Source organism: Meles meles, chromosome 12 (genome assembly GCF_922984935.1).
Source record: "Meles meles chromosome 12, mMelMel3.1 paternal haplotype, whole genome shotgun sequence".
Lineage (NCBI taxonomy): Eukaryota > Metazoa > Chordata > Mammalia > Carnivora > Mustelidae > Meles > Meles meles.
Genome location: NC_060077.1, coordinates 59,263,303 through 59,371,188, shown reverse-complemented (window position 1 = coordinate 59,371,188; position 107,886 = coordinate 59,263,303). Strand labels below are relative to the sequence as shown.

The window sequence follows — 107,886 nt, the reverse complement described above, 5'->3', positions numbered from 1 at the left end:
TAATATACTATGTTAGCAGATTAAATTTTTCAAGAAAAAAACTTAAAACCATGACTGAATCAAAAATGTTATAATTTGGGATTAAAGGAAAACAGTTCAGCATATTAAAAGTACAAGAAATTTTTTTCTTAAAAACTTACCTCCTTTGCCATATCCCCACACTATGAAGTCAAGGACTTAAGAAAGAGCAGGAGAGGAGGTGAGGGGAAAGGTGTCCAGAGGAAGGAACTAATGTAGTCCAGAAAGAGAAAGCACAATTCCATGTAGAGCTTGAACTTCCCATATAAAGCGTAATGAAAATTAAAGGAGGTAGCAAATTACAATTTCATATCCATCATCATAAGCCCTATGGTACTGATAACTAGAAAGATTTTTTTCTTTTAAGAAAAATTGTGGTAAAATATACATAACATAAAATGTAGTATTTTTTAAAATATTTTATTTATTTGACAGAGAGAAATCACAACTAGGCAGAAAGGCAGGCAGAGAGAGAGGAGGAAGCAGGCTCCCCGCGGAGCCGAGAGCCCGATGTGGGGCTCGATCACAGGACCCTGGGATCATGACCTGAGCCGAAGGCAGAGGCTTTAACCCACTGAGCCACCCAGGCGCCCCAAAATGTAGTATTTTAAACATTTTTAAAGGTACAGTTCAGTGGCATTACATACCTTCACATGTTGTACAGCCATCACCACCATCCATCCTCACACCTCTTTCATCATCTCATACTGAATGTCTGTACTTTTTAAACAATAATCTCCATTCTCCCTCCAGTCATTGGTAGGCACTGCCCAATTTTTTGTCGCTGCTTATCTGACTACTCTAGGTATACCAAATAAGTGAAATCATACAATTTGTACTTTTGAATCTAGCTTATTTCACTTAATATGTCTTCAGGCTTCATCCATGTTGGAGCATGTGCCAGAATTCCTTCCTCTTTAAGGCTATTACTTCATTGCATGTATATACCATGCTTCGTTAATCCGTTTATCCATCAATGGACAATTGATTTGTTTCCACCTTTTGGCTGTTGCAAGTATGTTGCTAGGAACAAGGGTACAAATACCTTGTTTTCCTACTTTTAGTTCTTTGGGAGTATGTACCCAGAAGTGGAATTGCTGGATTATGTGGGAATTCTAGGTTTAATTTTCTGAGGAACTGCCGTACCACTTTCCACAGCAACCACACAGTTTCACTATTCCAGCTATCAAGGTATAAGAGTTCCAATTTCCCCACATCCTCACCGACATTTGTCTTCTGTTTTGTTTGTTAGTTGGTACTAATAGCCATCCTAATGGGTGTGAAGTGGTGTCTCATTGTGGTTTTGACTTGCATGTCTCTAATGACTAATCATGAACATCTTTTTGTGGCTTTTTGGCCCTTTGTTAACCTTCTTTGGAGAACTGTCTGTTCAAAATCTTTGCCCGTTTTAATCAGGTTGTTTGGGTTTTGTTCTTGTTGAGTTGTAGGAATTCTCCACGTATTACGGATATTAACCTCTGATCAGATACGTAATTTACAAATACTTTCCCCCATTCTATGGATTTTTTATCTTAATTGTGTCCTATGGTGCACAAACATTTTCAATATAAAGTCCAATCTGTCTATTTTTTATTTTGTTGTCTGTACATTTGGTGTCATATCTAGGAAATCATTGCCAAATCCAGTGTCACAGGGCTTTTCCTCTGTGCTTGCTTCTTAGAGTTTTATAATTTTAGCTGTGATTTCTTTGAGTTGATTTTTGCATATGGCATTAGGTGAGGGTACAATGATCCCTCCATGATCCCCCCCCCATGCCTCTCAAATTCCTCATATCACAGAGATCATATGATAATTGTCTTTCTCTGATTGACTTAACTCGCTTAGCATAATACTCTCTAGTTCCATCCACGTCATTGCAAATGGCAAGATTTCGGGGTGGGGGTTGATGGCTGCATAGTATTCCATTGTATATATATACCACATCTTCTTTATCCATTCATCTGTTGATGGACATCTAAGCTCTTTCCATAGTTTGGCTATTGCCTCCACACATTTTATTAGATTTATACCTAAGTATTTCACGTTTTTTGTGCCATTATAAATCACTCTGATTTTTTAATTTCCAATTTATTTCCTAATATACAGAAATAAAAATGATTTCTGTGTGTTAGCCTTATATCCTGCAATCTCGCTAAACTCATTTATTCTAAGAGCTTTTTAAATGATTTTTAAGTTTTTCAGTGGGACTTAAACTCACAACCCCGAGATCAAGATTTGTATGCTGTACCAACCAAGCCAGGCAGGCACCCCTATCCTAAGAGATCTTTGCAGATAGTTTGAGATTTTCTATATAATAATACCACCTATGAGAAGAGCTCATTTTATTCCTTTCTCATCTGTATGCCTTATATTTCTTTTCCTTTTATTGTTACACTGGCTAGGACTTACTGTGGTGTTGAATAAGAATGGTGAAAATGGACATCTTTGCTTTGTTCTGATCTTAGTGGGAGAGGCATTCAGGATTTTACCACTAGATATAGTGTTAGTTGTAATTTTTTGTAGACACCCTTTATCAGATTGAGGAAATCCCTTCTACTTCTAGATTGCTAAGAATTTTTATGAATGAATATTGAATTTTGTCAATTTTTTTGTATCAGTTGTTATGATCATGTGGTTTAATATGGTACATTAATTAATTTTAAATGGCGAACCAGCCTTGCATCCTTAAAATAAATCCCATTGTACATGATATGTTATCTTTTTTGTGTATTGCTAGATTCAGTATGAAAATATTTTAGTGAGTATTTTTGTTTCTATGTTTGTTCATGATAGATATTGGTCTATAGTCTTCTTGCTCTGTCCTTGTCTGGTGTCAGTGTCAAATAATCTCTAATTAGGAACAATTTTTTCTCTTTTCCAATCCATATGCATTTTAATTATTTTGTCTTCCCTTATTGTACTGACTAGGATTTCCAGTAAGATGTTGAAAATGGGTGGTGAGAGTAGATACCTTTACCTAATATCCAATTTTAGGGGAAAAACATCTTTCCTTTATTAGCAAGTATCATATGAGCTGTAATTTGCTTTATTGCTTTTTCTTAATCATAACTTTGTTAACCTTTGTCAAATATCTTCAGCATCAACTGATATGATCATTTTTTTCTTGTAGTTTTCTTGTACTATTCTTGTCTGGTATTGATAATAGAGTATGTTGGCCTTACAAAATGAGTTGGGAAGTGCTCCCCCCTATTTTCTTTTTTTTTTTTAATATTTTATTTATTTGACAGAGAGAAATCACAACTAGGCAGAGAGGCAGGCAGAGAGAGAGGAGGAAGCAGGCTCCCCGCGGAGCAGAGAGCCTGATGTGGGGCTCGATCCCAGGACCCTGGGATCATGACCTGAGCGGAAGGCAGAGGCTTTAACCCACTGAGCCACCCAGGCGCCCCTCCCCCCTATTTTCTAAGAGACATCACTTACTGTTGGTATTATTCTTCTTTAAATAGTTAGAAGAATTCATCAATGAAATGATTTCAGCCTAGAAAATTTGTTTTCAGGTTTTAACTACAAATTGGGGTGGATTCATAGTCAATCCTATAACATTACAAAATTACATTTAGTAATTTAAGTACATACAGCACTGGGAAGTATGAGAAGCCATAGTCTATCTTACTCATCTCTCTGGTACTACTTGGGAGAGTGTCCCACACGTGGACATCCTTCTGTCATGGATGGTATCTCCCAATTATGGAAGTATCAGACACAAATTAGTAAATCATGTCAGGGATAGAACCAACATTTGAAATGTTGTTGGTTTTTTGGAAGAAGGTCTTACTGAGTTTTGAAAGGAGTAACATGTTTCTAATGGCAAAGCTTAAGAAACACGAGGTTTTTATATCTAGAAAAACTAGAAATAAAACCATAAATGCTGTATACTAAGTTAAAGGAAGAAAATTGACTAAAAAACAGAAATGCAATATCTCTTATCAAAATATTCCTTTTGGAGATCTATGGCACGCAACTTTTTAAAATGATTTTAAAACAAACCATGATGAGAGAGAAGCCTGGGTGGCTTAGTCGGTTGGGCATCGGACTTCAGCTCAGGTCATGATCCCAGTTGGACTCTGCACTCAGTGGGTAATCTGTTTCTCTCCCTCTGGCCCTTCTCTTCCCCCTCCACCTGCTCATGATCTCTCTCTCTCAAATAAATAAATAAATAAATACCATGATGAGATATCACTACTCACCTACTACTAGAATGGCTAACATAAAAATACTAGTGGAGCACCCAGCTGGCTCAGTCAGTAGAGCATGTGACTCCTGATCCCAGGGCTGTGAGTTTGAATCCCATATGTGGCATAGAGTTCACTTACAATTTTTTTAAAATATATTTTTTAAAAATTCTGGCTTTCAAGTACATAAAATATTTTTATTTTATTTATGCCAGCAATATCAATTACTGGCAAAGACATAGAACACCTGGAACTTTCATACATTGCTGGTGGGTAATGCAAAATGGTAAGGCCACCATAGAAACCCTTTTAGCAATTGCTTTGAATGTAAACATGCACCTATGTTATGACCCAGCAATCCCTCTCCTGTGTATTTACCCCAGAGTAACTGAAACTTGTATTTACACAAAAAGCCTATATAGCAGTTCTATTCATAATTGCAGAAACAGAAAACCACCTTAATGTTCCTCAAGAGTTGAATGCCTAAACAATACTGTGGTGTCTTTGTTCAATGCAATACTACTCAGTATTAAAAAGAATTAACAATTGATACAGACAGCAGCTTCCATGACCTTGAAAGGCATTATGCTAGCAGAAAAAGAAAGATATAGAAGGCTACATATTGGATGTTACCATTTACATGACATTCTAGAAAAGATAGTAAGATAAGGAGAAGAGATCAGTAGTTTCCCCAAGTTAGTGTTGGGGGGTAGGGGTGTGACTCTGAGGTTTTAGCACAGTTTTTTGAAGGGACAGAACCGGTCTATAGCCTGATTCTTATGAAAGATACACAAACCTATATATGTATTAAAATTCATAGAATTCTCAAAATGTTAAAAGTAAATTTTCCTGTATGTTAAACATTTTTTTGTAAAGATTTTATTTTTAAGTAATCTCTACACTCAACGTGGGGCTTGAACCTACAACTCTGAGATCAAGAGTTGCACTCTCCCCCACTGAGCCCCCCCTACCGCCGTTGCCCCCCAGTTGTTTTTTTTACCCAGGACAAGAAGGAGGTAGATTTTCTCCCTTGATTTCATATACAATTTAAAATATCAAGTTATTTATTTACACAAGGGTGTGGATGGATGTTTATAGATTTTGGAAGTACATATAGTAAAGTGGGAATTTTAGTATTTATAAATTTCTCTATTTGAATTTAATTTTCTTTACCATGTCTTTTTTAAAATTGTGGTTTAAAAAAAATACCTAACAAATGGTACCACTTCAACCATTTTTTCTTTAAGATTTTATTTATTTATTTGACAGAGAGGCAGCAAGAGAGGGAACACAAACAAGGGGAGCGGGAGAGGGAGAAGCAGGCTCCCCACTGAGCAGCAAGCCCTATGCAGGAATCAATCCCAGCACCCCAGGATCACAACCTGAGCCAAAGGCAGACGCTTAATGACTGAGCCACCCAGGCACCCCACTTCAACCACTTTTATGTGGACGGTTCAGTGGCATTAAGGATGCTCCCTCTCTTGCGCAGTCTTCACCACCATCCATCTCCAGAACTTTTTCATCCTCCCATACTGAATGTCTGTACTCACTAAACAATAATTCCCCTCCCCACAAACCCTGGTAACCACTGTCCTACTTTCTGTCTCTATGTGCTTAACTATTCTAGATATACCATATAAAAGGAAATCATGCAATATATGTCTTTTGAGTCTGGCTTATTTCGCTTAGTATAAAGTCTTTAAGGTTCATCTGTGTTGCAGAGTCTGTCAGAATTCCCTTCCTTTTTAAGGCTGAATATTCTCTTGCATGTGTCTACCACGTTCTGTTGATACATTCATTCAGTGATACAGAAGGGTCGCTTCCACATTTTGACACTGTGAATAATGCTGCTATGAACGCTGGTGTACAAATACCTATTTGGGTCTCTGCTTCACTTCTTTTCATATATACCCAGAAGTGGAATTTTTGAATCATTAGGTGTTCAATATTTTGAAGAGCTGTCAATACCTTTTTCTGCAACAACTGCACCATTTTAAATTCCCACTGCCATGGGTGTTTTGTAAACCAAGAGTAAAGATATCTGCACTTGGGCAGAATTCTGTAATTAAATAAATTATTTCTTGTATTTGGTTTAAATGTAAAATTCTATGATTCTGTTACACCTAATTTAACGGGAAGATTTGTGAACTGATTTATAAAATTAAGCATCATTTGTGGAGTTGTCTCTGGGAGAAAATACCTTCATAGATTCCCTATGTTGACTTAAAAAGTTGTTTTATACTTGGGGATGCCAATACTGGGAATATTTAGAATGTATTTAAATCAGGGGTGCCTGGGTGGCTCAGTGGGTTAAGCCTCTGCCTTCAGCTCAGGTCATGATCTCAAGGTCCTGGGATGGAGCCCCACATCCAGCTCTCTGCTCAGCGGGGAGCCTGCTTCCCCTTCTCTCTCTGCCTGCCACTCTGCCTACTTGTGATCTCCCTCTCTGTCAAATAAATGAATAAAACCTTTAAAAATAAATAAATAAATAAATAAATCAGTGCAGTAAGCCCAGTTTAATGCAACCAATCTGCCTCCTTGTGGAATTTTAATGTAACTTACATTTTACAAATTGAGAGGACAACTTTAATTTAGAAATGACGTTACCTATGTTCAAGTATTGGGGTTCCCCCCCCCGCAAGCCAATTTAAAGAACCAGTTTTATTTAACACATCTGTGCAAGATCTATGTGAAAATAATTTAAAATTCTGCTAATGGACACAAATATGTGAATAAATGTAGAGGAGGAAAGCACGCACACGTGACATGAACTGTGAATCATGTGAAAAGATTCAAATCGCTCTTCATCATATAAAAAAATTATATAGTGCAAAACTTCTCACTCATGAAAAAAACTACAATTAAAAAATACAATTGTCTACAACATGATCAACCATAATGAAAATATTATGCAAAGTGAAATAAGCCAGACACAAAAGGACACATATCCTTTTTTGTTGTAAGGTGTTACCACAAAAAAGTAAGCTCTTGGCAAATGGGTAAGGGTTATAAAAATGATAGCATTTATTAAGATCTGTTATAGGCTTATACATAATTCTCTCAATCCTTAGGACAACTCTTAAATTGTTCGGTTTAATTCTTTTTTTTTTTTTTAAGATTTTTGTTTATTTATTTGACAGACAGAGATCACAAGTAAGCAGAGAGGCAGACAGAGAGAGAGGAGGAAGCAGGCTCCCTGCTGAGCAGAGAGCCCAATGCGGGGCTCGATCCCAGGACCCTGAGATCATGATCTGAGCCAAAGGCAGAAAGAAGCTTTAACTCACTGGGCCACCCAGGCGCCCCTGTTCAATTCTTAAATTAAATTAAAACTTAATAAGTTTGGTTAAATTCACTGGTTTGACGAAAGTCTCAGGGCTATGTGATGCCACAGAAGAGGCTTAAACTCCTATTAGTCTCTAATAGAGACTGGAAAATTTGGGAGTTCGAGATGGGCACCCATGTCTTAAAAGAAGTTTCCCAATCTGAAGGCCAATGTCTTTTTTTCTCCATTTCCTTTGAAACGTGTGATTCCATTATTAGAGATGAGGCACATATCCTGAGCTCCGTGAAGTTGACTGATGATTGATTTATTTTTTTCTTCGGTCCAGGGAAGTGCTGGATAGGGAGGCACAAAAAAGCCAGGTAATTGCCTGCCAAACAGGCCGAACTTGCTGGGCTGCACTGTAAAATGCCAGGCTTTGAACAAAGGAGAACCAGCCTACTATTTTAGGACTTGTCTAGAACAAATTCTAATAGTTGTAGAGAAACAGTGCCAAACAAGCATGTTCGTAAATGTCAGACCGACCTGGCGATGGATCCGAAGACCATTCATCCAACAAATACTTACTGAGCTCCTGCTATGACCAGAGGCTGTTTGATGCAGTACTTCTTTTTTTCTTTTTCTTTTTTTTTTTTTTTTTTTTTTAAGATTTTATTTATTTATTTGACAGAGAGAGAGAGAGATCACAAGTAGGCAGAGAGGCAGACAGAGAGAGAGGAGGAAGCAGGCTCCCTGTGGAGCAGAGAGCCCGATGCGGGGCTCGATCCCAGGACCCTGAGACCACGACCTGAGCCGAAGGCAGCGGCTTAATCCACTGAGCCACCCAGGCGCCCCAGTACTTCTTTTTTTCTTAAAGATTTTAGTTATTTATTTGACGGAGAGAAAGAGATCACAAGTAGGCAGAGAGGCAGGCAGAGATGGCAGGAGGGAGGAGCAGGCTCCCTGCTGAGCAGAGAGCCTGCGGCGGCGAGGGGGGTGGGGGGAGGGGTCCATCCCAGGACCCTGAGATCCTGACCTGAGCGGAAAGCAGAGGTTTTAATCCACTGAGCCACCCAGGCGCCCCAGGCAGTATTTCTTAATTAGAAAAACAGGTACACTTCCTGTAGGAGGCGGCCAGAAGTCGAATTTCGGCGCTGGAGAAGGCGGCTCCACTGCAAACCCTGAGCTGAGGTTCTTGATCTTCCGCTATGGGTGCGCTGCAACAAGTGAGTGATCTTCCACCACCCCAATGCAGTACGTCAAGGAATATACAGATGAAAATACTCAGGAAGGCCTAGCTCCCAAGCCTCCACCTCCAATAAAAGATACTTATATGACGTTTGGCAGTCAATTCCAATGTGATGATCTTATCATCTGCCCTTCAGAAAGTCAGGGCATCGAATGGCTTCATCCTATGCAGTTTGATCACAAGAAGAAACTGAGAAAACTCAATATGTCTATTCTTATTAATTTCTTTTTTTTTTTGAAGATTTTATTTATTTATTTTACAGAGAGAGATCACAAGTAGGCAGAGAGGCAGGCAGAGAGGGAGGGGGAAGCAGGCTCCCCGCTGAGCAGAGAGCTGGATGCGGGGCTCCATCCCAGGACCCTGAGACCATGACCTGAGCCGAAGGCAGAGGCTTAACCCACTGAGCCATTATTAATTTTTTAGACCTCTTAGGTATCTTGATAAGGAGCCCTGGGAGTATAAAACGAGAAAAGAAACCAGAAGATCTTAAGCTGCTTTTTGTACATGTGCCTCATCTCATAAATGAATACCAACCCCACCAAGCAAGAGAGACATTGGGTGTCATGCTGGAGGTAACGAAAGGTCAATGCCTTGAAACAGCTGAGCGATTTCAGAAGCACCTGGAGCAAGTCATTGAGATGATTCAGAATTGCCTGGCTTCTTTGCCTGACGATCCGCCTCATTCAGAAGCAAGGATGAGAGTAAAGACTGAACCAATGGATGCTGATTACAGCAATGACAGAATGAACAGCAAAGAGGACATTCAGGTCATAGGAGAGACCAGGTTATAGAGAAAGATGCTGCCCTGTGTGTCCTAATTGACGAAATGAATGAAAGACCATGAAGGATGTTTCTTTTTCTTTTTGCTTTTCTCCTTTTCTTTTCAGTAAATATCATAGATTCGTTAATTTGCTCTTGGAGCATCTTAGAAGAGATATAACTAGAAGTCATGTGAACAGCTTGACTCCTGCTTCATCAGTTAGGAGTGCACTGTATGGCAAGTGCACTGTATGACAAGCATACGCAAATGAGTATATATGTATACATTAAGAGTAATCATCTTAGGGGGCCTGGGTGGCTCAGTGGGTTAAAGCCTCTGCCTTCGGCTCAGGTCATGATCTCAGGGTCCTGGGATCGAGCCCCCCATTGGCTCTCTGCTCAGTGGGGAGCCTGCTTCCGCCTCTCTCTCTCTGCTTGCCTCTCTGCCTACTTGTGATCTCTGCTGTCAAATAAATAAATAAAATCTTTATATATTAAAAAAAGGGTAATCCCCTTAAAAAGGAAAGTCCTGCGATTGTGTGAAACATTCCTGGATTTGGAGTTGCGGAAAACATTGAAGATCTCAGTAACAGCAAGCTTTCATCTTTGAAAACTAAATTTGTCATTTGCTTTAAGAATGATAGATAAATAAAGGATATCAAGCTGTATAAATGTGAAATTATAAAATCTTTAGATTTACTTTACTTAAAAACTTACTTGATCTCTAAAAATGTAGTATAATATGTTAAAAGAGAGGAGCCCCATAGAGTTATAAAACAGCAATTTTATTTTTCCTCTTGACTGGTTCTGTAAAGACACTATCTCAGCTTCTTGTTCCTACCCTGGATAGGTCTATTCACTGTTTTCCAGTCACTCAGATAATAAATCTTTTGATTACTCTCTGTTAAAAAAAATAGATACAAATCCCCACCTAATAAAACTTTTATTCTAGTAAGAATACACAGACAATAAAATAAATAGGCAACTTATATAGTGTATTAGAAGGCGACGTTTTGGGACACCTGGCTGGCTCAGTTGGTGGAGCCTGTGACTCTTGATCTCGGCGTTGTGAGTTCAGGCCCCATGTTGGGTGTAGAGCTTACTTTAAAAAAAAAAGTGATATTTTACCCAAAAAAGCAGTGGGATAATGGAATGAGATATTCTCATGAAAAGAAAAGTCCCAGGGAAGATACTGTGAAATCTAATAGTCAAATCTCATCCTCATCTTGTCTCTTAGGAACATTTGACATTTGATCATTCCCTCTTTCAAATGCATTCTTTGAGGTTTCTAGGATTCCTCTGGATATGATTAGCTTATTTCTTCTCCATTCCCCAACTTCTAAACACTGGAGTGCCCTGAGTTCAGTCCTGACCTTCTCTCACTGGGTTATAGCAAGTGCCTGGTCTCCCCGCTTGCCCCACCTCTTTCCCAGTCATTTCTCAACAGAGCAGCTAGAGTGGGGTTTTTGTTTTCTTTTTTTTCATTCAAATGTAAGTAAGATCATATCATTTTTCTACCCTGTATTTCCCAGCCATTTTCCATCTCAGAGTGAAAGCAGAAGTCCCTATAGTGGTCTACAATGTGCTGTATGCTCGTTCTTCCCTCTTTGAACCTGGGCTTACTCTCTGCCTCCTGTTTACTGTTGCTCTCTGATCACTGCCTTGAGCCATAGAACGCTTCCTTGCTGTTTCCTAGGGCCTCTACACTTGCTGTTCCCCTGCTGGGAACATTCTGAAATAGCTGTGTGGCCCATGCTTCCTTTCCTTCAGATCTCAAAATATCATCTTACTAAGGCTGTCCCTGGCTAAGCAACTTAAAATTTCTAACATAAACAAATAAAATATAATAAATAATTTAAATAAATTTATTTTATTAAATTATTTATTGTAATATCTTTATATTTAATTAATTGATTGATTAATTAATTAAAATTCTAACACACACTACCACCCCCCCACCAATTACTTTTGCTCATGGCACTTATCCCTGCACACCATGTATTTATATTTACATACATGGCTCATTCTTTACCTCCATGTAAGCTCTATGAGGGGCAGAGGGGTTTTTGTCTGTTTTCATTCATTCCTGTATTCCCAATGCCTGGCTCATATTAGGTGTTCCATCTGTCAATGTCCTCCAGTCAAAGACCATGAGGAACACACCATTAGTTGGACAAGTTACGTTTTTTTTGGCTGTTGCAATGACGAAGAATGTACACTAGGGGGAGCCATGGAGTGGCTCAGTTAAAGAATGTTAAGAAGGCCTTCAAAGCATTCAGGTGATTTGGGGGGAGGTTTCAAGGAAGCGAGGCTTTTCTCTTGTTCAGGTATGTGTATTTTTGAATGATTTAATGAATGAATGTAATGGTCGTCTTCACATACCCGAAGGGCTGTCATATGAAACTGACTGAAATTAGGTTCATTGTATAAGATTTCAGAGGGCAGAGTTAGGACAATGCCTAAAGTAACAGAGTGAGCAGGCTTCCACTCACCATAAGAATTTTAACAAAATGAGCCCCTTTGCAGGAAGATGAATCCCAATAACTTGACTTCTTGACAGAGGCTGGAAGAATAATGGACTGAGATATTGCAGATGTAACTAAGGCACTGAATGGAAGGCTGGACCTAATGGCCTCAGATTTTTGTGAAGTTCTGTGAAGATCTGTCAAAGCTCACATGGCCTCCCAGCTTTCTTCCTGTGAGGTTCCCAGGAAGCATATGACACCGGCAGGGCACCTGGGTGACACAGTGCGTTAAGCATCAGACTCTTGGTTTTGTCTTGGGTCATAATCTCAGGGTGGTGAGATCAAGACCTGGAGTTGGGCTCCATGCTCATTACACAGTCTGCTTGGGATTCTCTCTCCCCCTCTCCTTATACCACCCCCTCCACTTTCTCTCTCTCTCTCTCTCTCAAATAAATAAATAAATCTTAAAAAAAAAAAAAAAAAGGAATCAGACACTGGCTACCCTAAGAGAAGGAGAATCTCTCTACGTTTTTTAGGATTTCACAGCCTAGAAGTGAAGATATAACAAACATAGGCGATATAGTTCTTAAGGGCAGTTCTGAAGAAGTTGTTCTCACTGGGGACAATGTTGCCCCCAGAGGACTTTCGGCAATGTGTGGGAACATTTTTGGTTGTCACAAAGGGAAGGGGGGTGCTACTTGTATCTAGAAGGAGGCCATGGAAGCTGCAAAGCATCCTATAATGTACAAGAGAGCCCCACATCAAAGGATTATCTGTCTCAAAATATCAATAGTGCCAGTGTTGAGAAACCCTGTTGTAGAGGGAGGAGCAAGGAGTCATAGATACACAGAGGGGGAATGGGTCTTGCTAGCTCCAGGAGACATGGAGAAAGGCTTTACAGAGGAGATGATATCTGAGCTGGGTTTTGAGGGAAGACTAGGATTCCTTGGTAAAGAAGTTATTTTAGAAGAACAGTCTAAAATATTTGTTGATGAAATGATCTAATGTCTGGAATTTGTTGCAAAATAATTCAGTGTGTGTGTGGTGGAGGAAGGGTATAAGAAAGGGTAGAAGTTTGGCCAGGAGTTGATAATTGATGAAACTCTCAATGGGTACATGGAGATTTATTATATTTTTCTCTTAATTTTTTTTAAAGATTTTTATTTATTTGACAGAGAGAGACAACAAGAGAGTGAACACAAGCAGGGAGAGTAGGAGAGGGAGAAGCAGGTTCCCTGCTTAGCAGGGATGTGGGGCTTCATCCCAGGACTCTGGGATCATGACCTGAGCCAACACTTAACTACTGAGCCACCCAGGTACCCCTATAAAATTTACCATTTTAACCATTTTTAGGGTATAATTCAGTGGTGTCATGTACATTTGCAGTGGTGTAATGTGATGCAACTATCACCACTATTTCCTGAATCTTTAATCATCCCAAACAGAAATTCTGTACACATTAGACAATACCTCCCCATTCTTTCCTCTGCAACCTCTGGTAACTTCTTTTTTTGTTTGTTTGTTTTAAAGATTTTATTTATTTGTGTGTGTGTGTGAGAGAGAGAGAGAGCACAAGCAGGTGGAGTGGTAGGCAGAGGGAGAGAGAGAAGCAGCTCCCTGTTGAGCAGAGAGCCGGACCACCGATCTGAGGACCCTGGATCATGACCTGAGTGGAAGGCAGGCACCCAACTGACTGAGCCACCCAGGCACCCCAGCTGCTGGCAACTTCAATTCTACTTTTTGTCTCTATGGATTTGCCTACTCTAGGTACCTAGTATAAGTGGAATCAAGCAGTATTTGTCCTTTTGTGTCTGCTTATTTCACTTAGCATAATGTTTCCAAAGTTCACCTGTATTGTAACATGTATCAGGATTTACTTTTATTGTTGAACAATATCCCATTGTATGTATATACTGCCTTTTGTTTGCACATTCACTTGTTGGTTTAATTTTAATTTTATTATTTTTTTAAATTTTTAAAAAATATTATTATTTATTTATTTGACAGACAGAGATCACAAGTAGGCAGAGAGGCAGGCAGAGAGAGAGGGGGAAGCAGGCTCCCTGCTGAGCAGAGAGCCCAATGTGGGGCTGGATCGCAGGACCCTGAGATCATGACCTGAGCTGAAGGTAGAGGCTTAACCCACTGAGCCACTCAGGAACCCCTATTGGTTTAATTTTTAAAAGGAAGTTCTTTATTGGGGAGAGGGAAGGCAATTGCAGGAAGGATATTGTTTGCATTTTAAATGGATGAAAGACAGTGGAAAATGGAATTGCATAGGATTTGGGAAATAAGTTTGGCAATCCTAGAGGCTCAAGAACATGCGGAAGCTGTGAGCAATGGGTCTTCTGAGAATAGTGGAACTCAATTAATCTGAACCTTGTACGCCATACTAAGGATACAATCTTATTCTTATAGGCAAGGGGAGCCATTGGAGGTTTTTCTCTGGCCCCACTCAAATATATTTACTCTTTTCCTCAATCCAAGCTTGTGGTCAAAAACTCAACCCATACTGGAATATATATATACATTGTAAAGAAGAAACTACCTGTTTTCTTAGCCATAGAGCTAACCACTAATAACAGTTTGATGTATATCGTATATTAAACTCACCAACTGAAAGACCACAAGAACTACCTAAAGTTAAAGTTAGGGATTTTTAGTAACTTTTTCCTTTTCTTTCTTTCTTTCTTTTTTTTTTTTTTTTTAAAGTAATCTCTACACCCAACATGGGACTCACACTCATGACCCCGAGATCAGGAGTGGTATGCTCTCCAGACTAAGCCAGCCAAAAACCCCTAACGTTAGGTTTATTTAATTTGCTGCAGCAAGAAGGGACTTGCATCAGAGAAACTGTGGGCGTGCCCTTAGGAAAGAATTGGGAAGGGCTTTTTAGAAGGTTTGAGCTTGTGTTGGCTGATATTAGGGAGGTTTTAGGGAAAGCAGGGGTCTGTTGTGGGTTGGATGCTGTCAGGAAACAGGGGCAATTTGGTGAGTGGGTAGATCTGTGCTGATTTTATCTACAATGCCAAAGGATTAAGGTGGGGTTTCATTGATAAAGGAACTGTAATCATTTATGTTCGTTATAAGAGGAAGCTGTTAGGAATTTCTGTGGTTTCAAAGTAGCCTCCACTCTGTTTTCTTCCACTAAAGTCACAGAATGGCCTTGTCTGATTATTGTGTATATCCTGTGAGGGTAGTTGATGTTTGGTTAGGAACGCCAATGCCTAGCAATCCACTTGCGGGGTTATCTTTTTCCTTTCTCACTTCCCCATTTTAGCAGGGGGCAGATGAAGTCAGCCTGCCGGATGTATTACTCTCTGAAGTTCAGATCCAAAGTCAAGATTCCATTGATCAGAAGGTTGTTTGAAGAACATCATCTCTTACCGAACTCAAGTCAGTACTTGACGTTCCTTTTGTTGGAAGCAGAGCTGTTGTATCATCTGATGAGACAATGGCTGTATGGCAGTATTTACACGTATGGGAAAATCGCAAGTACCTGATCTCCTAATTTATTTGTTTCCTGGAATATTTTAGTAATATTAAGGGTGCCTGGGTGGCTCAGCCGTTGGGCGTCTGCCTTCGGCTCGGGTCATGATTCCAGGTCCTGGGATCGAGTCCCGTACTGGGCTCCCTGCTCAGTGGGAAGCCCGCTTTTCCCTCTCCCGCTTCCCCTGCTTGTGTTCCCTCTCTCTCACTCTCTGTGTCAAATAAATATATAAATAAAATCTTTAAGGAAAAAAAAAAGATTTCAGAGCAGTCTGTAGGGATGTAAGTATAGGGGAGCCTGAACAAGGCTGGGTTTAAGGGTACCAAACTCCCTGCGGAGTCAAACATCCACGTATAACTTTCGACCCCCCCAAACTTAACTAGTGAGAGCTTACTATTGACTGAGCTTTATCAACAACATAAACAATTGATTTGCACATATTTTATATGTTGTATGTATTATATACTGTATTCTTACAACAAAGTAAGCTAGAGAAAAGAAAATGTTATTAAGAAAAACATAAGGAAGGGTCACCTGGGTGGCACAGTCAGTTATCTGCCTTGGGCTCTGGTTGTGATCCCAGGGTCTTGGGATCAAGCCCAATGTTGGTCTCTCTCTTCAGTGGGGAGCTTGCTTCTCCCTCTCTCTCTGCCTACAGCTCCCCCTGCTTGCGCTCTCTTTCTCTCTCTCTCTCTGTCAAATGAATAAATAAAATCTTTAAAAAAAATCATAAGGAAGAAAAAAATACATTTATAGTACTGTACTTTTAAAAATCCAAACATAAGTGGACCCATGCAGTTCAAAACCATGTTGCTAAAGGGTCAGCTGTACATTTTTTTTAAGATAGTACATATTCCACCTCAAGAGTCTCAGACATCTGGAGCTGCTCTATTTTGATCATTGCCCATCAAAGTTTATGAACTTTTGAGAGGGGTTCTAAGACTTGAGTGGCTTACCATTACCTTTGCAGCTATTTCCTAAACTTACCATGTAAGATCCACCCCCCCCCACACACACACACTTTTTGAGACAGGATTGTCCCTTCCAAGTATGACATGATAGGGATTATACACTTTTGAATATGTTGCCTGTTGTGGTGTAAGCTGTATAAAGAATTGTTTGTGGAGCACTTGGCTGGCTCAGCCAGTAGAGCATGTTTTTCATGATGTTGGAGTCGTGAGTTCAAGCCCCACACTGGGGAGCAGAGATTACTTAAAAATAAATAAATAGGGACGCCTGGGTGGCTCAGTTGGTTAAGCGGCTGCCTTCGGCTCAGGTCATGATCCCAGCGTCCTGGGATCGAGTCCCACATCGGGCTCCTTGCTCGGCAGGGAGCCTGCTTCTCCTCTGCCTCTGCCTGCCACTCTGTCTGCCTGTGCTTGCTCTCTCTCTCTCTCTGACAAATAAATAAATAAAATCTAAAAAAAAAAAAATAAATAAATAAATAAATAAATAAATAAGTAATGTTAGTAATTGAAGCTAATTAACCAGGAAATGGACTGAATTTTTACAGGAAAGATACTAGTGGGAACTGGGTGGGCCTCAGAGGAAAGTGGATACAAACATAGCAGCTGGTTTTATTATATGTTTTAACTAAATCATAAAAAATCCCACTAGGTATTAGACTCAATACGAATGACTAACTGAGATGAAAAGAACCGGGGTGCCTGGGTGGCTCAGTCACTTAAGTGTCCAACTCTTGATTTTGGCTCAGGTCATGATCTCAGGGTCATGAGATCCAGCCACACACCAGGCTCTATGCTGGCCATGGAGCCTGCTTAAGAGTCTCTCTCTCTCAAAAAAAAAAAAAAAAAAAAAAAAAAAAAAAAAAAAAAAAAAAAAAAAAAAAAAGAGTCTCTCTCTCTCCCTCTGACCTTCCCCATGTTTGCGCAGGCACGTGCTCTCACGCTCACACACGCACACACACATCCTCAAAAAAATTTTAAAAAAAGATAAAAAGAACAATATTTGAAGAAAAAATAAAAAATAAAAAAATAAAAAACAGGGCCACCTGGCTGGCTCAGTTGGTAGAGTACTCAACTCTTGATCTGGGGTTCATGACTTCAAGTCCTACATTGAGTGGATTGCATTGAATTTGAAGATTGCATTGGGTAATAATTGCCATATTAACAATGCAAGTCTTTCAATCCATGAACAAATTATGTCTGTTCACTTACTTAGGTCTTCTTCAATTTCTTTCAATAATATTTTGCAGTTTTCAGTGTACACCTGAAAAATCTCCTTGGTAACATTTATTCCAAATTATTTTATTATTTTTTATGTTACTGTACTAATTTTACTAATTTCATTTTCAAATTGTTCATTGCTGGTATGTAGAACTACAACTGATCTTTGCGTATTTATCTGGTATCCTGTTACTTTGCTGAATTAATTTATTAGCTCTAGTGCTTTTGCGGATTCCTTAGGATTTTTTTTTTAGGCTTTTTAAATGTATAAGATCATGTCTCCTGCAAATAGAGATCATTTTACCCCTTCCTTTCCAATTTGGATTCCGTGTATTTCTTTTTATTACCTAATTGCTATGTCTAGAACTTCCAGTATAATGTTGAATAGAAGTGACAAAAATGTATATATTTGCCTTTTTCCTGATCTTAGGAAGAAAGCTTTCAGTCTTAAATCATTGAATATAATGTTAGCTATGGGTTTTCCTGTACACTTTTTTTTTTAAAGATTTTATTTATTTTACAGAGAGAGAGAGAGCACAAGCAGGGGGAGTGGCAGGTAGAAAAGAGGAAGAAGCAGGATTTCTTAACCTACTTAGCAGACATTTAACCAACTGAGTCACGCAGGCACCCTTCATACACTTATTATGTTCAGAAAGTTTCCTTTTATTCCTACTTTGATGAGGTGTTTCATTGTTTTGTTTGTTTTTTTCATGAAAGGATGCTGGATTTTTTTTATCAATTGAAATGATCATTTGTTTTTTCCTTCATTCTACTAATATGGCATATAATGTTGATTGAATTTTGTAGTTGAACCACCCTTACATTCTTAAGATAAATCCCACTTGGTCATGATGAATAATACTCTTAATAGGATACTGGATTGAGTTTACTAGTATTTTGCTCAGGATTTTTGCATCCATATTCATAAGCAATATTGGCCTATAGTCTCTTCTTGCAGTAGACTTCTTTTTTTAAGTTGAAGGAGCACATCTCTTTGTTACTTAGTGGCTATTCCAGGAAGGTCAAAGATACTTTATGGAAAAAAATACATTATTCTGAATTTGAGGCCTGTATTTGGAAAGACAAAATCAAGAAGTATAGCCAGAGGATATTATGAAAATAAGTTATAATTATCTAAGGGCAAGGTTGCCTGGGTGGCTCAGTAGGTTAGGCATTTGCCTTTGGCTCAGGGCATGATCTCAGGGTCTTAGGATTGAGTCCTGTGTTGGGCTCCCTGCTCAGCAGGGAGTCTGCTTCTCCCTCTCCCCCCCCCATTCATGCTCTCTGTCTGTCTTTCTCTCTAAATAAATAAATAAAATACTTAAAAAAGGGGCGCCTGGGTGGCTCAGTGGATTAAGCCGCTGCCTTCGGCTCAGGTCATGATCTCAGGGTCCTGGGATTGAGCCCCGCATCGGGCTCTCTGCTCCGCGGGGAGCCTGCTTCCTCCTCTCTCTCTGCCTGCCTCTCTGCCTACTTGTGATCTCTCTCTCTGTTAAATAAATAAATAAAATCTTAAAAAAAAAAGTTTAAAAAAAATACTTAAAAAAATTATCTAAGGGAAAATGCAGTTACAACCAATATTTTGAAAACACAGCAATAAGTAAGAATGTCAATAAACACAGATCTAACAGCTCCGTGTGGAAAGCCCTATTACACACACATACAGAATACTGTATAAGTCCATAGCAGGAGAAGCCAAATCGGACAGAGGACTAAAACAAACAGAAGAGTTGGTGCTTTGGCTGAGTCACTGAGAGTAAAATCTAGCTGGGGAGAGAATATATAAACTATATAATTATAAATAATACAGATTAGTAGTGTAAGTTTTAAATAAGATATTCAAATCAGCAAATAATACAGAAAGGAACTTTTTACATACATTGGACTCGTTGGAAAGAAAAGAAGGTGGAATTTACGGTGGCCTTTAAAATTCAGGTAGAACTGAGATAAAGAATGGAGTGTGAAGAATTAGAATCTTTGGTGAAAACATAATTTGAGAGATGATATGTAACAATTTTGGTGGCTGCAGGGTTCATGGAAGGGAATAGTGTTGAAGATACGCTGAGGTCTCAGAAGACAGGTAAGTTAAACTCTGCCTAAGTTCAGGCTAAAAACTGGACTAAACAGTTTGGAAAAACAAAAGTATGTACAACTAGGAAAGAACATGAAGAGACAGGAATAGATACTGGAGTAAGAGGAAAAGAGAGGAGCGTTATCTCACCTCGTGAGATATCCTTTGAACATTGTAGTAACATTAAAAATGGGAATGATGAACTATAACTATAATTGAACAAAAAACATATTTGATGCCTACTTGGTGCAAAGTTCTTGAACAGTCCTTCTCAAGAGAAAAGAATTCTGGGGCCCTGGGTGGCCAGTGAGTTAAGCCTCTGCCTTCAGCTCAGATCATGATCTCAGGGTACTGGGCTGGAGCCCCAGATGGGTCTCTTTGCTCAGCAGGGAGCCTGCTTCCCCCCTCCCCCGCCCTGCCCTCTGCCTGCTTCTTTGCCTACTTGTGATCTCTCTCTCTGTCCAATAAATAAATAAAATCTTAAAAAAAAAAAAAGAATTCCTGTGGGTTTTTATTTATCTTTCTTGAAGTTTATATTTATATTTGGAATGTGACAATATCTTTGTGTTCCCTTTGTAAACTCATAGTACTATGTCAAAATGTATGGATTTGTCATACATCATAAGTCATTTGTCACATGTCAAAATGCTGGGTTTAAAAAATATATATTATTTATTTTTTTGGGAGAGAGAGAAAGAAAGAATGAGCAGGGGGAGGGGCAGAGGGAGAAGTAGCCTCCCCAGCAAGTAGGGAGCCCAAGGTGGGGCTTGATCCCAGGATTCTGGGATCATGACCTGAGCCAAAGACAAACACTTAACCAAATGAGCCACCCAGGCACCCCAAAATGCTCAATTAATTATGAGATTTCTGTAAGTAATTTTTAATTATGTAAGAAATACATGAACCCATTCTTGTAAAAAATGAAAACAATATAACCACAGCTCAAGGGCTCCAATTCTGATCCTGAGTTTGACACTGCTATTAATGTAATATGTATTCTTCCAGACTTTTTGCCATGCAACATACTTATGAATTCATATACAATATATGCTTTTATTTTGTTTACGCTTCATTTATTTAAAGAGAGAGCTTGAGCAGGGAGAGAGGGAGAGGCAGAGGAAGAGGGTGAGAGAGAATCCCAAGCCCACTCTGCAGTGACCAGGGAGCCCAGTGTAGGGGGGTGGGGCTCCATCTCACAAAGCTGAGATCACGATCTGAGCCGAAATTAAGAGACTGAGGCTCAACAGACTGAGCCACCCAGGTGCCCCACCATATACACTTTCATAAAACCAATGTTATACTATATTTTTCACTCTAAAACTTAAAAAAAAACCCTCCAACCCACCGTTGGATTTATTAATCTTTTAAAGTGCTACATGTATTCTATACTATGCAGTTTCACCATTAATCTAGCCATTTACCTTCTGTGAATGTCCCATCTCTTTAGTGTTAGTGAGCCAGACCGAACAGCTAGCATACAGCTCATTGTGCATACACGCTGCTGCTTTCCTAGCACTGATGGCAGTTAGCCAAATTGCAGGGTCACAGGGAAGGTTCAATTATGAAAATGTAATATATCATGCCAAATAGTCTTCCAAATTGGCTGTACCAATTTATACGCCTATGCAGAGATTTTTAATTCGTTTTCAGCAGATAATTTTACCATAAAAGTCCGTGTTGGGCTAGCTCCACCCCTTCCCTGGCTATAACCCAGGCTGCACGGCCCCACGTGCCGCCCTAGCGCCAGTTTTGGCCCCGCCCTTTCGCTCAGAGGACCCGCAGCTTAGCCTCGCCTCTTCCGAGGGCGGGGCGTGGATGGGCCCTGACGTCACTGCCGGCCAGACGCCATCTTGCTGGTTTGCGGCCGGTCTTGGATGTGGCGGCGGTGGTGGTGAAGGCGTGGGGAAGGGTGGGGTGAGGGGGCGAGGCCGCGGAGCGGGCGGCTAAACTCTCCTCCCCTCAGCCCCACCGCGTGGGACGGCGTGAACGCGGTGTCGAAGGGATGTCAGCCTTCTCTGAGGCGGCGCTGGAGAAGAAGCTGTCGGAGTTGAGCAACTCGCAGCAGAGCGTGCAGACCTTGTCCCTGTGGCTCATCCACCACCGCAAGCACTCGCGGCCCATCGTCACCGTGTGGGAGCGGGAGCTGCGTAAAGGTGAGTCGCCCCGCCGCCCGGCCTGTTCCCTGGTGCCGCCGGGCCCCCTTCTCTGCCAGCCCCATTCCCCCAGCGACCCCAGCCCCCTGCTGCCCGGCACCGCCCTACCCGGCACCCCCGGCTCCCCGGCGTCGGTGGTCCGCGGGGCTCGAGGAGCGGCGTGCGCCGCGCTTCCCGCAGAATCTGCGCCTTACTGTAGGTATTATTGCATAGGGAACGAAGCATTCAAAACAAAACCAAAAGCCCTTCTGTTTTAACACAGAGGCAATAGTCAGGGGCTCAGGGCTCTTTCCCTGATTAGGGCCAGAAATTCGGGCAGTCAAGTATTTTCTTTCATTCTGTAGATATAATGGAAGATAGGGTGGAAAAGGGAAGTGGAAAGGAAGAAAGATTGGTGTGGGGTTGGGAGTTAATTCCATCATTCTATAACACATCGACTCAGTCTTGGAAAATTAATAGCGGAATCAGGGTTTTGGAATTGGGGAATCTGAAATTGCATCCGTGCATGATGCAGTGGAAGAACCCTGAATTTGTAGATTTTAGAGGACTAGGTTTCGGCGAATTTATTAACTGCCTGGATTGCAGTTGCCTCACGTCAAAATGAAGGAATTAGATTGAGTGATCTAAAGTCCTTTCTTGTTCTGTGGCTATATACTTCTAGGGCAGTGTACTTGTTTTGCAAAACATTAGTGCTCCTGTAAATGAAGTTAACTTTTAAGAGCAGTATGTGCTCTCACTAAAATATTCAGAATTATTTTACTTCTGCAGAGCAACTGTATCTGTAAGAACTATGTATGTTAGTGTGACTAAAAATTAAGAAATTTTTATTTGCTTAGTCTGGGTTTGCGCCATAATTCTTAATTCATTGGAGAGAGAGAACGACATTCCTTGTTACTGTTTCAGACACCCCGATGTATCAATATGATGGTTATTTATTAATTAGGGGCCTTAACAACTTATTATTCAGAATAGAGGCTTGATTACTCACCCATATGAAATCTCTATGATGTGTTAATATGAAAGCTAAAATGTGGCGTTGGCTATAGGGAATGGAGAAGAACTGTCCTTGTGTATTTGCTTGTGGTTAATCTCTTAGGAGAAATTGACTTAGAGCCCTGTTTATCAGTTCATGTATAAGTGTATGTGTATTGGCACTCAAGGAGGAATTCATCTTCTGTGAGGGGTCAGAAAGGTTTGAGAAACCTAGGTATAAAGGTGTGGAAAATAGCTGTGAACTTTGAAAAGGCAGTAATTGTCTTTGCTGCAGATTTTGGAAACACATAAAATCAATAAAGGTTTGGTACCCAAACTATCTTAAGAACTACTGCAAATCAGCAGAAAAATAGTAATGCTGTTAAAGGCATTTCACATGAGGGGAAACCTGAAAGGCCAATGAATAAAATGATACTTAATAATCAGGAAAAAATAAACCGATGAGGTACCACTTTATACCCTTCAATTTGTAAAAGTATGGCATACCAAGAATCGGTGAGGATGAGGAGAAACAGGAACACTCTTACACTGCTGGTTGGAGTGTAAATATATCAACCTAGTGACCTCTAATGAAGTTGAAGGTACAGTCTTTGACCTAGCAGTTCTTCTAGGAATGTATCCTGGAAACTAGTACCTGTGCTCAAGAAATTATATTTATTGCAGCTTCTTAGTAGCAAAATTAGAAACAGTTTAAACATCTCATTAGTTGGGAGTATGGACAAATACATTGTAATATTCATACACTGTAATACTGACCAGCAGTTGTCATGAAACAATATGATTGAATTAAAAAAAAACAAGCAAAGTGTTGAGCTAAGAAGACAAGGTGCAGACCAGTATGCTATTTGCTAAAGTTTGAAAACATGCAAAAACAAATTCTGTATTTTGTACCTGTAGTTACAGTTAAAACATGCATAGTGGTGATTAACATCATGTTGCAAGATAGTGTTTACCATAAGGGAGAGAGGAAGTGAAAGTGGATCTGTGTTATCGTATATTTCATATATTTTTTGAAAAATTTGATACATATGGGAGAGTGATAAGGTGATATTTACTGGGTTTGGGGATATTTCCATACATAAAAGCTTCATAGTTAGAAAAAATTTAAGGCCTATAAAAAGATGCATTAGGAGGAGAGTGGTGTTGGGTGATGACGGTGATGGTGGTAGTAGTGGTGATGATCATGCTGCTGCTGCTACTGCCATTTTGTTTGGTCTTGGATTATCTGCCAAAAGTTTCCTTTCTTTGACAGGACTATACTTTTGTAGGGCACAATCTTTGTGTCCCCCCACCACCTCTGTAGTTCTGCTCCTAAACTTTAGGATCCTGCATTGCCTGTAGTGTAATGATAATGAGAATGAATAATTTACTGAACATCAGGCATTGTTTTAGCCATTTTACAGTGATCTCGTGAACCCTTATGTTATCTCTACAAAATAAGTGTTTATAAAATGAATTGAGGGATGCCTGGATGGCTCAGTGAGTTGGGTCTCTGCCTTCAGCTCTGGTCATGATCTCAGGGTCCTGGGATCGAGTCCCACATTGTGCTGTCTGCTTGGCGGGGAGCCTGCCTCCCCCCTCTCTGCCCGTTTGTGTGCTCGCGCGTGCGCTCTCTCTCTCTCTCTCTCTCTCTCTGTCAAATAAATAAATAAATAAATAAAATCTTTTTTAAAAAACCGAATTGCTCAAACTTGAAATAAAAAGGTAAATGAATAAAATCAGGTGAACATTTTATGTTAAGTGTGACATTCTTTAGTTTCTTGAAATGTTTAAAGAAGACAAAAATGTGACACTAGTAGGAAAAATTACTGTTCCAGATATAAGAAGGAGTAGGTAAAATGATAATGTCACACATGGTAATCATTCAGTTTTGAAGATTTCCTTTCTTGTTCTACCTTATTTTTGCATTCTTCAAAGAAAGAATTTCTGGAGTGGGGACAAGAAAAAGAATTTCTGTTTAGAGGGATATCCCCTAAGGCATTTATGAAGACTAAAGTAGCTATAATTTCCCTGAGAAATGCAATAGAGTGTAACCAGAAACATGAGGATTTTGTTGTTTTTGTTTTTTGTTTTGTTTTTTAAATTTTTACTTATTTATTTTTTAAATTTCTTTTCAGTGTTCCAGAGTTCATTGTTTATGCACCACACCCAGTGCTCCATGCAATACTGCCCTCCGTAATACCTACCACTAGGCTTACCTAACCTTCCACCCTCCTCCCTCCAAAACCCTCAGTTTGTTTCTCAGAGTCCATAGTCCTCTCATGGTTTGTCTCCCTCAGGATTTTGTTGTTTTGTAACAGCTTTAAAAAAAATTTTTTTTTTTTTTTTTAAGATTTTATTTATTAGAGAGAGATCAGGAGCTGGGGGGATGAGGTAGAGGGAGGAGCAGATTCCCGCTGAGCAGGGAACCCTTTATGGGCCTCAATCCCAGGACTCTGGGAACGTGACCTTAGCCGGAGGCAGGTGCTTAACTGACTGAGCCACTAGGTGACATATAACAGCTTTATCGAGATATAATTAACATATCACATAATTCATTCATTTAAAGTATACAGTTCAGTGGCTTTTAGTGTATCATATAGTTGTGAGTCTGCTACTGCAATTTTAGAATGTTTTCATCACCCAAAAAGAAATTGACTTTTAGGCATCATCCCTAACTCCTTCCACCTTCCCCAGCCCTGGGCAACAATTAATTTACTTTGTCTCTACAGATTTGGCTATTCTTAGCATTTTATTAAATGGAATCATACAGTATGACATCTTTTGTGATTGGCTTCTTTTGGTTAGCATGTTTTCCAGGCTCATCCATGTTGTATTATAGCATCTATCAGTACTTGATTTTTTTTTTTTTTTACGAGTTATTTATTTTAGAGAGAGAGAGTGGGTGAGAGGGGCAGAAGGAGAGATAGAGACAGTCGTAAGCAGACTCTAAGCTGAGCATGGAGCCTGATATGGGGCTTGATCTTAAGACCTTGAGATCACAACCTGAGCCAGGACCAGGAGTCTGACACATAACCGATTGGGTGGCGCCCCAGTACTTCATTCCTTCTTATGGCCAAGTAATATTTTATTATATGAATTTTTTTATTCATCAGTTGATAGACATTTGGGTTGTTTCCATGTTTTGCTCTTATGAATAATAGTGCTATGAACATTTGCATTCATGTTTTTGTGTGGGTGTTTTTTCATATTTTTTGGAAATACACCTATGGGTAGAATTGCTAGGTCATATAGGAACCTTGTGTTTAACCTTTTGAAGAACTGCCAGACTGTTTTCCACAATGACTATCATACAGTCCTGTCAGCAGTGCATGAGGATCCAATTTTTCTACATCTCTGCCAACACTTGTATTATGTCTTTTTGATTATAGCCACCTTACTCAGTGTAAATTGGTGTATGATTGTGATTTTCATTTGCATTTCCCTGTTGGCTAAGGATTTTGAGCACGTTTTCATGTGCTTATTGGCCATTTGTATGTTGTCTTTGGAGAAATGTTTGTTGAGATCTTCCCCTCACCCCTTTTTTTAATGTAGGCTCCATACCCAGGCTGGAGCCCAGTGCGGAACTTGAACTCACCATCCTGAGATCAAGACCTGAGCTGAGATCAAGAGTTGGACACTTATTTACTGAGCCACCCAGGTGCCCTGATCCTTAAGATCCTTAAGATCAGCCCTGATCCTTACCCATTTTTAAATTGGGTTATTTGTCTTTTTATTAATTGAGTTACAAGTGTTCTTTTTTTTTTTTTAAAGATTTTATTTATTTGAGAGAGATTACAAGTAGGCAGAGAGGCAGGCAGAGAGAGAGAGAGAGAGAGGAGGAAGCAGGCTCCCCACTGAGCAGAGAGCCTGATGCGGGGCTTGATCCCAGGACCCTGGGATCATGACCTGAGCCGAAGGCAGAGGCTTTAACCCACTGAGCCACCCAGTTGCCCAACAAGTGTTCTTTATGTATTCTGGATACTAATCCCTTATCAGATGCAAGACTTGCAAACGTTTTCTCTCATTCAGCGGTTGTTTCTTCACTTTCTTACCTAGTGTCTTTTTAATGCAGTTGTTTTCATCTCTGACTCAAGTTTGGGGCTGAATTATAAAACTATTAACATACATCACTAATTATATGTTATTCATTGCTATGGAAATAATGGCCATGAACATACCAGAAATTACAAAGCAACACTGATATTTGGGCTCTTTTCTACGCACAAACACAATAGAATTGGCCTCAGTCAGTTGAGTGTTTGACTCTTGGTTTTGGCTGAGGTCATGAACTTGTCACAGAATGGAACCCCACATGGGGCACTGCGCTCATCGTTGAGTCTGTTTCAGCTTCTCTCTCCCTTTTATTCCTGCTCTCTCACTCTCTCTCTTTCCCAAAAATAAAATTTTTTTTAAAGATTTTATTTATTTGACAGAGAGGGAGAGAGAGAGCACACACAAGCAGGGGAGCAGGAGAGGGAAAGGGAGAAGCAGGCTCCCCGCAGAGCAGGGAGCCTGATGCAGGACTCCCTCCCAGGACTCTGGGATCATGACGTGAGTTGAAGGCAGATGCTTAAACAACTGAGCCACCTAGGCACCTGACCCTTAAATTGCTAGTAAAGATAAAGGTGTGCTTCTAGATTAAACAAATATAGTATAATAATCCATAATTTTACAGGAGTGTTTTTGGATAAAGTGAATTTTTCATTTGAAATGTATCAGTAAGTTAATTCTATTGGTTTCCTTTATTCCTCAAATATTTATTACTTTTTTTAAAGATTTTATTTATTTATTTGACAGCAAGGGATCACAAGTAGACAGAGAGGCAGGCAGAGAGAGAAGGGGAAGCAGGCTCCCTGCTGAGCAGAGAGGGGGATCTCAGGACTCAGATCATGACCTGAGCTGAAGGCAGAGGCTTAACCTACACTGAGCCACCCAGGCACCCCATTCCTCAAATATTTATTGAGAGAGCTCCTGCTCTGTTGCTAGACCAAGGATAATTCAGCAGATAAGACACACATAGCTGTCTTCATGGAACTTACATACCAGTCAGGGAAATAGACTCTACTAAATTAGTACCTGAATAGTGATACAAAGAAGAAATATAACTGGAAAACTACTCTGGTTTAGGCAATCTGACCCGAGCCAAAGACAGAGGCTTTAACCCACTGAGCCACCCAGGAGCCCCTAAAATCCTTTTTTTTTAAAAAAAAGATTTTATTTATTTATTTGACACAGAGTATTATACCATTTTTAAAGTTCATTTTTATCCCCACATATTTTAGATGTTTCTTTTATTATAAAATTTTTATCTGTATTTGGTGTTTCTGTTGTCATTCTGTTTCATTTGTGTCTCTATTCATGTACCACTATCACACTCTTTGGTATGTTTTCATATCTGGTAGGACATCTCCCCACTCCAGTCCTTTCTGCCGTGCCCCCTGCAAGTTGGTCTTTTTTCCCCCCCCAGTTTTCTTATGTATTCTTGTTTTGTTTTTCCAAATAAAGTCTAGAGTCAGCTTGTTATTTACAGGGGAAAAAACCACGTTGGTATTTTTGGAGTTACACGTCAGTTTATACATTAGCTTAAAGAAACTTCACATCTTTTTAATGGCAAATTATGTTTTTAATGGCAAACCGTGCAGTCTTACTCTACTTGTATTTATTGTAATTCTTTAAATAGGTTGTTCTCAAACTTGTTCAGATATCACTTCTTGGTACTTTATAAAGGTTATAACTTATTGATACTTTATAAAGACCATGGTGATATGCACACTTAATTTTAAAATAACTGTACTAAATGTATTTTAATTAATTCTAGTATAGGCTAATAGATGGAAGTGTCAAAGGATTAAGCAGCATTATGCAAAAAAACCTTAAAACTGAAAAAAAAATTATTTTTATTAATTGAGAAAATGACTTGCAGTGGTTGGTTTTTGTGATGGCACACTTTGGTCCCTTTCAAGGAAAGTCATTCTGCTTCAAGAGCATGGCTTTAAAATTCTTACCTAGTCAACAAACTGCCTTTTTTTTTTTTTTAAGTATTTGTACAAATTATGTGTATTGTATTCTCTTTTATAGAATTTTTAAAAATGATTTTATTTATTTGACAGAGAGAAAGAGAGCAAGAGAGGGAACACAGGCAGGGGGAGTTGGAGACGGAGAAGCAGGCCTCTTGCCAAGCAGGGAGCCCAGTGTAGGGCTCAATCCCAGGATCCTGGGATCACAACCTGAGCCAAAGGCAGACGCTTAACAACTGAGCCACCCATGTGCCCCTATAGATTATTTTTTTTAAACAAATGAAATTTTTTTGGGTGGTCAGGGACCATGTTTTGCTGATGAAAAAATTAAGTTTTCTTAGAGTATCATGAAGTATTATCTTAACTGAACTTGTGATGGTTAATTTTATGTGTCAGCCTGACTGGTCCCTGAGGCAGCTAGATATTTGGAGAGTTAACATTTAAATCTGTAGACTGAGTAAAACAGATTGCCCTTCTTTATTGTGGGTTGGCCACAGTCAACTGAAGACCTGAAAAGAACAAAAATGCTGACCCTCCTGTGAGTAAGAAGAAACTCTTCTTGCCTGACTGGGCTCTTTTCCTGCCTTTGGACTCAAACTGAAACATGGACTCTTCTCGATCTTGAGCCGGTTTTGAGACTAGAACTATACCATCAGCTTTCATGGGTCTCCAGCTTTCTGTCTGCAGATCTTGGGATTTGTCTGTCTACATAATCTCATGAGCTACTTCTCTTAATGTTATTATCTCTCTATATGTATATACATACACATTTTATTGATTATTTTTCCTGGAGAACCCTGATAATATAGCAACTTATTCTAGATTTACTACAATTTAGTTAGTAAATCAGCTATATTTATTGTGGATTTAATTCAAGTTATTATTTGAGAATTTTAAAAATGCAATTGATGTGCTAATAATTAACACATAAAAACTCTTAAATGATTAAAAATAATTTTGTTTTATGTATTTATAATTTGGTGCCTTAGTTACTATATCTGTTTTCTCCATCAATATGTTGATGACTCAGTGATCCTTTTTTTTAGTCCCAGTCTCAGTGTTTATTGAATTCTTAATACTGTTTCTTAATACTGCAGCCTCAGTTTGCACTAAGTAACCCTTTTTGTCATCTTTCCCCACTTCTATCCCACTGTTGTTCTTCTTGACTTTCTTATTCCAGTGAAAGACTACTGTCCACCAGTTGCCTAAGCTCAGAACTTTAAGTTTGGCCTGGACCCTCTGCATACATGCCTCACTTTCAGCTATTTTGTTGCTATATTAAATAATATCTCTACTGCCCACATTCTCCTCTTTTCCTAGCACCCTTACAGTATCCTCCTTGTAATTTCCTTGTATCTAGCCTCTTCAACCAACCAGTTGTCCTACTTACTAATGTAACATAGAATTACCATATGACCGAGTAATTCTACTTTTAGATGTATATTCATACGAATAGAAATATTTAGGCATTCAAACATTCACTTTACAAGAATGCTTATAGCAGTGCTATTCACAATACCCAAAAGGTGGAAACATCCTGAATGTTCATCAGTGGATGATAAATACATGTGGTGCAGTGGAATTCATACAGCAGAATATTACTCAGCCATATAATGAAAAGGAATGAAGTGCTAATTCTGCTGCAGTGCGGATGCACCTCAGAAACCTGTGAAGTTGAAAGAAGCCAGACACAAAAGGTAACATATTTTATGATTCCATTTGTATGAAATATCCAGAGTAAGTAAATCTACAGAGATGGAAAGTGGTTGCCAGGAGCTGGGAAGAGGGGGTGGGAATGGAGAATGGATGGCTGTTTAATGAGTCTGAAGTCATCTTTGGGGGGAATGACAAAAATGTTTTGGAACTAAATGCAGGTCATGGTTGTGCAACCTTATGAATGCATTTACTGCCACTGAATTATACACTTTAATGTGGTTAATTTTATATTATATGAATTTCTCCTCAGAAAAAGTCTCCCATCCAAGTACTAACCAGGCCCGACCCTGCTTAGCTTCCGAGATCAGACGAGATCGGGCGCGTTCAGGGTGGTATGGCCGTAGACTCTCCTCAGAAAAAGTGATGCAAAGGGCACCTGGATGGCTCAGTTGGTTAAGCGACTGTCTTTGGCTCAGGTCATGATCCTGGAGTCCCGGGATCGAGTCCCACATCAGGCTCCCAGCTCCACAGGGAGTCTGCTTCTCCCTCTGACCTTCTCCTCATTCATGCTCTCTCTCAAATAAATAAATGTTTAAAAAAAAAAAAGTGATGCAAACACCTTGCACATTTATGTGCTTTTATATACCTTTTTTTTTTTTTTTTTTTGGAGACAGAGACTGCAAGCAGGAGGGAGGGGCAGAGAGAGGGAGTGAGAGAATCTTAAGCAGGCTTTACACCCAATCTCATGACTCCTTTCTGCAGCTTCCTTTAGTCTCCAGGAAGAAAGAGATAATTGTCCATTTATAGCTCCTAGTCCTAGTTTTTGGGATGAGGTGTTTTTAGGGGGAAAAAAATTCCAGTGAACATTCTGGAGTTGTAACAGTGTAGTTCGATTGGTACCAGCTTTTCTTCAGTAGCCTACAAAAACTGTTCCTATACAGCTGTCTCCTCCTTTATGTTATTATTGTCGCAAGTTATATCTTTATAAGTTGTATGCCCATCAACAGACTTATAATTATTATTTTATGCATTTGTCTTTTAAATCATATAGGAAACAAAGAGTTACAGACCAAGACATATGTTAATACTGGTTTCTATATTTACTTATGTAGTTACCTCTATTGATGATCTTTCTATGGCTTCTAGTTACTATCTAATGTCCCTTTAAGATTTCTTGTAGGACAGGTATACTAGTGGCAAACTCCCTCAGGTTTTGTTTAGCTTAAAATGTCTTAATTTCTTCTTCAATATTGAAGGATAGTTTTGCCAGATTTCTTTCAGCAATTTTTTATAAAAATATGGCATCTTACTTATTTTTGGCCTCTATAGTTTCTGCTCAGAAGTTGGCTGTCAGTCTTATTGAGCTTTCTTTGTACATGACAGTGAGTCATTTCTTGCTGCTTTCAAAATTCTTTATCTTCTGAAAGTCTTTTCACAACGTGTCTCAGTGTGGGTCTGTTTGAATTTATGCTACTTAGGGTTCATTGAGATGCTTGGATTTGTAGATTCATGTCTTTCCTAGATTTGGTGGCATTTTTGGCCATTGTTTCTTCAGATATCCTTTATGCACCTTCCTCTTGTATTGGTGGTGTGCCCCAGAACCCTTAGGTTCTGTTCACTTTTCTTTATTCTTTTTCTTTCTGCTCCCCAGACTCCCTTTCAGTGGTCTTACCTTTAAATTTGCCAAGTCTTCCAACTCTGACATATTCTGTGGTGTAACCTCCCAAGCAGTTTCTATTGTTATTGTTATAGCACTTGTCGTCCAGTATTTTAATGGTTCTGTGGTGAGTTTCTTTATACTGAAGGACTGAGCCTATTCCATTGTTGCCTCAGAATCTAGCACAAGGTAGATACTCAGTAAATATGTGTTGAATGAGTTATTGAACGAATGTTGGAAAGTATGTAGTATCTGAGACTTCTAGAGCTGGAAGGAATATTGCAGAGGGTTTGCTTTTATTTAATTAATTAATTTATTTAAAAAGCTTTTATTTATTTATTTGACAGAGAGAGAGCACAGCAGGGGGAGCAGCAGGCAGAGGGAGAGGGAGAAGCAGGCTCACAGAGCTGGGAGTCCAATGTGGGGCTCCATCCCAGGACCTGAGCCGAAGACAGACACTTAAAAACTGAGCCATCCAGGCACCACTTGTTTCCTTTAAAGACAGTGCCTGATTTAGGAATTTCTGACATCTTAAGGCAAATAATGAATTTCAGTTACAAACATTTCCCTTATTGAGAAAGACTTGGAAAATCTCTAGCTTTTTTGGTCTGTAATATTGTTCTGTTCTTCCTATATTTATCAGTTCTTAGAGTAGTGTTCTTAAAGTTCGGCTGGTGGATCACCAAGATTCTTTTAGCAGGTGTATGAGTCCACCAGGTAAAAATTATTTTCGTAATACAGACATTTTTCCCCTTTTAATGGTTAACATGTGCTATGATAGTGTAAAAGCTGATGTGGGTGAAAACTGGTAGTACTTAAGTATTAATCAAGGCGGAGGGACTACTCTGTACTAAAACTCAGTATGTTTTTCATACCACATTCACAACTAAAAATATATCACATTCCTGACTGCTAATCAAAGCAGTTCACATTACTAATTTCGTTATATCTTGACCCTTGAGTATATATCTGTTTGTGCTTGCACTGTGCACCTTTCTTTATTGTGGTAAAGTATATGTAATACAAATTTACCATTTTAATCATTTTTTTTTTAATTTAACTTTTTATTGTAACTCATATATTTCATAGAAACAGGAATATAGCGGACAGGTCAGGTAGTAAGAAAAAAATGTTTTGAAAACTGTAGACTTGTACATGTGGATCTATTTACATCAGGAATGGGCTCCTCGGGATCAGGCACAGCAGCTGCACTTGTCCGACGTCCCTTTGCAAACACAGCCCTGGGCTCACTTGGCACAGCCCACGGGGCAGCAGGAACAGCAGCTCTTCTTGCAGGAGGTGCATTTGCACTCCTTGCATTTACAGGAGCCGGCGCACGTGCAAGAGCCACCACTAGAGCAAGAGCAGTTGGGATCCATTTCCACTCAAGTTCAAAACGTGCAACACAAAACGACAAAACTACAATCTGTTAAGAACTTCCAATCATTTTTTTTTTAAAGATTTATTTATTTGACAGACAGAGATCACAAGTAGGCAGAGAGGCAGGCAGAGAGAGAGAGAGGAGGAAGCAGGCTCTCCGCTAAGCAGAGAGCCCGATGCGGGGCTTGATCCCGGGACCCTGGGAACATGACCTGAGCTGAAGGCAGAGGCTTTAACCTGCTGAGCCACCCAGGCGTCCCCCATTTTAATCATTTTTAAAATGAGCAGTTCAGTGGCATTATATACTTTCGCATTGTTTTGCAACTGGGATCTCCATCCATCTCCAGACCTCTTTTCATTTTCCCAAGCTGAAACTCCATACCCGTTAAAAAATAAGTCTCCATTCTCTCCTTTCCTAGCCCTTGGCAACCACGCTTCTACACTCTATGAATTTGACTACTGTAGGTACTTCATATAAGTGAAATCATATAATTTATTTTGTGTGTATGACTGGCTTATTTAACTTCGTATGTCTGCAAGGTTCATTCATGTTGTAGCATGTGCCAGAATTTCTTATCTTTTTAAGGCTGAATAATATTCCATTTTATGTATATACCACATTTTATTTATTCATCTGTTGATGACACATCTGTTGCTTTTGCCTTGTGACTGTTCAATATAATGCTGTTATGAACATGGGTGTGTAAATATTTGTTGGAATGGCGTTTTGTTTCTTTTTAGTATGTATCCAGAAGTGGAATTGCTGGGTCATACAATAATTCTATGTTTAATTGTTTGAGGAACCACTATACTGTTTTCTGCAGCAACTGCACCATTTTATATTCCCACTTGCAGCGGTTCCAATTTCTTGCTCTCTCTCCTTTTTTTTTTTTTTTTTTTAAGATTTTATTTATTTATTTGTCAGAGAGCACAGGCAGGGGCAGAGGCAGACTTCTGCTGAGTAAGCCCGATGCGGGACTTGATCCCAGGACCTATGTATCATGACTTAAGCTGAAGGCAGATGCTTAACAACTAAGCCACCCAGGAGTCCTGCATGGTTCCAATTTCTGCACATCCTTGCCAAAGTTTATTATTTTTTGTGTCGTTTTGTTTGGTTTTGTTTTTGAAAATAATCCTAATGAATGTGGAGTGGTATCTGCTTGGGGTTTTGTTTTTATTTTTATTTTTTTTTTAAAGATTTGATTTATTTGTTAGAGCAAGCACACACACAAGTAGGGGAAGTAGCAGGCAGAGGGATTCCTGATGTGTGGCTTGATTTCAGGACCCTGTGATCATGACCTGAGTTGAAGGCAGACACTTTATGACTGAGCTACCCAGGCGCTTCTGCTTGGGGTTTTAATTTGTATTTCCATAATGACTAATGATTCTGTATGTAAGCATTTATTTCTGGACTATTTTTTTCCTTTATCTGTTTCCCTCTATTTATGCCTGTATAATACTATTCCAATTTGTGTAGCTTTCTAGTAAGTTTTGCAGTCAGGATGTACAAGTCTTCCAACATTAATTTCTTTTCTAAGATTCTTTTGGCCATTTTATAGCACTTGAAAATCTATATGAGTTTTAGGTTGGGTTTTTTATTTCTGCAGAAATGCCATGGGGAGGGTTTCCATTTAATCTGTAGGTCACTTTGAGAGGTATTATCTTATCAATAGTAAGTCTTCCTACTGGTGGACATGGAATCTATTTGAATTTATTTATGTCTTCTTTCATTTCCTTCAGCAGTGTTTTACAGTTTTCCATGTACCAGTCTTACACCTCCTTTGTTAAATTTATTTCTAAAAATTTATTGTTTTTATCTGATTATAAATGGAATTGTCTTTAGTTTCATTTTTGGGTTGTTTAATATAATTTATAGAAACTGAATTTTGAGTCCTGATTTTGTATGCTGCAACTTTGCTAAATAGGTTTGTTATTTGTGGAATCTTTAGGGTTTTCTGTAAGTAAAATCATGTCATCTGTGAATAGATTTTTGGAAAAGTTGCACGTGTCATCTTGAGCCTAACAACATCTCAATATTTTTAAACTCTTTTCCAGTGAAATCAATAATGATATTTACACATGGGACTTTTGATACCGCCTAATGAAATGTTTCAGTAGTTGGAATGTCTGTGTAACTGTGAACCAGTACTTTTTAGAAGACTAATACATGATGTTACAAAATTATGCATGAGTAAAAGATTCATTCAAAGAGCATGGTAGACAAGGATTTTAACATAACAGTTTTTAAAGTTGATTGATATATTTTAGGATTCCATATTACAATTTAGTATCTAAAAAATAGAATTTGTTGAGAATGCCCACTATTATCTGTAATAGCTATTAAAATACTTGTACTCGGGGCGCCTGGGTGGCTCAGTGGGGTAAGTCTCTGCCTTCAGCTCAGGTCATGATCTCAGGGTCCTGGGATCGAGCCCTGCGTCGGGCTCTCTGCTCCGCAGGGAGCCTGCTTCCTCCTCTCTCTCCACCTGCCTCTCTGCCTACTTGCGATCTCTCTGTCTGTCAAATAAATAAATAAAATCTTTAAAAAAAAAATAAAATACTTGTACTCACTATATCTGGGTAAAGCCTGCCTTTTTCTTATTACTTTCACTGAAACAACATTACTATGGTTTATTTCATGGAGAGGAGATATGAGAATCCAGCTGTATTCTCTTGAGCTGAAGATTTGCAAAAATGTAAGACGGGACCCTTTAAGTTTTGGAAATACATTTTTTAAAAAATATTTTATTTATTTATTTGACAGACAGAGATCACAAGTAGGCAAAGAGGCAGGCAGAGAGAGAGAGAGGAGGAAGCTGGCTCCCTGTGGAGCAGAGAGCCCGATGTGGGGCTGGATCCCAGGACCCTGGGATCATGACCTGAGGCAAAGGCAGAGGCTTTAACCCACTGAGCCTCCCAGGTGCCCTGGAAATACATTTTTTAAACATTATGTTAACATCTAATTTTTTATTGCTACTATAAATGAACTAATATTTTAAGGTTCGTCTGTTTTAATTTTTAATAATGTAAGTAAGCATTGATAAATATGAGCAATGTGAGTAAAATCTCTTGGTGTTCTCAATAATTGGTAAGAGTATAAAGGGGTCCTGAGAGCAGGAAGTTTGAAAACTGCTCTCAGATTAATAGTTACCATGAGTGTTTTATGTTAGTTTTGTTTTACTTAATTTTAATCTTGCCTGACTTAATACAGTAGTAGTTTTAATTTTTAAAACTTTAGCTTTCACATCCTCTTGGGGGTGAAATCAAAGACATTGCTATTAATGTCTGTAAATAGTATGCAAATACCATGTGAAGTTTATTCCAATTACCTTTTATGGGCATTGCTTGTGTAGTGATTTTTTAACCCTGAAACTAGAGATATTAACGTGAAATTTTTAAAAATACTGTATATTTTTAGATAATTGTAGATTCGCATTCAGTTGTAAATACTACATCCTGTTTGGCCTTTGCCAGCTTTCCCCAGTAGTAACATCATGCAGAACTAGTTTTTGTAATTTCCAAAAAAGTAGATTTTGAATAAAAAGCATAGCAGAGTTGTGATACTGACATTATTATTGTCAAGATAAAGAACAGGGGCGCCTGGGTGGCTCAGTGGGTTAAAGCCTCTGCCTTCAGCTCAGGTCACGATCCCAGGATCCTGGGTTCGAGCCCCGCATCGGGCTCTCTGCTTGGCAGGGAGCCTGCTTCCTCCTCTCTCTCTGTCTGCCTCTCTGCCTGCTTGTGATCTCTGTCTGTCAAATAAATAAATAAAAATCTTAAAAAAAAAAAAAGATAAAGAACATTTCCATCACTGCAAGGAATTTTGTTGCCCTTTCATAGCTATTTCATAGCTATATTCACTTCACTCCCAGCACATCCCGTACTTTTTCAAAATTGGTTTAGCTGTGCTAGTTCCTTTGCTCTTCTATACAGACTTTAGAATAATCTCATCTATATTAATAAAAGCTACTTTATGAGATTTTGATAAGGGTTCTTTAATGCTGTATACTGGTTTAGGGGAAGTTCACATCTTTATTACCTTAAGTCTTCCAGCCCATAAATATGGCACATCTTTCCATTTCCTTAGATCTTCATTGATGTTTATAATCAACATTATGTAGTCCTGTATGTGTTTTATTGTTTTCGTACTTAAGTATTTCAGCTATTTTGAGCAGTTTAAAATGGTATTGTATTTTTTTTTAAATTTTTTTAAGAGACTTTATTTATGCATTTGAGGCAGGCAGAGGGAGAGAGGAGGAAGCAGGCCCCCCGCTGAGCAGAGAGCCCAATGCAGGGCTCGATCCCAGCACCCCGGGATCATGACCTGAGCCGCAGGCAGAGGCTTTAACCCACTGAGCCACCCAGACACCCCTTTAACCATTTATCTTTTCTCTGACCCTGTTGAACATACTTAGTTATAGGAGTTTTTGGTAGGTTTCCTTGGGATTTTCCTGTGAAGACACTTACGTTATTTGCAAATGGGTATGCTTTTATTTCTTCATCTTTGACCTCTGTGTTTTTCTTTTTCTTACCTTATTGAACTTGCTGGCATTTCAAGCACTGTTGAGTAAGAATGAGAGTGGACATCCTTGTCTTTTTTCCTTACTGGGAAAGAAGTCAGTCTTCCACCATTAGAATATTAGCTGTAGTTTTATTTTTAGATTTTGTCTCAAGTTGAGGAAGTTCCTCTCTATTCCTGGTTTTTGAGAGATTTTAAAATAAAATGTTGATGAATTTTTCAAAAGCCTTTTTTGCATCAATTGATCATGTGATTTTCTAAATTTAGTCTTAATATGCTGTATTATTGATCAGTTTTCAAATCTTGAGCCAAGTGTACATCCCTACCAAAAATCCCACTTTTCTGTGATTATGAATTCTTTTTACATATTGCTGAATTTTTTTTTTTTTTTTTAAGATTTTATTTATTTATTTGACAGAGAGGGACTCAGTAAAAGAGGGAACACAAGCAGGGGGAGTGGAAGAGGGAGAAGCAGGCTTTCCATGGAGTAGGGAGCCCGATGCAGGGCTCTATCCCAGGACCCTGGGATCATGACCTGAGCTGAAGGCAGATGCTTAATGGCTGAGTCACCCAGGTGCCCCTTCATATTGCTGAATTCTATTTGCTAAGTTTTGTTAAGGATATTTACATCTGTATTCATAAGGACTTCTGGTCCACTTTGTGTGTGTTTGTGTGTCTTGTTTTGAAATCAGAGTAGCACTGACTTCATAAGATGAATTTCCCCTACTTTCTGGAAGAGGTTGTATAGAATTTTTAAAATTCTTTAAATATTTGGTAGAAGTATTTAGCAGAAACCATCTGGGTCTAGAGTTTCCTTTTTTGGGAACTTAAAAATTACATATTCAATTTTCTTAAGTGTCATAGGACTATTTATATTTTCTGTATCATACATTGGGTGAGTTGCTGTAGTTCTGGGTTTTTTTTTTTTGTTTTTTTTTTTTGAGGAAGTATAGTCCATTTCACCTAAATTGTCAAATTTATGTGTCCGGGATTGTTCATTGTATGCCCTTAGTATCCATATTGACTGTAATGATATTTCTGATACTGAAAATTTGTGTTGTCCCCTTTTCCCCTTGTCATTCTTGGTAAAAGTTTGTCAATTCTATCCATATTTTCTTTTCTTTTTTTTAATCCATATTTTCAAAGAAACAGCTCTTTGATGCTCAGCTTTACTAATTATTAGGAAAATGCAAATAAAAACCACAATGAGGTGTCACCTTACACCTGCTAGAATGGCCATCATCAAAAAGATAAGAGATAACACATGCTAGAGAGGATTTGGAAGAAAGGGAACCCTTGTGCACTGTTGGTGGGATTATAAACTGATACAATTACTATGGAAAACAGTATAGAGGATCCTCAAAAAATTAAAAATAGAGTTCCCATATGATGCAGCAGTTCCACTTCTGGGATGTATCCAAAGGAAATGAAAATGCTGACTTGAGAAGGTATCTGCACCCCCATGTTAATATCCGTATTATTTACAGTCTCTAGGACATGGAAACTACCTAAGTGTTCATCCTCAGATGAATGGATAAAGAAATTATTGTATATATACACAGTGGAATATTATTCAGCTATAAAAATGAGGACATGGGGGCGCCTGGGTGGCTCAGCGGGTTAAAGCCTCTGCCTTCAGCTCAGGTCATGATCCCAGGGTCCTGGGATCGAGCCCTGCATCGGGCTCTCTGCCTGGCTGGGAGCCTGCTTCCTCCTCTCTCTCTCTCTGCCTACTTGTAATCTCTATCTGTCAAATAAATAAATCTTAAAAAAAAAAAAAATGAGGACATGTTGCCATTTGTGATATGGGTGGACCTGGAGGGCATTATGCTAAGTGAAATAAGTCAGACAGAAAAAGACAAGTACTGTATGATCTTATTTAAATGTCACAACTTAAAAAAAAAAAAAAAACAACAACAACCCTAGAATTAGAAACTCAGTGAAACATCAAAGATGTGGTTACCAGAGGTGGGAAGGGGATTGGAAGAAGGGGTCAAAAGGTACAAACTTCGAGTTTTCAAGGTAGGTAAATGCTAGGACTGCAATGTGCAACATGGTGACTGGTTTATCTTGCTGTATTATATAAATGAAAGTTTTTAAGAGTAAATCCTAAGAGTTCTTATCATAAGGAAAAAAAACTTTTTTGCATCTATATGAGATGATGGATGTTAAACTTATTGCATTCTTTTTTTTTTTAAGATTTTATTAATTTATTTGACACACAGAGATCACAAGTAGGCAGAGGGGCAAGCAGAGAGGGAGAGGGGGAAGCAGGCTCCCTGCTGAGCACAGAGCCCTATTGGGGCTCCATCCCAGGACCCTGGGATCATGACCTGAGCTGAAGGCAGAGGCTTTAACTCACTGAGCCACCCAGGAACCCGCATTAAGTGTTTCAAGGTGTATGTAAGTCAGACCATTATGCTGTACACCTTAAACTTGATGTATAGTGATGTATGTCAGTTAAATCTCAGTAAAACTTGGGGAGAAAACAGCTTGTCTTTCATGGATTCTTTTTCTTCTGTTTTTGTTCTAGTTTCAGTAATTTCTGTTTTTATTGTTTTCTCTTTCTGTTTTCTTGGGTTAATTTTGCTCTTATTTGAGGTTTTTGAGGTGGGAGTTTAGATTATTGATTCGGGACTTGTTTATCTTTTCCATTATATGCATTTAGTGCTAAAAGTTTCTCAGCCCTGCTTCAGTTTTATTCCACAATTTTTTTTTTTAAATTTTTATTTATTTGACAGAGATCACAAGTAGGCAGAGAGGCAGGCAGAGAGCCCGATTTGGGGCTCGATCCCAGGACCCTGAGATCATGACCTGAGCTGAAGGCAGAGGCTTTAACTCACTAAGCCACCCAGGTGCCCCTTATTCCACAAATTTTGATAAGTTTGTATTTTCAGGATATTTGTGTATGCTAGTTGAGGCATTCTTATGATGACTGGCTTAAAATTTTTGTCAGATACTTCTAGTATCTTTGTCACCGTAGTATTAGCATCTGTTGATAGTCTTTCTTCATTCAATTTTAGATCCCTTTGGTTCTTGGTATAATGAGTGATATTTGCTTGATCCATATTTTGTGTTTGAGAAAGATTTTGTTTGAGAATCTGGACTTTATTTAATAACGTTTTATCTGAATTTCTAGGACATTACCCCATCACAGGAGGGAGTTACTCTTCGTTACTGTTGTGTGCAAGTGGGAGTTTGGCTGACACCACAGACTGGTGGTTAGGAATGTGGGTCTTAGGACAGCTGGGCCATTGTGGAAGTCCTGGCTCTCCTCTAGGCTTCCTGTGACTCCATCCCAAGGGGCAGTGCCTTCTTACTGCTGGATGGGAATGGAAGTCCAGGCCTCCTTATCTTTGCCTTCTCTGACACCACTCCGGAGAGGTGATGGGCTCCACATCACAGCCTGGCTTCCCAGTTAGCCTTTGTTAGTGTGGATGTGGGCGGGGCACAGTTTTTTGTGCTGTTTTATTTATTTTTTTTCCCTGTGGTGTTTGGCTAGAGTAGATTGATTATTACCCAAAAGTTTCCTGTCTTTCTAGGCTTCTCTTTTCCTGGTCATTTGGTTAGAATGAAAAGTTTGTGTTGGAACTTTTTATGTTGGCACCTGTTAGGATTTCTGGGTTGCTGACTTAAAGGCAAAAAGAAAACTCTAAGAACTGACCCAAAGATTCCTACCCTGTCTGCCTTTGTTTCTTATGTTTGGTTTTATTTATAACGCCCAGAATTTGTAGTTGTACTTTGCAGGAGAAATAGGGAAAACTACATCTGCTCCATCTTCCTGGAAACACAAATTCCCTACAAACTGGTCTTTATATTGGAACTGAGACATATCACTTGAAACTCGGAGACTAGTATTTTTACTAATGTTTTCTTGTCTTAGATATTATAAGATACTTTCTGGTTTGTATGTTGTATTAGTATTTTAACAAACTTATTTTATTATAGCTATGCTAAACACTTTTAGTTTTTATTGCTTTAAAATACACACTTGTAAAGTTTAAAACAGCAAAATAGTATGTTAAATTGCTAAGTAAAAATACTCTGCAAAAAGGCCAGTTATTCCCAAATTAATTTGTAAATTCAGGGCAGTCTATAAGAAATTTGTTCTTTTACAAGAAATTTAACTAACTCTAGAGGTCATTGGGAAAAGTAAATGTGGAAGAAGAGCCAAGCCAATTTTTAATTTTTGTCTTGTGATTTTTGACTTTTTTTTTTTTTTAAAGATCTTTATTTATTTATTAGAGAGAGAGAACAAGCAGGAGAGTGGCAGGCAGAGGGAGGGGGAGAAGCCAGCTCCCTGCTTAGGAGCCAAATATGGGGCTCCATCCCAGGACCCTGAGATCATGACCTGAGCCGAAGGCAGACACCTCACTGACTGAGCCACCCAGGTGCCCCATGAATTTTGACAATGTTGAAGAGAGAACAGAATGGAAATACTGTGCTCTTTTAGGTATCTGCATAGCCTCTAAAGGCATCGAAGTTAGAAAACTATGATGTCATTACAGGAAGAGAAATATGTATGAAAGGAGCAGAGTAGACACTTAAGAGGAAACCCATTTTATGCAGGCATTTGGTAAATAAGACACTTTATATTTATGGGAGAAGAACTAGAATATTAAGAAATGATTCTTAGATTTCTGCTCAATACCATATTTAAAGTTAATCCGGTTAAAGGTACAACACTGGAAAAAAATCAGCTATGGAATTATGTTAGGAAAACATGCATTTATAGTTCTGTCTAGTCTTGTATAGTGAAAAGACTTTCCAAATAAGGCCCAGGGGTCTTATAAGGAATAACAGGGGGATCATGACTTAAGCAGAAGGCAGATACTTAACCGACTGAGCCAGCCAGGTGCCCCTCTAAGTCATTCTTTTTTTTTTTTTTTTTAAATATTTTTTTATTTATTTATTTGACAGAGAGAGAGATCACAAGTAGGCAGAGAGGCAGGCAGAGAGAGAGGAGGAAGCAGGCTCCCTGCGGAGCAGAGATCCCGATGCGGGGCTCGATCCCAGGACCCTGAGATCATGACCTGAGCTGAAGGCAGCAGCTTAATCCACTGAGCCACCCAGGTGCCCCTAAGTCATTCTTTTTGATGCTCTTTTGCCAGTGGCAACCTCTTAGAGGGTCACCCATGTCCTTTGGATACAACCCCAGTAATTTTTAAATAGCTTTCTATCATTGACAAGTTATGCCGGGCTCATCTTACGCATTTCCTGCTTTTATTTCCAAAATGTGTAGGGACCACAGTATGGGTTCTGGGATTGCTGATCGATTTCAGTGCATTTCTTTGAATGCCTTTTAAATAATCGTTTCATTGATAAATGCAGGTAATAACTTACTGTGTAGGGTTGTTTTGAAGATTAAATTAGATAAACACAACAAACTTTAAGAGCAGTGCCTAGTTATAAGAAAATAGTCATGTATTTTTTAAATTCAGGTATAATTAACACAGTATTATTAGTTTTGGGTGTAGAATGTAATTCAGCAATTCTATACAATTCTCAGTGCTCATTGTGGTAAGTGTACTTTTAAACCTCTTTATCTTTTTCACCTGTCCTCCCACCCACCTCTCCCCAGCAATCTCCAGTTTGTTCTCTGTATTTAAAAGTCTGATTTTATGTTTGTCTCTTTTTTTCCCTTTGTTTTGTTTCTTAAGTTCTGTATGAGTGAAATCATAATTTAGGATTATACTGTCTAGGTTCATCTGTATTGTTGCAGATGGCAAGATTTTATTCTTCTTTATGGCCGATAAATATTCCACAGTATATCCATCTTCTTTATCCATCAGTTGACACTTGGGTTGCTCCCATATCTTGGCAATTTTTTAAAAAGATTTATTTATTTATTTAAAGAGAGCATGTTAGGGCCAGGGGTAAAAGGAGAGGAAGAAAATCTCACGTAGACTTCCTGCTGAGCCTGGACATGGGGCTTGATTTCACAACCCTGAGAGTATGATCTGAGCTGAAATCAAGAGTTGGATGATCAACCTGCTGAACAACCCAGGTGCCCCCATATCTTGGCTGTTGTAAATAATGCTGCAGTAAACATAGGGGTACATAAATCTTTTTGAATTAGTGCTTTTGTTTTCTTTGGGTAAATACCCAGTAGTGGAATTATTAAATCATACGGTAATTCTATTTTTTATTTTTTGAGGGAGCTCCATACTGTTTTCCATAGTGACTGTGGAAATTCCACAGTATTATTTTAAAAATACTATCCTTGTAAGAGCAGAAAAGTTTTAATCTCAGTCCTGCTGTAGAAGTGTAATGTGAATAAACTGTATGATGTGTATTCTTCCAGAACTCTTCCAGTTGACAGTGTCTTCTGCAGTCGTCTGATGGTCTGGGATCAAATTTGTTCTTTTCAAGATTTTAAAAATTCATTTGTTGCATATACTAAAATAAAAATTTTTGAAATTATTTCAGGAACTTGAATTGACTTCGACCTATTAGACTGGGGAAGATGTCCATTTGCTTGGGTCTGGGTGTTCTTTTTGTTTTGTTTTGTTTCATTCTGTTTTTCTACCAACTATTGAAATTCGAGAGATCGTGTACCTATAAGACAAAGTCAAATTGGAGCATCAAGTGAGCACTACCCAGAAGCCCTTTTCAGCATGTAGGCCCAAGTTAATTATTGAATATATAACTCACGTGTTTTCCCTTTATTTTATTTTTTTAAAAAATTACTTATTTTAGAGAGAGAGTGCATGGTGGCGGGGGGAGAAGGAGAGGGAGCCTGATGTGGGGCTCAATCTCATGACCCCAAGATCAGGACCTGAATCAAAATCAAGAATCAGTCACTTAACCCACTGAGCCACCTAGGTCCCCCATGTGTTTTCCCTTTATTACTTAAATCTTTGTTGGTTACTCTTGACACATACCCCTCCCAAAATTATTTCCCAGATCTTGATCTTCCCTAAAGTAAGTCTGTCTACTGTGTATTTGTGTGAATGTGTGTAACTTAACCACTGTGTCTGAGACACCTTTCCGTATCAATATATAAATTTCTCTCTCTCTCTCTCTCTTTTGGGGGGGGGGGTGAGAGTGGCAGAGGCAGAGGGAGAGAGAATCTCAAGCAGACTCCACCGAGCCAGACACTGGGCTTGATCCCACGACCTGAGATCATGACCTGAGCCAAAATTAAGTTGGACACTTAACTGACTGAACCACCCAGGTGCCCCTCTGTCTCATTTTTGAACAGCTGTAGAGTATTGGGTTGTATGGATATAGTATGATTTATTTAGTTATGTCTTGTTATGTGTATCCATAGTGATTTCTTTGTGCAATTATGATAATATATCCATAGGGTAAATTCCTAGACATGAAATTTGCAGGGTCAAGGGATTTGTGCATTTACACTTTTCACGGGTATTGCTAAATTAATTTTCTAAGAGGTTGCATTAGTATATATTAACCACCAGTGTCTGAAGGTATCTAAAGGTGATAATCTTAGTATACTTTTGCAAACTTTAGTTAGTGTCAGACTTTGATCTTGATCAGTCTAATAGGTGGAAAATAATTGGTTTCAAAAGTTAATATTTGTGTTCCTTTCATCCTTCCATTCACATTAGCCCATTTTTCTGTAGATTATTGATTTGTGAGAGCTCTAGAATGGAGGAAGAGAAAAAAATATTTGAACTCAGTACTTTGAAAATATGCAAGATTAGCTAGATATGAAAGAAAGTTTGTCTTTCATAGTCTGAATTTGAAGTTGAGTTTTCTGAGAGCAGTGTAATTTTACATTTTTCCCCCTTCAGCTATGCTGGGTGAGGTTAAAACCAGAAACCAGCTTAGTGGAACAAATAATTAAAGGAAGAGGTTTAGGCCAAAAATTACTGATTTAGTAAATAACTAACAAATTTTGAATCAACTGCTGGGTTTAATTCCACCATAGATGGGTAGATAGAGTGACAGTTGTTGCTTTCGATGAAGCTTAGCTTATTTGGGAAGCATTAGGTAGATTAAATGGAAGTAGTTGTAGTTGGAATAAGTGCTGTATAGGAAAGAATGGGGTGCACTGAGAGCATATCGGCATTGCCTAATGTTGTGTACTGAGTGGTGCAGGAGAAACAGAGGAATCTCCTGAACTGAGGTCTAAAGGATGGGTGGGAATTGGGGAAGTTAGAGGAGTAGTTGTATTGGGCATGAAGAGAGAATAGTATAGAGGGCAGAGACAGACATTTTTGGGGCCTTTACTGTCTATTAAGGGTTTATAGTGTTATCTGGAGAATAATCTTTGAAGGGTTTTAAACTTTTATTTTTTTTTTTTAGATTTTATTTATTTATTTGACAGACAGATCACAAGTAGGCAGAGAGGCAGGCAGAGAGAGAGATTAGAGGAAGCAGGCTCCCTGCTGAGCAGAGATCCCGATGCGGGGCTCGATCCCAGGACTCTGGGATCATGACCTGAGCCGAAGGCAGAGGCTTTAACCCACTGAGCCACCCAGGCGCCCCTCTTTGAAGGGTTTTAAAGCAAGAGATGGGCTGCCAAAAGTCTGAGGCATTGTTTCAGTGGTACGGGAATACACTGGCTTTATCCCCTTCATTTTTCAGACAGCTGTGTCTGACTGAACTCTTGGTTCTGTCTCGGACAGATAGAATCTATTCATGAATCACCTGTGGATTGCGCACTTTCTGTGGCAGAGTTAAAGCAGTTTCTGCCGTATAACCAACTGTTGTTCATCTATATGAACATGTCTTGTAGTTTATAGTAGTAATCAGTTTACCAGGGAATTAAATGAGGCTCTCCCGCAGTTGTTAGTAAGTCTTTAGTAAATTTTTGATTCAAGATAATGGCTTTTCTTTTGATTTCCTCCTATAAGAGCTATAGTAGTGTTCATTGGCATGTGGGTGTGTCTGTGTGTATATATTCATTTATTCAGGTTTTTTTTGCTGCTTTCCCATGTAGTAGCTTCCTCTGCAAAGAGGTTCTTGTGTTAATAGATAACACAGTAAAATTTTAGCTGTTGTATTTATTCGCATTGTCATCTAGTGTGGTTTTAAAGTTCAGTCACCATAAAAACATGGGTGATTACCTTAAATTATGATATTCTGCTTTATATCAAAATGAATAGGCATATATGGTTTGTACAGTTGTAAGAAAATAAGTAATGATGCTCTCACTTTTTGAAAGATTTTATTTATTTATGTATTTATTTATTTTGGAGAGAGTGAGCAAGAACATATGCAATCGAGGGAAGGAGCAAAGGGGAGAGAGTGGGAGAAGGGGAAAGAATCCCAAGCAGACTCTGTGCCCAGTGTGGGAGCCCAACATGGGGCTTAGACCCATGACTCTGAGATCATGACCTGACTCAGAAACTGAGTCAGTTGCTCAACCGGCTGAACTACCCAGGTGCTCCAAAGCTCTCACTTTCTGATTATGAATAAGTAAAACTAGATTCTGAACTGATAATGAATTGCTGAAACTAGGTGGCATTTATGTAGTCCTTTGACTGGCAAAGTTTGTTTCATATCGTCTAATTGTGAATTATTATGTAGCTGTTTCTTACTTATGTGATGAACTGAATTTGTATTGCCCTTTTAGGGGATATGCTCAACATTTTAGGTAATATTATGTCTTCATATATTAGCTAGCCAGATTCTGTTATTATTTATTTGTTTTGATTTACCTGTTCACATACAAAGTCCAAGGACAAGGAGCTATACTTAATACCTGCTGTAGCTTAGAACTTTTAGTTCAGAGAGGTGAGAGAGAAAATTGTTCCTCCCAATGTAAATATTGCCTGGTCCTTATTTGGTTATACTTTATTGGCACAAAAATAGCAGTATACACACATACAGATACACTGGGTTGTAATATTATATTTATGATTGCTTCCAATGTTGGCGTGATACATTAGTGGAGAGAAGGAATAAAGAGAACTCACATTTTTAGTGATGTGACCTGTCATGTGCCAGTCTATATAGAGCTTGAAAACTCTTGATTGAACAGGAAAGGTCAGTGCCTGGCATGGTCCCTGGCACATAGCAAACATAAAATAAATGCTATTTAAATTGAATAGAATTAGAAAATAATTGTTTTTATAAGGAACCCTGTGACAATAAAAATAAAGGAAGTAATTAGGTCAGACCCAGTTTTAAGCATTACATTTTATTGCCAACAGAGTTTTTACTTTAAGGAATTATGAAATGGTTTGTTTGCTCTTTCTGTTAATTTTGTATGCTTTAATAACAGTTTGTGGCTCTGTTATTATCAAAGTTCACTAGAAAATCATTTTTGTGGGGCGCCTGGGTGGCTCAGTGGGTTAAGCCTCTGTCTTCGGCCCAGGTCATGATCCCAGAGTCCTGGGATTGAGCTTCTTATTGGGCTTTCTGCTCGGCGGGGAGCCTGCTTCCCCCTCTCTCTCTGCCTGCTTATGATCTCTCTCTCTTTGTCAAATAAATAAAATCTTTTAAAAAAAAAATTGTGATTTTCTTCTGGAACTGCTTGTTGTGATAAGTTCCATTAGTTTATTTTTGCCCTATATGAAGATACACATAGTTTTAGATGGAAGTAAGTGTTTTTACTGAAAATTTGGAGAAGAGTATCCATTATGGCAGTTTCTAGGTATTTCTCATATTTTAGCTTGAGTTCTACAAGGGGAAAAAAAGGAAAATAATGTTTTGAAATTTGGATCTCATACCAAATCCATGCTGTAGTTTTGGTTTGTGTTTTTTTGTTTTTTGTTTTTTTGGTTTTTTTTTTTTGGAATATACTGGGAAATATATTTTGAAAGCTTGTAAATTTTTGCTTTGATGTACATTGTAGAAACCATTCTAAATTATTTTAAGAGATGATAGCCCATGGATTTAAAGGTATTATAAAATACACATTTTTTTTAAAGATTTTATTTATTTATTTGGCAGAGAGAGATCACAAGTAGACAGAGAGGCAGGCAGAGAGAGAGGGAAGCAGGCTCGCTGCTGAGCAGAGAGCCCGATACGGTACTCGATCCCAGGACCCTGAGATCATGACCTGAGCCGAAGGCAGCGGCTTAACCCACTGAGCCACCCAGGCGCCCTAAAATACACATTTTTAAATTTGAGTGTAATAGTACGTATAGTACGTAATAAATTTACCATTTTAACCATTTCTAAGTGTTCAGTTTATTGGTATTGGATATATTCACACTACTGTGCAACCGTTATCACCATCTATTTCCAGAATTCTTTTCATCTTATAAAACTAGAACTTTATACCCATTAAACGATAACTCTCTGTGACTTTCTCCCCCCAGCCCTTTGCAGTTACCATTTAGTTTCTGTCTCTCTGAATTTATTCTAGGTACTTCATAGGAACAGAACCATATAGTAGTTTTTTTTGTTTTGTTTTGTTTACTGGCTTGCTTCACTTAGCGTAATATCCTCTAGGTTCATTCATGTTGTAGCATGTGTCATGATTCCATTTGTATGGACTACCACATTTTGTTTATTCATTTATCCGTCAGTGGATACTTGTGTTGCTTCTACCTTTTGCTGTTGTGAATAGTGCTGTTAATATTCTAAAATATTTTGGTTGAGTCACTACTTGATCTTTGCAAAAGATAGCAACCTTTCATTTATAACATAGTCATAAGAGGCATAGTCCAGTTAAGACAGAATGCTTAGGAGTTGGACTTTAGATTCAAATCCTGGCTGATCCCTTCCTGGATATCTCATTATGGGCAGATAATCCTTTTGATGCCTATTTGTTAAACTGCCAAATGCAGGTAGTGATGGCACCTTACATTATTTGGAGTAAATTAGGTAGTACATGTAAAGTGCTTAGAATAATAGTGTGTAACCCATAGTAAAAGTAATATTAACCTTTTCGTTGGGTGGGATTTTCTTTGGGTAGGGATAGGTAAAAAAGAGACAGGATGGAATATTGGGAAAGTTGTCATTATGGTCATCTTCATGAGAAGATGATCTCTTAATCAGTTATACTGAATGGTTTCTCTAACTGGACAAGAGCAAAAAGAATCAGAAGTTGGACTTTGTTATTGCCATCTCTTCCATATCTTAATTCTGTTCCAGAACTTTCAAAAGCAGAGTAGTGGGCCCTATCTTTAGATAGGCAAATGAGACTATGCAATGGATGGCACAGATTTGTAAAGTCTGGTCATTTCTGACTCAGTATTTTAGTTTCTTGTAAGAAGGTTGTGTGTGTCACTAGTTTCCTCCCAAGAAAGATGGTGAACTAGAAGTGGCTTTTAATTTTACTGGATGATTAAACTGAATATTCAAATCTAGAAGGCCCAAAGTAGCCTGCCTATTTTGTCTTAAATCCACTAAGCTGGCCCACATAAATTGAGCTCTCAATTATCAGTCCTGACCATAAGTTTCCACCATTGAATGTGGATGCCACAGAGTACAGTGTTTCTGAATATAACTGTACTATTTGAATAATTCATATTTAATCCTAGTAAAATTACATTATGAAAATAGTCTATATAAAAGACATGTTCCACTAATTAAATTTACTTACATGTATGACTCTTATTTGGGTCGGACTTAATACTATACAATTTAACATTGTAACTAGTAAGAATATATTCTGGCCCACAATTGGGGAAATTTCTTCAATTTTTTTAGAAGGATGACTACATCCATGGAATATTGTGAGAAGAGACATCTTTTTGTCTAGATGAATTCAGTTATTTAAGGTGTGTGATCCAGGGGAGCCTGGGTGGCTCAGTGGGTTAAGCCTCTGCCTTTGGCTTGAGTCATGATCTCAGGGAGGGTCCTGGGCTCTCTGCTTAGCAGGGAGCCTGCTTCCCCTTCTCTCTCTGCCTGCCTCTCTGCCTACTTGTGATCTCTGTCTGTGTCAAATAAATAAATAACAAAAAAATCTTAAAAAAATAGTTGTGTAATCCAAAGTGGTTGAAAATCTAAACTGCCCATTTGGTCTCCCTAACATTTACTCTATTAGCTTGGGAAATTTTATTTCATAAACAAAACACACATAATTAATTGAAGTCTCTTTCAACGTATTTTACATTTTGTACTCTTATTTTACAATAATTTTACAATAATTTAATGGTAACTTTAAAATCAGTGTGGTTAGCAAAGGAAACAGTTAACAAAATCAGAAGACAACTGACAGAATGGGAGAAGATATTTGCAAACGACATATCAGATAAAGGGCTAGTGTCCAAAATCTATAAGGAACTTAGCAAACTCGACACCCAAAGAACAAACAATCCAATCAAGAAATGGGCAGAGGACACTGCAAAGAAGACATCCAGATGGCCAACAGACACATGAAAAAGTGCTCCACATCACTTGGCATCAGGGAAATACAAATCAAAACCACAATGAGATATCACCTCACACCAGTCAGAATGGCTAAAATTAACAAGTCAGGAAATGACAGATGCTGGCGAGGATGCCGAGAAGGGAGAACCCTCCTACACTGTTGGTGGGAATGCAAGCTGGTGCAACCACTCTGGAAAACAGCATGGAGGTTCCTCAGAATGTTGAAAATAGAGCTACCCTATGACCCAGCAATTGCGCTACTGGGTATTTACCCTAAAGATACAAACATAGTGATCCGAAGGGGCACGTGCACCCGAATGTTTATAGCAGCAATGTCTACAATAGCCAAACTATGGAAAGAACCTAGATGTCCATCCACAGATGAATGGATAAAGAAGATGTGGTATATATACACAGTGGAATACTATGCAGCCGTCAAAAGAAATGAAATCTTGCCATTTGCGACGATGTGGGTGGAACTAGAGGGTATCATGCTTAGTGAAATAAGTCAATCGGAGAAAGACAACTATCATATGATCTCCCTGATATGAGGACATGGAGATGCAACATGGGGATTAGGGGGATAGGAGAAGAAATGAAACAAGATGGGATTGGGAGGGAGACAAACCATAAGTGACTTTTAATCTCACAAAACAAACTGGGGGTTGCTGGGGGGAGGGGGGGTTGGGAGAGGGGGAGGGGGGTTATGGACATTGGGGAGGGTATGTGCTATGGAGAGTACTGTGAAGTGTGTAAACCTGGCGATTCACAGACCTGTACCCCTGGGGATAAAAATACATTATATGTTTATAAAAAAATAAGAAATAAATAAAAAATTAAAAAAAATAAAATCTGTGTGGTTATTAAAACAGTCATATATTCAGTCTTTAGGGTACCATCTTAACATGTCCAGTCACCATCTTATTTCAGATAATCTATATTTCATGTAGTGTTAAATAGTTTTAACAAAATTTAGTACAGATTGATTCACAGAGATGCATTTTTACAGACCTGAGGATTTTGGTGTATAAAACTGCTCATTTGGGAACAGTGATAAGACAGGAATCAAAGGTAAGTAGTTTGGGCAGCTTAGTAAGTCAAGGAAACTAATTGTTGACTAATTCCTCCTACTGAGTCCTTTTTTTTTTCCCCCTCTCATGATGTATTTCCAGAAACTATAGAAACCTCTAGTGAGTTAAAGAATAGTGACTTGATAAGTTTGGTGGTAGAATGAGAAGCTAGAGTTGAACATGTTACATAAAGGTTAGTAGGTTTGTTGATTCAGATATTGAGAAAGTTTGTCCAAGTTAAATGAGGATATTTTAAGTAGATTTTTAATTAAAAAAATTTTTTTTTAATTTTTCAGCCAAACCAAACAGGAAGCTTACTTTTCTCTACCTAGCCAATGATGTTATTCAGAACAGCAAAAGGAAGGGGCCAGAGTTTACAAAAGATTTTGCACCGGTTATAGTGGAGGCTTTTAAACATGTTTCAAGGTATGGTAATTGTTTGGGTACTAGGTAATCTTTTAAAATTTGCATAATATGTCCTTTTGTTAAAATTTGGTGTAAGCCATTCAACAAAAATTGGAATGAATTTATTTGAAATTTTCGGTTGAAAAGACTTAATTATAAATGGCATTTGTAAATATATTAAATACTTTGTATGAAGGGAAATTTTTGAACTATTGCAGTGGTGGGTATTTGGAGTACTTGAATTAACGGCTTTCCTTTAAGAGACCAAAAGCAGGGGCACCTGGGTGGCTCAGTGGATTAAGCCGCTGCCTTCGGCTCAGGTCATGATCTCAGGGTCCTGGGATCGAGCCCCGCATCGGGCTCTCTGCTCTGCAGGGAGCCTGCTTCCTCCTCTCTCTCTGCTTGCCTCTCTGCCTACTTGTGATCTCTCTCTCTGTCGAATAAATAAATAAAATCTAAAAAAAAAAAAAAAAGAGACCAAAAGCAACTGCTATTTTGGAATGAACTTCATTAAGAATAAATGTGAAAGTATTGAATTAAAAATCTGTGTGCTTATAAAGCTATCATTTTTCCAACTAATATTTCTGGATAAATGTCGTACTTTTTCCTTTCATATTGCTTATAATTTTGAGGTTTTTTTTTAGTGTTTGTGTATATATCATAACATTTTAAAATGCTGTAGAAGTATAGAATATTTAGAATAATAAGCCTGTTGAAAAATTTTGCTACAGAAAAATTCTGCAGGTAAAAGTCAGTGCTTTGGCTTATGCACTTTTTAATGCTTATATCCAAACATATGCAAATATTTGGTAGTTTACTAGTAAGCATTATTGGGGGTAAACTACTAAATCAATGTAAATTACAGAATCCAGGGGTAAATGTGAAGATCTCTGTTGAATGATTAAGGATAAAAAAATATACTTCAGGCATGCCTTGCAAATTTAGTCATAGTGGATGCATTTTTCAAAAATTACAGTGTATGAAATACTGCTCTGTGTTATTCTTAAATGAATATTATTTTTTTTAAATGACCTGCATTTTTTTTTTTTAAGATTTTTATTTATTTGACAGACAGATCACAAGTAGGCAGAGAGGCAGGCAGAGAGAGAGAGGAGGAGGCAGGCTCCCTGCTGAGCAAAGAGCCTGATGTGAGGCTCGATCCCAGGACCCTGGGATCATGACCTGAGCCAAAGGCAGAGGCTTTAACCACTGAGCCACCCAGGCGCCCCAAATGAATATTATTTATATTTCCTTTTAGATAATGTCTTTTGTCATCTTTTCAGATATTGGCATTTCTTAAGAGTTAGGTCCTAGGCCCTCTTTCTGTGGTCATACTCTTCACTTGACCTCTGGTGATTTTATACATTGCATGTATTTAGTTATTATCCACACCCTAATATCTCCCAGTCTTACTCTCCAGTCCAGATGTGTTTTCTTTGTTTTAGACCTGTGTGTCCTGTTGCCTGATGAATTTCTAGTTGTATGCCTCCAGACATCTCAAATGTACTGTGTCTCATATTGAACTCATATTATGTCCTTGCTCCCTGTCAGACTTGTTTCTTCTCTATGTTTCACTCTCTCAGTGGATCCAACTCTATCTATCCAGATGGCCGTATGAGAAATTAGGGGTCATCTTTAACTTTCTCTGATAATGTGATTTATAGTATATCAAATTCTCCATTCTCCTTCACTCCCTTTTTCCCATATAGTTCCCACAGTTATTTAGATTTCTTTCCATTCCAATTCCCAAAATGTCTTTTTTTTTTTTTTAAGATTTTATTTATTTTTTAACTGAGCCACCCAGGTGTCCTGATTTTATTTATTTTTTAGAGAGAGAGTGCACATGAGAGCATTGGGGAGGGTGGGGACAGAAAGAGAGGGAGAAGCAGTCTTCCCACTGAGCAGGGAGCCCAAGACACAGCTTGATCCCAGGACCCCAAGATCATGACCTGAGCTGGAGGTGGACACTCAACTGACTGAGCAACCCAGGAACCCCCATATTGTCATTTTCTATATAATTGCAGGAGCTTCTAGTATTGTTTAACCAACTTAGGAAACTAGCCAGAGTTACAGAGCTGACCATAATACTTCCTGGCCTTTGAGGTCTCATTTGTCTCAGAGATTAAGTTACAGTCCTAAGCGAGATTTAAGGTATTGCTTCATGGCCTTATCCACATTTTCAGACTCCTGTCTCATATTTCTTCCATACACACAATTCACAGTCCAAGTTTAAGCTAACCGAACTCACTCTTTTATTTCTTTCTACCTTAACGCTTTTAAGTATGTTGCTTCTCCTGAGAAATTCAATAAAGTATTTATTGACTGCCTACTATGTGCCGGGCCCTAAGGATACTGTAGCGAACAGGATAAAGTTCTGCCCTAGTGGAGCTTTCATTTCAGTGGATGACAAAAGTAATAACTAGATGTATAGATGAATATATATTATGCTAGTACTAAGTATTGTGAGGAAATAAATTAAGGAAAGAACTAGAGGATATGAGAGCTTTATATCATGAGATAAAGAATGGCTATTTTGGGGAAATGGCATTTGAACAGAGACTGAAGGAAAAGATGAAATGAGCCACTTGAGCATCTAGGAGAGGATTCTATGTAGAGGGAATACTTAGCAGAAATAGTGAGACTCCTATGTGCTGGGCATGTTTGAGGATCAGCAAGGAGATTTGTATAGGAGAAGGTACTTAGGGAATGTGGACTGAGAAGTAGCCAGGAAGTAGAACGTGTCCAGCTTGTGGTCCAGAATAAGGATTTTGGTTTTATGCTTGGTATGATTGATAGCTCCTGGGGATTGAAGAGCTGTATGATTTGATTGACATTAGTAGAGCATAGAGTAAAGACGTAAGAGCCTAAGAGACCAATGAGAAGACTTAAGAAATCCAGGCAAGAGGTAATAGTAGCTCAGTCTACAGTGGTAGTGATGAAGGCAGTAGGAGGTGATTGGGGGTAGTCTGTTTGCCACTTCCCTGTTGTTCAGTCATCAGATCTCAAATATTACTTCCTCAGATATATATATATATATTTTTTTTAGCTTAGTCCAGTTTACCAAATAAGCATGTCTTTTCTTTCTTTCTTTTTTTTTTTAAAGATCTCATTTTATTATTTATTTGACAGAGAGAGAGATCACAAGTAGGCAGAGAGGCAGGCAGAGAGAGAGGAGGAAGCAGGCTCCCCGTGGAGCAGAGAGCCTGATGCGGGGCTCGATCCCAGGACCCTGAGATCATGACCCGAGCCGAAGGCAGCGACTTAATCCACTGAGCCACCCAGGCGCCCCCCTCAGATATATTTTTAAATCTCTTTTGAAGTGGGCTAGGCCTCTGCATTATGCTTGTCTTAAATACCTTCTTCTTTTTTGTGGCCCTTTTATAACAGCTGCTATAAATAAAGCTCCATTTATATCTCAAAGATAGTGCCTTTGATAGTGTCAAAGATAGCCTTGATCCATACGTATTTGTTAAATAAATTTAAAAGTCACCTATTTGAAAGCTTCTTAGCCTCATATTCAGCCCCCATTTAGTTAGGGGCATCTTCTTTGTAAATCCCTAGTAGCCAGTGTGAGCACTTTTACATTTTCTTGTAAATTTTTGTTTAATAATGTGTCTAGGGGCACCTGGCTGGCTCAGTGCGTAGAGTGTGTGAATCTTGATTTTGGAGTTGTAAGTCTGAACCCCATTTTGGGTGTAGAGATTACTTAAAAAATAAAATCTTAAAAAAAATGTGTCTATAAGCTTTTAAAGGAAGCAGGGAGTAGGTCTGTATTGATCACTTCACTGCTGAACTTCTGGTCACATAGTTGTGCTCAGTAAACATTTGAACAGCTTTTTTCAGGGCATGAGTGTCCAATTATATTGAAAATCACCATTACCTTTTCAGTAGCTCTATTAATTATTATTTTTATTTTTTCTTTAGTGAAACTGACGAAAGTTGTAAGAAGCACCTTGGAAGGGTTTTATCTATTTGGGAAGAAAGGTCTGTTTATGAGAATGATGTATTAGAACAACTTAAGCAAGCTCTCTGTAAGTGTGTAACCTTTTATCATGATCTCTTTGTTAAAATGTTTCCTTTCATTAAAACTTCAGTGTTCTCCCATTTCAGATGGTGATAAGAAGCCTAGGAAGCGAACTTATGAACAGATAAAGGTGGATGAAAATGAAAACTGTTCCTCTCTGGGATCTCCAAGTGAACCACCACAGGTAGAAGTTTTTCTCTGTTGAGGAAGTTATGTTACTGTTTCTTCATGTGGCCACCAAGCTTTATTAATTTTGATGTTTTACTTCTGTAAATTGATTTTTATTATAATTCTGATTATAAGAAAGAAACTATATGACTATCTCTTATTTTCTGTTGACAGATTGCTTATGTGTAATATAGTATGTTGTATATTAGGCAACTATATTTTGCATAGAAAGAAGATATCTGATTGCTAAATATGATTAGGTCTAGTGAGATATCCCCATTTAAATAGTTTCCTTTTAAATAAATAGAATATTATATGATAAGACTATTTTGTTATATGGTTTAAGTACACTGAAAATGCCATTCCTAGAGAAACTGCCCTTTAGAGTATTTTTTCTTTTAAACAAATGTAAAAATGAGTGTTAACAGTAACAAGCATGTATTCATACAGTTCTATGTAACTATAGAACCATATAGTTCATGGTAAAATAAGATGGATTAGAGTCATTATCTTAATACCCCATGTCCTTTCAGGTTGGTACAGTATAGCATTCTTTAGCCATCAGATGATTCCAGAAAAACATTTTTAACTTTTAATTATGTGGGCATTGAGTGTTAAAGCTTCCTCCTTCTATGTTTCAAACATATAGGAGGGACAGATAAAATTTAAAAGGAGAAAATGAAGACATAGCCATACTCATAAAACAAGGTAAATATCTTCGTGGGCTAGAAGTGGTACAGAAGCGCACAACTCCATATGTGTGCCAGAGCCTGGTTCTTGCTAAGCTTTGATCTGGAAGCAAACATGGCTTTCCAGAAATACTAGGGTAGTAAGAACTCAAAGTGCTCCATGGGAGTTGGAGGACTGGACCTGAATTCACTGCACGAAACCAGAGGCTGGGTGAAACGCTTTCCCCAATGAAAGGAGCTTGAAAGAAATAAAACTGGGGGTGTGTTTTGTCAGTGTTAATACTGGGGAGGCAGAAAGAATCTCAGCTAGGTGGTCAGCTAGGACTGGAACCAAACTACCTGTTCACTCGTTAACAGGAGGTACTGAAGCCCATATGATCACCAGGGAGAAAAGCTTGAGGACAAAATAACAACAACATTTCAAACAACCAAACACTTAGGTTTATATTTCTTTCTATTTGGTAATAATTAAAACAAAGCACTTTGTGCTGAGAGCCGCCTTATGATTCCATGAACAATATTTTACCCAAGTTCTGGAGACGGGGTCTGATCCTCTTGTGTTCTCCCTGATGAAAAGAGTAACCTCGGTTGTACTTCTTAGGAGTATCTGTCTGACTCTAATCTAGTACTTAAATAAAATTCTGTTGCTTTTCATTTTATAATGACTACTCTCAGATTAGTTACACTCCTTAATTCTCAGTGGTTCAGCTTTGTAGCTGTCATTTTATTCATGTCATTCTTTATAAGAATGGCTAAAATTTCTCTTTGTAGGATCCAGTTGAACTCATTTCTTTCTCTTCTACGAGAAAGTTGTAGCCTAGTAGTTGTTTTCAGAGAACTTTGCTTTTTTTTATCTGATCCTTGACCCAGCACTGGAAACTTAGAATTAACTCACATGGGAATGTGAAGGTGAGATGAGAGCAGGTTGTAGGGAAAGCATGCATACCAACACTATAAAGCCAGATTACCTATCATAACTTAAGAAAATTTGAGACCTTTCTAAGACTGATTAAAAAAATGACAATATAAAAGTTAATTGGGGCACCCTGAGAATAAGCTTCCTCATAATCATTGCTCTTAAGCTCACTTTCATTTGTAGTGGTATATATCTTAAATAAAAATTATTTTATAAAATATTAGAATATTAAACACATAGTAATGAATTAAAAGCATATGTGGGGTAGTATATTTATTAGACTCCATTCATTCTTATCACATTTGATCATTTACTTTCTACTAGACCCCAGTGACAACTTTTTTTAAGGGAATAGCTTAAAGAAAAATCAGTAACGATCTGTCAGTATTATCTTTAATGATGCACAGAATTGGTTATATCCTGTATTTTTCAAGTGTGTGTGTAATTTCCTACTGTTCCAGAAACTAGTCTTAGAGATTAAAAAAAGAAAAAAAGGAGGTGGGATATAAATGGAGACCAGTAAAAAGAAAATGTATTAATTTTTCTTTGGAATAAATTTATAGATATTATGAATTGTGAAGTTACCAGCAAAGGCTTGCTGTTCCCTCCTAATTATATCTGATATGAAAACAGTGCAAGTAAAATATTCTAGTGATAAAATAATTTTTATATTGGCTAAGTGTTTATGTAAGTATTAGTCATCAGATATATGGAATTTTGTGATATTTTAATGATCTTGTTAACAAACTATAGAGTAGTAGAAGATAACCATATTTAAACATATTCCAAAACTTCATTGCTCTTCTGCTTTAATTACATCGTGTAGAAATAGAAACGTGAGGACTCTTCTTTGTTGTAGTAGAACATGATTTGTATCCCCCACCCCAAATACCAATTTAGTATTAAAATTTCTGCTCATGTACAGTGATAATATAATGAATATGTTGTATGTAAAATTTGTATTGTGTAGGTTGAAGTTATAGCCTACTTTCCCTTTTGCCATTGTATGTATTTGGCATATAAATGAAGCCTGTTACTTTCAGAGTCTGATATTTTTACACTATCTGTCTTTACCACTAGAGTATGGCTTCCTCAAGGCCGAGGGCCATATCTTATTCTGGTTTTCAATATATATTTTTAATATTTGATATAGTGTAGTGTCTTTTTCTTAATACTTCTTAAAAGAAATGGACTGCCTTCAAAAGTAGTTTATTTTTAAAACTTTGAACAAATATATAGCCCATAAGGAGTAAGGAATATGAAATAAATTTTAAGTCTTTTGTATTTGTTCAAGCTTTATTTATTGTGGTTCTAAAGTTGTATAACTTTTTAGACTCTAGATCTTGTTAGAGCATTGCAAGATCTAGAGAATGCAGCTTCAGGTGATGCAGCAGTTCATCAGAGGATAGCATCTTTGCCTGTTGAAGTTCAAGAAGTATCCCTACTAGATAAGATAACAGGTAAGAAAAGAAAATGTGATCTGGAACTTTTTTGGAAGTCAGGGTGAGGGAATGGCATATGGCATTGTTTTTGTTGTATAATAATGTTGTTATTCTGTGCTTTTCTTAGATAAAGAATCTGGAGAAAGACTTTCTAAAATGGTAGAGGATGCTTGTATGTTGCTGGCAGATTACAATGGCAGATTGGCGGCTGAAATAGATGATAGGAAGCAACTCACTCGAATGTTAGCAGATTTTCTTCGTTGTCAAAAGGAAGCCCTTGCAGAGAAAGAGCATAAATTGGAAGTGCGTAACCTTTTCCTTCTTTAGTGCTTATTTGTTTAATTTATTTCTTGGTAGCCATTTCAAAATATTCTGTTCCTGTACTTTTTGCATTTTTTTGACATAGACCTTTTGAGACAATGGCCCAGGTAAGCTATTCCTTGCGGGAACAGGTTTCTTTCTACTTGAACCAAGTCAGCAGCCTAAGTAAACTTAGAAATTTGGTATTATGAAAATTGATTGCTTTATAAAATTATTCATGTGGAATTCTGGTAAGAGTAATTCATCCAAAAAATTTAAACTGTCATTTTCAAGAACAGAACTCATTGGAAAATGGCAGTATAAAGTCTGGTGTGAACTATAGTAATTTATGGTTGGATTTATTGAATTCCTGTTCTGAGTACATGTATGTACTTTTAAGTATACAATCAAAAAATAAAAGAGTTTTTTTGGCATAGAATTAATTCTGGGTATGTTAGTTCCCCTCTCCCTGTCCCTGTAAAGTTCATCAGTTCTGTTCAAGAAGTTAGTCTTCAAGTTACTCTTTTGTGGCATCCCTGATTCTGATGTTTAACATATTCCCACTTCACTCCTGGCTCATACACAACCTTTGGTAAAAGAAAGTCATCACTCCTTTAAGTGGTGATTGATACTGTTGATGAGTCTGGGGATGCAGAGTTGAAAAAGAGAAACATTTTCCCATTTCCATTGGGCAGAGTAGCTGTTGTCAGGGGTGGATGGGCCAAAATCTTTTTTGACTAGTTCTTGTTTAAATTGTTTATTGCTCTAGCAATGTCTTATTCTATATATGTATGTAAGAGAATTTCTAACTTGTCTGGATCCCTTTATTTAAGCAGTTCTCTGTAAATTTGTAGGTATGTTATGATACTGCCTCTACTAAGTGGCTTTTATTAGTGTTTAGTTCTTGTTTTAGTGGTCTCTGCCGAAGAGGATCGTCATTTCTGCCTGTGAGACCAGCTATTTGATCACGAGTTCTCCCATCCCAAATTCTCAGGTTTCAATTTAGCATTAACCCTTTTCAATTTGGGGCACAGTTATTGGCACCATGCTGTACCTTTAGAAAGGTTTTGCAACTGTACATGGAAATGAAAAGGTAAAACATTTTATGAAGAAACAGGTGATACTGAACTTGGCTAGTTTTTGATATTGCAATGCAACTTCTGTGTTAAACATTGTTCCTTGTTTTATCGTTAGCAGAATTAAGGGTAAGTAATGTTATGCAATTTTTGTCCTTCCGTCTGTTGGTATGGTTTCTTTAACTTCTATTGAGCTTCTGTTGCAGGTATTGGACATGGGCGTATCTTCTAACGATGTCATCATCATTAGCATATTCTTCCTGCTAAAAATAAATATCAAACTCCAAAGCCTGTATTGTCTCATGTTTTTGAAAATTGAAGACTGAAACTGTTATTCTACTGTATGCTACTTTTTCACTTGTTTGTTATTTATCACTGGTTATAAAAATAGAATTTGTTTGAAATGTAAGGAAGTACCCTCCAGTTCCCTCCTTTCCCAGTTCCTTTCAGCTAGATTGCATAGTTGATGGTTATAGGTGATGAGGCTGATGCTAATAATAGCAATCACATTTACCATGCGTTAGGTACTTTTGTAAGCACTTCACATTAATCCTATATAGCGGGAAGAATGATCCCCATTTTACAGGTAAAGAAAATGGAGGCACAGGGAAATTAAATAACTTGCCCAAGGTCACAAAGAGGCAGTGAGTTGTCCAGAACCCAGGAATTCTGCCTCCAAAGGGCACATTTGCTTCCAGGTTTTAAAGAAATTTAAATTCATAGCAAAAGCTAAAAACTCTCTCTCCAACTCTTTCTGCTTCCTCCCTCCTCAGAGGTAATCATTGTCTTAAAGTGTTCTAGAACGTACTTGTTTTTCAGCATGACTGGATATTATATTAAAAAAAGACCACCTTAATTATGCTGATCATGTTTTTAGGAGTAATAAAAATGTAGATTTCCAATAAATTAGGAAGTCATTCCACAGAACTCTTTGTAAGTTACCATTTATTAACTGAGTGATTTCTTTGTCCAAAGATTACGGAAATGATTTGAGATATTTAGACATTTTTTGTATCAAGTAGGTGGCATCACTTTGAAGTTGAGACTGAGAGGTCAAGATTTATACTTACCATACATATAAGCCGTGGTATCATCAAATAGTTTTGAGTTATCTGCATCTTTGAACATCAGCTGTCATTGATCAGGTATTGAGTCATTTTTTGTTTTTTGTTTTTTTCTTTACATCGAACATAGAATATTCAGGGATTGTCTCATATTTTTTAAGGAGGTTGGTATTAAAGCATTTGTAATGAATGGAAACATGAAGTGTTTTTTAAAATTTTGGCAATTATGAATCATTTTTGGAATTTGTGACTAACTTGAGCTGGTTTCTAAGCAGATAACTGTTTTATTAATCTAATTTATACTTAAAAAATGCATGTCACAGATGGCTGTAGAAATCATATCTCACCATTCAGAAGTAGAAATTACTGAATAAACCCTTGTTCACCTAGTTTATTATTTTGGAAGGTATTCATAGATAGGGGACTTAAAGTGACATTTTGATTTTGATACTGTTGGGGAGGGTAAAGTACAGATATCAACAGTTTTTCACATTTAAAATGATAATGTCTTTGATGCTCAATACAGCTGGTGTAAGGAAATATGCTTTTATAAAATCCCTATTTATGTCATTGTACCCAGGTGTGTTTTAAATTGCTAGAATTCCATGGAATATTGGAAGTCACAATTTGATGGCTTTTAAGTCAAATTATACTTCCAAGTTCTAGAAGTCTAGAAGTCTGGAAGTCTAGAAGTCTAGAAGTCTGGATGGGAAAACTGTCAGAGAGGACTGTATTTATTGTGTTTATCTTACATCAATATATTCAGATTTAGCTCATTTTTAAAATTGAGGGTGTAGTATTCATTGTTTAGTTTATTTAAGCCTGTCCCTCTTTTCATGGTGTCAGATTGCAGCCACTGAGTTGCTTTTATTAGTTTTGTGTGTTATAGGTAGTGCTGCAGAGAACATCCTGGTGATTCAGTCAATGTAGTCCCTTTTTTATTCTAGTGGCCCATTTGTCTTACCCATCTTCAATTACGCAGTAGATTTTTGTTCGTATTATTTTTGGTATTCATGTCTACAATTTTAATTAATAATGATTGTTGTATATATGAGTTTATACTTTCTTTCCACTTACTTTATATGTATTTGCTTTCATACTTAATATTTCAAATGGCATTTTCCCAAGTAGATATTTCTTACTTTACTTGGCCTTCTCCCTGTTTCTGAATACATTGTATACTTTTGTTGTCCATCCCTGCTGTCTGCTAGACAGTGTTTTCCAGGATTTTCAAGACTGTTTACTTTCATAAAGCTTTGTTTCCCAGAAAGTTCAATTATCATTTTTTAAATGCTTAAGATAAATTTTGTTTTGCCTGAGACTTTTAGTGATTAGAGATTCCTAATGTCTGTTCTTTAACTATAGGAAATAAGAATGTTTTAAATAGACAGCACTGAAAGTGCAGATTTAAAAATCTTGCTGAAGGTGTTACAACACCTGCATATAGCTTTTTGATGGTTATTTATCAAATTTCAAATTTTATTAAGGGTATAGTGGTAAGGATATGAAGAACTGCTTATGGAATCTTTCATCTGTAGTTCAGTTATTTCTTACACTTTCCTTTTTTTTCACTGAAGTCATTGATTTAAATTTAGAAGTAATTTGATAAGATGGAGCTATATGGATTTTTTTAAAGATGGAGCTATATGGGTTTTACTAATTTCGTAATGGTTCTTATTTTTTGAGATCTAAATATCAAGTGTGAATTTTTTATGGTTAATTTACTTTTCAAGGATCATAATCTTAATATTTTTTCTTGATTATGCAGTTAATCTGTTTTCATCATAGGAAAAAAGCTCCTTGAGCAAAAGGCTTAGCCTTGTGTTTTGGCTTCATGTATCTTGTATACTGTTCTTTTCATGTAATATATGTACAACTTAACGCTACTCTTTTCCTTTTTAATGAATGGCTATATCATAATTTAACAGTTCTGTGTCCTTTGACTAAGTGTTTTGGTTGCTTTGATACTATTATAAACACTATTGCAGTGAACAGCTCTTCTAGTACACTCTTGACTCATATATGTCTTCTTTTGTGATAAATTCCTAAAGATGAAATTGCTAATTCATGGTGAGGACTTGATATATGTTAATCAATCTAACTTTCAGTAAGATCGTACTACATCACCTTTGATGATTCCCAAATATTATGTATAGGTCTTCTGGGCCATTCATTTCTCTTTTAAAAAAATGCATTATATTGCTGGGTAGATAACATAGGGCATGTGTTTTCACTTTTGTACATGATTTGGATCTTCAAATGCAGATCTTTGGCTTGGTTTCTCACTCCTGTCTTTTGGCTCTATGGGGTAAGAGTTTTAACACACTGATATAGAGATTTTCAGTTGATCCTTATTGTCAACCTAAGACTCACTATTAGGTTTCAAGGAGCTTGGTACCTCAAAGTCCTGAGCCTCCCCAAAGTTCCTCAGGATGAATTATATCACTTCTGGTCATTATTCCTTGTTCCAGTTTTTTCTATCTTCCAAAAGTTTCTTGACAGCTGTGTGCTGTGATTCCCTTTTCTTCATTCCTTTGGGTTTCCACCTTTAAAAATTGTTTTACTATTTTAGTCGCTTTTTGGGAGGGAGTAGAGATAAATATGAGTTCAGTTTATTATAAAAATGGGAAGACATTGCGTCTTTTTTTTAAAGATTTTATTTATTTATTTGACAGACAGCCATTGTGTCTTTTAAAATAGAACTATAGTATATGTGTTTTGTAACTTCTGCCAAACTGCCCTTGTCTAAGTGGTTGTCATATTACCTAGATTGTTAACAACTCATCTTCCTTTTCTTTCTCTTAACTCCTGTTCTTCCTACGCAACTGCAGCCTGGTTTATCTCTTTGAAGAAGTCAGGGCTCATCATACCCCTGTTTAAAACTCTCCAGTGCTTCCCATTACACTTTTAAATCTTATTTAAAACTCCATGATATCACTGTTGTGAGTCGTCTTGTAACCTCATCTTTAACCATCTCAACAGCATCCATTTAACTCTTAAAGCAGGTGAATTTTCTCGTAGCAGGGTTTCTGCCTTGCTAATGGTTAACAGAATGGGTGGAATGCTCTCTCAACCAGTTCTTTACTTAACTGACGTCTTTTTTCATGTAGATTTGTGTTCCCCGGTCACCTCTTCAGCCTCTTTTCACTGCCTTTTCATTTGGTTCCACCTACCCTTTCTGCCCTCTTGGCTCCCAATATATTACACTGTCATTTTCTTTTTGGCTTTTTATTTGTTTTTCCTTTATGGTACATATCACTCTTCGAAGATTTAAAACTTTGTTTTTCATGTTTATTGCCATATCGTCAGTGGTTGGAGTAGTACTTTTCTCCTGGTGTTTTTTTTTTTTTTTTTTTGAATGAGTAAATGATTCAAATGATGAATGAGTGAATATCAATACAAATGTAATTTGCAAGAAGTATATAAGTATTTATGTTTTAAATTGATGATTTATTTTGTAATTAAATCAGAAAAAGAATGCTGTTTTAATAAAAATGATTAAAGAGATCTGAGGCTTTTGAAGAAGATTATATCAAGCACAGTAGGTGAACTAGTTTTTAAGTCATATTAATCTAGTCGAATACTTTCAAAAGGTGGGCATTGTGTTCAGGAATGCAGCTTATAGAACTGCAGCTGAGCATTTGAAACAAAGGAGTAAGTGGCCATTTAAAAATTGTAAAATTATTTTACCAGTTTGCCCTGCTTTTCCTTCAACAGAATAACATGTTAACAATATGTTAGAAAACACGAGTAACAAAATGAACTGTACTCAGCTGCGAAGAAGCCCTGAATGTATGAATCACAGTGCTACCTGGTAGAAGAACTGGAGTCACAAGTGAAATCCTAGTCTTTAAGCCAGTGTTCTTTCTTTTTACATAAAAAGAAAGGAATTTAAGCTGTAATTGCCTTCTGGTTGCTCACTTATTCAAAGAATAAGCTAATAATAGTAATACCCTTCAAGAGGGACATTGTGATTAAAAATTTATGCTTACAAAGCAATTAGTACTCTCCCTGACCAAATAAGTGCTCAGTAGTGGATAACTTCTACTGTTCTACTATGGCAGCTGAGATTTACTAGAAGTTAGGTAAGATTGAAAAGTAGGTTGGAACCAAATTATGGAGAGCACTGAAGGTCAGGTTGAGCTGATGGTTGTAGCAGTCTAAAGGCTGGAAAGGAATGGTGACATTGGCAGTGTTTGCAAGCCTGGTTGACGTTACTGAAAGGTTTACAATGGGGAGAATTTGCAATAAGGAGACCAGATAGGATTTAATTAGAAAATTTTATATTATGGATAATATAGTTAATAATAGCCATGAGAAAATAAAGGAATGAGCAGGTATCAGAAACAATTGAATCATAAAAATGTATCAGTTGGGTCTGAGGATAGAGAGGTAGAAGGAATCCATGATAAATGAAATGTTGAAAACCATGAGTCAAATGATTTTGACATTGACTAAAAGAATATTAAAATAGGGAACTAGTGGGGCGCCTGGGTGGCTTGGTTAAAGCCTCTGCCTTCGGCTCAGGTCATGATCTCAGAGTCCTGGGATCGAGCCCCACATGGGGCTCTCTGCTTGGTGGGGGAGCCTGCTTCCTCCTCTCTCTCCGCCTGCCTCTCTGCCTACTTGTGATCTCTGTCAAATAAATATTTTTTTAAAATAGGGAACTAGTTTTGGTGGGGAGAATGATTTTGATTTTAGGTAGGTAGATCAAATTTAAACTTTGTTGTTTTTATTTTTTGTGCAGCAAAGTTCGATTATATTTTCCCAGCTTTATTGAGATAACTGACATAATGAGCGAACTATTATAAAATTCCTTTTTTTTGCTTTCTTAAAAAATTGAATAGTTGACACTAAAGTTTTTCTAATTGTAGAAGTAGTAAGTGATCCTCATAGTTTAGAAACCACTCATAAGAACACACAGATAGCACCTGTAGTCTCACTACCCCTCAAATACCATTGATAAGATTTGGAAGATGAAATCATACAGTGTGTACTATTTACATATTGTCTTTTTTACACATTTATAAACATTTTCTCATTATCTAAAATGAAGTAGTTCTTTAACCAGCTGCCTTTTGTTTTAGCAGTTATTTTTTCCCAGTTTCTTGCTATTGAAAAACATTGCTTTGAATCACCTTTTTGCTGAATCTTTGCTTATCTGTGATAATTTTCTTCATGAATTCCTAGATATAGGGGTAAAAATAAAACAGTGAAGCAAAATTATTTTCATGCTCAGTCTGCTACAACTTAAGAAAACAAAATGATATTCTTCTGGTGACAGGAGGTGGAAGTGGAGATCTCAGTTGCATTTTATTAATGTAAATTCATATGACACAATCTCTGTGAAGAGAGTTGGTAATAAATATTAGAACCTCTTATTTTACATAATTTTTTCTGTTGGTTTTTTTTTTTTTTTCTTTTACCAGGTCATTTAAACTGCATAGTGCTCTAAAAGTAGCTATTAGTAGAGGAAATTCTGGGAGCCATTGAATTGATGGCATGGTTCTTGCTTTTGTATTTTTAAAATATTATAAAGGGGCGCCTGGGTGGCTCAGTGGATTAAGCCGCTGCCTTCGGCTCAGGTCATGATCTCAGGGTCCTGGGATCGAGCCCCGCATTGGGCTCTCTGCTCTGCAGGGAGACTGCTTCCTCCTCTCTCTCTGCCTGCCTCTCTGCCTACTTGTGATCTCTCTCTCTCTGTCAAATAAATAAATAAAAAATCTTTAAAAAAAAATAAAATAGTATAAAATATACATTACATAAAATTGACCATCTTAAGCATTTTTAAGTGGACACTTCAGTAGTGTTAAATACATTCTCTTTGCTGTGCACCCTATCTCCAGAACTCTTTAATCTTTCAAATCGAAAGTCTGTACCCATTAAACAACTCCCCATTCCCCACTGTTCCCAACCCTGACATCCACCATTCTTCCTGTCTCTGAATTTGACTAGGTACCTGATATACTATTTGTCCTTTTGTTATTGGCTTACTTCGCTCAGTGTAATGTACTCTAGGTTTTATTAGTGTTGTAGCATGTGCCAGAGTTCCCTTTTTAAGGCTGAATAATATTCCATGATGTGTATATATCCACATTGTTTTCCATTGCATCTGTTGATGGATACTTGGGTTGCTTCCACCTTTTGCTGTTGTAAATAATGCTGCTACAAGCGTGTGCTTAGCAGATACCTCTTTTGAGTGCTTAGTTTCAAGTCTTTTGGGTTGGATTGCTGGATCATATGGCAATCCTATTTTCAGTGTGTTTTCAGAAACTGCTGTATCATAGCATACCATCCATAACAGCTGTACCATTTTATGTTCTTACCAACAATATACTGAGTTCTATCTTCACTTCCTCAAAAACACTTATTATTTCCATTTTTATTGTTAGTAGCCATCCTAATTGATTGGCCATTTATTTATCATCTTGAAGAAATGTCTGTTCATGTCCTTTGTCCATTTTAATTAGGCTCTTTGTTGTTGTTACAAAGTGATGATACATATAGTCTAAGGTTCATGGTAACTTGTTACTAGAAAGAGTTTTGGAGATCATGTAATCCACCAGTGCTGGATTGTGCTAGATGTTATTCTAGAACATTTCCCAAAAGAAAGCCTCTACTTGAATGTTTCTGATGTAAAGGGAGCACACTGATTGAGAGCAGTCTTTTTTCCATGTTCTGGAAAATTGCTAGAAACATGGACTTCTTATTTTAAAATTTTCATAAAAGCATTTGCTCAAATATATATATTTATGTGTTTGTATGTGTATCCACACATACAGATTTATACATTGGGGAAAATGGAAAATATAAAAAATCCAGAATGGAAGCTAAAAACCAGAATCTGCTACTGATATTGAAAATGCATACTTTGAAATAAGAGCCCTGGGGCACCTGGGTGGCTCAGTGGGTTTAAGCCTCTGCCTTCGGCTCAGGTCATGATCCCAGGGTCCTGGGATCGAGTCCTGCATCGGGCTCTCTGCTCTTCAGGGAGCCTGCTTCCTCCTCTCTCTCTGCCTGTCTGTCTGCCTATTTGTGATCTCTGTCTGTCAAATAAATAAATAAAAAATCTTAAAAAAAAAAAAAATAAGAGCCTCTTTTCCTTCCCCTCTCTTTGCTCCTTATAGACCAATTTTGTTTATAAGATCTTAGATCCTTTATTGGTGTGAAAGAATCATTTTTCTTATTTTTTTATTTTGTCATTACCATTTTTCATATATTGTTATTAAAATTTTTATCTGAATATGTATTTCAGTCTACTATATCAAAATAAAGGACAGGTATAGCATTCATGAAGCGTGACAAAAATAGTGCAAGGCAAGACTGAGAATGGTTTTCCTTTCTGCTCGTGGGTCATGTCTTTTTTTTCTCTTTTGTCTTAGTTACTGTATTTTTCCTTTCTCTTACACATTTAACACTTTGCCTAACACATGTGTAGGATATTGGTCTTTTGTTAATTTTGCTTGGTATTTGATGTTCCCTTTTATTGTGAAGATCTAAGTTGCCTTTTATTTTTGTTTCAGTTTTTCAGTTTCTCCTTAAATTCCTGTTATATTGAATCTTCTGAGTCTTTACTTCATGGTGTTTATCGTTTCTCATTATTTTACCTCTTTTTTTGTTATTTTCCTTTAATATTTTCCTTGAGTATGTTGTTGTTGGTATTGTTTTTGTTGTATTCATCCTTACAGCGTGCTTATCTTATGTTGGGAGTTGAGACCGTTTTCTCACGTTTTTTGGGGATTCTCTTGAAAAAAGGGATTTATTATAGTTTTTACTGGGACAGTTCACAGATGATGCAATTCTGGGGTAAGTCAAAAGGAAATCAAAGTCACAGGAGATGATAGTGCCAGAGTTTTGTGAGTTTGCTAAGTTAGGCCAGACTTGACCAAAACCTTGCATCTATTTTGCCAGCAAACCAGGCACACCATCCAGTACTGGTTTGGTTATTGTGGTTCCAGAATCTTCATGTTGTTGGGAGTCCCAACAGGCACAGGTTGCCTTATTAAAGTCACCATGGGTAAATCAGCAGTATAAATGTCTATAACTACTAGAATAGCCATGCCATATCAAGAGCTTGATACCAAAAGTGTTTGGACCTGTTTAATATAAGTGTGTAAAATACTGTTTAATTAGGTAGTAATAATGTGGGGGAGGTTTTTTTTTGTTGGTTATCATTTTATTTATTGCAGCAATGAGTGCTTAAAGCATTTACTCTCCCTGCTTTTAGATAGCTTTTCCTAATCCATGGGTTGGGAACTTTACATGTAAGTATTTAAAAGTATATGTCTGATGAAAATAACTGGCTCTGAGAAAAGGATTTGAGTATCATTTCAGTAAACAAAGTATGTAATTATAGTAAGATCTGTAATGTGTCTTTATATTTTTTTAATAAAGAATATTTAAGTAAGGTCCAGTAAATAAAATTTTTATCATAACATAAGTAATTTATGCCATTTATTTCTGTTGTGTATAATCTTCTAGGCTCTGAAGTGTGCAAGTGTATTTTTTTTTTAATGGAGCATACATATTTTTGACAGTGGAGTGTGGCATTTTTTTGATCATGTTAATTTTGGGACTACTTCATACCTCTTTATTTTTTTAACATCAGCCATTCTAGGAGTTGCTCATCATTCTTACATACTTAATTTCTAAAATATGTGTATCTTTATTATCTTACTGAGTCAATGTTCCAGCCTATAGATTTTCTTGAAAACTTGACTTTTGTTATTTCTTAGTTTGGCTCTCTTGGCTTGCTTGCTTTTGCAGGTTTCTTAAGGATATATTCTGAGTTATAGATAAGATATTCTTGTGTGTTAGAGAGATAAATCCAAAACTTAGGTCTGTGGTTAGAAATTTTTCTTAATTGACTTTGGTCCTAGATCAGTGAACACTTTGAGAAGCAGTTTAGCTTTGTGATGAAGAATGGCAACTCTGGAACTGGATCATCTGAGTTTAAATTCTGGCTTTGCCACTTACTAGCTCAGTGATAACTAGGCAATACATTTGATCTCTTTGGTACATCAGTTTCCTTGTCTGTACTATAGGGATATTAATTATACCTCCCCAGCATATAGTAACTACCTCAGAAGTTCCAGCCCCCCCAAGAAAACTTGGAGGTTCTCTAGCTAGCTTGTCTGTCTTAGATCTATAGTCCTCTCAAAAAAGGAAGGTTTTTTTTATTGCTAGTTATCATCTTAGGATTGTGCCTAGATTCCTGTGTTTTTTAAAATAATATGTTTAGTCATTTTTTGAGATTCTGACTTACCTGTATCAGCCTTACTTGTCTATTGTTATGGAATCTACCTCCTTAAAATTCAGTACAGTATTTGCTCATGTTCACCCTTTTAGTTTTTTGTGATTTCTTGAAAGTAACTGTCTCAGAAATCAAATTGGTCTAAAGTGTTTTCTACATTTCACCCCAGTGTTCTGGAATGTAAATGATAATGTTGAGAGATTTGGATTCAAATAAAGTATTACATTGTTTCCTTGATGATTTAGATTTTTTTTCTATTCTGTAGGAAAAAAACAAGAGTATAGTTGCTTAGACATTCTACCCTTGACTTCTATTCTAAGATGTTAGAATAAATATGTAAAACTTAGTATGGTCTGTCTTTATCATATAAGTAATAAAGATATATTTATATAGATACCTTACATATTGCTACATATCATGTAAATATAAAATAAGATAGATGAAAAGAGGGTGAGAGGAGAGAAATAGATGAAAAGCCAGATGAAATAGAGGGGTTGAAATGAAATGTATAGAGCTACAGAGCTGCATGAGTTGTCCAATAAGTGGCCACTAGCCACCTTTGTTATTTAAGTTATTTAAAATTAAGTAAAGCATAAAATTTAAATCCTCAGCACTAGCCATATTTCAGATCCTCAGCATGTGACTTTTGGCCACTTTGTTGGATGGTGTAGATACACAGAATTTTCATTGTCAGAGAGAGTTGTGTTCATAATGATTGGTCAAGGTTGTTTAAAAGATACATACCGATACAAAGAAAATGAAGAAATTATTTTTGCTATATATAATATATAACATAAATTGGCTTTGATAAAAAGGAAATGATGGGTGCCTCTTAGGGTCAGTATTCTTAGAAGATAGATACTGACAGGAATTGAAGAGAAGAACTGCATCTTGGCATTTACTAGAAGTGGGAGCGTTTACGCAAATACTCTCTATCCCACCTAGAACACCTAGAAGCAGGAGGTTGGAACTAAGGGTACTCCAGAGTGGAAACAATCAGGAGGGTTAATTCCGATGCATCTCCCTTCTTGGACCAGATTGCAGCGATGAGGATCTATCTGTGTCTGTATGGGAACTTGGAGCAGAGGAGAAGAGCAGTGTCCCTTCTGGTTGGTGAGGCCCAGGAGTGATGGGGATGATATATATTCAAAACACCAATCACTACTATAGTCCATGTTGGACATTGTCCACTTTACTGACAACCAAAGCAGGTCACATACAGTCTGTAGTTACATAAGGATAATAATATCACTGGAACCACCAAGCATTTTCATAAAAACAATACATAAGACAGTAGGCACAGAGGGATGAAATTTCTCCTGGCAAATACTAGAAGACTTAGCACACTGAGGTACTGAAAATGCCAAAATACCTGGAGATCCCAGCCCACTCCTATCCCTCAGAAAATAGAGTGTTCTCATAGCCATGTTACAAAAAGCTCTGTACTTTGTAATTCTGACTGACAAAGGAATGATTAGGAATTCTAGACAAGGAAACAAACAACAGCATTATAGTCATAATGGTTGTAAAATGAGAGCGTAAGAGTGAAACAGTGGGACAAGTAAGCTACTTTGTGAAATTGTGGAGAAGTGAGGTTGCTGGGGAAGTTTTAGACTTACGTAGTCAGTATATGTAACACATTCCTAAAAAGTGTGAATAAAAGTAAGTTATAGGATAGGACATTTTTGCCGCAAAATTATGTATTATGAAGGACAGTGTTTTCCTCAGGCAGATTTCTTACATTAAAAATTACTATAGTTAATATTTTTTAAGGTTTTTGTGAGAGCTTGAACAGGGGATGTGGGGTGCAGAGGGAAAGGAAGAGAATCACAGGCAGGCTCCATGCTCAGTGTGGAGCTCAACACAGGGCTCGATCTCATGACCCTGTGACCCTGAGTTCATGACCTGAGTTGAATGCTTAATGGATGAGCCATCCAGGTACCCCTGTAGTTAATATTTTAAGCCCTGTATGTTATTTGAGATGTAAATTAGTAAGGATGTAACTATTAAAAAGACAATGCAATTTTAAATAATATATCATTCCTAAATAGGAATAACATTTAGTCAGGAAGATCTAATCTTCAAGTTGGAAAGAAGAATTTAGTTTTTAGAGCTTTGAACTAGAACTGCATTGTTGATTTTGACCATTGTGCCATCAGCTTTCCTTCAATCTGTAAAGCAAAAGATGTGCAACAATTTGCCATCTTCTCATCCTTTCATGAAATGTAAAGCAATATCCTCTTTGGATTCATGAAATTCCCTTTGAGTTCGGACAATTGGTATTTTTTTTTTTTTATGCTGAATCCCATTTCAGAATTACAAAATTCTGTTCTCATTTTCCTTTAATGTGGAACATAGAGCCAACCAGTTGAAGTCCAGGGAGTATCTGAGTGGGCCTAAATATTTGCCACCTTTAGCATGTCTTTCTATCATTCTTGACACAAGTATTAGTACCCACATAAGTTTCCAGACTGCTGTACAAACTGGAATGACTGTAGCATCCTCATGGGATGAGGCTTTGACTTGTTTGCTAACTATAGTGTGAAACCTGAGTTTGGTGTCAAAGCTGTTTAGGATTATCTGTATATTGTATATATACATACTGTTCATTAGGCATACCAGTACATGTACATTCAAGCAAAGTGTATTTTGTGTGAAAGTTGGAAATGCCCTGTAAGTAATGCAGAACTGAAAATTTCATGGTACATCTGTAAATGATAACACTGTTAAAGAGTTTCCTTTAGCAGAGTGAGGCAAGGGAACAAAGGCAAAAGATAAAGATGAACAGAAGGAAAACTGGGACAAAGAAGGAAGATAGGAACAAACAGTACACCTTGCTTTATGCCTACCAGAACTTAGTGTTGTGTTCCCATCCAACACCTTGTATAGTACATACCAGATGACCCTTTTTCCTTCAACTCACTACTTAGAAATTATCATCTGGGGGAACGTGGGTGGCCCAGTCGTTTAAGCCTCTGACTTTGGTTCAGGTCATGATCTCAGGGCCCTGGGGTGGATGAGGACTCCGTGGAGAGCCCCCTTTCCCCTCTTTCTCTTCCCCCTCTTCTGTTCAAGTGCGCATGCATGTGTGCACAGGCTCTTGCTCGCTCGCTCTCTCTAAATCTTTAAAAAAAAAAAAACTACATGGAGGAGTGGACCATCTGGATGACTGGGGCTAGTGAGTTTGAGTTCTACGTTATTTGGGCTCTGCATGTAGCAATCCCTTTCTGACTAATCAGGGAGCATCAGTACCCTTCACTTGAGCTTTGTACGGCAAAAAAAAAAAAAAACCCCACATTTATTCATCAAAAAGCTCTGCTTTTGATGTCTCTATTAGCTTGTTTTTATATACTTAGAATTATTCAGCCTCTTGAATGAATCTGCCAATAGTGCATAAAGGATGTTTCCATGAATTCTGTGAGTGAAAAATTACCAGTGTCTTTGTATCTAACCTGAAACCCTACTGTTGCACTTAAACTTCACTATAGGAGAGAGATGATTTAAAATTGAAAACTTTATCATAAAATAACTAATAGCTTTTATTCTGTGCCAAGGTACTGTTGTAAGTATTGATGATTCTATTTTATCTGGAATTCTGTAAAGTAGATAACTATTGTTAAAGGTGTTTTACGACTGAGAACACCGAAGCCCAGAAGTGTTAATATATTATAAAGAAATTTGAAAAACCCATTAAACTGAATACTTTAAAGCCACTTAGCTCCTGATGACATTTTGATATATTTCCTTTTATCTTTTTTTTTTAAGATTTTATTTATTTATTTGACAGAGATCACAAGTAGGCAGAGAGGCAGGCAGAGAGAGAGGAAGGGGGAAGCAGGCTCCCTGCTGAGCAGAGAGCCTGAGGGGGGGGGGGGCTTTATCCCAGGACCCTGGGATTATGACCTGAGCCGAAGGCAGAGGCTTTAACCCACTGAGACACCCAGGCGCCCAAATATATTTCCTTTTATCTTATAAAAATCATAAATTGAAAACATCACTGTAAGGAGTTATAAATTAAAAAAAAATAGTTAATAGCCATACTGTATGTACAAATTTACATTCTACTAGGATATCTTAGTCTTCAGTGAGTGTAGAGTATGGTCTTAGAATAATGAACTAAGAACTTAAGAGTTATGGGTTCTGGAACTTACTCTGTGAACTTAAAATTGTATAAACCAAGCTTGTTCTTTTCTCATCTTTAAAGTGTAGATGTCATATCTAATGATTATAAGATCTATTCAAGTGCTAAAATTCAGTGGGAACTTCTAAGTAATTCAGCTTAATTCAACTTATAAAAGCAATATGTAGAATTTAAAACTTTACCCTTGCCTTTTTTCCCAAAAACACTGCCAGCATAAAAACAATACATGTTTATTATAGAAAATTGGAAAATAGGGGCACCTGGCTGGCTCAGTTGGTAGCATTCAGGGTTGTGAGTTAAAGCCCAATGTTGGGTATGGAGCCCACTTAAAAGAAAAAAATCTGGAAAATACCGAGAAAGAAATACAGAAAGGCACTCATGAGTTTACACCAACCAATGAAAACAATTATTAACATTTTGATGTATTTTGTTCCACTCTTGTTTTTAAGTAGTTGTGTATATTCACTCTGATTTTTTAAAAAAACGTATGTGCAAGTTATTTTCTAAACTTAACACTTACAGCTGCTGGCCAGCATTTATTTATTTGTTTGTTTGTTTGTTTTCCTTCATTTCAGATAGGAGTGGAACTTTAATGGAAAAAACAAAGACCATTTATCCACATTGGGTTAAATAAGTTATACTTCTTGGACTTATTTAAAGAACTAGGTGTCTGACAAAATTGTGGAGAGATAAGTACTATCAAGAATATTTAAGTTATTGATTTAATAAAAAGTTATTGCCTAAGTCCAGTTCCTTCAGTATCCCATTGTAATTTATTAGGGGAGTGATATTACTGGTAACTGCCATCTAATTTATCCACTCCTTGCTTTGGAAGTAAGATTTGTGTTAGAAATAGAACTTAAGTCTTGATAATTTTAATATTGCATACATAGGATTTAAGTAAAATGTAAACCTCTTACAGAGTTAAGTCAATTAAAAATATATGGAGTACTGTGAATCATTTATACTAACCATCTCATAGAGTGCTGTCAGACTTAACTTCCTAAAGCAAGAGTTCTTTGTAAAGCATCTCTTAAATCTGGTCATGTTTAGATCAGTTTATGGAGAAAGTTAATTGCTTCAGAGCAAAGCCTATTCTTCTTGGAATCTTTCTAAGATCCAGTCATCTGATTCCAATGTGAAGTAATATTCTTGGGAGGTTTTTAGCATTAGTAAATAATAAGTTTTATTTTTTAACTATACTTTTTAAAACATAATTTACATACCAAAATGCACAGATAGTGAGGCAGTTTATTATCTGTAAACTTGATGAGTTTGGTAACCTATTAGATGCTAGACTTAACATTATGCTACAGTAATACAGTAATAATACAGTAACATGCTACAGTAATACAGTAATATGCTACAGTTTTGTATTCTAATTCCTAATGAGATAGTAGTTATCATTTGACTTGCAGGACTGTGTGTTTAGGGTTTTTTAATTTTAAAAAAAGTGTTCATGAAAATCAGATTATAGAGTACTAGAAGAATATGGACATTCTTAACATTTTTTTGAATTGCAAACAGCTTTGAAAAATCCAACATGTACACAGATTTGCTTACAACTGCAGTTTAGGGCTACCTCTGAGACTAATAATAGTTCACAGTTTGATGACCATTGTTCCATAACCAGTACAAATTGAATGGGGGTCTCTGGGAATCTTGCATTGCTTTCTCTGCTTAAAAACTTCTAGTCAGTTCTTCCTGAGCTCACAGTGTCAGTATGGTCAGGACCCAGCTTAGCTTCACTTTATGAGAGGAAGCACTAGTCATGGAACAGTTAACATGGTGACATAGCTGCCTTAAACAGTGTTACACTTACGTATTCAGAATATGGCAGGTACATTTGGTTTCATTGGATGCTTGTTCAGTCACTGATGGGTTTCTTACTCAACTCTGGATTCCACATTAGCAAAAGGAATTAACTGCAGTGTATTCAGAGGCAGGGGCCAAGATGACATAGGAATTAGAAACAGTGCTTTGGAGGACAGCTGAAGGAAATGGGGATATCGAAGATCAGATTTGGGGACAGGCATAATTTATGTGCTATCTCCACATGAAACTATCAGAAGATAGTTTGAAAACTATCAGAGGAGTTGGGTTTAGATAAGAGGGTACAACTAGGACTACTGGATATATTACAGGTGACAAGACCATTCTGCTAGTTAGAATTCACTAATGTAAAGCACTATTTAAAGTACTGAGTTTCAGCCTCTGCCATCTGTATCTACAGCAAACACAGCCCATCTCCTGGTCAGAAGAAGGTAAAACCTCATAATAAAGACCTGTTTACTTCAGTTCCTGTTAAATGATAATCATGTTCAGCTTTTGAAAAAATTACAAGGCATGCCAGAAGTCAAGAAACAGCCTGAAGAGACAAAACAGATTCATGTAGGACACGACTTTTGGAACTATCAGACAAGGAATTTAACTGATGAATGTGTTAATAATTCTAATGGAAAAGTAGATACCATGCTAGAAATAAAAAATGCAAATGATGAGTGCCTTTTATGGTTATCTCAATAAACTGGACACTGCTGAGGAAAGTATCAGTGAGTTTGATAATAGGTCAATAGAAAATTCCAAACTGAAATGCAAAAAGAAAAAATAAGGGGGAAGAAATCCAACATAGAACATTCAAGAATTGTGGGATAATTTGGAAAGATGTCACACATGTACTTGGAACACAAGGAGAACAATTGAAGCAGAAGAAATATTTGAAGTAATGACCAAGAGTTTTCAAAATTAATGACTGACATCAAACCACTGATCTAGGAAATTCCAAGGACGGATACTAGGCAGGATACCAAAAAACTCTACAGTCTACACTTGGGCGTGTCTTTTTCAAACTGCAGAAAACCAAAGACAAAAACCTTGGAAGAAACAGGAGGGACAAGGGAAATCTCTTACAGGTCAAGAATTACAGCAGGTTTCTCAGCAGAAAAACTCAAGCAGGAAGGGAAGAGGGATGAAGTGTTGAAAGAAAAACTTCACCAACCTAGAATTTTATATCCAGTGAAACTGTTCTTCAAAAGTGAAGGATAAAGTAGTGAGTTTGCTGTTTGAAGTGATGAGGAAGAGGTTGAATGACCAGGATAAGCGGATTGTTGGGTCTACTGTTCGTATTTTATTTATAAACTATTAGCCCTGGGAGATGGGTAGGATGTATTCAGTGGTTTTGAGGAATGTTACAAATCATATTTTGCTCTTGGAGCTTAGCTCCAAACATGAGCATATTAAGGGTTGGAGGGGGGATGTAGCCAAGAAACTATTTTTGCTCCCAAACAGCTCAGAATCTCTTTTTGGTTTGCCTGTTAAAACCTTGTGTAACAGTGTTTCATGAGACATCCAGTTTGTTAAACAAATTAGCTGACCTTTATGACCCTGAGATAGCGTGATTCTTTAGTGACTGGATAACACATACTGGGGGAGTAAGGCTGAAATAGCATAATTAAGTCTACTTCCTCGTTTAAATATCTGTAGAAATAGAAAAATTGACTTGATTGTTATAGCTCACTGACTTAAATTACTCCACCCAACTTGATTTTTAAGTTGTTTAATAAACAATTTTTAAGTTGTTTAATAAACAGAATTAGTTTACATGCTTTTAGCTCCTGGACAACCTCTTCCCCACCAAAATCAAAACTGATAATTATTAGCAGGCTCTGCTTTCGTGGAATATTGGTCATCACTCCTAAGTATACGAGCTCCCTTTCTTTTTTTTTTTTTAATATTTTATTTATTTGACAGAGAGAAATCACAAGTAGGCAGAGAGGCAGGCAGAGAGAGAGGAGGAAACAGGCTCCCCGCAGAGCAGAGAGCCCGATGTGGGGCTCGATCCCAGGACCCTGGGATCATGACCTGAGCCGAAGGCAGAGGCTTTAACCCACTGAGCCACCCAGGCGCCCCACGAGCTCCCTTTCTTGTGTCATTTCCCTTGTGTCTTCTCTGTTGCTGCTTTTACTATTATTGGTCCTTTTTGTGTTTAAAAAAAAAATTAGGGGTGCCTGGGTGGCTCAGTGGTTTAAGCCACTGCCTTCCGCTCAGGTCATGATCTCAGGGTCCTGGGATCGAGTCCCGCATCGGGCTCGCTGCTTAGCAGGGAGCCTGCTTCCTCTCACTCTCTCTGCCTGCCTCTCTGCCTACTTGTGATCTCTGTCAAATAAATAAAATCTAAATTAAAAAAAAATTAGTGTTAAGGCCCATATGCTATTATTCATGAGAAAAGGAAATCTCTTCCAGTACTGTGAAGTCCAGAGATGTTTAAATGGCAGAATTAGACTACCTAATAAAAGTCACAATTTGTAGGATTATGTTTTACAGCCAGCACTTAGTCCTGCCACTGTGGTGATCCTGTATTTGATGTAAAGTAACTTTTATTTGGATAACATATTTCTTCAGAATACCCATCGTATTAATAATTGCAAGATGTGAAAGGGTAGCATAATGATTAAGCGTGAGGACTCTGAACCCAGACTGTCCAGGTTTGAATTCCTTTTTGCTCCTTAATCTCTTGATTTGGGGAGAAGCTTCTTAATCAGTTACTTGTGCTTTAGTTTCATTATATGTAATGCATGGAGAATAATAGTTTCTACCTATGAAGATTAAATGGATCACTTAGAACAATGGCTGGCATTTAGTAAGCACATCAAAATTTTAGTTAAGATCACAATATGCTAGATTGCATCTAGAAATGTATAAAGCTTATTTTTAACAGTATCTACCCTTATTACAAGTTAGCATTGATTTTCCAAAACCCAGTTTATAACCAGGTGATTGGATTCCTTGCAGAAAAAAATAGTCCCTGAGGAAACCGTCTTTTTTCCACTTGTTAACAATTTAGAAGGCTAATGAACCTTTGTGGTATAGATTTATAAGTTATTAACAGGTAGGAATTACTTATTTCAGGGTTTTTTTAAAATAAAATCTGCTTTTAGAAAACTTATCTAAGAGAATGAGGGTAAGCCTTCAGAGATTTGTTAGAGGTTATTTACACTGAAGTATTTTCCACTAAATGGTAAAACTTGTGTACATAATCAAGGAAAAATGGCTTCATCAGAAAGGAGTGTGATCTGAAAGGAAGTAAAGGATTTGATAACTGCATTTATATTTTTTTTAAAGGTTACCAAAAGCAGGATTAGATCCCAAGTGAAATTTGGGTACTTACAGAAGACAGAGCAAACCACTAAATATCTTTATCTGCCTTGCCCTCTTTTTCCTGGATATGGCAATAGATTTAACTACTCCCAGTCTCAAAGTCCCTAGCATCATGGAATTTTTTGGTCTTGGTAAAAACAAAACCCTGTACAATTTTTTTTTTTTAAGTCTTGATCAATACTTGAATCAACGTTTCCTGTCTTTCCTAGCAAAGAGCCCCAACATCAGGGTAACCAAAATGAAGTCAAGTATAGTGAATCCTGAGAGATAATCAAAGCTTATAGTTATATTGAAGGGAGAGGCTTAAGAAAGTCGTGTTATGTTAACATTTTAAGGGAGGCAAATGAAATACACGTCAAAGAACAAAAATATTTAGGTGTCTGCAAGGGCACAAATAAAAGGAGCCAAGATTGTAAAGATTGGTTCTATAATATAAAAATTATGTCAATACTATTTTGCGTTGAGAGGATAACTAATTCTACCCTCAACACTAATTTGTTCTTTTCTGACCCAATAATTTACTTATTTTAATTCCCAAATATTTAGTTACAATAAAGACTGATGAGAATGATAAAATGTGAATTTTAAACAGAACCGAATTAAGCAGATTTCAGACTAAGGATGCATATATTAAGATATACAGGGAGAAATGAAGTTGCTTAGATATTTGCAAAGATGCGCCTTTGGAAATACTTTGGAAACAAGGTGTCATGAAAATACTACACCACTATATCCATCCATAAGAAATACTGTTGGGGAAAGTCTTTAACCATCATACTCAAATGTTCCCTCTTTCCCTTGCTGAAAAAAAAAAATCCTAATATATATATTTTTATTGGGTGTTACCCAGTCCCATCACATTGTTCTCGGAAGGGACCATGAGGATTGATTTTACAAATGAAAAGTGACAGAATGACTTCTCAAAGCTCTGTTTTCAGAGCATCCTGAAGCCTGGGCTATGCTCAGATTTGCATCCTGCAAACGCTACACAGCTTGCTTAGCAGAATCAGTATTGGGCTTCCTGCTTGATGCATTCCTCCTGCTACAGCAGCTCTCAAAGTGGATAGGGAGAAAGGGGCTGTAACATGGCAGGCCTGATGCTTGCAGTTGTTGCCCAGTTTTTAATGACCACATGTGGATGCACTTGAAATTCTCTTAAGGCTTTTTTAAGAAGTCACTGTCACGTATGGCCTAAGAGTCGAATTATTAGTAGCATCTGCAGGAAAACAGTTGCTAACAGATGCTATTTATATTCAAATATAAATATATAAATTCAGAAGTAAAACATTTAAAGCAACTGGAATTTTAGAACAGCAGTATCTGGGTCAGCCCTAAAATGAGTAAGAACTCCAGATTTGGGGGCATTGATTTTCTTTGCTCTTCTTAGTGCAGGATGGTTTTGGTACAATCCCAGAATGGTAATCACAAGTTATATAGCACTTAATTTTTTGAAAACTTGTACATTAATTTATTTAATCCCCACATCCCTATAAAACAGGTCTCCCTCTTTTATAAAGAAAACACCTGAGGCTGAGATAATCTCAGGGAGTCATTGCCTAGAGTCACATGGGTATTAAACTGAGGAGGCAGTACTCGCATCCAAATCTTCTGACTTCATGCCCAGAAGTATTGACTAGAGTCCTGTTTATAGCCAGTGCTCTGCTGGACACAGAGTGTGTTTCACCCTAATTACGGATATGAAGACTAGGTAAGAGTATAATAGTATTTAAGTTCAGAAATAACTAAGTAGTGGCTCAGGAAGTTAGTGTGAGGCTAAAGTAGAAAGTTTCTGTGGTAGTGTCTGATCTTAAAGTAGGTTTTCTAACATGGAGAAGATTAGACAATATATACTCAGTTGTAAAGAAAGGGTTTTCAGGGCACCTGGGTGGCTCAGTGGGTTGAGCCACTGCCTTCCGCTCGGGTCATGATCTCAGGGTCTGGGATCGAGCCCCATGTCGGACTCTGCTTGGTGGGGAGCCTGCTTCTCTTCTTCTCTCTCTCTGCCTGCCTCTCTGCCTACTTGTGATCTCTGTCTATCAAATGAATAAATAAAAATCTCAAAAAAAAAAAAAAAGAAAGGGTTTTCAAAAGATAGTTCAGATTTCAAGCTAGCTCTAACCCACTTTCAGTCCACACATGACATCACACCTAATGCATTAAGGCTGAAGTACATGGTAATAAAAAGCTTTTGGCCTTTGGGATGGAGACACATGTATATCTGTAAATGAAACAACACATATAGTTTCAGCAAATAAAGGACAGAAATGTGGGCCTTGTTAAAAGAGGGAAATAGTTAAGAAGGTAAAAAGTGGCTCAGTGCTACTCCTGCCACGTACTGCCTGAGAACATTTATTCTAGTAGTTATTTTGGTGTGTGAGTGAAATTCCAAGTAGCACAACAAAGCTGTGATTATATAAATGTTTCTTAGAATGAAGCTCTTAAAAAGTGAGTTGATTTAAATAATACTATATAAAGAATAGATAACCTGTGAAGAAATGGTAAAAGGTGGCAGTTAGCTCATTGAAGTTTGGAAAATTGTGATTAAAAGTTGGGAGAGGTGGTTCGAGGAAGCCTGGGGTACTGAAGTTTTGGATATATAACATACTTACTAGGAACTATAGTGTGTACGTAATAGTTATGGACTCAGGCTGTGGAGTGGGTGACTCCTGATCTTGGGGTCATGCATTTGAGCTCCACATTGAGTGTAGAGATTACTTTGAAAAAGCAGTTACGGATTTATGATGTGTCTCATTTAAAATACTGTAAATAGCTTTTGGCTAAATAGATGGTTAAGACAGAAAAGAAAATTTATAGAAGGTAAAGATGCAAAGTTGGTTCTCTAGTTAATTTAAATATCATTTGTTCCTAGTAGAAAAGCCCTCAGGTAAGTTTTTCACTTGATTTAGATCCTCTTTTCAAAAATAATTTTTGGGGCGCCCCGGTGGCTCAGTCAGTTGAGTGGCTGACTTGATTTTGGCTCCGGTCATGATCACAGGGTTATAAGATCAGCCTGCATCAGGCCAGCCCTTGTCAGGCTCTGCCATTCAGTGGGGAGTCTGCTTAAGGATTTTCTCTCCCTCTGCCCTTCCCCCCAAAATAAATAAATCTTAAAAGTATAAAAGGTTGTAGCTGAACCATTAATGAAAATATCTGTATTTTCTTATGAATGTTGCATTTTTTAAGAAATGTAACTGTATGTGTAAGGGTTTTAGCTATTCAAATGACTAGAATTGTTTTCTGTTATTATTGGTGTTCTCATTGTTGATCAGCTTTTTAGTATACCCTATATGTGTAGTATGTGAATAGTCAGTAGCATGTCAGAGCAGGATGTTGTTGAGTGATCAGGTAGTAGTGAAAGTTCAGTGTGGAAGAAATAATCTGAGAAAGTTCGGTTGGAGGGCTTGAGATTTAAGCTGGCACTTATAGGATGGATAGAAATTGGATGCAGATCCTGGGCAGGTAAAAATAATTTGGACAAAAGCTGCTGAAGAGAAATTTGTATCATTTTTGGCTACACAAAAAAATTTGTGTTCAGAGCAGGTTTAATACTACAGAATCCCGCATTATTTGTTAGTAAATGTTGTGTGTTGCTTTACTATGTTATTTGGAGGCCGAAATTGCAGGTCATCCTGCAATATTCATAACAAATCTGCATCAGAATTTGGATAATTTAATATAAATGGTATTCTACAAAAGATCTTGAATAGTTTCTTTATTGTTATCTTTCTGAATGGTGATTGTTGTAGCATTTGTTCAAGAATAATGAAGATCTCTTTATTATTCATTAACTTTGATGAATGTTATTAAAGAAAATGTGTTGTGTGGCTGGTGTCAGGCATTTCTGACTCAAGCAATTTATGCTGTTTCCTACATCTGTTTTCTCATCTGTGTAACGGGGATAGTGATACCTCTCTTTTAATCTTTTGTGAAGATTAAGGTAGGAATGTAGGTAAAGGGGCTTTAGTAACCTGGGAAAATGTTTAATTTGTCCATTAGATTTTTTTTAAATAAACTTTTTATCTTAGATGATTTTAAGTTCACAGAAAAGCTATGAAGACAGTACAGAGAGTTCTCTTTAAAACTCCTATCCAGGGACGCCTGGGTGGCTCAGTTGGTTAAGTGGCTGCCTTTGGCTCGGGTCATGATCCCCGTGTCATGGGATCTAGTCCCACATCGGGCTCCCTGCACAGCAGGGAGCCTGCTTCTCCCTCTGCCTCTCTGCCTGCCTGTGTGCTCTCTCTCTGACAAATAAATAAAAATAAAACCTTTAAAAAAAAAAAAAAAAACTCCTATCCAGTTTCCCTTGTTAATATTTTATATTAGTTATTTTATGTTAGTATGTTTGTCATAATTAGTGAACCAGTTTTTATTAACTAAATTCCACACTTTATTCAAATTTTTAAAAATTTTACCTAATGTCCTTTTTCTGTTCTGGGATCCCACCTGGGTTATCACATTACATTTATTTGTCATGTCTCCTTGGACTCTTGGCTGTGACACTTTTTGACTCTCCTTGTGTTTGATGATCTTCATAGTTTTGGGGAATATTGCTCGGGAATTTCATGACATGTCCCTCAGTTGGGATTTGTCTGATGTTTTTCTCAAAATTAGACTGGAATGAAGGAAGGAAGGAGGAAGGGGGGAAGGAAGGAAGATGCAGAGATCAAGTGCCATTTTCACCACATTTTGTCAAGGTACTTAACTATCAAATCACCTATTGGTGTTGATGTGCCGTAGATCACTTTGTCGAGGCATTGTTTGTCAGGCTTCTCCACTGTAAAGTTAGTTGATTTATTCCTCTTTTCATACTCTTCTCTTTGGAAATAAGTCACCAGGTACAGCCATACTTAAGGAGAGAGAATCCATTAAACTTTGCAATTATGAAATGCTTTAAGTGGACCTTTTTGAAATCTCAAATTATACCTCTTTATATTGAATTCTCTCATAAGAACTTGGAGAGCAGATATTGCATTGGTTAAGGATGATTACTGGGTTCTTCAGATAGTGGATGTAAATGGTATATTGTTCTTCTGAGGGTTGGATAGTCATAGTACCGAAATTAGTACTAGTACCTAGTCCCAAAATTGTTGGGAAAATTAGTATTTTCCTAAGGAAAATGTTCAAACCTTTCCACATATAGGCCTTCCTGATTAACTTTCACTGCTTTTTTTTTAGTCCTTTTTAATACTAGGAACATTTCTGCCTTCCATCATTAGCCTACTTCTCTTTTCTTGTGTGATTCTCACCAGAAATGGGAGGAGACTTGCCATGTTTTGGTGTACATTAGAATCATAGGATATGGATTCAGTAAATCAGGTCAGTATACATTTAATTTTTTTCTGAAACCAGGAAAAGCAAAGTTTGACGATATCTTGTGTGATGGTAGGTACACAGAAGATAGAGTGGGGGAAGGGAGAAGCAAAATGGTGTAAGATGGCTCAGAAACATTTCTATATATGTACTCATATAGGCCTAATGGGCTACTGCACATCTCATGGTTTATAGATAGGTATTTATTTGCTGCCTCTGAAGCCCAAATCTTACTTCCAGCTCAGAATGCTAGAACCACATTTCCAAGTGCCTTCTACTAGAAGTCCCAAGGATGATACACTTCACATGCTGAATATTGAATTACATATCTTCTCTAAAGGAGTTTCTACCTGTCTTTGCTATCTCAGATAATAGAACCTCCATCCAACCACTCCTCTAGTCTGATATCTCATCATTCTTCACATGAGAACTATAACCAGTCTTGCCAATTTTTCTTACTACAAATTGTTTTTGTCTTTTGAATTAAGGTATTGCATGCACACAATGTAGTTTATAAAGTGCATTGCTGTTTGACATACAGTGTAGTTGGTGAAGTGCTCTTCTACTTCTGGCTTGGTTCAGGCCCTAGTCTGTCTTTCCTAGACATTTGCAGTAAACTTCTAATTAGGATTCTTCCTCAGGTTCGTCCTCTTAAACGTGGCTGTATTTGGTAATGAAATTAATTTCTTCATGTTGCACCATGCTCTGTGGTGGTAGTGAATTGGCATATATCGTGCCCTTCATCCTCACTGCCCTGCTGTCTTGCTGTTCCCATGTCCTATTATGTTCTACTCACATCTCCTCAATTCTGAAAACCTTCCCTGATCTATGTAGTGTGGCAAAATCCTCCATCCTCCAGTTCTGGTGTGTCACAGAAAGTGGTTTTTGCATCTAATGGAATACATCGTAATTTATTGTAATATTCATTTTTTGCATGCCCATTGAATTGTGTATTCTTCTAGGTGAGGATTATGATTCATCTTGGTGTTCCCAACATAGTGACTGGTACCTTCTATAGTAGATACTCAAGAAACATTTAACTGAAGTATGGAGTAGATCAGTTGAGACCTTTGAATTCAATATCAAATAACAGAATGATGAATTTTTTGAAAAAGTGAAAATAATATGCAGTGAGCTAGAATCTCAAGTCAGAATACTGTCAAACTGACATCTAGAATGTTGGTGTGTAAATTAGTAGGTGTTGTAAGGTACAGGTGTAAACAATGTTTATTTTCTATGGTATTGCTTTTGTTTGACCCTTTTGACCATCACTCATATTCATCACTGGTTTTTATATAATATTTGCATTCACAGATTGGTCTTTCCAAGAAGTCAGGTTGGAATTTGGTGGACAGTATTTATATTGTATGAAGCTTGGTATTTACTGCACCTAGAATAACAGGTTCACCCTTATCCTTGAATTTTTTTTTAAGTTAATTTCTTAGTAAAGTAGCAGAACTTGGAAACCGTTTCCCATTAAAAACAATACTATTTGGGGGTGCCTTGGTGGCTCAGTTGGTTAAACATCCAACTCTTGATTTCAGCTCTGGTCGTGAGAGCAAGCCCGACATTGAGCTCTGCTTTCAGCACAGACTCTGTTTGTCCGTCTTCCTCTGCTCCTCCTCGTGAGCATGATCTCTTTCTCTTTCAAATAAGTAAAATCTTTAAAAAAAAAAAAATACTATTTGTGGCACTAAGCTTCTTAGACTAACTCACAAAGCCTTTTTTCCCCATTCCTTTAATATTTTTATTGAGATTTAATTCACATACCATGTGAAAATGTACAGGGTTTTGTTGGGGTTTTTTTTTATTTATTTTTTTTTTTTAAAGATTTTATTTATTTATTTGACAGAGAGAGATCACAAGTAGGCAGAGAGGCAGGCAGAGAGAGAGGAGGAAGCAGGCTCCCTGTGGAGCAGAGAGCCCGATGCGGGGCTCGATCCCAGGACCCTGAGATCATGACCTGAGCCGAAGGCAGCGGCTTAATCCACTGAGCCACCCAGGCGCCCCTTGTTGGGGTTTTTTTTTAAGAATTTATTTTTAAGTAATCTCTACACCCAGCAGAGAGCTCCCACTTATAACCTGCAAATCAGAGGAGTCACATGCTGTACCGACTGAATCAACCAGGCACTCCTACAGTGTACAGTTTTTAAATATATTTACAGGATTTTGCAGCCATCACTACAGTCTTTAATTTTAGATCATTTTTATCCACTCTAAAGGAAACCTCATAAACATTTCCACTTCAACCTACCCCAAGCCCTAAGATTTGCTCTAAATTTGGCTCTTCTGGAGATTTCATATGAATGGAACCATACAGTATATAGTCTATTTAGCTAGCTTCTTTAACTTAGCATGTTTTCAAGGGTCTTTCATGTTGTAGCATATATCAGTACTTTATTTCTTTTTATGACTAAATAATATTACATGGTAGAAGTATATCATATTTTGCTTCTCTGTTCATCAGTTGAGAGATATTTGGATTTTTTTTTCCCTCCTTTTTGGCTATAATGAATTACTGTGAACATTCATGTTAAAATTTTTGTGTGGCCATACATTTTCATTTCTCTTTGTATATTCCTAGGAGTTGAATGGATGGGTTATGTGGTAATTCTGTATGGTCTTTTCAGGAATTACAGACCACTTTACATTTCCACCAGCAGTGTATGTGAAGGTTCCAGTTTCTCCACGTTTGTCAGCACTTGATATAGTCTGTCTTTTCTTTCTTTTCATTTCATTTATTTATTTGAGAGAAAGAATGAGTGTGCACATGGGAGTGGGGGTTGGGTGTGAGAGAGGGACAGAGCCCAATATGGGCGCTTGATCTCATGACCCTGAGATCATGACCTGAGCCAAAATCAAGTCAGATGCTTAACCAACTGAGTCACCCAGGCACCCCTTTTCTGTCTTTTTTATTATAGCCATAATTGTAGGTGTGAAGTGTGACCTTTGTGGTTTTGATTTGCATCAAAAGATTTTCATACTGGCAGGATAAACAGAACTATATGTTTGCAGTTAAAGCAGTATATGTCAGCTTCATATTTATTGCTAAGGGAAGGGGCTTGATTTTAATGGTTTTGTTCTGGAGGAATTTTTTATCTTAAATTTTAAAATTCAAGTTCTTCCCTTTCTTTGAAGCTGAAGCAGAATAAAAATTCATTTAGGGAAAAAAATTTAAACACAAAATAAATTTTTTTTTTTTAAAGATTTTATTTATTTATTTGAAAGACAGAAATTACAAGTAGGCAGAGAGGCAGGCAGAGAGAGAGAGGAGGAAGCAGGCCCCCTGCCGAGCAAAGAGCCCGATGCGGGGCTCGATCCCAGGACCCTGGGATCATGACCTGAGCCGAAGGCAGAGGCCTTAACCCACTGAGCCACCCAGGCGCCCCCAAAATAAATTTTTTGAAAGCTGTTTTTGCAAAATGCAGGTTTAGTTAGAAAAGAATGAGAAGATTATGAAAGGGATTTAAAAAAAAACAGTATTGGCTTTACCTATTTTTTTTTAAAGATTTTATTTATTTATTTGACAGACAGATATCACAAGTAGGCAGAGAAGTGGGTGGGGGGGGGGGGAAGCAGGCTCCCTGCTGAGCAGAGAGCCGGATGCAGTGCTCCATCCCAGGACTTTGGGATCAAGACCTAAGCTGAAGGCAGAGGCTTTAACCCACTGAGCCACCCAGGTGCCCCTGTCTTTACCTATTGACTGACTTCTCAGGTTTACTTACCCTGATTCAGTACATGTGTGCCACTGGACCCACAATTTTTGTTTTCTCTTTCATGCCTAGGAGTTTTCATGGAGTTTTTTTTGGGGGGCTTGGGGGGACAGTGTTGGTTTACTAATAGAATAATAAGAGATTTTTTTTTCCAGTTTTACTGAAGTAAAATGGACGGATAAAATTGTATATATTTAAATGGTACAGTGTGATGATTTAGTATATGTCTACTTTGTTGAACTTTTCACCACACTCAGTGTAATTAACACATCCATCATGTCACATAGTTTTGTGTGTGTGGTGAGAACACTTAGGTCTCCTCTCAGCAAATGTCAAGTACACAACATAGTATTATTAAATATAGTCAAAATGCTGTACCTTAGATCTCCAGCGCTTATTCATCTTAAAACTGAAGGCTGGTACCCTTTGACCAGCATCTCCCCATCTCCCCCTGACATCTCAGGTTTTGGTAACCACCATTCTACTGTTTCTATTGAGTTCACCTTTTCTTTTTTTTCTTCCCTTTTTTTTTTTTTGTTTAAGATTCCACATGTAAATGAGATTATATAGTATTCATCTTTCTCTGATTTCACTTAGCATAATGTCCTCTAGGTTTATCCACTTGCAAATGCCAGGATTATCTTTTTTCTTACAGTTGAATAATATTCCATTGTATATGTGTATGCACCATATCATCTTTATCCCTTCATCTGTTGACAGAAACTTAGTTGTTTCCATATCTTGGCTGCTGTGAATAATGTTGCAATGAGCGTGGAGTGCACTCTTTGAGATAACTGATTTTCTTTCTGGGGTCAGTGTTAGATATTTGTTCTGACATCAGAAAGTCACCTTCTAGCTGTCTTCTTCCCTGTTTCTCTCCTGCAAATTAGTTGGCCTACAGTTTAGCTCCTATTATAAGTCTCCTAATTTTCTTTCACCATAACCTCCACTGTTCTTGACAGTACCCTTAGGCTTGAATTTCTCCTTGCCTTGTGGTTGTAACTAAAATGTGACAAGTTTATGTTCTATCTTTTTTACTGCCTGCTTCTGTCAGGCAAAAATCTTTTATGTCAGGGATCTGTAACTAGGGATGGGGACAACGGTAAACTTTTGTTTGAGTGTTGCCTCTGCTGTAGGAGTTCAGCTCTTAGTAAGAGTGAGGAGGGGTGTAGCAGCCTGTTTTCATCTCAGCTTTCCCTTTCTGATTAGAGCATCACCTCCTGAATGGGGGGCAGGGGTTGTCAGTGCCCCAGTATTCTTGGCTTGCCACATCCAAGTTAGAGCCTCTGTTTCACCAACAGAGGCTGAGTGAAGAGCCCCTGGGCCCTTACCTACACTATCCTGAGGCAGCCTTAGCAACAGGTAACAGGTAACACAAATGCTGATGCCTTGCCCCTCTCGGGAAGAAAGCCCTCTGGAACTGCCAGGGAGTGATTCTTGTGTTCTTGCAGTGGTCTGAGGGGAGTCTGCCTTGCTGAACTGGGAGTAGGCAGGGAGGGAACGTGTTGGTTCAGACACCACAGATGCTCGCTTTTCCTAATGTATTTTTCTGGAACAGATATTTCTTCATAGGTTCTTTGCCTTTAGGATCATTTCCAGAAGCTTTAAATGGCTAGTATGGTTTTTAGAAACTGTTTTCACCAGGAGGTGGGTCAGTTGAACTCCTCATACTGTCATGCTGGAAGTCAGTCTCCTCTAGGTCAGTGGTTCTGAAACAACAGTTTGAATCTTTAATCCCCTCTTAACTCTCCCCCTACATGGATCCATCTTATTTTCCTTTGGCCCAACTTTATTTTCTTTACTATATTCATATCTGAAATAATACTTACATGTTTTTTGTCTCCTTCCTCCTGAAATGTTAGCTTTGTGGAGGCAGGAGACCTCATCTGTTTGTTCATTTTTTTAAAATGTTGTATCTCCGTTAATAAATATATACTTGCCATATATCAGGGACTGCTGTGATAGCATTTCTGTAAAAGTGCTGTGAGATTACATTCATGGTGCTGCAATGATTTTGATCTGAGAGAAGTACTGCTATTGTACATCAGAATCAAATACATCCTCCTGTAAGCATTGTTGCCGTAAGAAACCAACCTGTGGAATCTTGTAGCCTCTTTCTAGAGCACCTAGTTGGTAATTTAAGACTTCTAGGGCTATGACCTGGTTCATGTTATCAGATAGTTACCAGGTTTCATCCACTTTCTTCTTTGGGCTCACATCAGACAGCTTGCCACAGCTCCTTAAATCTTCTGGGTATGAGATCCTGCCTATGACAGTAGAGGTAGCTTTTGACTACTGCATACCTTTCTTTCTATTTGGGAAAAGTGTGACTTCACATGCGTATGAAAGGTAATAACTCTTCTCATGAGATTATTGATAGGATTAAATGAGTTCTATTTTAATGCGTGGCATGTAATGGACAATAAATGGCAGCTTTTTATATTTTTATACTTTAATATTTCCAATTTTTTGTTTGCAATAGATACCAATTAGCTGAAGGCTTTTAGTTGCCAGTATCATTTGAATCATCTTTATTGAAGAACAACCTATCAGGATGCTAGAAACTAGAAATTAGGGTGAGCAATAATGACCACTAAAGGTACATAAGACATTTCTCAAAACATATTCTTTTAAAAAAAAAATTAAAAATATTTTTAGCAGAGAATAATTGCTTATGAATATGTTTGAACAGCATCTCAATATATCATGCTGACCCCAGAGTGCTTTATGTATTATTTATTCAAGAATGATTCAGCTAAGAACAGTGGGACAGATGGAGAGTAGTGTTTGCCCCATACCAGTGTGTTTTGAGAAAGAAATGTGCTAAATGTGGACATGTGTAATGAGATCCTACAGAGAAGTATGCATCTAGAATGTGAAATATTCTGGTGTTAATCTTTTGTGTACCACTCTGAGCTACTATGCTGAAACTTACTTGGCGTTCCAGTGTGTATCACTGGTGAAGGGGTTAAGGGTAGAGGAAAATCATGCCTTGAGATTCTAGATTTCTCTTTTACTCCATCTTGATCTTCATGATAAATTAGAGATTCAGGGACATGTAGACATGGCAAGAACTGACACCTCTCTTCTGTGCCCAAAGCTATCCTTGAACTTTTCCAGCCTTGCCTGCTTTGCCAGCTACTGTGCTCAGTTCCCTGTGCTTCAGAATTCTCCTCTCCCCCATTCCCTTAGAGCAGTTGAGTTTTAGTAATTCTTAAAAATCCCTTTCCCCTGGGGCACCTGGGTGGCTTAGTGGGTTAAACCTCTGCCTTCGGCTCAGGTCATGATCTCAGGGTCCTGGGATCGAGCCCCACATCGGGCTCTCTGCTCGGCAGGGAGCCTGCTTCCCCCTCTCTCTCTCTGCCTGCCTCTCTGCCTACTTGTGATCTCTGTCTGTCAAATAAATAAATAAAATCTTAAAAAAAAAAAAATCCCTTTCCCTGGGTTACCTGGGTGGCTCAGTGGGTTAAAGCCACTGCCTTCGGCTCAGGTCATGATCCCCAGGGTCCTGGGATCGAGCCCCACATCGGGCTCTCTGCTCTGCAGGGAGCCTGCTTTCTCCTCTCTCTCTCTGCCTGCCTCTCTGCCTACTTGTGATCTCTGTCTGCCAAATAAATAAATAAAATCTTAAGAAAAAAAAAATCCCTTTCCCCACATATGGTTATTCTTTAAAGGAGGAGACTCAGTCATGCAAAGAAACCTCACAAGTTGATTTCATGTAGGTAGAAAAACTAAAGAAGTGGCTCAGAACTCTGTATTAGCATTCTTTTGGTAACTTCTACAAAATTCATTAACCCACTTCCATAGATTATTCTCATTTAATTGATAAGTAGTAGGACTGAAGTATTCTTGAAAAATCTGTTTATTCAGAAATTTCTTAGCTAATTTTTTAAAAAAGATTTTATTTATTTATTTGGCAGACAGAGATCACAAGTAGGCAGAGAGGCAGGCAGAGTTGGGTGGTGGGGGAAGCAGGCTCCCTGCCAAGCAGAGAGCCTGATGAGGGGCTCGATCCCAGGACCCTGAGACCATGATCTGAGCCGAAGGCAGAGCCTTTAACCCACTGAGCCACCCAGGCGCCCCTCTTAGCTGATTCTTACGTACAGGGTTGAGAAACACTAAAGTTAAGGGCTTTTTGTGGATAGGCCTTCTGCCCAAAATGAAAGCTTATCAGTAAGTTTTTCTGTCTTATTTATGAGGTCAGCCTTGGTTATTGGTTAGGAGGAGGGAGAAAGTTCTCATCTTTTCTAGAAGGAAGAATACCCATTTTCTAGATTCCCTCTTTCACATCTCACCTCCACTAGGTGATGAAGCATAGAAGGATCCTCTCTTTCCATGTGAAGTCTGGCAACTGTAGTTAAAAGGAGATCTTCCCAGTGTAGAGAATGGACTGTTCCCGTCTAAGCCAAATATGATCTTGATAGGTTTCCAGTCTGAGTCTTTGGGCTGCTGTTGGCAGGCTTTCCTAACCTTTTTTTGGGCCATTGGAATCCTTTGGTGGTCTGGTGAAGCTTTGGACCCCTTCTCAAGTTCAGTATTTTAATGCAGAAAGTAAAGGACATAGCATTATAAAGGAAACAAATTATATATAAAATACAGTTGTTGATATAATGAAGTTTGTATAATAAAATATGCTTCTTTACTGAGACAATAAATAACATTTAGTTGGTCTAACAACTACCATAATTTCAAAGTCATGATAAATTAAACAATATTGGCACGTCTGGGTGGCTCAGTGAGGCGTTTGCCTTTGGCTCAGGTCATGATCCCAGGATCAAGTCCCTCATCGGGTTGCTTGCTCAGCAGGAGTCTGCTTCTCCCTCTGCCTGCCACACCCCTAGCGTGTTCCCTCTCTCTCTCTCTCTCTGGCAAATAAATAAACAAACAATATTTCAAGATAGCTTTAAGAACCTGTAATATAATATTATAGCCACTCATTTCTGCTGGAGACAAACTCAAAGGTACTGATAATACTCCTGTGGTTTGTTGCCAACATTCACAATAGAAAATAATGTTAATGTTCAGTGTAGGTTTGTGAAAACAGATATGTAATTTTTCTTATCCAAGCTCAAAGATGCCCTAAAATCTTATATGTTGAGATTAAGTTTATTAATATGGTAGGCTTCTTTTCACAGATGTGTGACAACTGTTTACGATTGTGGGTGGCTCGGTCAGTTAAGCATCTGACTCTTGATTTTAGCTCAGATCATGATCTCAGGGTTGTGAGATCAAGCCCCGAGTTGGGCTCCATGCTGGGCATAGAACCAAAGATTCTTTCTCCCTCTGCCCCTTCCCCTTCCTGCTGTGCTCTCACACTCTCGAAAAAAAAAAAAAGAAAAAGATTGTGGTTTTTCATAAAAATAGTTTACCTAGCAGTATATTTCCAAAGTCCCTCCTTTGATCCTAATGCTAACATTGTAATCATCCTTTTTTATTCAGCATTAACTGAGTGTAATACCAGATTTTATGCAGAGTATTAACTAGATTGCTCTTCTCTCAACTCCAGGAATGCTAATGAAAATGGTTTGATGTTACAGGAATACAAGCGCAAGTTAGCCAGAGTTTCCCTGGTGCGCAAAGAACTCAGGTCCCGGATCCAGAGCCTGCCAGACTTATCCCGATTGCCCAATGTCACTGGAAGCCACATGCACCTGCCTTTTGCCGGGGACATCTACAGTGAAGATTGATGACCAGTCTCTTTCCAAGGCCCAGGACTTTGCAAGAAATGGAGACAGGTTAGGTGGACAGTCCTGTAGCGTTATTTTTGTATATGGTTGAGAGAATGACTAACAAAAGAAGTACAAGTAATTTATAAAATTGTTTAAAATGTTGGTTTGTTTACTATTTTATTGGTAAGTTAATATGACTTAGTTTAAACAAAGTGATGATCTCTGTGTATTAATAAGCTCACAAATAGTGATTATTTTCAAAAGATCTTTTTGTAAATTTTTTTGATCCAGGGCCTTGTGAGAAATTCCATGTTTCTATTTCTTCGTGTATTTTCAAATATTTTTCTTTATTTTCTTCAGTATGTAATCACTGTAAAGTATGTAATTCCTAAAGGGTGAGAAGTAATCAAGAGTTGGTAGAGATTTTATTATGGTATAGTTAGGACTTGATTGTAGAAGTGACTAAATGTTCCAACTTAATCTTCACCCTTCTCCCTGACCAAAATATCAGTTCTGTGCCTCTTAATGCCTTTGATTCCTTATTCCCTAGAGGTCAGTAATTTAACACTAAAGTAAGGGTCAGATTAAAGCTTAGAGGACTTTTCCACCATAGTCCTGTAGGGGTTCCATTCCAGCTGCCAGTGTAGAATAAAAGGAATGTTAAATAGGGACCCCCTTGATCAAACTGTTTAGAATTATTTGAATAGATTAATTTGGAAATGCTTTGGAAGTGTTGTAAAATTTGACCTTCTACCAAGAGGACAACTTTGATTCTGGAACTGATTGCTATTTTCAAATCAGTCTCCTTTTAACATAATGAATCCCTTTAACATAAAGCCATCTAGGGGATGAAAAGAAATAAAATAATGATACTTTTATTATTTGCTTAGCCATTTAACTTTTAAAACAATAGTATTTTTAGCTCTAAACTCTCAACACAATATTCCTTGAAGTTCAGTAAAATAACCTGGAACATTTTTAATGTTTCCTTAAAGTTTTTGAATGACTGTATATTTGGAAATTAAGCAGTGCTACACTACAGGGTAGATCTGGCAAATGCTATATTTGTATATTTAGAATTACCAAAACAAATGTACTTTTACCTTTTATTTCTAACCCTGTGTGTTAGAGCAGTTGCATGCTCTCCTGCTTTCTTTTTAAATCACATTGTTAAGCTGTGGATTTGTACTCAATAATGACTTAGGATAAACATTTTCATTCATTACATATTAGACATTTTTCTTTTCCTTGTAAGCAGATTCAAGCTAGATAGTTAATAAAACATCTGTTAAATCCCACAAGCCAATTATGTCTCACTAGTCTGAATGGCTTCACTCTTTTGTTCTCAGTATTAGAAATTATAGTTAAAATGAATTTATATGTGAAGGAGAAGGCAAATATTTATTTTCAGTACCCAGTAGTTCTGAAACCAGTGCTTTTAACCGTTTGACCTCTCTTCAAAACATAGACACATATTAGTAGTCCCCATCTATATATGGCTTATATTCCAGTCTTCTAGTCAACTTTTGGGACTCTGGGCACATTTTCTCACAGAAACAATAGTAGTTAGGTTCCCTGTAAACACTATCACAGAAAGCTCACCTGGGAACCTAATCCACTTAACCACGAATGTACTTAACTTGTAATGTGGTTGACAAATTACTAATAGATCCTGACCAGCATTTGTAACATCACTCTAACTAAGGAAATGGTGTGCAGCAGCCAGACTCACACATTGAGGTGTATGTCTGTCTGTCTTGTGTACCTCTGTCCCTAGGTGTAGGATATGTAAGAAGATTTAGCATGGGGGTGGTGGGGTAACCAGTGCACAATTATAAAAACCTAGTTAATACCTGTTAGAAAAGTATACCATGTAAGTTAGTTTTTCTTGTTATAAAGTGAAAGCAAAAACTTGTATATTAATTTATTTTCAACATCTTGATCTTATTTATGATCTGCTAAAATGGTGATTTACCCATTCAAAATATATTTTTTTCCATTTAAAACTAATTTATAAACTATGTACTCCTGGGAAGATTTGAATTATTAGAAGTTTGTTGAAATATTTTCACCATTTAAGACAGACTTCTGACTTAGGTACTGATTTTAATGCCAGTATCTGTTCTAAATATTTATGATAAAAATGCATTATTTTTTTAAAGAGCTTGATGCGATTTGTGATAAGTGATAGTACTCAACCTGACTCCTGCCCCCAGTCCCACCCTTTGACCAATCCTCCACAAACCTTTAGCTGTTGGTTAATTCACTAACTATAAACACAAATACTATGGTCTGGTTTAAAAGTTATCTTTTTAGCCTTATGATAGTTAACTTGGTAAGCCTTAGCAGCAAATCGTCTTCCTTTCTAAAAGGTAGACTTAGATTTTCTCAAGAAATGGGGTAAGATAGGGTACTGTAATACCAAATTGTAAATCATGAGCATTTTCTCCACTGTGTATGTACATGAGGCAAATCATGCATCTTTGAGTGCAGTTTGGCCTGGCCCCTCGAGAGAAAAGCATGTCACCACACTTGCAGTAGGGGTACTGTGGTTTGAATGGATACCATCACTCTTTTCTCCACAAACAGTGCAGAGAGCTGTCTGGAGTGGCAATTTCAACAGCTTCCCTGGCGTTCCCTCTGCTCCTTCCATCACTACAGTAAGTAAAATAACCACCTGGGGGAACCCGGGAGTCTGAGAAAATCAGCCATGCTCAGTAGCCAGCCTCCCCCTCTAGGAAAACCAGTCCAGATGCAGCTATTTTGGTCCCTCTTCTCACGAGCACTCTGAATCAGGGTTTTTCTATAAGAATTCCTTCAGAATCAGCAAAAGCTGGCATGACCTGGTTATCTTGATTTGCAAAATTAAAAGAACAAAACTAGGTTGTCAGTTGTCACTGTAGATGAGCAGATCATCAATTAAAGTAGAGTTATTGAACTGGCTCTGAGAAGTCTTTAGAAAGAAAAAACTCAAAAGTACAAATTAATTGGAAAGTTAGAATGCCCTTTCTGAATTTTCCATTCTAAAAATTTGTATTATATGAAATAAAGCTACAAAACTGCTTTGTATTCTATTAAGAAATAGCTCCTAAAAGATGAAGTCTTGTTTCGTAGTTGTTGCACTATATCAAAGCTTTTTAAAGTGTAAACCCAGTTCTTCTCTGTATAGAAAGGGAGCATTGTGTTACTGAATTTATTTATACAGAGCATTTGTTGCCATCTGTAATTCCAGCCATCTGCACAGGAGTCTGTTCTGAGGTGGCAATAGCACATGGGAAGATGAAGTTCCCTGTTTATTTACCCCTTTTTCTTTGCCTGTATCTGATGACAATATAAGATGTTCTTAATAAAGTTTTATGTTGTTTTTGAAATGTGTAGATGATTTCCCTGAATCTGGTTAATTCAATGTGGGGGGGGGGGAATTAATGAACTGGGAAGGAAGCAGAGTACTGGAAGTATTCAGTGACTTTTTGGTGGAGAAACTGTCTGAAGGAGATTCCTTTGGCTTGGCCAGTGGTTCCCAAACTTGAGCAAACAACAGGATTACCTGGAAGGCGATTAAACTACTGATAACTGGGCGTTGCTCCCAGAGCTTCTGGGGCAAGGCCTGATTAGATTTTTAACAGTTTGATGCTAATGCCACCAAGTTGAGTGACACATTGTTGACAACCACGATGCTAGACCGGCTTGGAAGTCCGTGATGTGCTTCACAATTTGTAATTCCAGGTAAGGAGAGAATAAGATATGGGTTTTATAGCTCATTCTTCAACAAGTTTCTTATGGAGAGAGAATGAGATCACCTCTTCTTTTGTGGCCTACTGCACAGTAATGCCGCAGTGCTTTTGCATGAATAGATTCATTTGGTACATCACACTTCTGGAGCACAGGCCTTCACCACATCTTGAATTTAAAGCAGAAATTGGGGAATACTAAAATCTGTGGGAGTCTCTAGGGCATTATTTGCCAAACTTCTTGACTCACTTGGGACATTTTCAGAAAGTGCACTTACTACTGAATCAGAATTTTCTGTGATTCTTATTGTCTAAAAGTTGAGGAAATGTCCTCTAACCACTGCTCCTGGTTCTCCATTCCTGTAAGTCTTCTGGTCACTTTATCTGAATCCAGGTGCTTGCCATTCCCACTCCAGTTTTCCCCCATTGCAGTAGCAGGTTTTATACAGTGGAACCTATATCCAAAGGTGCTGTTTCAGAAGATTTGGGATCTAGAAGTCCTCATTTTAAGCAAGGTACCCAGATTATTTTGATGTGCTTTGAGAAACAGTGCCCTACAAATCAGTTATAGGCTATACAAAACAATAATGTAGGGGCGCCTGGGTGGCTCGGTGGTTTGGGCCGCTGCCTTCGGCTCAGGTCATGATCTCAGGGTCTTGGGATGAGTCCCGCGTCCGGCTCTCTGCTCTGAGGGGAGCCTGCTTCCCTCTCACTCTCTCTGCCTGCCTCTCTGCCTACTTGTGATCTCTCTCTGTCAAATAAATAAATAAAATCTTAAAAAAAAAAATAATAATGTAGTTCACACATATATGGTACTTAAGTGCCCATCAGGAACTGTTCTGAGCACTTCATATATTCTTTGCAATAGATATTCTGATTATCCACTTCCACATAGAGGAAACTAAGACACAGTGTAAATTCTTTGTGACCCTGAACAGGTCAAATGGTGAAGCTGGGATTCAGATCCAGCTCCAAGTTCGGTCCTGAGTCTGCTTCTTCTTCTTCTTTTTTTTTTTTTTTAATTTTATTTATTTATTTTGACAGAGAGAGATCACAAGTAGGCAGAGAGAGAGAGGAGGAAGCAGGCTCCCCACTGAGCAGAGAGCCTGATGTGGGGCTCGATCCCAGGACCCTGAGACCATGACCTGAGCTAAAGGCAGAGGCTTAACCCATGAGCCACCCAGGCGCCCCTGAGCCTGTGTTTCTTAACCACTACACAATGATACCTATTACGTGGATATGTTATGTAGCAGCTCCATGATACCAAATCCACGTTTTGCATCACGTGTCAAGTTAATAGTGAAATTATAACATTACGCAAGTATGAAAGTTAAAAACCAGCACTACTGAAGGGGGCTTGTCAAAGGATGTTACACCCAGGTTTGTTTTTGTTTTTGTTTTTATTGAGGTAAATTACACATAACAAAAAAAAAAAACCATGTAAGAAAAAATTTACCATTTTTAAGTGTAACTTGGGTGTTAAGTACATTGATGATTAATATTGTTATGCAACCATCACCACCATGAATCTTTAGATTTTTTCATCTTCTCTGGTGGAGACTACCTATTAAACAATAACTGCCTATTCCCCAGCCCCTTGCAACTACCATTCTACTGTCAGTCTCTGTGAATTTGACTCCTCTAGGTACCTCATAAAAGTAGGATTGAAAATATTTGCTCTTTTGTGACTGGCTTATTTCACTTAACAGCACCTTCTAGGTTCATCCATGTTGTAGTGTGTGTCCTTTTTTTTTTTTTTTTTTAATTTTATTTATTTATTTGACAGACAGAGATCACAAGTAGGCAGAGAGGCAGGCAGAGAGAGAAAGGGAAGCAGGCTCCCTGTTGAGCAGAGAGCCTGATGTGGGGCTCAATCCCAGGACCCTGGGATCATGACCTGAGCTAAAGGCAGAGGCTTTAACCCACTGTCAAATCTCTTGAGATATACAGAGATTATTCAACTGCATGTCTTCTCTCAGAGTTGACAAGTTTAAAAATGACAACTTTTAGAATTGTCCAAAGCTTACTTTCATTTTTAAACTAGCATATTTCTTCTAAATTAGTGGTTCCATGGGCCAACAATATTAGCCTTAGCTGAGAACTTGTTAGCAGTGCAAATTCTTGGGCTCCAGATTTACCGACTCAGAAAAATCAGAGGGTGGGGACCAGCAATACATCTTTTTAACAAGCCCTCTCGGTAATTCCGACCCACAGTCAGGTTCCAGGTTTGCTTTGTGCATCACTGTTCAGGCATCCAACACTTTACCTCAAAGAGATTTCTTCATCTGTATGAGAAACCGTTAGAGGGAATGTTTTGCTCCAACAAAAGCAACTGTTAAAAAAATGTGCTTTCTTGACAAGCCAAGAAATGCTTTTCATCTATCTTAAGTCTTAAAGAACCCCACTCTGCACTCTAGCAAATTCTTCATTATTTCCTTCTTTCATTTCTCGGTCTAGCGCATGTCTTGCAGTTTGTCAGAGGTGTGTACAGTGAAGGAGAAACTGAAATGCAGTCTGGGGTCAGGTCATCAACTACTGGATCTAAAAGACTCACTAGCCCTTGGTGTAGTGAAACCACCACAGGTTTAGCTATTTTTGTTGCTGAAATCCCTGTGATTTTATTTCCAACTGTACAATGACATCAAAAATGGAAACTATTCTCCATGTCCTCATATCAGGGAGATCATATGAGGACATGGAGATGCAACATGGGGATTAGGGGGATAGGAGAAGAATAAATGAAACAAGATGGGATTGGGAGGGAGACAAACCATAAATGACTCTTAATCTCACAAAACAAACTGGGGTTTGCTGGGGGGAGGTGGGACTGGGAGAGGGGGAGGGGGCTATGGACATTGGGGAGGGGAGGCGAACCATAAGAGACTATGGACTCTGAAAAACAACCTGAGGGTTTTGAAGGGTCAGGGGTGGGAGGTTGGGGGAACAGGTGGTGGGTAATAGGGAGGGCACGTTTTGCATGGAGCACTGGGTGTTGTGCAAAAACAATGAATACTGTTACGCTGAAAAAAATAAATAAAATGAAAAAAAAAAGGAAACTATTTTTAGTATCTTTGTGGTAAAGATAATGATAATTATCTTAATAATTGACTTAAAGTGGAATGTAAAATGAGTTTTAGAAATACATTTCACAGGCACCTGGGTGGCTCAATGGATTAAGCCTTCGGATCAGGTCCTGATCTCAGGGTCCTGGGATGGAGCCCCGCATTGGGCTCTCTGCTCAGCAGGGAGCCTGCTTCCTCCTCTCTCTCTGCCTGCCTCTGCCCCAACCTGTCAACCTCCAGAGCAAGGACACACAGCTGGCCCTCATACTGCACTTCAAGCTTTTTTAATGTTTATAGTTTTATCTGATATAAACTTAATTTATACTTATTTTAGAAAATTCAGACAATAATAGCCCAGCACTGAAAATAAAAGTCAAACCAAAAAAGAAAAGTCACAAATAACCTCACTAGAGATGTTAATAATTTTGTGAAATACTGGGGGTGCCTGGGTGACTCAGTGGGTTAAGCCTCTGCCTTTGGCTCAGGTCATGATCTCAGGGTTCTGGGATCGAGCCCTACATCGGGCTCTCTGCTCAGCAGGGAGCCTGCTTCCTCCTCTCTCTCTGCCTGCCTCTCTGCCTAGTTGTGATTTCTCTCTGTCAAATAAATAAAAATATTTTAAAAAAAAAGAAAAAGAAATACATTTCACACTTGAATTCCATGCACCGTGGAAAAAGTGGTACAAAAACTGAAATTTTGAATTTAAGTGAAATTGTTCTGTAGGGCCATTAGCTAATTCAGATACTCTAGAAAAATTCAGTTGTGCTGGTATTGTTTGGCTAAGTTTATCATCTTTTTAAAACCCTATTTCTTTGTTCAGGAAAAGGTTTCCTTTTACTTATGGAAATACAAGTCAAATGAGAGATCTTAGGAGATTTTTAGTCAAGCATTAATACAGTAGTATTTAGGGGCGCCTGGGTGGCTCAGTGGGTTAAAGCCTCTGCCTTCGGCTCAGGTCATGATCCCAGGGTTCTGGGATCGAGCCCCGCATCAGGCTCTCTGCTCTGCGGACAGCCTGCTTCCTCCTCTCTCTCTCTGCCTGCCTCTCTGCCTACTTGTGATCTCTGCCTGTCAAATAAATAAATAAAATCTTAAAAAAAAAAATACAGTAGTATTTATTGTCTCCTTTTTCCAGCCCTTGATATTTAAATTACAAAATCTTGTACTTTCATGGGATCAAGTTAATAGCAGAGTGCTACTGATGGTGTTTGACTTCTTCTTAAAATCTCTTTGTGTATTAATAATAAAAATAAATAAATGGGCACCTGGGTGGCTCAGTCATTAAGCATCTGCCTTTGGCTCGGGTCATGATCCCAGGGTTCTGGGATCGAGTCCCACTTTGGGCTTCCTGCTTTGGTGGGAAGCCTGCTTCTCCCTCTCTCACTCCCCCTGCTTGTGTTCCCTCTCTCACTGTGTCTCTCTGTCAAATAAATAAAATCTTAAATAAATAAATAAATAAAAGCAGGGGGGAAAATCTCTTTGTGTAACCCAGTTACAACTGCCCTAAGGTGGGAAGTGGTGCCTTGGTTATATACTGCAGCTTGAGTGTGCTTAATGGAGGGAAAATAAACTCTTCGTTCTTTTGAGCTGGTATTTGAGCTATGCAGGATCTCGGTGAGCTTCATGCCCAGGTCCTTTTCCTATCTAGTTGGTAGCGCTAATTACTCCAGCCTGAGCAAATGTCATTATTAGGGCTTAACATTCTCTCCGTTTGAAATATGCTAGTCTCCATGTCTTGGCTAGCATGATGAAGAAAAATCTCGTTCCTTTATCCTGGGTTTCTTGTTTTTGTACCCACTGGTGGACAGAACGGTTACAGTTGTGAAATTTTATATCAATAGCATAAAGCTCTTTCTTTTTTCCAGTTGGGTGTAATTTTCCCCACCAGGAACCAGTAAAAAGCTAACTGCTAATGATGGAACTTACTGACTGATTAAAGTATAATTTTTTCTTATGGCATAGACTTTATTTTTAAGATATTAATCTTAAAATCTCAAAGCATGTGCCTTGAAAATAATATTTAAACAGAAAACCTATCTTTTAAAAAAGATTTTATTTATTTATTAGAAAGCGAGAAACAGCACAAGCAGGGGGAGGAGGCAGAAGGAGAGGGAGAAGCAGTCTCCCCACTGAGTAGGGGGCCCAACTCCGGGCTTGATCCCAAGACCCTGGGATCATGACCTGAGCCAAAGGCAGACACCCAACTGACTGAGCCACCCAGGTGCTCCAAATCTATTATTATTTTTTTAATATAAAGTGATGTCAGTGTGAATTTTTTAAAAGGTCTGTATTATTTAAAGATTTTATTTATTTATTTGACAGACAAAGATCACAAGTAGGCAGAGAGGCAGGCAGAGAGAGGAAGGGAAGCAGGCTCCCCGCTGAGCAGAAAGCCCAATGTGGGGCTCGATCCCAGAACCCTGGGATCACAACCCAAGCCTAACCCATTGAGCCACCCAGGCGCCCCTCATTGTACAAATTCTAAGTAGTTACTTTTATTGTAAAAAGTTAGTGCCAGTAATAAGCATCATTTGCTTAAAATATTCCTGTTTCATGTTTACTTTCAACTTTAATTTGGTTTCTTATTTTTGTTATGTTAGTCAGTGCATCATATGGATGTGAAAGCTCACATATTAATTGAGGTTTTGGAAATCCCCCAGGGAAAACTGGCCTGAGTGTTTTGCTGTCATATATTTTTAAGTACTGTAGTTTTCAGGGAAATGCTTAGAATATTAGCATATTTGGTGCACATATATTAAGACTGATTAGAAAGTTTATAAATTCTTTAGAATAGAATTGGTATGCCAGCAATATTTTAGATAAACTATTCTCTCTAATGAGGACTTTTATCCTAGACAAGATGGTGCATCTTAGAGGTATCCTTGAAGCTCATGGACATAGTGAAGTTCTTGTTGAAGTGATACGAGGAAACAACACAGTACTTACCAGAATCTTAGTGGAGGAGTATGCTCCCTACAAAACCCAGAAGTCCACCTTAGAGTTTTAAACAGAAGCTTGAAGGTAGCCATACTGCTACCCAACCTCCTTTATATTCCAGTTGTCCAAAAGTCAGGTATTTGATCAACCCAAAGGCAGAAGTTTGAGTACATATTTAAAATTCAGAAACATGGCTTGTATTGACTTGGAAATGCAACATAAAACTAATTTTAAAAAGATAAAAACTGTAACTGGCAAATAAAATTGGTCTGCTTTTGGCCACAATAAGAGATAGTTTTAGATCTAACCTAAAAAACTTCTATTTATCTCTTCTTATTAGTCACAATTACATTTAAATACCAGGTTTCCTAGTTGGTGTTTTCCTGAGGGTATATGAAGAAAGTAGCTTGTATTTTAGTTCGCTAATACTAACCGTGAGAATTTAGATCTATACCCTGTAAATGTTAATTCCAAGATACTGAATCAAAAACCCAAACATAGATACATAATACCACTATCTAATCCTTACATGAGTTTTGTGTGATCTTTTCTTAAGTTCAGAATGAAACGATGAAATAACTTATCTGAAACTAGTATGATTTAATGATGAGTCTGAAGATTATATATCTCTAAAAGTTAAGGATTTAAAGATGTTCTTTAGATATTGTAAATTAAATATACATTTGTTGGTGTGTGTGTGCGCGCGCGCGTGTGTGTGTGTGTTGGTAAGAAAATGTTCTCTAAAAAGCTAATTGGCCTGAAAAGATAAATTTAAAATATTTCATAGCAAAACAAAAGGGCATAATGAGATTGAATTGAATATATTAAAAACCATATACTTTACACACTTGTACCACTGCATTCTCTTTTGTCTATTAACTTTATGGACAATTGATATACCCAAGATTTAAAGCTAACATTTTGCGATGCCCGATTTATAAAAGAATATGTTAATTCCAAAAGTGTTGCTACAGTTTCTGTCTTTGAGAAAAGTAAAAGGTGATTTGGAATTATTCCAAAGCAACTTGGGTATAAAAATCTTGCACTTACCACTATGGATTAAGCCACTTCAGGAAGACACAACTGAGGCTGGAAGGACCCGTTGTGCATAACTTTGGAGACTGAATCACTTGGGTTTTCTGCATTTCACAAAATAAATCCATAGAGCAGGCTTCCCTTAATCTCTAGTACTCACATGTCACCGTAAGGAATCAATTGCCAAAATCTGTCACTTGTTAGAAAACCAAACTGCCTTGAATTGAATATGAATTTAAACAATTAGACTGAAGGTATATTAAGACAAGTGTTGATAATGTTAAACAAAAAAGTTATTCTAACACTTGTCAAAAGGGTAAGAAAGGCTTTTTTTTTTTTTTTTTTTTTTTTTTAATTCAGGACTTTTGTGATATGTATCAAGACTATCCCAACAGGGAGAGAGATGGGGCTCAACTCGGAAGATGTCAAAGACAGCTTGGGTTTTATAGCCAAAGAACAGAATTGGGGTTAATGGGGTGTAAAATTACCTAGAGGAGACATCAAAGGCGAGGGGATTCTTGCTGAAGGCAAGCCACAGTGATCAGATGTCAAGGGTGGGGGAATTCTCCCTAAACTGACCTGGCAGGATTCTTGCTAAATCTGAGGTAGGCAGGTAGAAGACAGAGCCCAAGCATGACACCCAGTAAAAAAAAAATGGGGTTCAGAAGAGCCTCTGTAAAGTTGGTCAAGAATAGTCTTTGTCGGGGGCACCTGGGTGGCTCAGTGGTTTAAGCCGCTGCCTTCGGCTCAGGTCATGATCTCAGGGTCCTGGGATCAAGTCCCACATCGGGCTCTCTGCTTGGCAGGGAGCCTGCTTCCCTCTCACTCTCTCTGCCTGCGTCTCTGCCTACTTATGATCTCTCTCTGTCAAATAAATAAATAAAATCTTTAAAAAAAAAAAAAAAGAATAGTCTTTGTCAATATCATTGCAACAATTTTTTTACAAATGCATTCAAAGGACAACCACCCTAGGGTAATGCCAGATGTTATTCTTCTAGTAGTTTTTTTTTATTAGTGTTGATATTAATATTATATAGATTTTTTTGGATCATTTATGATATTAGGACAAACTGCTTGAGTACTTTCAACGTGCAATCTACTCTTCTGGGTGTTTTTCATGTACCACCTCACTGAGTCCTTACAGCATCCTTATCAGGTACGTACTATTATTACTGCCACTTTACATAGAAAGAAACAGACTCTTAGAAATTAAGAATGCCAAAGATTACACAGGTAATTAAATGTCATAGTCTCCCACAAAGGCTACAGTCTTAACCTTAAGTTAGCCATAAGGATATGGTTTTTAACCAGTAGGCTGTACTGCCTCCCAAACAAGTCATTTTTGGTCAGAATTAAGAATTACAAGTAAAGTGGAGTGCCTGGGTGGCTCAGTGGGTTAAGCCTCTGCCTTCAGCTCAGGTCATGATCTCAGGGTCCTGGG

At 37.8% G+C, this 107,886-nt stretch overlaps 3 protein-coding genes across 3 annotated transcripts; 2 read left to right on the top strand and 1 right to left on the bottom strand.

The window, feature by feature from the left end:
* The first annotated feature begins 8,716 nt into the window (after positions 1-8,716).
* LOC123954619 (mediator of RNA polymerase II transcription subunit 7-like) lies at positions 8,717-9,507 on the top strand. The gene is made up of 2 exons (XM_046025959.1): positions 8,717-8,930; positions 9,125-9,507. Exons 1-2 carry the CDS (start codon positions 8,717-8,719, stop codon positions 9,505-9,507), a joined length of 597 nt encoding a protein of 198 aa, XP_045881915.1.
* Positions 9,508-21,536: 12,029 nt separating this feature from the next.
* Positions 21,537-99,055, top strand: RPRD1A (regulation of nuclear pre-mRNA domain containing 1A). Its single transcript, XM_046024646.1, has 7 exons — positions 21,537-21,840; positions 52,650-52,779; positions 56,683-56,789; positions 56,869-56,966; positions 59,889-60,015; positions 60,125-60,300; positions 95,549-99,055. Exons 1-7 carry the CDS (start codon positions 21,690-21,692, stop codon positions 95,696-95,698), a joined length of 939 nt encoding a protein of 312 aa, XP_045880602.1. The 5' UTR covers positions 21,537-21,689; the 3' UTR covers positions 95,699-99,055.
* On the bottom strand, positions 33,235-33,580 carry LOC123954046 (metallothionein-1E-like). Its single transcript, XM_046024647.1, has one exon. It carries the CDS (start codon positions 33,522-33,524, stop codon positions 33,393-33,395), a length of 132 nt encoding a protein of 43 aa, XP_045880603.1. The 5' UTR covers positions 33,525-33,580; the 3' UTR covers positions 33,235-33,392.
* Positions 99,056-107,886: the final 8,831 nt, after the last annotated feature.

Coding starts and splice junctions, on each gene's coding strand:
- LOC123954046 (XM_046024647.1), bottom strand. CDS start 33,524: ATGGATCCCAACTGCTCTTGCTCTAGTGGTGGCTCTTGCACGTGCGCC.
- RPRD1A (XM_046024646.1), top strand. CDS start 21,690: ATGTCAGCCTTCTCTGAGGCGGCGCTGGAGAAGAAGCTGTCGGAGTTG. Junction 52,780..56,682: donor GCTTTTAAACATGTTTCAAG/GTATGGTAATTG, acceptor TTTTTTCTTTAG/TGAAACTGACGAAAGTTGTA. Junction 56,967..59,888: donor CTCCAAGTGAACCACCACAG/GTAGAAGTTTTT, acceptor ATAACTTTTTAG/ACTCTAGATCTTGTTAGAGC.
- LOC123954619 (XM_046025959.1), top strand. CDS start 8,717: ATGCAGTACGTCAAGGAATATACAGATGAAAATACTCAGGAAGGCCTA. Junction 8,931..9,124: donor AAAACTCAATATGTCTATTC/TTATTAATTTCT, acceptor CCCACTGAGCCA/TTATTAATTTTTTAGACCTC.